Source organism: Oncorhynchus mykiss, chromosome 18, assembly GCF_057628025.1.
Source record: "Oncorhynchus mykiss isolate SJ-2025 chromosome 18, ASM5762802v1, whole genome shotgun sequence".
Classification (NCBI taxonomy): domain Eukaryota; kingdom Metazoa; phylum Chordata; class Actinopteri; order Salmoniformes; family Salmonidae; genus Oncorhynchus; species Oncorhynchus mykiss.
Window position 1 is genome coordinate 56,978,312 of NC_143039.1, and position 119,195 is coordinate 57,097,506.

Genomic DNA, 119,195 nt, shown 5'->3' on the forward strand with positions numbered 1-119,195 from the left:
GCTCCTCCACAGGGAGCCTGATGCAGACCCCTCAGCTAACCTGTCCATCTGGTCATCATGTCAGTAAGTAAAACAGTTACTCTTCAGAGCTCCTCCACAGGGAGCCTGATGCAGACCCCTCAGCTAACCTGTCCATCTGGTCATCATGTCAGTAAGTAAAACAGTTACTCTTCAGAGCTCCTCCACAGGGAGCCTGATGCAGACCCCTCAGCTAACCTGTCCATCTGGTCATCATGTCAGTAAGTAAAACAGTTACTCTTCAGAGCTCCTCCACAGGGAGCCTGATGCAGACCCCTCAGCTAACCTGTCCATCTGGTCATCATGTCAGTAAGTAAAACAGTTACTCTTCAGAGCTCCTCCACAGGGAGCCTGATGCAGACCCCTCAGCTAACCTCTCCATCTGGTCATCATGTCAGTAAGTAAAACAGTTACTCTTCAGAGCTCCTCCACAGGGAGCCTGATGCAGACCCCTCAGCTAACCTGTCCATCTGGTCATCATGTCAGTAAGTAAAACAGTTACTCTTCAGAGCTCCTCCACAGGGAGCCTGATGCAGACCCCTCAGCTAACCTGTCCATCTGGTCATCATGTCAGTAAGTAAAACAGTTACTCTTCAGAGCTCCTCCACAGGGAGCCTGATGCAGACCCCTCAGCTAACCTCTCCATCTGGTCATCATGTCAGTAAGTAAAACAGTTACTCTTCAGAGCTCCTCCACAGGGAGCCTGATGCAGACCCCTCAGCTAACCTGTCCATCTGGTCATCATGTCAGTAAGTAAAACAGTTACTCTTCAGAGCTCCTCCACAGGGAGCCTGATGCAGACCCCTCAGCTAACCTGTCCATCTGGTCATCATGTCAGTAAGTAAAACAGTTACTCTTCAGAGCTCCTCCACAGGGAGCCTGATGCAGACCCCTCAGCTAACCTCTCCATCTGGTCATCATGTCAGTAAGTAAAACAGTTACAGATGATGACATTACATCAAAAATGACTTGTTAAAAACACTTATATTGTGAACATTGAAGAAAACGTTGAAGAAAAAACTAATATTTGTGCATTGCCAGGTTAGTTTGCTAGTGTCTAAATGTACTGCACTGCATTGTTAGAGCAGCATTTGCTACTTACATCTCCCATTATTCCACATCCTTGAATACACAGAGATCATTTGCTACTTACATCTCCCATTATTCCACATCCTTGAATACACAGAGATCATTTGCTACTTACATCTCCCATTATTCCACATCCTTGAATACACAGAGATCATTTGCTACTTACATCTCCCATTATTCCACATCCTTGAATACACAGAGATCATTTGCTACTTACATCTCCCATTATTCCACATCCTTGAATACACAGAGATCATTTGCTACTTACATCTCCCATTATTCCACATCCTTGAATACACAGAGATCATTTGCAGGTTTCAGAATGAAACGGTACGGATACATGACGCACGCAATGCCACAACAATTTGCATTCCACACACATTTGGCAAAAAATGCAATGTTAAGTACTGCTTGGGGAGTGATAGTCTGTTCTAACAGTGCTGTACCTTTCTGCGCCATCAAAAATAAATGTCACCTTTCATGTTTCCAGTGGGACTGGATGTAAAGAGGAATGTTGCTACAGAGGATTTGTGCTCTAGTCAACCGTTTTCCACACTACATTCAGCGGCCAGCCACTGTTCAAGCCCAATTCATAATAGACCGCTAGTCTGCTACCACAATTGACCTGATCCACACTGAAATGCAGCACATGATTGCTTTCTACCCTCAGCAACCAGTCCGGAGTTGGTTGGGTTACTATTGATTGAGGTTATGGGGACAGGGTATGGAGACCTGATCTTGAACTAGGTATTAACAACAGAAAGAGTTAAGTACACAGCACAGTGCATAGAGACACCTCAGTTGGATAAGGAACAGGAACAGTTTCTCCAGTAATAAAAATGTTGACTTGAATTTTCATGGGGGATGTACAGGTGGAGGTTGAGGATGCTATGGTGGAGTAGGCTGGGGTGGTGGGTCCTGGGGCTGAGGGGGCTGGGGTGGTGGGTCCTGGGGCTGAGGGGGCTGGGGTGGTGAGTCCTGGGGCTGGGGGGGTGGGTCCTGGGTTGATAGGTCCTGGGACTGAAGGAACTGGGCACCAGTCTGTTTCTCTGTGTCTGATGCTGCGCTGCCGTCTCTGCAGGGGCACCGACACTGGCATGACTCTCCCTGTCTAATTACGATGACAGGCAGGCTCAGGCCTATCTGCTGCAGAGCTGTCCCTAGCAGACAAGACAGATTGCATGTCAAATAATATTTTTAAAAGTCAATATATCCATACAAATTATACAGTACAACAACCTCACAGATACGGTCTTGTTGCTAGCATTACAATATCTACAGCTCTGCAACTGCTAATGTTTAGCGACCAAATACATTGAAATGATCAACATGTAGAATAGGTGTAAAAACCACACCAGAATTCATCAGAGGTGACATATGTCGGTAAATATAACGAAGGAAAAGATGGATCTCCATAAATTACCTGTGTTCCCTCCCATTGGTATTTCTGTGGTGAAATAGAGCTTCTCTAGTGTCGAGCCACTGTGTTGTTGCTGAAATACAACAGAACAAGAGAAGAGAGCATGTTCAGCATATAATTAACAGAATGTCAATGCCTCGTGGCTAAACAGAGGAAAAGTTTCATTAAAACAACTGAAGGTCAATTAACAGTTGGACTGGATGAGATCCAGCAGGCCAATGATTGGACAGTCCCTCTCTACATCCTAATAAAAAGGCCAATGATTGGACGACCCTCTCCATATTTTAATTAAAAGACCAAATGATTGGACTGCGGCCATCTCCATATTCTAATTAGCTGGCTTTACTACCCTCCAGGTTAGGAGGTTTCAATAAAGCATCTAGAATAATGACACAAATACCGTATGACAACAAATTATTAATTCATAAAAAACTGTCCGATAAAAACATGTTAGAATGTTGTATTATTAGACCAACATCTAATAGAAAAACGTATTATCTGCTTATAACTTATAATGGGCCTGACTTGTTATAATTATAATAACAACCTATTAGTAAGTTGTTAATGATGACTCACGGATAGCTGTGTCTGCATGTCCTGCTGCCTCGGATCATTGATACTGTTCAACAGCCACTGGAGGTTCTGAGTGGACAAGGTGATGGGCTGGATGGTACTGTGGGCAGGGACCGTAGGAGGAGTAGAGTACCCCAGGGAGAGGGGTGTTAGTGGGGCCTGGAGGGAGGAGCTGGAGGGTGGAGGGTATGGGCCTGGTTGAGAATAGATGGAGGACATGGCAGCTGGCTGTAGTAGTATGCTCTGGGTGGAGCCTGGTTGGGAATGGAGGGTGGTGGTTGGCTGTGATAGTACACTCTGGGTGGAGCCTGGTTGGGAATGGAGGGTGGTGGTTGGCTGTGATAGTACACTCTGGGTGGAGCCTGGTTGGGAATGGAGGGATGAGGCTAGCTGTTGTAGTGGGCTCTGATTGGATGGCTGTTCTGGAATCACCTCATGTTTAGGTGTATCACTGTTCATGGTAGAAACAAGAACTGGACAGGGTTCACCAGGGGTGCACTCAGGGGTGAGGAGAGCGGTGGGCTGGGGTACAGGACGGGGTTCACTCGGGATACACCCAGAGGTGAAGGGTACAGGACGGGGTTCACTAGGGGTAGAGTCAGAGGGCTCAGGAAAGGTAGAAATGAAAGGGTGAGATGCTTCTGAAAGCACCATGGTTAGAGATGGGTTCTCCAAACTATACGAGGGCACTGCCACCGATGACACATCTGTATAAGATAGGGGACAGATAAAAGGGTTTTAAGGGCTTAACAGGAGACAAGGCATTTAGACCACAAAGCACTGGTGGTGTTCACCACAACATGGTACAGTACTCACCCTGTGTCTGGGGCTTGTCTTGAAACAGCAACTCAAACACCAGGTCCAGGGCATCAGACTGCCACAGGGACAAGACAGCAGCAGAGTAACATTAGTCTAACAAGCAAAACATATACAGCACATGTCTTAGTTACCATCTATTACAATTACAATACAGTATGCACAACTTATACATGTATAAAATTAGCCCTGAGACATGACTGTAGTCTCTAATAGTGTCTATATAGCCAACAGCAAAGGGATAACTATGTAGTGTATATATACTCACCAGTCAGTTTATTAGGTACACCTATCTAGTATTGGGTCGGACCCCCCTTTCCTCCAGAATGATTTTTTGGGGGGCATTCTACAAGGCGTCAGAAATATTACACAGGAATGTTGCTCCATGCTGACACAATGGCATTACGCAGTTGCTGCAGATTGGACAGTGGTACATTCATGCTGCCAACAGCCCATTCTCTCATCCCAAAGATGTTCTATTTGGGCTGAGGTGTGTGGACTGAACAGGCCACGCTAGTAAACTGTCATGTTCCAGACAATGTTAATCCACTCCTCAATACTCCAGTGTTGGTGATCACATGCCCTCTGGAGCAGCTTCTTCTTGTTTTTAGCTGATAGGAGAAGGATCCACGAGTTGTGGGTTCCAAGATGCCGTTCTGCACACCACTGTTGTACTGCGCCGTTATTTGCATGTTTGTGGCCCGCCTCTTAGCTTGCACGATTCTTGCCATTCTCCGCTCGATCTCTTTCATCAACAAACTGTTTTCGCCCACAGGACTGCCACTGACTGGATGTTTTTGTTTGCCGCATCATTCTCGGTAAACCCTAGACACTGTCGTGCTTGAAAAGCCCAGGAGGCCGGTCACTTCTGAGATACTGGATCAGGCGCGTCTGGCACCGACGATCAAAGTCGCTTAGGTCACTTGTTCTGCCCATTCTAATGTTCAATCAAACAGTAACTGAATGCCTTGATGCCTGTCTGCCTGCTTTATATAGCAAGCCACGGCCATGTGACTCATTTTCTGTAGGAGCTATCCTTTTTCGTGAACGGAGTCGTGTACCTAATAAACTGGCCGGTGAGTGTATGTCTTTAAGACATATAGCATGGATGTTTATTCAGACAGTGTGCGAAATTGAACATTTGGAAAAAAAAGAGTTACAAAATGACTTACATTACTTTCTCGGAGCTGAGAAGCAGTGGAAATCAGGCTCCTATCACTGAGACATGGGGAACGAGGATTCAAATCCTGTGTTTCAAAACATGATTATTGATTCATTATAAGAGATGATTAGAGAGCACCGCATATTGAGAACAGACTTTTAAGAGAGAAAAATACAGAGAAAATCTATTGATTGCATGGATATTTGACCAGTAAGTCTTGACACATACCGTGCGAGACAGAAACAGATGCAATATGTCATTGTCAAAACATCATTATTAAGTGCCATTTTCAGTCACATGGTGGGAGGACTCACGTCTGAGAGGGAGTGGCTGTGAATTATGTCAGCTGACGGTCCAGGGTCGTGATCTTTGATGTTGTCCCTCGGACTGTTGGAGGAGCTTAGGGAGTTATCACCATCTGTGTCCACCTGAAGGAGGGGTGGTTCACCTAGAAGAAAGAACACACACACACAGATATTACTTTTATAGGTCTCTCTTATACAGCAGCCAACTTTATTGCTACAACCCATAAGAAATTGAGATATAGTCCTGGCTTGGAGAAAGAAAGGTAATTTGAGTCCACAACTCTTTGCCTTATGGGTGAAGGGGCAGGATAAAGAAATACGCTCAGCAATATCCAAGTCCATGCATAATGACAATGATCATTAATAACATGAGTTTATGCTGATGTAGCCTTTAGTGGCCTTGAGGCATGTGTTTTTTGGGGGATGAAAGGGCAAGGAGGTTCAAGCCACAACATGGCACACATACACACACTGAGAAAAGTCCTGGCTACAGACATAAGCAGTTCTGCAGGATACATATGGAAACTCCCACTGGGAAGCAAACCCAAAAAGCAGGCAGATAATGTTTCCTCAGCCTCTGACATCAATGTGAGTTGCATTCACAGATCACATGTAATGGATCTAAACCATCTGAGACTCATAGCTCCTCAGAGGGAGGAAGAGTTTGTTGGGTTCTCTGGTATCAGAGGAACAGGCTAGAAAGACAAATTACAGTGTTATAGTTAGAATGGAGTGTTAGAATGTGTGTGTGTGTGTGTAGAACTGGGCCCCAGAGGAACCTGCAGCATCAGGATTGATCGCTCCACCACAACAACAACAGCAGCAGTATTAATAGCTCCACCACAACAACAGCAGCAGTATTAATAGCTCCACCACCACAACAGCAGCAGTATTAATAGCTCCACCACCACAACAACAGCAGCAGTATTAATAGCTCCACCACAACAACAACAGCAGCAGTATTAATAGCTCCACCACCACAACAGAAGAAGTATTAATAGCTCCACCACCACAACAGCAGCAGTATTAATAGCTCCACCACCACAACAGCAGCAGTATTAATAGCGCCACCACCACAACAGCAGCAGTATTAATAGCTCCACCACAACAGCAGCAGCAGTATTAATAGCTCCACCACAACAGAAGCAGTATTAATAGCTCCACCACAACAGCAGCAGTATTAATAGCTCCACCACAACAGCATTAATAGCTCCACCACAACAGCAGCAGTATTAATAGCTCCACCACAACAGCAGCAGTATTAATAGCTCCACCACAACAGCAGCAGTATTAATAGCTCCACCACAACAGCATTAATAGCTCCACCACAACAGCATTAATAGCTCCACCACAACAGCAGCAGTATTAATAGCTCCACCACAACAGCAGCATTATTAATAGCTGCACAACAACAACAGCAGTATTAATAGCTCCACCACAACAGCAGCAGTATAAATAGCTGCACAACAGCAGCAGTATTAATAGCTCCACCACAACAGCAGCAGTGTTAATAGCTCCACAACAACAGCAGTATTAATAGCTCCACCACAACAGCATCAGTATTAATAGCTCCACCACAACAGCAGCAGTATTAATAGATCCACCAAAACAGCAGCAGTATTAATAGCTCCACCACCACAACAACAGCAGTATTAATAGCTCCACCACCACAACAACAACAGCAGTATTAATAGCTCCACAACAACAACAGCATTAATAGCTCCACAACAACAACAGTATTAATAGCTCCACCACAACAACAGCAGCAGTATTAATAGCTCCACCACAACAGCAGCAGTATTAATAGCTCCACCACAACAGCAGCAGTATTAATAGCTCCACAACAACAACAGCAGCAGTATTAATAGCTCCACCACAACAGCAGCAGTATTAATAGCTCCACCACAACAGCAGCAGTATTAATAGCTCCACAACAACAACAGTATTAATAGCTCCACCACAATAGCAGTATTAATAGCTCCACAACAACAACAGTATTAATAGCTCCACAACAACAACAGCAGCAGTATTAATAGCTCCACCACAACAGCAGCAGTATTAATAGCTCCACCACAACAGCAGCAGTATTAATAGCTCCACAACAACAACAGCATTAATAGCTCCACCACAACAACAGTATTAATAGCTCCACAACAACAGCAGCAGTATTAATAGCTCCACCACAACAGCAGCAGTATTAATAGCTCCACCACAACAACAGCAGCAGTATTAATAGCTCCACCACAACAGCAGCAGTATTAATAGCTCCACCACAACAGCAGCAGTATTAATAGCTCCACAACAACAACAGCATTAATAGCTCCACAACAACAACAGCAGCAGTATTAATAGCTCCACCACAACAACAGCAGCAGTATTAATAGCTCCACCACAACAGCAGCAGTATTAATAGCTCCACCACAACAGCAGCAGTATTAATAGCTCCACAACAACAACAGCATTAATAGCTCCACAACAACAACAGTATTAATAGCTCCACAACAACAACAGCAGCAGTATTAATAGCTCCACCACAACAGCAGCAGTATTAATAGCTCCACCACAACAGCAGCAGTATTAATAGCTCCACCACAACAACAGCAGCAGTATTAATAGCTCCACAACAACAACAGCAATCAGACCTGGGTTCAAAAAGTATTTTGAAATCCTACAAATATATGAGTGTTTGTTTGAGCCTGTCTGGAGTGCTAGATGGACTGGGTTTGGATCTTTGGGACTGTTTTATGTATGGGTGTGTATGAGTGTATGTGATCTCAGCACTCTGTTGGATGTGGATAAATAGGCTCATCAGGATTCGCTGACAGGGCGTTGCGAGAGTAAATGGGCCAATAAGAAGCTGTGGAGCTGAGCAGTGCTGAGGCCTATCTACTGGGCTGAAATAAACTTGGATGTTTTCAACACACACCTGTCTGAGAATCTGACTCAGCTAAGGAAGCCATACCCCATTAAGAGCACTCAATAAAACGTAGCGGGGAGGAAAGAAAGACGTGCTAGAGCGTATTGTTTTATCTCCAACTCCGGAAAAAAGGGGTTTTCAACTCCCCCTAGTTTCATTTTAAAAAAGACAGGGTTTGAGCACAAGGAGTTAGCTGTGTATCACCACGCCACCTTCACCTATTTGTCCCAGGATGTGTGTTTGGAGATGGTCACTAGAGGTGAACGCCTTGTAACAGCCAGGATGGTCACACCTGGTGAGAAAACAACACTAAGTTGAGTTATGTTCATTCATTGAGTACGTTTACGTGCACACTAATAATGCAACATTAAACCGATTATGGCCGAGTATTGTCACACCCTGATCTGTTTCACCTGTCTTTGTGCTTGTCTCCAGCCCCCTCCAGGTGTCACCCATCTTCCCCATTATCCTGTGTATTTATACCTGTGTTCTCTGTGTCTGTTGCCAGTTCGTCTTGTTTGTTCAATTCAACCAGCGTTTTGTGTCTCAGCTCCTGCTTTTTCCAGTCTCTCTTTTCTTGCCCCTTGCCTGTCCTGACTCCGAGCCCGCCTGCCTGACCACTCTGCCTTACCCTGAGCGTGCCTGCCGACCGATACCGTTGCCCTGGTTTACTGACCCCTGCCTGCCTTGACCTGTCTATTGCCTGCCCCTGTTGGAATATTAAAGTCTTGTTTATTCTACGTGGTCTGCATCTGGGTCTTACCTTCATATCTGATAGAGTATGACATTAGTCATGTAAACACCTGACTCTGCTTATCTTAAATCGGTCATAATCAAAGTAAGCCTATGCCGATGAAAACACCTGGTTTTCTGAGCAATCTTTAGAATTATTAGGAATGTAAACAGCTTAATCGATGTTCCAGTGGTTTATTTGTTAGGAAAAAGTGAAAGTATGCATCTTATAAATAGTTTTCATATACAAACTTTATATGTCCGAACTCAGAATCTAATAGTCTTCTCAAAAATAACATGGTCACTGTGGTAGAACATTTATTTTGATTGACGATTTTCAGCATTTATCAAAAGTCCCATCGGTAGCCTAATTTCAGATGTGTCCATGTAGGGAAATCGTTCTTTCTTGCAATGGATGTAACTTTTCAATCAAACTATTATATTAACCTGACTATCTACAATAATCACATTATTGTGTGCATGTAACCGTGCTCATGTATTAATTTGTGCAAGCATTCATTTGTTCATGAATGAGTTAGTCCTTTCAACCCACTGCATACTTCAGCCATTCATTGTGAGCTCACCTGAAGGGCCTCTCCTTGGAGTGTGTCCGGATGTGTTTCCTCAGGTCACTCAGAGTGGTGAAGTACTTGGTGCATCCGTCCGACTCGCAGTTAAACGTGTTCCCTGTGTGCAGTCTCTGGTGGGCTTTCAGCCTGCACATCAACACAAACACAACAGAGAGAAACAAACATGGCTGATGTTTGCAGATCAACACACCAACATACAGTCACTGTGAGTTGTGGCTTGACTTGGGGTCAGCATACCAGCATACCAAAGGCCACTAAGCTGTGTAAATTAACTTTGAGGTCAGGGGGTCTGAAAAGTGCCCAACTCATGACTGATGAAACATCATCACGTGACACGTCATGACAATAATTTGGCTGCGATTCCTTCAGTTGACAATTTTAGTGCCAGTGGGCCTGTAAATAATATATGAACTAAATAGATGTGGCGGAGAAAACTGCTAGGTTGTGGTATCTGCCCCACCTAGTCAATGGTAGGGAAAACACTGGTCTAACCCTTACCTGTACAGTGTGTTGTAGGCCTTCTCACAGCCCTGTTGGTCACACTCGAAGGGCTTCTCCTTGGTGTGAACGCGGACGTGGATCTTCAGACTGTAGGAGGTGAGGAAGGCCTTGTCACAGCCCAACTGGTTGCAGACAAACGTGTATTCTCCTCTATGTCTCTTCTGGTGGGTACGCAGGTTCCCTGCTGTGCTGTAGGTACGAGTACAGTCCTCGTATAGACACTGGTAACGCTTCACCTGCAGAACAGACAGGCAGAGTTGTGGTCGTAAACTATGTCAACAAGATGGAAAACCACCATATGCATAAACATAAGTTTAACGTGTAGGAAGTGTTTTTAGTACCGGTATGTAACACTTCACAAACATTACTATACATCAAGTCTGGAAATGAATCAGCTGTATTGGTTTCTATGAGAAGATTGAAGTGCACATTTATGAATGAGATCGATTTACCTTCACAGAAAGAGAACCAAGAGGCTGTAAAGAATGAGAATTATCATCTCATCTGTACATCTTCAGAGACCTTGACTATAATGACTCTGTGGTTCTGGATGGGAGAGAGGCTGATGATGATGAGGGAAAACAGAAGCTTCACAGCTAGCTCCCGGTCTGGCCCAATTTCACCACCCCAAACCAATCTCCTCTCCTGTCTCTTCCTCTCACTCACTGACTTCATCATAACAGTTGGCTTGTCACCTTCACACAATATGGTTCTGCTGCTGCTAACCTAGCATGGTTTATTTTCTCTGTGATGATGATGCGAATGAAGGACCTCAGGGACGTCTTACTTCCTTCCACATGTTATACACTCTGAGAACGGAGCTATACAGAAAGTTAAATGGTGCTTTGGCTGTCCCCATAGGAGAACCCTCTGAATAGCCCTTTTTGGTTCCAGGTAGAACCCTTTTGGGATCCATGAACGACCCTTTCCACAAAAGAGTTTACCTGGAACCAAAAAGTATTCTCCTATGGGGACAGCCGAAGAACCCTTTTTCGTACCCTTTTTTCTAAGAGTGTATATGTGATATCCTGAAAAGGGTCGGTCTCAGTTATTCACAGACTGATGATATGATCATCACGTGTAAGCCTGACCAACCCCATGTCATGTTTGCCAGAAGGTTTGAGGCCTACACTCTCGACTCAAGTGTAATTTCAAAGAAGACTACAAAATGGCTCTCTGCCTATCTATAACCTTGTAACATCCTTCAGGGCATCATGACCGGGACATTTGAAAATATATAGTAAATTCAATTGATTGGACATGATTTGGAAAGGCACAAACTTGTCTATATAAGGTCCCATAGTTGACAGTGCATGTCAGAGCAAAAACTAAGCCATGAGGTCGAAGGAATTGTCCGTAGAGCTCCGAGGCAGGATTTTGTCGAAGCACAGATCTGGGGAGGGTACCAAAACACTTCTGCAGCATTGAAGGTCCCCAAGAACATGGTGGCCTCCATCATTCTTAAATGGAAGAAATTTGGTCCCAGCAAATATTTTCCTAGAGCTGGCCGCCCGGCTAAGTTGAGCAATCGGGGGAGAAGGGCCTTGGTCAGGGAGGTGACCAAGAACCCGATGGTCACTCTGACAGAGCTCCAGAGTTCCTCTGTGGAGATGGGAGAACCTTCCAGAAGGACAACCATCTATGCAGCACTCCACCTATCAGGCCTTTATGGTAGAGTGGACAGACAGAAGCCACTCCTCAGTAAAAGGCACATAACAGCTCGCTTGGAGTTTGCCAAAAGGCACCTAAAGGACTCTCAGACCATGAGAAACAAGATTCTCTGGTCTGATGAAACCAAGATTGAACTCTTTGGCCTGAATGCCAAGCGACACATCTGGAGGAAACCTGGCACCATCCCTACGGTGATCATGGTAGTGGCAGCATCATTCTGTGGGGATGTTTTTCACCGGCAAGGACTAAGAGACTAGTCAGGAGTGAGGGAAAGATGAACGGAGGAAAGTACAGCGAGATCATTGATGAAAACCTGCTACAGAGCAGCCAAGCTTGTAGCATCATACGCAAGAACACACAATACTGTAATCCCTGCCAAAGGTGCTTCAACAAAGTACCGAGTAAAGGGTCTGAATACTTACGGAAATGTCATTTCCGTTATTTATTTTTTTATACATTTGCTAAAATTTATAAAAAACAGTATTTGCTCTGTCATTATGGGATAGTGTGTAGATTAAGGGTGGATAAAAAAAAGAGAGAAAAAATAATAATGCTGTAACGTAACAACATTCGGAAAAAGTCAAAGGGTCTGAATACTTTGCAAATGCCCTATATATGAATGAGCAATGATGCCTCTCCTCCTCACAACCAGAATACCAGGAGTGAGTTTTCCTGACAACATACCCAAATAAATATCCAAATATCCAAATACATACAGAACATGCTCAGATACCAGGGATTAGCCCACTGGGCCAAAACCCAGGCATTAGCTCAAGGACCTAACACAAGTCTTCAGGTCTTTGGATATCAAGGCTTACCTCGCTGTGGTGGGTATCTGGGCACTCAGAGTGCAGTGTGATGGTGGCCCCCTGGATGTGCCGTGGCATGGGTGTGGAACCAGGGTTGATGGTGAACTGGATCTGGTCCTGGGAGATGGTGTGGTGGATGTACCCCTGTGACATGGCCTGCCAGTGGTCTTCCAGACCTCCACGGCCCTCCGTCTCACATCCCTCATGTAGGTACATCATCAGGTCCTCTTCCTCCTCTTTATTGTCAGTTCTAGAACCCACTGGGTCTTGTTCAATCATCACAGTGGTTCTGTCATACACTGTGTCCAGACTGTGCACACCAGAGTCCAGTGTAGAGGGCAGCAGTAGCTTGTCCCATTGGTCCCAGTCGACAGTAACCATCTTCCTGGAGACATTGTCCTCTTCAACCTGCTGATTTGTCTTGTCCGCCTCTTCTTCCTCGACAAAGAGCACGGTCTCATTCATCCTCATACATGGTAACAAAGGTGACACACTCATTGGGTTGCAATTGAAATGAGAAGTAGAGGGTTAGAAAATGTATCAAGTAACAGTAGGCTTTCACGACAGCAGCTACCAATGCATTTAATTTTGTTGAGATTAACGGACTATTGGTTAAACGGTTTGAAACTACAGTAACCTAATACAAAGTCAACTACAATCTCGGCATTCCTCGGCGAGTTTAGGCTATCATCAAAACTATTTTACTTGTTGCTACTAAGAAGCACTCATTCAGCAGGACGCAGCACAGAAATGTTGCCAGTTTCAATAACAATCCCTAGCTACTCACAGTTTTGAAAGTTTACCACGTAAATGCAGTCAAAAATAACTACAAGGTCGTTTATCTTTATAAAATGTCTTCCGCTTTGTTAATTCTGTTTCAAAATCGATTCCTCCGTTGTTACAGTGTTGCTACATCGTAGTCACCCTAGCAGCCTATTTAACCAGCTTCTTCTTTCCGCCCAGACTCAACTCACTCAACCGTGAACCGTCTCCCTCCCTCACTCAGTGAAGTAAACGACCGGTAACTGACAAAATAAAGGAAACACCAACATGGGCCACCACGAGCCAGAGCAATTTTAATGCACGGTGGCATGAGGTTGAGATCTGATGACTGAGACGGTCATGGCGTATGGTTTACATCGTTTTCATGCTCATCAACCATTCAGTGACTGACTACTCGTGCCCTGTGGATGTGGGCATTGTCATCCTATGGCATAGCCATTGTAGCCAAAACAATGGCCTGCCCAGCAATTTATACATGACCCAAAGTAAGATGGGATGTTAATTGATGAATTAACTCAGGAATCGGACCTGCTTTCAACATACTTTGTATCCCTTATTTACTCAACCGTTTCTATTGTTTTGGCAGATACATGTATACGCTATAGCTCCTGGATATAACTGTGCTATAGCGCCATCTTGTGAAGATTAATTATTGCTGAACACACTGCACACCATCTGAAATACCTTTTTTTGTGAACCTGACAGTGATACAATCTTGATGAGAATCCTAGAAATATAATGATCAACATGGTTGAGGCGTAACATAGTTGAGGTATGAGTCTAATTGTCTGAGTTGAAATCATTGTGAACAGTAATTGGTCCATAGCGGGTTCATTCTAGGCCTATGTATCCCCAGGCAGTAACACCCACAGAAGAACAGCCCACTCAAACCCATGACTGGATCCACTAGAGGTTGGGATGTGTTATTTAAGAACAACATAAAGCTGGAAAACAGTTTTATTTTCACGAGAGCTTGCATTCACAGATGAAGAAAACATGAAAGAACTAATGACGCCCAAGCAGTGGATATGACAAAACTGAAATCTGCATTTAGTCGATCCATACTAAACCCTCTGCATTCTAAAGTGAGTCTAATGTCACATGAAGGTTAGTAGATTAGCGAGTGTTGAGTAGATTGTCCAGTAGAGAGGTTACACTCAGAGCCAGGAGGGAGAGACTCCCCAGGCCACAGCAGGCAGAGTTGACAGGCATGTTGAGAGAACCATCCAGTCTGAGACAGGAGACAGACCCAGCCACACAACACTCATTGTGGCATTGGTACGAGCTGAAGGGACCACACTTAGTGCTCTGTCTGCAGTCTCTGGCGCATCCAGCACTCCACACCGCCACGTATGTATTCCAGGTGACCTGGCTTGAGGCTTTCTTGAGCTGTGGGATGGTGTATAAGTTGTACTTTTCATCATCAATATCATCATTGTGATCATCACCATCAGGAGTAGAAGAATCATCATAATTAACAAAAACAACACTTCATCCCATGAACAGTTTAGATCCAGATGAACTGACATGTTGATAACCAAGCCAATTGAGTTGACGTTGCATCGTAAAGACATTTGTTAGAAGGAATGGGTCTCTTCTTACCTCACAGAAGTCCATACCCTCCTCACACAACTCCTCCATGACCTTCACATGTTTGTAGCATGTTATGCCGATACAGCTAAATATTTTACAAGACCTCATCTGTGAAGGAAAGCAAATTATAATTTATAATGTATGTTGAAAAGTTGACATTTCTGCCGAAATTGCCAGCATTTTGCATTCATTTGCAAGAAATATCTAGTACCTTCTTTCTGGTTGAAGCAGCATTTACAGTCATGCCTCCCATTGTGGATCTTGCAGTAGCTGTAGTGGTAGGCTCTGTGGTGATATTATAGTTCTCAGTTTGGGTCATATCGGAGGCAATGGAGCCTTGGTCATCAAAGTCCTTGCCCCCATCTTGGGTTTCCATTGGATGGTTTCCATTGGACTGAGATGTTGGTATGACATCACTATACTTCACCATCTCATTCTTGAAAGAATGGGTGACGTTAATATCATCTTCTGTGTCGTTTCTCTCAGTCTTGAGTGTAGAGATGTTTGTGATGTAATCTTGAGCTCTGGTGTATTCTCCCCCAGTCTGGGATGTAGGGAAGACTTCTTTGTTGCGGTCTGTATTGTAGTAGTCTCTTCCTGGAGGGACAGTGGTGGTGTGAATGGTTTGGCTGTTTTCAGTCTTTGACCTGGTTGTGCATATAGGATACAGTTTGCTGATGGTTGTGGTGGGTTGGGTGGTTTGAGCTTCAGTCATCTTGGGGTCATTTGTGGAAGTTGGGAGTTGGTCTCCCACAGTTTTCTTAATGGTTAGATTCAAAAGCACTAAATGATAATGAATTAATAATCAAATGAGTTATAATCAAAGCTTATTAAATATCTCAGCTATTAAAACAATCAGGGATAATCAGATAATACAAATCAGAGATGTTGTAATCTTACCAAGAACAAATACAACAGATCTCCTTGGAGGACCGGCAAGACCAAGGACTCCTGCATTGAAATGGTAAAGTAAAAATGCTAATCAAGGTCAGCTCTGTCATTTTTTTGTATAAAACCAGCTGATATTTACTGGACTACTGATATTGATTAGGTAAGGTGATGAGGATACCTCTGCAGTCCTGTTTCAAAAACATCCTTAGCTTACTTCCCCCAGCAGCAGATGTGTGGATAATTAACCTGCAAAAGTGTAGCCTGAGTCCCAGTACAAACGTGGCCCGTACAAACATGTGCGTTAATTAATGAAGGTTTCAGATTCTCAGTCATGTGACGGCGTGGGCATTGTTATGTTGATGAGAGTAATATTCCATCAATTTAAACACGTTATAAATCCATGTAGTTAGTGTTGACCCTGGGGTCCAGGAGTACTCGTAGAACACACCGTGGTAGCTTTATGATCCCCTCAGGATACACTTAGCCAAGACCAGGAGCCAGAACTTCCATCTCAACGCATCACCTAAGGAAATGATTATCTCCTCTCTCAATGACTTTTAATGGGTGCAGCCTGGAGACTGGTAATGTGGTCATGTGAATTAGTGGTAAACAATTAAACGCTATCATACCCATATCCCTGTTTATATATGACCAGTTATGATGACTGTTGGATGGTGTATATTATAGATAAACAGACCAAATCCAACATTATTTTAGCAATATTCAGACATTTCTTCCCTCAACTGTACTCATATTGGCAAACTGATACTGTAAGTCAATTTGCATGTCATAGCAAGCAAGTCATGCTACATGAAATAACACTATTTAAATCATTAACAGCTCACTCAAATACAGCACAAGTGTCTTGTATAATTCTAAAAAAACTGCTGAGCTAAGAAAGCATCAACATTTTAAGAAATGTATGAATTAGTAAATAAAAGGTGAATTTTCCTTACCGGGCAAACACTGAATCGGTGAGCAAGTGTGAAGATATCTGCAGACTCCCCTCTAGTACACTCCCTTTAAAGGGACTGTCCATCACCTGACAATGGGAGGGTTCTTGGATATACAGAAATGTGTAATCATCCATAAGGAAATGGACAGTGGTTCAGGTGACTCCTTAAACAACTTAAGACATTACAATTGCTTTCTAATAGAACTAACTAACTCAGAAACAACAATGGTGACAAATATTACTCATTTATTATTAGAATCAATGGCTGTTTCATTTCTAAATGGTTGTCAAAGGAAGGAATTAATAAAAACAACATCACAACTTCTAAATGAAAAGTGTAAATGAAAAGGTCAAGGGTCAAAGGCCAAATAAAAAAATAATAATTGGGCATCACGTTGCGCTTCAAGGTTTCCAAGTCTTTGTCGGTCTCCTCTCTACAGCAGACCCTGTCTCTTCAGGTCCTCGTAGGTCTTCTTGTTGACCACGTTTCCACTGGAGTCCTCGTACTCCTCCTCTGTATCTGGTTGCCAGCGCTCTGATGCCTTCTGTGACTTCAGCTTTGACCATACTGGGTTAAAAATACACTATTATTATCCAGAACGTGGACTGAATGACCAGTCATTTTTCCTAATTTATTTAACCAGGAAAGACCCTTGCGGTCAGAATCTTTTTGTGAGGGCAATCTGGATGTACAACTACTCCGGAAAATATTTATTGGTCTGGTAACACTTTTTTCTCTAACATGACTATTCTATTCAACCCAAATAACAATACTCATTATTTTCACTTGTCATCTGCCTCAGCCTCTATCAGGGCTGTAACAGAACTACTTACGAGAGACAGCGTCCTCGATCTGGGTAACGTTGGCAAAGTGAGCCGTGTTGGGGATTCCCAGGCAGCGCATGCCATGGGCGTGACGCCACTCCTGAGGGGAGGAGACAACAGGTGACAACATATTATCTAGCAGTAATATTAACTAACCATGGTCAACATGCTCTTATCAGCTGAGAACAGAATTAGTCCATTTCTAAAATCGAATCCTCTACAGTTTCACTTATGCACACATACAAACGAAAGGAGGGCATTGACATAACACTGTAATAACCTAATATGACATTGTAATAACAATACGCAAATAATTATACGAATAATGTTGAACAGAAATCTGAACATACTGCAAAGTGCCTCTGGAAGGCCTTGGGTCCTCTGTACGTGTAGTTTCCACAGATCTCACAGTTATAATTGATGTTCAGGCCATGGAGTTTGTACAGCCAGTATGGAATGGGCTAGAAGAATTCAAAACGAGGTTAGCGTGGTAGCATGCAACCGCTGTACAATGAAGTCTGAATAAATAACACCATTATTAATAAAACAATCATTTGTATTTCATTAGTATTGCAGCGCTTTAACACAGCTAGTACACAGGTCTGATGTCAGGGCCCGACTACAAACCTTTCCATCCCAGCCGAGAGGCAGGTTCTTGGGGTTGTAGATTATCTCGTTGTCCTCATCTTCACTCTCACTCTCACTGAGCTGCTCCTCCTCTTCCTCCTCTCTCTCCTCTCCTGTCCTGGCCTGCTTCCTCTGCACGTTCTCATGGGTCAGCTGCCTCTGCTCCTACAGGGCCATAGACAATCAGATGGAAGTGTTAACAGGTGTTTGTGTGGTTATTGTGAGTAACACACACCTATTGTATGGCCGGGACTAACCATTATATAAAGGCCCTCAGAACTAAAGACATTCATTAAATGCGACTAAAAACATAGGTGCTGGACTAATAAAGAACACTAGTATAGAACAAGAAGGCCTGCACACGGTTAAAGCTCCCAATTCACTACTTTATTGACAACGTTTCGATCAGAAACTAATCTTGGTCAGGTGACAGGATGGAAACGTTGTCAATAAAGCGGTGAATTGGGAGCTTTAACAGTGTGCAGGCCTTCTTCTATAAAGGAGTCATCCTTGGCATCTTTTACTTACCCCCAGGATTTCCACATACTCATAAACTTGAGACTCCAGGAAGGCGACTTCTTTGTTACGCTCTGTGTCTCTGCAGAGAGATTGGAATGGTCAATAACACGACTAGAACATGCTATCAGGTGCAGAAAAACATAAAACATGCAAATGTTTAACTGACAATCACATACTTCTTGGGTCCCTTGGACTTAGGGTTCTTGGCGAACAAGGAGGGATCCAGAGATTCCAGGGATTTTCCTTTGGTGCTAAACAGCCTCTGAGCTCTCTCTTCCAGGGTTCTGTGAGGTCACATACACATTAGCCATATACACCCATTTAGCAACCTTACATCAGTCACCCAGTCCGATATTAGTCATCAGTACACCGTCAATCTATACTCCTAGTCTACGGCTGGAATTTGTTGTTATTACAATATTCCAGTTACTGTTATAATATTCTAATTACATTAAACTTGGAATACTGGAATAACAGTTGTATGTCCATAGACCTCCTCCCAGCCACAGAAGAGCATGCTTATTGCCTTACCCTCCACATTTCAGGCCCAGGGCCATAAGGGCAGACTTCAACCTGTCCAGACCCAAGGAAGCCAACTCCTCCCAAGAGGAGAAAGCAGAAAGGTCTAGATGAGCTCCGGCGTGTGTCAGAGCACTGCTCGTCTCTTTCTATAACAGAGAAAGAGAATAAAAATGTGAAACTCCCATATAGACCATCACTATAGTAGTCTTCTTCCCCATCTTGGACACTCACTGGCCAGCCAGGGAAGGTCCCCATCTCCCACTTCTTCTCAAACTCTCCCAGGATCTTGCCGTAGAGATCATTCTGGTCCAGCAGAGGTTTGACTCTCTCTGTGTAGTCCTGAAGGTACTCCAGTAGCATCTCTAAGTACCTGTATAACATCGAACACAGGTGTGAAACAACCTGATGGAAAAACATGCGGAGAACTACAAACAGATGAATATAAGGTACTACAATTCTCTAGGAATGCATTTAGTGCATTTACAGTACAATCACAAAGAAAAGGTCTGTACAATAAAGCAAATTGTTAAATATGCTTACTTTTTGTATTCAGCATTCTTTCTGTCCTTGGAGACATCAAACAGCTGGTCAAATGAGGAAAGGTAGCTGATGTACTCCAGTTTCTGAAACAGAGGGCAGAAGGTTAGGCTTTAGTATAGTTTGACATTAGACTAGGATGAACAGTATTTAGAGTAGAGAGTGGACATCTTACCTCTGCCCCTTTCAGGTTGATGAACTTCCGATAGCAGTCATGAAGATCCAGGTAGCGTCCGTACGCCTCCTCATCACTGAACTCCACCATGTCTGGGGAAAGACCACATAAATCATTACATTAACACCTACACAGTGTTAGACAATGACTCCACCACCATACTGTAGAAAACTCACTCTGTGTTTCTTCAGTTGGGTTCTCTCTAGCCTTGACCAGCTCGTCAAACTCCACAGACATGGGCACACAGATCTGAAACAGCAACATACAGACTTAGCCAGAGCAGCAGAAATGCTAAACTCTGATGAAGTTTGGTTGACCTAAACTTCAGTTCAAGATTTGGTTTCAGACATTTATTGTGGAACATGCAATAACACAAATTACCCCCCCCCTTCGTGCACCTGGACTGTAGAATGACATATAGAATCCCGAGACATATTGAATGATACAATAGTTATTTAAAAGGGCAATGTGCGATTGGTGTATCTATGTGTGGACTTTCAAATGAATTACATAAACCCATTGATTGATTCTGGAAGAATAACTTATAAATGTTGCATGTGCTTAGTTCCAACTGTCATACCCCACCAGAATTCAAAATATAAGTTTGTTTTACTCTATTTTTTTATAAACAACATATTTGTAAACAAACACTAGTGTATAGCCTTAACACATCTCAAACTATACTTTGATATCATGGATGGTCAGTCCTAGCTCTGTCTATGAATTTGAGTGGTTACATTTCTCCTGCCCCATCCCTCAGCATTTTACCAAAACAGTGGCGGGGTAAAGTGTAATTGTTTTAACTTCAGATTGCCCCTTTAAAAACGTATCGCTGTGTCTGGAACTACTTAGGGTTTTTGAGAAGATATACACCGAGTGAACAAAACATTAAAAACACCTACCCCCCCTACAAAGTGTACAAAACATGAATCCCCCCAAGGTGTCAAAAGCGTTCCACAGGGATGCTGGCGCATGTTGACGACGATGCTTCCCACAGTTGTGTCAAGTTGGCTGGTGGACCATTCTTGATACAAACGGGAAACTGTTACGCGTGAAAAACCCAGCAGCGTTACAGTTTTGACACAAACCAGTGCACCCTGCACCTACTACCATACCCTGTTCAAAGGCACTTATATCTTTTGTTTTGCCCGTTCACCCGCTGAGTGGCACACATACACAAGCCATGTCTCAATGCTTAAAAATCCTTCTTTAACCTGTCTCCTCCCCTTCATCTACACAGACTGAAGGGGATTTAAAAAGTGACATCAATGTATGTCTATGTCATGGAAAGAGCCGGTGTTCTTAATGTTTTGTACCCTCTGTGTACTTCTGGGATGATTTATTCAGTGTACAGCTAGGCCTGACAGGAAGGAGCTGATAAAAAAGATGACCTCATTAGGATGCTTCCTGTGGAACTCCTTGATCTGTTTTAGTCTGTTGTAGAACTCTGCAAACTCATTTGGTCCTGAGATGGCGTTCAGTTCATCCTTCCTCATACTGTGGATAGAGAAAGCAAAAATACTACACCTCTGATTTACTCCGCATAACAAGGCTGATCATGCATGAGCGCTTGAAACACAAACACATTACATACACACTTACCCATCTTTGTCTTCATATGCTTCCCTGACAGTTGAACTCACGTCCATGTATCTCTGAAAGGATGGCGTAGCTAGTTATCAAAAAAATACTGTCACATCATGCATGTCCTTGACAAGTAGGCTATTAGCCACAAGACAAGACAAGTGAATATGAAAATACAGATCCAACTTGTTATTTACTGTTGTGATGTTTCAATATCACATAGAATACTCACATCCAACATTGCTCTTGTTCGATGGTCTGAGTTTATTTGTTCGCGTAACTGTTTGAGAAGAAAAATCCATAAATATTAACTAAGGTTAGATGGCAAAACCAGAAACTGGACCAGTTAAACGCTAGCTAAAAAGCTAGCCTTATATCTAATTCAGCTAACGTTAACTGAATACAATAGCTGTCAGAAATTGTAGCTGGTAAGTTAGCCACAAATAAACAAAATCATAACACACAAGCTACTATTCACAAAAATAACGTTAGCTTATCTGATTTTGTTTAATGCTTTAATCAATGAACGTCTTCATTAACATTAAATAGCATTCGCGTTGATGCAACACATACCGTGGTTTTCTTATGCATCATTTCCTTAGTTTTGGCATCCAACAGCCTTTCCTTCTCCTCATGGTAGCGACGTTGTTGTTCTAAAATCGTCTCCATTGTTATTTTCTGACCAACAAATTACAGAAATAAGAAGGACTTGAACAATGAATGCCGTGAAACTTCAGTTACGTTTATATTCAATGGCGCATGTTGGGACTGAGAGGAACTAGTTCCACAGCAGGGTTGCCAGGTCAAGCTTTAATTTCTATCCCAATTCTTTTTCGATGAGATTTAACAGCGGTTGGCATCCAATAAATGTTGCATTACCGCCATCTACTAGACTGGAGTACAACTCCATAATACTTTGCTTGGATAAATAACAAAATAGATTTTTTTAAATACCCTCCAATCTAACACTACACTAACAAAAAAATAACATCACCCTACACAACTATTTAAATCTATTTAGTCCTACGTCAGGCCAACAACCTGAAAGGATGGGACACCACCACTTTTCACACCCTGTAACTCTTCTGATATCAAGTCTCACACACCCAAATACTAGAGGTTGACCAATTAATCGGAATGGCCGATTAATTAGGGCCGATTTCAAGTTTTCATAACAATCGGTAATCTGCATTTTTGGACACTGATTATGGCCGATTACATTGCACTCCACGAGGAGACTGCGTGGCAGGCTGACTACCTCTTATGCGAGTGCAGCAAGGAGCCAAGGTAAGGTGCTAGCTAGCATGAAACTTATCTTATAAAAAACAATCAATCTTAACATAATCACTAGTAAACTACACATGGTTGATGATATTACTAGTTTATCTAGCTTGTCCTGCGTTGCATATAATCGATGCAGTGCCTGTTAATGTATCATTGAATCATAGCCTACTTCGCCAAACGGGTGATTTAACAAGCGCATTCGCGAAATAAGCACTGTCGTCGCACCAATGTGTACCTAACCATAAACATCAACGCCTTTCTTAAAATCAATACACAAGTATATATTTTTAAACCTGCATAATTTAGTTAATATTGCCTGCTAACATGAATTTCTTTTAACTAGGGAAATTGTGTCACTTCTCTTGCGTTCTTTACACGCAGTCAGGGTATATGCAAGAGTTTGGGCCACCTGGCTCGTTGCAAACTAATTTGCCAGAATTTTACATAAATATGACATAACATTGAAGGTTGTGTAATGTAACACCAATATTTAGTCTTATTGATGTCACCCGTTAGATAAAATACGCAACGGTTCCGTATTTCACTGAAAGAATAAACGTTTTGTTTTCGAAATGATAGTTTCCGGATTTGACCATATTAATGACCTAAGGCTCGTATTTCTGTGTGTTATTATATTATAATTAAGTCTAATGATTTGATAGAGCAGTCTGACTGAGCGGTGGTAGGCAGCAGCAGGCTTGTATGCACTCATTCAAACAGCACTTTACTGCGTTTGCCAGCAGCTCTTCGCTCTGCTTCAAGCATTGTGCTGTTTTTGACTTCTAAAGTACCTATTAGAACATCCGATAGTCAAAGGTATATGAAATACACAAGGTATAGAGAAATAGTCCTATAATAACCTCAACCAAAAACTTATTACCTGGGAATATTGAAGACTCATGTTAAAAGGAACCATCAGCTTTCATATGTTCTCATGTTCTGAGCAAAGAACTTAAACGTTAGCTTTTTTACATGGCACATATTGCACTTTTTTTTCCAACACGTTGATTTGGATTATTTAAACCGAATTGAACATGTTTCATTATTTATTTGAGACTAAATTGATTTTATTGATGTATTATATTAAGTTAAAATAAGTGTTCATTCAGTATTGTTGTAAATGTCATTATTACAAATATATATATAAAAATCGTCCGATTAATCGGTATCTGCTTTTTTTTGGTCCTCCAATAATCGGTATCAGCGTTGAAAATTCATGATCGGTCGACCTTTACCAAATACCTCTCTGCAGCCACAACCTCACATTTCTGCTACTTATGTTCCATACCTGCAGTAAGTACAGTTGATAACCATTGCTATAAATGCTAAAAATCCAATTTTACTGAAACATACAGTACCAGTCAAAAGTTTGGACACATCTACTCATTCCAGGGTTTTTCTTTATTTTTACTATTTTCTACATTGTAGAATAATAGTGAAGACGTCAAAACTATGAAATAACACATATGGAATCATGTAGTAACCAAAAAAGTGTTAAACAAATCAAAATATATTTTATATTTCAGATTCTTCAAAGTAGCCAACCTTTGCCTAATCTTGTTCTTGCCTTCTCAAGGGACGCCATTTAACCAGCTGTCACAATCTCCATACAATCAGCACAAGACCTCCGCTTTCTACCCCAATGACCACTCAAAACCTGCCCATTTTTTTTCCACAGCAAGAGAGGAGTTGCCATGTCTAAACAATAAAGTATTTTTCCATAACATTATCGAACCAATTAAGAAGGAATATCATAGAAACTTGTAATGACATTAGAAGCAAAAATCGTGTTTCCTCAAAATAATAATTATTGCAAGCTATGACATGACGTAATAAAGGAATTGAATATGTGACAAGAGAAAATATAATTTGTCCTTATTAAACTCGCCAGATAATTTTCCATCAATGGATGTCGATTTAACTCGCTTGACTGCTATGAATAAACAATAAAGGCAGAAGGAGGTATGGTATATGGCCAATATATGACGGCTAAGAGCTGTTCTTAAGTAAGACGCAACGCAAAGTGCCTGAATACAGCAGTTGGCTGTGGTACATTGGCTATTTACCACAAACCCCCAGGGTGCCTTATTGCTATTATAAACTGGTTACCAACGTAATTACTACAGTAAAAAGTGATGTTTTGTCATAACCGTGGTATATTTTTTATTTAACTAGGAAAGTCAGTAAAGAACAAATTCTTATTTTCAATGACAGCCTAGGAACAGTGGGTTGCAAGATTGAACAGCTAATCAAATGGCTACCCAGACAATTTGCCCTGAACAAGGCAGTTCAGGGCAAATTGTCTGAGTAGCCATTTGATTAGCTGTTCAGAAGTCTTATGGCTTAGGGGTAGAAGCTGTTTAGAAGCCTCTTGGACATAGACTTGGCGCTCCGGTACCGCTTGCCGTGCGGTAGCAGAGAGGACAGTCTATGACTAGGGTAGCTGGAGTCTTGGACAATTTTTAGGAACTTTCTCTGACACCGCCTGGTATAGAGGTCCTGCATGGCAGGAAGCTTGGCCCCGGTGATTTACTGGGCCGTACGCACTACACTCTGTAGTGCCTTGCGGTCAGAGGCCAAGCAGTTGCCATACCAGGCAGTGATGCAACCCGTCAGGATGCTTTGAGGATCTGAGGACCCATGCCAAATCTTTTCAGTCTCCTGCGGGGGAATAGGTTTTGTCGTGCCCTCATCACGACTGTCTTGCTGTGCTTGGATCATGTTGGACCAAATAAATAAACCCTTATATCCGACTGCAGAGTTTGAGTGATGTAAGTTTGACAGAAGATCTCGCAATCTCTGAGCAAGAAACACTTGGATGAACATAAAACACTATTTTTAATTCTGTTGTTATTATGTGCCAGATGTTAAGGCTACAAAGGTTATAAATGGCCCATTTGCGAGATTGACTTGTCATTTCAATAGACTAGAGGTCGACCGATTAATCGGAATGGCCGATTAATTAGGGCCGATTTCAAGTTTTCATAACAATCGGAAATCGGTATTTTGGGCGCCGATTTGCCGTTTTAAAATTTTTTATATACCTTTATTAAACTAGGCAAGTCAGTTAAGAACACATTCTTATTTTCAATGACGACCTAGGAACGGTGGGTTAACTGCCTTGTTCAGGGGCAGAAAGACAGATTTTCACATTGTCAGCTTGAAGGATTCAATCTTGCAACCTTACAGTTAACTAGTCCAATGCGATAACGACCTGCCTCTCTCGTTGCACTCCACAAGGAGACTGCCTGTTACGCGAATGCAGTAAGCCAAGGTAAGTTGCTAGCTAGCATTACATTTAGCTCATAAAAAACAATCAATCATAATCACTAGTAAACTACACATGGTTTATGATATTACTAGATATTATCTAGTGTGTCCTGCGTTGCATATAATCTGACTGAGCTTACAAGCATCTAAGTATCTGACTGAGCGGTGGTAGGCAGAAGCAGGCGCGTAAACATTCATTCACATTCAAACAGCACTTTCGTGCGTTTTGCCAGCAGCTCTTCGTTGTGCATCAAGCATTGCGCTGTTTATGACTTCAAGCCTATCAACTCCCGAGATGAGGCTCGTGTAACCGAAGTGAAATGGCTAGCTAGTTAGCACATGCTAATTGTCGTTGTGTTGCTGGTTCGAGCCCAGGGAGGAGCGAGGAGAGGGACAGAAGCTATACTGTTACACTGGCAATACTAAAGTGCCTATAAGAACATCCAATAGTCAAAGGTTAATGAAATACAAATGGTATAGAGGGAAATAGTCTTATAATTCCTATAATAACTACAACCTAAAACTTCTTACCTGGGAATATTGAAGACTCATGTTAAAAGGAACCACCAGCTTTCATATGTTCTGAGCAAGGAACTGAAACGTTAGCTTTCTTACATAGCACATATTGCACTTTTACTTTCTTCTCCAACACTTTGTTTTTGCATTATTTAAACCAAATTGAACGTTTCATTATTTACTTGAGGCTAAATTGATTTTATTTATGTATTATATTAAGTTCAAATAAGTGTTCATTCAGTATTGTTGTAATTGTCATTATTACAAATAAATAAATACAATTCGGCTGATTAATCTGTATCGTTTTTTTTGGTCCTCCAATAATCAGTATCGGCGTTGAAAAATCATAATCGGTCGACCTCTACAATGGACATAGGCTACAGTCTAAAATCTGGGTTTATGATTCTAATAAAAAAAATCCATAGTTTTCTTAGATAAAGGCAGGTAGCCTATAGCCCCTGACAGGCCTACATCTCATTTCAGATAGTCTACAGTAGCCTAGAATAAATGTAGGCAAGATGTAAAATGAACTATTTAGCAGCTTGCTTACTTCGAATTAACAGACTAATTTATTCAACATGAAAAGCGAGGCGATTTCGCAATACGAAGTGCTTGTTTCCCCAATAGCTTACTGGAATAGGCTACTGTTTGATGGGGTCATAATTTAAATCACTGAATGAAATATTAATAATATATTTATGAACTGAATATGCTTGTCAACAACCAGTGTTTATTTTTTTGAATTGGTTTTATATGTAGCCTAATCTGACTACTGTTACCGTCAATCTAACGCGTTCATAATAACACAAGGCTACAACAAGTAATAGGCTATTTATTACATTGGTTTGCCAGCTCCAGGTAGGCTACACAAGTGACACAAATGGACTTGCAATGACTCCAGTAATATCGTCATTTCAACATATGTATTTTATCAAGTGGGAGCCTACAATGGCAAATACATTAATAGGCTAATTGAGGGCCAACAGAGGCAAATGTATAATTATTCACTTTTAGCCTAATGTCCGTTTCATTGAGGACTTTTCCCCATAAAAAGAACCACGCGAGGGAGTTCCACAACTTCCATTTCAAATGTCCACTCAGGCAGCCCCCGAGACTCAAGAACTGAGCGTACATAAAGCACTTCGCTTGATACAGTTTTCTTTAAGCAGTCAACATTAGAATGCAGTTTAAACCATCTCCAAGGGATTCATGTAGTGCGCCCAAAGTCGTTTTCCTGTTTTTTGTTTCTATTATTTATTGATGTGCATCACTTCTACAGTATTAATATGTTTAATGGAAAAATACTAGGAAATAGGTGTCTCTATAACGACAATCTAAATAGCCTACCTACAACTGGTAAAAAGCTGCCACAACGTGCGCGCGTGCTGCTCTATCTCCTCTCTCACTTGATTCAGCCAATAACTGTAGTGCTGTGCTTTGCTCTCTCAAAACACACACACACCTCCTCTCCCTTACCACTACTGAGGAGCTGGTCACAGTGAAATATATATTTTTAAGAGAAATGCCTTGGCGGCCGTGGTGCAACTTAGAAATAGCCCAAAAATCCACAATTTTGAGAGAAATGCCTTTGCGGCCGTGGTGCAACTTAGAAATAGCCCAAAAATCCACAACGAATACATTTCACCCGTGACATCGTTTTCAAAGTAGCCCAAATTCAGGAAAACCGCGAACATAGCAACACTGTTCCACAGTTTATTCACCGCGTGAGGAGACATCTTTCTCATAATTTAGGTTCCGCCACCGTCAGTGAGTTTTTGAGTGTGGAAAGAGAGATAATCCGATTTTTTCACCCAGTTTTTTGTTGAGTGATATCATTCTACACTGAACAAAAATATAAACACCACATGCAACAATTTCAAAGATTTTACTGAGTTATAGTTAATTTAAGAAAATCAGTCAATATAAATAAATAAATAATCTATGGATTTCACATGACTAGGTAGGGGCGCAGCCATGGGTGGGCCCAGCCAACCAGAATTAGGTTTCCCCACAAAAGGGCTTTGTTGTAGACATAAATACTCCTTAGCACACCCTTCTCCAACCCCTCAGATGATCCCACAGGTGAAGAAGCCGGATGTGGAAGTCCTGGGCTGACATGGTTACACGTGGCCTGTGGTCTGCGGTTGTGAGGCCGGTTGGACGTACTGCCAAATTCTCTAAAATGCCATTGGAGGCGATTTATGGTAGAGAAATTAACATTAAATTCTCTGGCAACAGCTCTGGACCAGGGCCCTTCTCTCCCGATTGCTCAGTTTGGCCATGTGGCCAGCTCTAGGAAGAGTCTTGGTGGCTCCAAACTTCTTCCATTTAAGAATGATGGAGGTCACTGTGTTCTTGGGGACCTTCAATGTTACAGAAATGTTTTGGTACCCTTCCCCAGATCTGTGCCTCGACACAATCCTGTCTCGGCGCTCTACGTACAATTCATTCGACTTCATGGCTTGGTTTTTGCTCTGATATGCATTGTCAACAGTGGGACTTAATATAGGCGGTTGCCTTTCCAAATCATATCCAATCAATTGAATTTACCACAGGTGGACTCCAGACAATTTGTAGAAACTGATCAATGGAAACAGAATGCACCTGAGCTCAATTTCAAGTCTCATAGCAAAGGGTCTGAATACTTATGTAAATAAGGTATTTCTGTTTTTGATTTTTCGATACATTTGCTAAATTTTCTAAAAACATGTTTCCGCTTTGTCATTGTGGGCTATTGTGTGGCTATTGATGAGGAAAATGTTTTATTTGATACATTTTAGAATAAGGCTGTAACGTAACAAAAGGTGGAAAATGGGAAGGGGTCTGAATTCTTTCCGAATGCACTGTAGGTCTATCGACAATATTTCTATGAATTATTTTGAAAGAAAAACAATTCTGTATTGAAACCACATCCACTATCTTCCCTAGCTCGTCTGATAGAGTTTTCTGTGAACTTTTCTTGAACTTTGCAAATAAAGGAAAAATACCCTAACACATCAAAAGGACATTAGCCTATTCATTATATATTGTTAGGTTGGTTAACCGTTAACCCTCTACTGCCAATGCTTGTTACCCGATTTGAAAAGCCCAATACACACACACTTGGTTGCGCGCACTCGTGTACTCACTGTGTAAAAAAAGAGAGCGCGCGCTCAGAGGCGGTCCGGTTGTCTCATTCTCTCGCAGCCAGTCTGAGCGGATAACGAAAGCGAACGGAGAAACAGATCGAATAGAACGGCCGAGCAACACACGGCATATAGCCTACTTCAACACACGGGATATAGCCTACTTCAGGGGTTGATAGAAGATTGTTTGCATCGACCGTCCAACTATTTGGAAGGTAATCTCTTTCTGAAACATTGTAACAACTGCACATTGAAAGTAACGTTTAAAGAGTCGATGGCCCGGGAGAAGAACGATATCCTCATGGGGAGAGGGGAGAGGGGAGAGGGGGGGGGGGGGGGGGGGTGGTGGTTGTGGGGTGTTCGGTGTCTTTTGTGCGGAGACGGGTCTTCTTGATGTGGGAAAGCTTCACAGCTAATATTTCACTCAAGCTGCTTCGAACGTTTTGTGTTGTGTTTATGTTGAGGCTATGAGGGCACATGAGGGCTCTCCGATTACCGTTAGGGTGTTATTTTTTTTAGGCCTTCTCAATTATGTGGAGTGCACGCGATATGACGGCTGCTCCCCCAGCAGTAGACCTAGTGGATCAGTTATTCTGACAGCCCTACGTGACAACGGGGATTATTTACACACAAAAGAAATGTGCTCGTCCGTATGAATGACTGTGAGACCAATGCAACACGGGATTTGTTACTTTTTTTTTTTTAGCAGATTTTATCATCACCGTCTAGGTATAAAAGGAGAACACTGAAAGTGTTTAAAGAGCCTATGGCCTGGGAGAAGAAGATATCATCATTGGAGGGGGGTCATAGAATATAAACAATGTTTTCTAGAAGATCATGTTTTGTATGCTTAGTCAAATAAAAACATTCCTAAATTGCCTCAGTAGAAACCACCAATCTCTGTATCAGAAAAAAAAATGTCATGTATCCAATTACTGTCTGTGTAGAATGTTGCCCAATGGATCTTGAATGTTCATGACCAAAGTGTGTGTGGTAGAACTGCACTTTGCAATAATTTGAAGATCTGTTATTATGCTCTTTCTGGAATGTGATGCTCATTTCAGCAACCATCTGCTCCTTTACAGTAGCCCCCCCCCCCCCCCCCCCCCCCCCCCCCCCATAGACACACTGCACACAACCCTCATTTACCCAAACAACTACTTCTCATTCTGTGAATGTTCAAAATACACTGCTTCACCTTGAGGGCTCATATGGTATGTTGGGAAATTACATTTCCTCAATGCGACCTTGTAGAAGGAGCTTTGATTATATAGGCTGTAGTGTGAGCTGGTCCATAAGGACAAGGAACCTGCCTTCCTTACTATAATGACCTTTAAAAGACCTGAGAGCTGGGAGGAGAACAGTATTTCATTCTGTTGGCTGTAGCTGGCTGGCTGTCTCTGGTGGTTTGGTTTTTAATGCCGTACTTCTATCAGAATAGCTAAAGATTGAAGGACAACCACAGAACCAATAGTATTCTCACCTTCGACTGCTGTAGCTTTAGGCAGGTGTGTAGGAAAACCCCAAACCCTTGACTGATGTGTGTGTGTGTGTGTGTGTGTGTGTGTCAGAGCCAGGATGTCCAGTGAGGTGCAGCCCAGCTCAAGGCCGGACGACAGTCCCAACACCAGTGGGGGAAGCTGGGACGTGGAGCAGAGAGAGGTGGCCCCTCCGGTTCAGGAGCAGGGTCAGGAGAGGGATCAGACAACGCCCAAGAAGAAAGAGGCCAAGATATCCAGCAAGACTGCTGCCAAGCTCTCCACCAGCGCCAAGAGGTAGATCTGCAATTCTCTCTATTCTATTCTGTTCAGGTAGATTGTGTAATGAAGTGTCCTTGACGGTCTTGGTCATATACAATATGCATGTAGTGCATTTATGGTTTTTGTGGAATTTCTTTGGAAAACAGCTCAAGCTCAACAATGGACTATCCAATATACTGAATGTACAACACATTAAGAACACCTGCTCTTTCCATGACAGACTGACCAGGTGAAAGCTATGATCCTTTATTGACATCACTTGTTAAATCCACTTCAATCAGTGTAGATGAAGGGGAGGAGACGGGTTAAAGAAGGATTTGAGACATGGATTGTGTATGTGTGCCATTCAGAGGGTGAATGGGCGAGACAAACTATTTAAGTGCCTTTTGAATGGGGTATGGTATTAGGTGCCAGGCGCACCGGTTTGTGTCAAGAGCTGTAACGCTGCTGGGTTTTTCACACTCAACAGTTTACCATGTGTATCAAGAATGGTCCACCAGAAATGGTCCATCAGCCAACTTGACACAACTGTGGGAAGCATTGGAGTCAACACGGGCCAGCATCCATGTAGAATATTTTCAACACCTTGTAGAGTCCATGCCCCGAAGAATTGAGGCTGTTCTGAGGGCAAAACGGACTCTAGGAAGGTGTTCCATTCCGAGCCACAATTGTCATACGCAGTATAATACAGAGATTATATTGACTTAGATGTACCTTGAAGCAGTGGGTTTATTATAACCATCAATGGGTTCTGAAATGCAATGGTCTGAGGGACATTAGAGAAAAACAAACAAAGTGTTTGTGTCAGAGAGAGAACCCATGGATGAGTGACCGTGAGAGAGGGAGGCCTGCATGTTCTGTAATTGGTCCATTTCCCCCTGGAATCCCTCGTTCATTCCCTCGTTTATTCTTCCCTCCATCTGCTCTTAACAGCCTGCCGCCTTACCACGTAAAATGTGCCACCTCATGAGAAAATACTGTAGATAAATTTAGAGCGTGTTGTGCATTCAATTCTGGGAACGACTTACTCCATAACCGCAGTGATTGTATTACAGTTATACAGCCCCTTGCAGAAAGAAGTGTTTTCCCACTGCCTGTAAGGAATAGTAGGGCACAATGATTTACCCACAGTCTCCTCTCATCATGAACCAGAGAGTTTATAATCAATACAAGCGCACACAGAGGAGAGGAAGGGATCTGCTGTCGTTTGTTCTACTCTTCCTCCCCTCGCTCGCTCCCTGAGGTGTGGTGCCTTCCTGTCAGCACTCCTCTGTGTGTGTGTGTGCGCGCGTGAATGTGTGCACTCCTCCATGGCGTGGCATTTGGAGAGGACCGAGGGAATGAGCCGACAGGGATGACAGGTGAAATGAACAAAAGGACCACCTGAGGTTCTCTCCCGCTCTGAGCGGTGGTGCTGGTGAGTGGTGGGGTGCCATTTCTACTGATGTTGTGACACTTCCCTGTCTCCTGATGTTGGAAGGCTGCTTGTCGTTGTCCTCCACCATGGCTACAGCTGACTGTTTGTTTGGCTCATCTAACAGATAGTGTCAACAGTTGTTGTGAACATTGTGAATAGATGATTTAGGGTCAGGGGCTGTATGTATTTAGTGTCTCAGACTAGGATTTAGATCGGCACTCCTACTCTGAGACACTTAATACATTCGGAACCAGGATTATATCTCAATCTGTAGTGTTATGATTATTCATTTGGTTCCGTTCCACTGTTCTGAACCAGCAAAATTATGTTCTGAACCAGTTCAAATCCCCAAAAAGTGACGGTTTATATCGTTCCTTTCTGTTCCTTTTTAAACCTCTGAAATCTATTTTCTTTAACATTTAGCTCAACATTAAACTACTTCACCAATCAGTGCGGATAGAGCAGCTTGCTATGGAGCGGGCAAGCTATAACTAGTTGTTTACATGCATTGGACAGACAAGTGTAGGGCCCGAGATGCAACTTAAATGTTGTGGGTGGTGAGCGAGCGAGCGAGTGAGAGAGGGTGGAGGAGGAGGCTTGAAGTGCTGGGCATCTTGTTATGACATGTATTATCTTTATTAGGCCCACAGAATTATACCGAGGAGGAGCGTCTTCTATGAAGGAACTTTGAAGTGTCTTTGAACCTCAGAGAGGTGGCTTAACGTGCACCAGAACTAGTTAGCTTGTGTGTGTGAAGTGTTACCAGAATTTAAATAAAAATGTACCTTTTTATAGTTAATAAATCCAATGTGAAACGTTATAACTATAGTTCAATGTTAGTTAAGGATACAAGTTAATTCATTCTTCTCTAATGAAAAAAATCTCTCCCTAATTATTGAATTTCTACATCAGTAAGCCACAGTAGCCTATGCTTTGGAGGGGGAGGGGCTTGTAACCTACACGCGCTTTGTTGCGTTTTTTTTGGGGGGGGGGACAGGAAATAAGACCCCTGTACGTAAAATAACATTATTAACCTTTTGCCATGCCTTTAAAATAGCCGTTCTGTTTCGGGAACAGGATAGATCACTTTCGCTCGCAGTTCTGATTCTGTCCCTATAAAAATGTTGTTCGTATTTAGGTTGTGTTCCCTGAACCAGTTCCAACCCCTTGGAGAGTAGCTTGTTGTCAGTATTGGCTCCGTGTGAGTGGAATATTGCAGCCTTAATGGACGGTGAAGTAACTGATTGTAAAAAAAAAAATACTGCACCTGCCTGTTGGGATCCTCAGAGCAAATCATTGGCATAGTTATGTAATGAGCAGTGCTGTGTACGGCAGTGAAACATGATCCCTGCCCTGATCCCGTCTACTCACTATACTAAACCACTGTTTATTTATGTATTCTTCCAGAAATACTTCCAACAGGGACTAAATCAAAATGTTTAGTTCACCCTGAGTCATTAAAATCCTTATCTCAATCTGTCTCATGTATTTGTCCAGAAAGCAGATATGACTCTTTACACAGCAAGGCCTGTCTGCTCTCAATGTCAATTTACACTTGCCCATGAAACTAGGTGAGGAATTCAACAGTGCGTCCCTATGTTGATATAGTCTGACAAGACGTATTCCTGTATTCAATCACAATTCTAGGCGCTCATTAGGACATCAATGAGGTATTCAGTGTGTACACTTACAGATTGATTTTACTGGCAGACTTTATATAACACACTAGCTAGTCTGTTCCGCGTGTGTATAGCATTACACAGCCTCAATTCGTCGGGGCATGGACTCTACAGGGATGCTGGCCCATGTTGACTCCAATGCTTCCTACGGTTTGTGTCAAGAACTGCCACAAACCAGCACCCTTCTACCATACCCCATTCAAAAGTCACTTAAATCTTTTGTCTTTCCCATTCACCCTCTGAATGGCACACATACAGCATCCATGTCTCAAGGCTTAACACTCTTCTTTAACCTGTCTCCTCCCCTTCCTCTACACTGATTGAAGTGGATTTAACAAGTGACATCAATATGGGATCATAGCTTTCACCTGGTCAGTCTGTCATGAAAAGACCAGGTGTTCTTAATGTTTTGTCCACTCAGTATATGATCTGTGTGTGTGTGTGTGTGTGTTCCACCACATGTAAGTTCCATCTCTTTCCCCAGGATTCAGAAGGAGCTCGCTGAGATAACCTTGGACCCGCCACCTAACTGCAGGTAGGAGCTTGTTGATTGTCTGTTTTATGACGCTCTGTGCGTGTGTGTAAGCCTGTTCCGCCTGTTTTATAGTGGTCTGTGCGTGTATATGAGCATGTTCCGCCTGTTTTATGTGTCTGTGACACCTGAAGCACTCTGTCAGTCTGTGCTGTGCATGGCATAGAAGGAAAGGGGATTGTGAAGGGCCTGTGCTATGTTGGCTGAGTCACTCAGATGAATGGTATACAGATAGCAACCTTATTGTAGTGCTGCCTGCATTTACAATGTGGTTTCTCTGTCTGTTAGAATGCTTTTCCTTCAATCTGCAGTCCAACTCATCCCAAACCATCTCAATTGGGTTGAGGTCAGGGGATTGTGGAGGCCAGATCATCTGATGCAGCACTTTATCACTCTCCTTCTTGGTCATATAGCCCTTACACAGCCTGGAGGTGTGTTGGGTCATTGTCCTGTTGAAACACAAATGATAGTCCTACTAAGCGCAAACTAGATGGGATGGGGTATCGCTGCAGAATGCTGTGGTAGTTAAGTGTGCCTTGAATTCTAAATAAATCACTGACACCAGCAAAGCACTCCCACACTATCACACCTCCTCCTCCATGCTTCACGGTGGGAACCACACATGCTGAGATCATCCGTTCACCGACTCTGCGTCTCACAAAGACGTAGCGGTTGGAACCAAAAATGTCAAATTTGGACTCATCAGACTAAAGGACAGATTTCCACTGGTTTAATGTCCATTGCTCGTGTTTCTTGGCCCAAGCAAGTCTCTTCTTATTATTGGTGTCCTTTAGTAGTGGTTTCTTTGCAGCAATTCGATCATGAGGCCTGATTCACGCAGTCTCCTCTGAACAGTTGATGTTGAGATGTATCTGTTACGTGAACTCTGTGAAGCATTTATTTGGGCTGCAATTTCTGAGGCTGATAACTCTAATGAACTTATCCTCTACAGCAGAGGTAACTCTGGGTTTTCCTTTCCTGTGGCAGTCCTCATGAGAGCCAGTTTCATCATAGCGCTTGATGGTTTTTGCAACGGCACTTGAAGAAACTTTAAAAGCTCTTGAAATTTTCCACATTGACCTTAAAAACTTCTTATGGCTGGGGGCAGTATTGAGTAGCTTGGATGAATAAGGTGCCCAGAGGTGCCCAGAGTAAACTGCCTGCTACTCATGCCCAGTTGCTAATATATGTATATTATTAGTATATTTGGATAGAAAACACTCTTAAGTTTCTAAAACGGTTTGAATGATGTCTGTGAGTATAACAGAACTCATATGGCAGGCAAAAACCTGAGAAAAAAATAGCACTTCCACCAGGAAGTGGGAAATCGGAGGTTTGTAGTTTTTCAACTCTTTGCCTCAACTCTTTGCCTCAAGTATACAATGTCTATGGGGTCAAATTGCATTTCCTAAGGCTTCCACTAGATGTCAATAGTCTTTAGAACCTCGTTTGATGCTTCTACTGTGAAGGAGGGGGGGAATGGGAGCTGAATGAGTCAGTGGTCTGGCAGAGTGGCATGAGCTGGTCACGCGCGTTCATGTGAGAGTTAACTTGAGTTCCATTGCATTTCTGAAGACACAGGAATTCTCCGGATGTATGTTAAAAACATCCTAAAGATTGATTCTATACTTCGTTTGACATTTCTACGGACTGTTACTGTAACATTTCGACTTTTCGTCTGGCCTGTGCGTCATGAATTTGGATTACTGGGCTAAACGCACAAACAAAAGTAGGTATTTGGACATAAATGATGGACGTTATCGAACAAATCAAACATTTATTGTGGAACTGGGATTCCTGGGAGTGCATTCTGATGAAGATCAAAGGTAAGTGAATATTTATAATGTTATTTCTGACATCTTTGACTCCACAACATGGCGGATATCTGTATGACTTGATTTGTTGTCTGAGCGCTTTACTCAGATTATTACATGGTGTGCTTTTTCTGTAAAGCTTTTTTGAAATCTGACACAGCGGTTGCATTAAGGAGAAGTGTATCTATAATCCATGCATAATAGTTGTATCTTTTAGCAATGTTTATTATGAGTATTTCTGTAAATTGATGTGGCTCTCTGCAAAATCACCGGATGTTTTGGAACTACTGAACGTAACGCGCCAATGTAAACTCAGATTTTTGTATATAAATATGAACTTTATCGAACAAAACATACATGTATTATGTAACATGAAGTCCTATGTGTGTCATCTGATGAAGATCAAAGGTTAGTGATTTAATTTTATCTCTATTTCTGCTTTTTGTGACTCCTCTCTTTGGCTGGAAAAATGGCTGTGTTTTTCTGTGACGAGGTGCAGACCTAATATAATCGTTTGGTGTGCTTTCGTCGTAAAGCCTTTTTGAAATCGGACACTGTGGTGGGATTAACAACAGGTTTTATCTTTGAAATGGTGTAAAATACTTCTATGTTTGAGGAATTTTAATTGTGAGATTTCTGTTGTTTTGAATTTGACGCCCTGCGCTTTCACTGGCTGTTGTCATATCGATCCCGTTAGCTGGTTTCAAGCCATAGGAAGTTTAATGTCTTAAAGTAATGATGGATTGTCGTTTCTCTTTGCTTATTTGAGCTGTTCTTGCCATAATATGGACTTGGTCTTTTACCAAATAGGGCCATCTTCTGTATACTCCTGCTACTTTGTCACAACACAACTGATTGGCACAAACGCATTAATAAGGAAAGAAATTCCACTATTTAACTTAACAAGGCACACCTGTTAATTGAAATGCATTCCAGGTGACTACCTGATGAAGCTGGTTGAGAGAATGCCAAGAGTGTGCAAAGCTGTCAAGGCAAAGGGTGGCAACTTTGAAGAATCTCAAATATCAAATCTATTTTGATTTGTTTAACACTTTCTTTGGTAACTACATGATTCCATATGTGTTACTTCATAGTTTTGATGTCTTCACTATTATTCTACAATGTAGAAAATAGTCCAAATAAAGAAAAACCCTTGAATGAGTAGGTGTATCCAAACTTTGGACTGGTGCTGTGTATAGTGTACCTATCAGAGCTGTCTGAGTTGTGAGTCACAGCAAGAGTAGAAAGAGAAGTGATTGGCCAGTGTGTTCACTACTAAGATCAATCTAGTAATGTTGCTTGCTCGCTGCTGTATTTGCTCCGACTCCCGCGGCTGGGAAAGGCACTCTTTCACCATTTTCAATCCACAAACACACTGGCTAAGCAATTATAGTTGATTTTACACTAAGTCATAGTGGTAGGGGGTTGCTAAAATTCACGCCTGTCAATCAAGAGTTTCTGTGTGTTTTCATTATGTGGGTCTTTGGCGAGTCAGCGTTTGTTGTCGGAGAGACTGACGCCTTGGGGAAGTAGTGTGTGTGTGTGTGAGAGAGAGAGAAGTGTTTGTATGAGCTGAGAAAGGTGAGGGTATGGGTGATTGAGAGAAAATAAACTTCATGACTGAAAACACAATTAAAACTATTTCTCCCTCGTTAGAGTGTGTTTGTTATACGTCTCTTAGCGTGAGGTGTAGCCCTCAGCCTCAGCTATGGATAATCTCAATGAAGCATGCTATTATATTCACTAACAAAGGGAGAGGGGGGAAATAGATTTCATGGGGAGACATTTGTATTGAATATTACATTTGTATGAACATTTGTTATTTGAAGGATGTCCACTCTGAAAGCAGTTTCATGACGAATGGATTCACTTCAGCGTCAGGCAGCGGCAATTTCGTCACCTCAGAGAGGTGTGTGTGTGTGTGAGAGAGAGAGATGAGTGAAGAATTGGCCACAGACTGCTGGAGTATCTTTCAGTACAGTGCACTGTGAGGAAGAGCTCTCACACAATTGAATTGTAAATTTCTGTATTGAATCCCTTTTGAGGTGTTTTGTTCATTCTTACAGAAACAGGCCCAAGCTCCCCTCCATGTCTTCTATAAACCCATGTGGGGTTTTCTAGTGTTTGGTTTGTAAAAGTCGACACAACAATATAACATTTCAACGTGTATTTTGTAAGATAAAAGCAATGTGTGATTTTAATATTTTTCATACTTTTGGCCATGTAGTTTATGTGGACACCTGCTCATAGAACATCTCATTCCAAAATCATGGGCATTAATATGGAGTTGGTCCCCCTCCTTTGCTGCTATAACAGCCTCCACTCTTCTGGGAAGGCTTTCCACATGTTGGAACATTGCTGCGGGGACATGCTTCCATTCAGCCACAAGAGCATTCGTGAGGTCGGGCACAGTCGGCGTTCCAATTCATCCCAGAGTTGTTTGATGGGGTCGAGGTCAAGGCTCTGTGCAGGCCCAGTCAAGTTCTTTCACATTGATCTCGACAAACCATTTCTGTATGGACCTCGCATTGTCATGCTGAAACAGGAAAAGGCCTTCCCCAAACTGTTGCCACAAAGTTGGAAGCACAGAATTGTCTAGAATGTCATTGTATGCTGCTGCATTAAGATTTCCCTTCACTGGAATTAAGGGGCCTGAACCATAAAAACAGCCACAGACCATTATTCCTCCTCCATCAAACAGTTGGCACTATGCATTCGGGCAGGTAGCGTTCTCCTGGCATCCACCAAACCCAGATTCTTCCGTCGGACTGCCAGATGGTGAAGTGTGATTCATCACTCCAGAGAACGCATTTCCACTGCTCCAGAGTCCAATGGCGGCGAACTTTACACCACTCCAGCCGACGCTTGGCATTGCTCATGGTGATCTCAGGCTTGTGTGCTTCTGCTCGGCCATGGAAACCCATTTTGTGAAGCTTCAGACAAACAGTTCTTGTGCTGACGTTGCTTCCAGAGGCAGTGTGGAACTCGGTAGTGAGTGTTGCAACCGAGGACGGATCATTTTTACGCGCTTAGGCACTCGGCTGTTCCGTTCTGTGAGCTTGTGTGGCTTACCAGTTCACGGCGGCGCCGTTGTTGCTCTTAGACATTTCCACTTCACTTTAACAGCACTTTTATAGTTGAGCGGGGTAGCTCTAGCAGGGAAGAAATTTGACCAACTGACTTGTTGGAAAGGAGTTGAAAGTCACTGAGGTCTTCAGTACGGGCCATTCTTTTTCTATGGAGATTGCATAGCTGTGTGCTTGATGTTATACACCTGTCAGCAACTGGTGTGGCTGAAATAGCCGAATCCACTCATTTTAAGGGGTGTCCACATACTTTTTTAGTGTATATATGGCTGCAATACACCATAAGGATAATTTATGGTAGCCTACACAACACATTAGAAGCAATGGAGGCTCCTCGGAGGTGGAAGAGGAGGACAATGTCCCTAAGTGAATGTCTTAACCAGTTGAGTCTATGGGGTGCTATTTCATTATTCGATAAAAAAACGAGCATGTTTTAAGCGCAATAATTTGTCACGAAAAGATGCTCGACTATGCATATAATTGACAGCTTTGGAAAGAAAACAGTCTGACGTTTCCAAAACTGCAAAGATATTATCTGTGAGTGCCACAGAACTCATGCTACAGGCGAAACCAAGATGAAACTTCAAACAGGAAATGAGCAGAATTTCTGAAGCTCTGTTTTCCATTGTCTCCTTATATGGCTGTGAATGCACCACGAACGAGCCTGCCCTTTCTGTCGTTTCTTCAAGATGTCTGCAGCATTGTGACGTATTTGTAGGCATATCATTGGAAGATTGGCCATATGAGACTACATTTTCCAGGGGTCCGCCCGGTGTCCTTTGTCTAAATTGGTGCGTAATCTTCAGGTGCGGGCATTTTCTCCTGGGATTCAGGAGAGAAAGCACACTTCCACGAACGATATATCATCGAAGAGATATGTGAAAAACACCTTGAGGATTGATTCTAAACAACGTTTGCCATGTTTCAGTCGATATTATGGAGTTAATTTGGAAAAAAGTTTGGCGTTTTGATGACTGGATTTTCAGTTTTTTTTGGTAGCCAAACGTGACGCACCAAACGGAGCGATTTCTCCTAAACAAACAATCTTTCAGGAAAAACTGAACATTTGCTATCTAACAGAGTCTCCTCATTGAAAACATCTGAAGTTCTTCAAAGGTAAATTATTTTATTTGAATGCTTTTCTGGTTTTTGTGAAAATGTTGCTTGCTGAATGCTAACGCTAACGCTAAACGCTACGCTAGCTAGCTACTGTTACACAAATTATTGTTTTCCTATGGTTGAGAAGCATATTTTGAAAATCTGAGATGACAGTGTTGTTAACAAAAGGCTAAGCTTGAGAGCTAGCATATTTATTTAATTTGCGATTTTCATGAATAGTTAACGTTGCGTTATGGTAATGAGCTTGAGGCTGTATTCACGATCCCGGATGGCTAAGTGCTAGAGGTTAAAAATAGAAATAGTGAAACATTGAAGAAATAATTATTTTCAAATAAAACTATACAAAATATATTCATGTCACCAAATAATTGATTAAAACACACTGTTTTGAAATGAAGGTCTAGAGTAGCCTTAACAGCATTCTGTAGGGTAGCACCATGGTGTAGCTGGAGGACAGCTGGCTTCCGTCCTCCTCTGGGTACATTAACTTCAATACAAAACCTTGGAGGCTCATTGTTCTCACCCTCTTCCATAGACTTACACAGTAATTATGACAGGTTGGAGGACATCCTGCGGAAGTTATCAGAGCTCTTGCAGCATGAACTGACATGTTGTCCACCCAATCAGGGTCAGAGAATGAATATAGTACTGAAGGCATAAGCTACAGCTAGCCAGCACTGCAGTGCTTAAAATGTAAAAAGGAGAGAGAAAGACCAATAGTTGAAGAGTTTTGAACAAATGTAATTATTTAAAAGTAGAAGCGAGAGGCTATATTTTGTATTTTATTATTTTTCACTGTTGGACAAGGCTAATTGCCAAATACATTCTTTAAAATGAGACACGTTTTGTTGAAAGTTAGAATGTTTTATTTTCTCAAGGGGGAAGTATCACGACTCCCTCTCCTCTCTTTAAAATAGGGATGAAAAACAGACCGAGAGGGGGAGGAAGAGAAAGAGAGAGCGAGGAAGGGAGAGTGATAGTTGTGTTTTATTGAAATGAGGAGGAACAGAAGTGGTTCGCTGCAGAAGGAGAAGGATGGAGAAAAAATAAAGAGAAGCTAACGAGCGTCAGTGTCCACTCCTCACATATGATGCCTCTTACCCTTCCTGTCCTCCTTTACAGTGAGTATTAATACTGTTGTCACATCAATTAGTCACGTATGTAAGGACAGGCAGAACACACAGCCTTTGATAAACAGATGGTGGATGTTTCTACCTGTTGCTCTATAAAAAGGAACACAGTACAAACCAAGAAGGGAATTAGCCTCGTATCTTTGAATCAGTGGTGGTTGGTGACATTTGGGATGAGGGAGGACAATATATTGTTTTTTTAGGAGCATGGCCATATTTCTATTACAGAATATTGGATGACAGTCATTCACATTCCATTCACCCAGCTCAAATGTAACATCAATAGGTTTAGGCTACTACACGATACTCTAATTTTCCCTATACCCATCATGAGGTTGCTACAACCTAACCTATGAATGAAAGTTTACAATGTAACTAGGTGCAGAAGTCAAGAGAATTTTGAGTAATCAAGGTGACAGTGACACATTCAATACTGCCTTGTACACTCTTGCCTAAATCTAGCTGATCTACAATGTAATTATTAGTCCAGCAGTTGCAAACAAGAGGTTTGGATAAATTCAGGTATGTTTATCCCCGTTTCGCTCCGTTTGTTTCGTTTAAAAAAACAATATATTGTCCTCCCTCATCCCAAATGTCACCAACCACCACTGATTCAAAGATACGAGGCTAATTCCCTTCTTGGTTTGTACTGTGTTCCTTTTTATAGAGCAACAGGTAGAAACATCCACCATCTGTTTATCAAAGGCTGTGTGTTCTGCCTGTCCTTACATACGTGACTAATTGATGTGACAACAGTATTAATACTCACTGTAAAGGAGGACAGGAAGGGTAAGAGGCATCATATGTGAGGAGTGGACACTGACGCTCGTTAGCTTCTCTTTATTTTTTCTCCATCCTTCTCCTTCTGCAGCGAACCACTTCTGTTCCTCCTCATTTCAATAAAACACAACTATCACTCTCCCTTCCTCGCTCTCTCTTTCTCTTCCTCCCCCTCTCGGTCTGTTTTTCATCCCTATTTTAAAGAGAGGAGAGGGAGTCGTGATACTTCCCCCTTGAGAAAATAAAACATTCTAACTTTCAACAAAACGTGTCTCATTTTAAAGAATGTATTTGGCAATTAGCCTTGTCCAACACAGGACTAAGATTGAATCGTACTACACCGGCACCGATGCTCGCCGGATGTGTCAGGGCTTGCAAACTATTAGACTACAAAGGGAAGCACAGCCGCGAGCTGCCCAGTGACACGAGCCTACCAGACAAGCTAAATTACTTCTATGCTCACTTTGAGGCAAGTAACAGTGAAGCATGCATGAGAGCATCAGCTGTTTTGGACGACTGTGATCACGCTCTCAGTAGCCGATGTAAGTAAGACCTTTTAAACAGGTCAACATTCACAAGGATGCAGGGCCAGACAGATTACCAGGAAGTGTACTCCGAGTATGCACTGACCAACTGGCAAGTGTCTTCACTGACATTTTCAACCTGTCCCTGACGGAGTCTGTAATACCAACATGTTTCAAGCAGACCACCATAGTCCCTGTGCCCAAGAACACTAAGGTAACCTTCCTAAATGACTACCAACGTGTAGCACTCATGTCTGTAGCCATTAAGTGCTTTGAAAGGCTGGTCATGGCTCACATCAACACCATTATCCCAGAAACCCTAGACCACAATACAATTTGTGTATTGCCCCAACAGATCTACAGAGGATGCAATCGCTATTGCACTCCAAACTGCCCTTCCCCACCAGGACAAAAGCAACACCTATGTGAGAATGCTATTCATTGACTACAGCTCAGCGTTCAACACCATAGTGCCCTCAAAGCTCATCACTAAGCTAAGGACCCTGGGACTAAACACCTCCCTCTGCAACTGGATCCTGGACTTCCTGATGAGCCGCCCCCAGGTGGTAAGGGTAGGTAACAACACATCCGCCACGCTGATTTAACACGGGGGCTCTCAGGGGTGCGTGCTCAGTCCCCTCCTGTACTCCGTTCACTCATGACTGCATTGCCAGGTACGACTCCCAACACCATCATTAAGTTTGCCAATGACACAACAGTGGTAGGCCTGATCAACAACAATGATGAGACAGCCTATAGGGAGGAGGTCGGAGACCTGGCCGTGTGGTGCCAGGACAACAACCTCTCCCTCAACGTGATCAAGACAAAGGAGATGATTGTGGACTACAGGAAAAAAAGGACAGAGCTCGCCCCTATTGTCATTGACGGGGCTGTAGTGGAGCAGGTTGAGCGCTTCAAGTTCCTTGGTGTCCACATCACCAACAAACTATTATAATCCAAACACACTAAGACAGTCATGAGGGGGGCACGACAAAACCTATTGCCCCTCATAGGTTGAAAAGATTTGGCATGGGTCCTCATCCTCAAAAGATTCTACAGCTGCACCATCGAGAGAATCCGGACTGGTTGCATTACTGCCTGGTATGGCAATTGCTCAGCCTCCGACCGCAAGGCACTACAAAGGGTAGTGCGTACGTCCCAGTACATCACTGGGGCAAAGCTTCCTGCCATCCAGGACTTCTATACCAGGCGGTGTCAGAGTGAGGCCCTAAAAATGGTCAAAGACTCCAGCCACCCTAGTCATAGACTGTTCTCTCTGCTACTGCACGGCAAGTGGTACCGGAGCACCATGTCTAGGTCCAAAAGGCTTCTTAACAGCTTCTACCCCCAAGCCATAAGACTCCTGAACAGCTAATCAAAGGGCTACCCAGACCCCTCTTTTATGCTGCTGCTACTCTGTTTATTATCTATGCATAGTCACTTTAAACTCTACCAACATGTACATATGACCTCATACCTCAACTAACCGGTGCCCCCGCACATTGACTTGTACCAGTACTGTTAATTATTTGTTACTTTTCTTCTTTTACTTCTTAAGGCATTGTTGGTTAAGGTCTTGTAATTCACTGTAAGGTGTTGTATTCGGCGCATGTGACAAATAAAATTAGATTTGATATGTTGAAAGGAAGCAAGCCAAGCATGCAAGAAGTGGATGATATTATGGGATGTTATGGGGATATTTTCTCTTGTTTAATCAAGTTTGTCACCCGAGCAGAGAGTAATTAATTGAATGTGACAAGCGCTCTGCAAGTCTATGTAAATACCGTGTGTGTGTGTGTGTGTGTGTGTGTGTGTGTGTGTGTGTTAATTACCATTTCCTTTCATGGTGGTCCTGGCAGTGTTTTGATAAGAATCCCCTTTGGCAGAAGGAAACAATGTGGATCCCCTGGAGGATTGCTCTCTCTCTCTCTCCCTCCATCCATAATCCCAGGAACATTGTGTGTTGTTCCAGAGTAATCAATTCTAAATGAACACTAGTGGTAAGTGATGAAGTGGAATAGAAAGCATTGAGGCATACCGTAACCGAGAACTACAGAAGGAGAAAATATCTCATTCCACACTGATTTTCAGGGCGGTGGTAGTGTGTGATTGACTAATACATGCCTCAAATTCCTTTGCAGTGTAATTGACTTACATCAGTCTCCCGGTTTCAGACATAATCAGATATGAGCATTCAGATGGGAATGTTATCATCTTGTTGATGATAATATACACCGAAGGTACAAAACATAAGGAACACCTTCCTAATATTGTGTTGCACCCTCTTTTGCCCTCTGAACAGCCCTAAGTTGTCCAGGCATTCCACAGAGATGTTGGTCCATGTTGACTCCATTGCTTCCCACAGTTGTGTCAAGTTGGCTGGATGTCCTTTGGATGGTGGACCATTCTTGATACACACGGGAAACTTGAGCGTGAACAACCCAGGAGCGTTGCAGTTCTTGACACAATCAAACCGTTGAGCCTGGCACATACTATCATACCCCGTTCAAAGGCACATCTTTTGTCTTGCCCATTCACCCTCTGAATGGCGTACACACACAATCCACGTCTCAAGGCTTAAAAAAATCATTATTTAACCCGTTTCCTCCCCTTTATTTACACTCATTGAAGTGGATTTAACATTAATAAGGGATCATAGCTGAACCTACCAGGTACAATGAACCTACCAGGTACAACCCCAAATCTGTAAACACAGGCACCCTCATAGATATCATCCAAACCAACCTGCCCTCCAAATACACCTCTGCTGTTTTCAACCAAGATTTCAGCGATCACTGCCTCATTGCCTGCATCCATAATGGGTCTGCAGTCAAACGACCACCCCTCATCACTGTCAAATGCTCCCTAAAACCAGACACCTAGGTATTTGTAGTTGTCCACATATTCTAAGTCAGAACCTTCCAGAGTAGTGATGCTGGACGGGCGGGCAGGTGCGGGCAGCAATCGGTTGAAGAGCATGCATTTAGTTTTACTCGCATTTAAGAGCAGTTGGAGGCAACGGAAGGAGAGGTGTATGGCATTGAAGCTCGTCTGGAGGTTAGTTAAAACCAGTTGCGACGAGCAAACCCGGATCCGGGATCCTATTTATAGCCTCAAGCTCATTACCATAACGCAACGTTAACTATTCATGAAAATCGCAAATGAAATTAAATAAATATGCTAGCTCTCAAGCTTAGCCTTTTGTTAACAACACTGTCATCTCAGATTTTCAAAATATGCTTTTCAACCATAGCAAAACAAGCATTTGTGTAACAGTATTGATAGCTAGCGTAGCATTTAGCGTAGCATTCAACGTGCAACAATTTCACAAAAACAAGAATAGCATTCAAATAAAATAATTTACCTTTGAAGAACTTCAGATGTTTTCAATGAGGACACTCAGTTAGATAGCAAATGTTCAGTTTTTCCAAAAAGATTCTTTGTGTATTAGAAATCGCTCCGTTTTGTACATCACGTTTGGCTACCAAAAAAACGTGTATCCAGGAGTGTAATTATCCCCGCAAGCTCATTAGCATAACGCAACGTTAACTATTCATGAAAATCGCAAATTAAATGAAATAAATATGCTAGCTCTGAAGCTTAGCCTTTTGTTAACAACACTGTCATCTCAGATTTTCAAAATATGCTTTTCAACCATAGCAAAACAAGCATTTGTGTAACAGTATTGATAGCTAGCGTAGCATTTAGCGTAGCATTGAGCGGGCAACATTTTCACAAAACAAGAAAAGCATTCAAATAAAATAATTTACCTTTGATCGGATGTTTCCAATGAGGAGACTCTCAGTTAGATAGCAAATGTTCAGTTTTTCCAAAAAGATTCTTTGTGTATTAGAAATCGCTCCGTTTTGTACATCACGTTTGGTTACCAAAAAAAAACGAAAATTCAGTCATCAAAACGCCTAACTTTTTTCCAAATTAACTCCATAATATCAACTGAAACATGGCAAACGTTGTTTAGAATCAATCCTCAAGGTGTTTTTCACATATCTCTTCGATGATATATCGTTTGTGGAAGCCTGGTTTCTTCTCTCTATCAAATGGAAAAATACTTGCACCTGGCGTTTGCGCACCAATTTCGACGCAGGACAAATGTAGTCTCTTATGGTCAATCTTCCAATGATATGCCTACAAATACGTCACAATGCTGCCGACACCTTGGGGAAACGGCAGAAAGTCTAAGCTCATTCCTGTCGCATTCACAGCCATATAAGGAGACAATGGAAAACAGCGCCTCAGAATTTTTGCTCACTTCCTGTTTGAAGTTTCATTTTGGTTTCGCCTGTAGCATCAGTTCTGGGGCACTCACAGACAATATCTTTGCAGATTTGGAAACGTCAGACTGTTTTCTTTCCAAAGCTGTCAATTATATGCATAGTCGAGCATCTTTTCGTGACAAAATATTGTGCTTAAAACGGGAACGTTTTTTTTATCCAATAATGAAATAGCGCCCCCATAGTTACAACAGGTTAACACAGTGTCCAAAGAAGGGCCAGAAGTATATTGAATGGTGTCGTCTGCGTAGAGGTGGATCAGAGACTCACCAGCAGCAAGAGCGACATCATTAATGTATACAGAGAAGAGAGTCGGTCTGAGAATTGAACCCTGCGGCACCCCCATAGAGACTGCCAGAGGTTCAGACCACAGACCCTCCGATTTGACACGCTGAACTCTATCAGAGAAGTAGTTGGTGAACCAGGCGAGGCAGTCCTTTAAGAAACCAAGACTGTTTAGTCTGCCGATAAGAATGTGGTGATTGACAGAGTCGAAAGCCTTGGCCAGGTCGATGAATACGGCTGCATCTTATCGATGGTGGTTATGATATCGTTTAGGACCTTGAGCGTGGCTGAGGTGCACCCATGACCAGCTCTGAAACCAGATTGCATTGCGAAGAAGGTACAGTAGGATTCGAAATGGTCAGTGATCTGTTTGTTAACTTGGCTTTCGAAGACCTTAGAAAGGTAGGGTAGGATGGATATTGGTCTGTAGCAGTTTGGGTCTAGTATGTCTCCCCCTTTTGAAGAGGGGGATGATCGCAGGAGCTTTCCAATCTTTGGGAATGTCAGATAATACGAAAGATAGGTTGAACAGGCTAATAATAGGGGTTGCAACAATTTTTGCAGCTCTTTCAGAATCTCCGCTATCTGGATTTGGGCGAAGGAGAAATGTGGGAGGCTTGGGCGAGTTGCTGTGGGGGGTGCCGGGCAGTTGACCGGGGTAGGGGTAGCCAGGTGGAAAGCATGGCTAGCTGTAGAAAAATGCTTATTGAAATTCTCAATTATCGTAGATTTATCGGTGGTGACAGTGTTTCCTAGCCTCAGTGCAGTGGGCAGCTGGGAGGAGGTGCTCTTATTCTCCATGGACTTTACAGTGTCCCAGAACTTTTTGGAGTTTGCTACAGGATCAAATCAAATTTATTTATATAGCCCTTCGTACATCGGCTGATATCCTAAAGTGCTGTACAGAAACCCAGCCTAAAACCCCAAACAGCAAGCAATGCAGGTGTAGAAGCGCGGTGGCTAGGAAAAACTCCCTAGAAAGGCCAAAACCTAGGAAGAAACCTAGAGAGGAACGAGGCTATGTGGGGTGGCCAGTCCTCTTCTGGCTGTGCCGGGTGGAGATTATAACAGAACATGGCCAAGATGTTCAAATGTTCATAAATTACCAGCATGGTCCAATAATAATAAGGCAGAACAGTTGAAACTGGAGCAGCAGCACGGCCAGGTGGACTGGGGACAGCAAGGAGTCATCATGTCAGGTAGTCCTGAGGCATGGTCCTAGGGCTCAGGTCCTCCGAGAGAGAGAAAGAAAGAGAATTACAAATTACAGATATAACAAACTGACCCTAGCCCCCGACACATAAACTACTGCAGCATAAATACTGTAGGCTGAGACAGGAGGGGTCAGGAGACACTGTGGCCCCATCCGAGGACACCCCCGGACAGGGCCAAACAGGAAGGATATAACCCCACCCACTTTGCCAAAGCACAGCCCCCACACCACTAGAGGGATATCTTCAACCACCAACTTACCATCCTGAGACAAGGCTGAGTATATCCCACAAAGATCTCCTCCACGGCACAACCCAAGGGGGGGTGCCAACCCAGACAGGAAGATCACATCAGTGACTCAACCCACTCAAGTGACGCACCCCTCCTAGGGACGGTGAAAGAGCCCCAGTAAGCCAGTGACTCAGCCCCTGTAATAGGGTTAGAGGCAGAGAATCCCAGTGGAAAGAGGGGAACCAGCCAGGCAGAGACAGCAAGGGCGGTTCGTTGCTCCAGAGCCTTTCCGTTCATTTCCCACTCCTGGGCCAGACTACACTCAATCATATGACCCACTGAAGAGATGAGTCTTCAGTAAAGACTTAAAGGTTGAGACCGAGTTTGCATCTCTTAGGCAGATCATTCCATAAAAATGGAGCTCTATAGGAGAAAGCCCTGCCTCCAGTTGTTTGCTTAGAAATTCTAGGGACAATTAGGAGGCCTGCGTCTTGTGACCGTAGCGTACGTGTAGGTATGTACGGCAGGACCAAATCAGAGAGATCGGTAGGAGCAAGCCCATGTAATGCTTTGTAGGTTAGCAGTAAAACCTTGAAATCAGCCCTTGCCTTGACAGGAAGCCAGTGTAGGGAGGCTAGCACTGGAGTAATATGATGACATTTTTTGGTTCTAGTCAGGATTCTAGCAGCCGTATTTAGCACTAACTGAAGTTTATTTAGTGCTTTATCCGGGTAGCCAGAAAGTAGAGGATGCAAATTTCTGTTTGAAAAAGCTAGCCTTAGCTTTCCTAACTGCCTGTGTATATTGGTTCCTAACTTCCCTGAAAAGTTGCATATCACGGGGGCTATGTGATGCGAATGCAGTGCGCCACAGGATGTTTTTGTGCTGATCAAGGGTAGTCAGGTCTGGTGTGAACCAAGGGCTATATCTGTTCCTGGTTCTACATTTTTTTTGAATGGAGCATGCTTATTTAAGATGGTGGAGAAAGCACTTTTAAGGAATAACCAGGCATCCTCTACTGACTGGATGAGGTCAATATCATTCCAGGATACCCCGGCCAGGTCGATTAGAAAGACCTGCTCGCTGAAGTGTTTTAGGGAGCGTTTGACATAATTGAGGGGCGGTCGTTTGACCACAGACCCATTACAGGCACAAACAATGAGGCAGTGATCGCTGAGATCCTGGTGAAGACAGCAGATGTGTATTTGGAGGGCTGGTTGTTTAGGATGGTATCTATGAGGGTGCCTGTGTTTATGGATTTGAGGTTGTACCTGGTAGATTCATTGATAATTTGTGTGAGCTTAAGGGCATCAAGCTTAGATTGTAGGATGGCCGGGGTGTTAACTTCTTACGGATCATTGGGACGCTAGCGTCTCACCTCGACAACATCCGGTGAAATTGCAGAGCGTGAAATTCAAATGACAGAAATTGTAATATAAACATTCATAAAAATACAAGTGGCATACATCATTTAAAAGCTTAACCTCTCTAGGGTATGTGATCTGGCCAACATCCAGTGAGATTGCAGAACGCCAAATTCAAATACAGAAAGGCTCATTAAAAAAATTCAGAACACAAAACATATTTTACATAGGTTTAAAGATGAACTTCTTGTTAATCCAACCACGGTGTCAGATTCATAAAATGCTTTTCCAGAACATACCTAGCCCATATTTTCGCATATTTTCTTCAGTAATCCACAGGCTCATACGCAGTCAAATCCAAATTGTATCCGTAAAGTTCATAGAAACATATCAAACCATGTTTATATTCAATCCTCAGGTTGTTTTTTTAGCCTGAATGATCTATAATATTTCAACTGGACAATAACATCATCAATATAAAAGGTAAACAAGAAATGCACTCTCGGGATTGCGCATGAAAAAGCTCTGTGACACGTCAGGGTCCACTCATTCAGACTGGTCTTACTCCCTCATTTATAAGAATACAAGCCTGAAACAATTTCTAAAGACTTGACATCTAGTGGAAGGCATAGGAACTGCAAATTGAGTCCTAAATCAATGGATACTGTAATGGATTGAATAGAAAACTACAAAAAAAAAAATATATATATATATATATATATATATTTTTTTTAAATACTTCCTGAATGGACTTTTCTCAGGTTTTCGCCTGTCAAATCAGTTCTGTTATACTCACATACACTATTTTAACAGTTTTGGAAACTTTAGTTTTTTCTATCCAAATCTACCAGTTATATGCATATCTTGTCTTCTGGGCCCGAGTAGCAGGCGGTTTAATTTGGGCATGCTTTTCATCCAAAATTCCGAATGCTGCCCCCTACCCTAGAGAGGTTAACTTCTTGTTAATCCAGCCGCAGTGTCAGATTTCAAAAAGGCTTTATGGCGAAAGCACACCATGCAATTATCTGAGGACAGCGCCCCGCACACAAAAGCATTACATACATACATTTTCCAACCAAGCAGCGACGTCACGAAAGTCAAAAATGCGATTAAAATAAATCACTTACCTTTTGAAGATCTTCATCTGGTTGCAATCACAAGGGTCCAAGCTACATAACAAATAGTCATTTTGTTCGATACAGTCCTTCTTTATATCCCCAAAAAGTATTTCATTGGCGCTCGACTCTAATCCACCGGTTTCCCTCGTTCAAAATGAATACAAATGAATCCCGTAAGTTACCAATAAAGTCTTCCAAAACATATCAAACAATGTGTCTAATCAATCCTCAGGTACCCTAATATGTAAATAAATGATAAAATGTAATACCGGAGACCATTACCGGAGATAAATAATGAAGTACGTGCACTCACCGGAACACGCCACAAACACTACAGCCAAAATGGGAGCCACTTACTAAAACTACAAATTCTAGCTCATTTTTTTTTTAAAACAAGCCTTAAACTCTTTCTAAAGACTGTTGACATCTAGTGGAAGCCCTAGGAACTGCAATCTGGTAGGTATTCCTTTTATATTCCCATTGAAAGCCAGAGTAATCAAGGGTGAGCTGAAAAAAAATTCTGGGTTGATTGTCCTCAGGTTTTTGCCTGCCATATCAGTTCTGTTATACTCAGAGATTATTTTAACAGTTTTGGAAACTTTAGGGTGTTTTCTATCCAATATTACCAATTATATGCTTATCCTAGCATCTGGGCCTGAGTAACAGGCAGTTTACTTTGGGCATCTCATTCATCCAAACTTCCGAATACTGCCCCCTAGCCCGAAGAAGTTAAGCATGTCACAGTTTAGGTCACCTAACAGCACAAACACAACTTGTTTCTGGAAAGGTGGATTTTTAAAAGTAGAAGCTCAAATTGTTTGGGCACAGACCTGGATAGTAAGACAGAACTCTGCAGGCTATCTCTGCAGTAGATTGAAACTCCGCCCCCTTTGGCAGTTCTATCTTGTCGTAAAATTTTATAGTTAGGGATGGACATTTCATGGTTTTTGGTGGTCTTCCTAAGCCAGGATTCAGACATGGCTAGGACATCCGGGTTGGCAGAGTGTGCTAAGGCAGTGAATAAAATAAACTTAGGGAGGAGACTTCAAATGTTAACATGCATGAAACCAAGGCTTTTGCAGTTACAGAAGTCAACAAATGAGAGCGCCTGGGGAATGGGAGTGGAGCTAGGCACTGCAGGGCCTGGATTAAGCTCTATTTCACCAGAAGAGCAGAGGAGGAGTAGGATAAGGGTATGGTTAAAGGCTATAAGAACTGTTTGTCTAGTGCGTTCGGAGCAGAGAGTAAAAGGAGCAGGTTTCTTGGCGCAGTAGAATAGATTTGATTCATAATATACAGACAAAGCTATGGTAGGATGTGAGTACAGTGGAGGTAAACCTAGGCATTGAGTGACGATGAGAGAGGTATTGTCTCTAGAGACATCAATTAAACCAGGTGAGGTCCCCACATGTGTGGGAGGTGGGACAAGAGGGCTAGCTGAGGCATATTGAGCAGGGCTGGAGGCTCTACGGTGAAATAAGACAATAATCACTAACCAAAACAGCAATGGACAGGGCTTATTGATATTAGGGAGAGGCATGCCTAGCCGAGTGATCATTGGGTCCAGTGAGTAGCTGGGTGGGCTGGAGACATGGTGATTCAGACAGCTAGCGGGCCAGGGATAGCAGGCTAGCAGAAGGGCCTTAGAGGGACGTCGCAACGGAGGAAGTCTGTTGTAGCCCCTTCGTACGGTTATGTCGGCAGACCAGTCGTGATGGATCAGCAGGGGTCTGTGTAGTAAAAGGGTCCAGGCCAATTGTCAAAATAGGTATAGTAGGCCAAAATAATTGGCTGTTGGACCTCTTAATTAAGCTAACAGTCTGGTATGTTTGAGACAGCTAGCGGGCTGCGGCTAGCAGGTGGGCATTCAGGGGACATTGTGACGGAGGAACCTGTTGAAAAAGCCCCTCTGGCGGATTACGTCAGTAGTCCAGTCATGATGGATCGGCAGGGTTCCGTATTGGCAATAAAAGGGTTCCAGGCCAATTGGCAAAATAGGTATTGTAGCCCAAGGAGTGGCTGATGGATCTCTTCAGCTAGCTGGGAGATGGTCCTAGCATAGGCTAGCTCCAGGCTAATTGGTGCCTGTTTTAGGACAGAGACGTTAGCCAGGAGAAGCCAATCGGATAGCAGCTAGCTAGCTGTGATGATCCAGTTGAAGAGGTTCAGAGCTTGAGGTAGGAATTGGGGGCTTTTGGAGAAAAATAAGTCCAATAAGCTCTGGGTTGAATCGCGTTGTGCAGACTGGTAGGAGTTGTCCGGGCTAAAGTTTAGCTGATGACCACTAGCAGTGGCTAGCTGACTACTACCTAGTAGCTAGGATTAGCTGGCTAGCCTCTGTTGGGGGTTCCGGTTCTAAAGTAAAGAAAATACCAGTTCCATACCACATTGGGTGAGGTGGGATGCAGGAGAGTATGTTGAAGTTGGGGTTAAGAAAAATATTTCAAAAATATATGTGAAGAAAAAATATATTAAAAGATATATACATGGGACCAGACAAAGACAAAAGACGCCTGACTGCTACGTCATCTTGGAAGACTATCTACGTTGACTGTGCCTTTAAACAACTTGGAAAATTCCAGAAAATGATGTCATGGCTTTAGAAGCTTCTGATAGGCTATTTGACGACAAAATTTGAGTCAGTTGGAGGTGTACCTGTGGATGTATTTCAAGGCCTACCTTCAAACTCAGTGCCTCTTTGCTCGACATTATGGGAAAATCAAAAGAAATCAGCCAAGACCTCAGAAAAAAATTGTATACCTCCACAAGTCTGGTTCATCCTTGGGAGCAATTTCCAAATGCCTGAAGGTACCACGTTCATCTGTACAAACAACAGTAAGCAAATATAAACACCATGGGACCACGCAGCCGTCATACCGCTCAGGAAAGAGACGCGTTCTGTCTCCTAGAGATGAACGTACACGTACTTTGGTGTGAAAAGTGCAAATCAATCCCAGAACAACAGCAAAGGACCTTGTGAAGATGCTGGACAAAACGGGTACAAAATAATCTATATCCACAGTAAAACGAGTCCTATATCGACATAACCTGAAAGGCCGCTCAGCAAGGAAGAAGCCACTGCTCCAAAACCAAAAGATCATACTTTTTGGAGAAATGTCCTCTGGTCTGATGAAACAAAAATATAACTTTTGGCCATAATGACCATCGTTATGTTTGGAGGAAAAAGGGGGAGGCTTGCAAGCCGAAGAACACCATCCCAACCATGAAGCACGGGGGTGGCAGCATCATGTTGTGGAGGCGTTTTGCTGCTGGAGGGACTGGTGCACTTCACAAAATAGATGGCACCATGAGGGAGGAAAATGATGTGGATATATTGAAGCAACATCTCAAGACATCAGTCAGGAAGTTCAAGCTTGGTCGCAAATGGGTCTTCCAAATGGACAATGACCCCAAGCATACTTCCAAAGTTGTGGCAAAATGGCTTAAGGACAACAAAGTCAAGGTATTGGAGTGGCCATCACAAAGCCCTGACCTCAATCCTATGGAAAATGTGTAGGCAGAACTGAAAAAGCATGTGTGAGCAAGGAGGCCTATAAACCTGACTCAGTTACACCAGCTCTGTCAGGAGGAATGGGACAAAATTCAACCAACTTATTGTGGGAAGCTTGTGGAAGGCTACCCAAAACGTTTGACCCAAGTTAAACAATTTAAAGGCAATGCTACCAAATACTAATTGAGTGTATGTAAGCTTCTGACCCACTGGGAATGTGATGAAAGAAATAAAAGCTGAAATAAATAATTCTCTACTATTATTCTGACATTTCACATTCTTAAAATAAAGTGGTGATCCTAACTGACCTAAGACAGGACATTTTTACTAGGATGAAATATCAGGAATTGTGAAAAACTGAGTTGTATGTGTATGTAAACTTCCAGCTTCAACTGTATTAACTATAATTTATTCACATCACTTAAATAAAATATTTAAGTTGTTGTGTATATAACATTGTTTTATTTGATTACTTTATTATTTAATTCCACATCTTCATCTCATCTCTATAGAGCTGCTGTCTGACAAAATCACAATTTTAGTAGTTCTTCAAGTTAAATAAGGCATACTTTTATGATTGCTGAATACCAACTATCAATCACTTAGAAAATGTATTTTCAGGTACAGATACCTCCCGACACAACTTCTTTCCATCCCACTCTAGATAGAGTTCTTCTGTCTGTTCTCTCTGGGTTTGCCCGACACTAACCAAGCGTAGTAGGCGTAAAAGAAACGCACCGACGTGCAGTGGATTATGGTCATTGTATTTAACTATCACGTTTTCTGCACTAAACTATGTAGAGTTCTGCCCTGTTGGAAACTACCACTCCCTACAACATCGCACAGTTTGGGCTTGATCTGATGTATCTCTAGAGAAACGACACAATGAGCGCATTGAGCTCACTGAAAAAAACGCTGAAGGAAATGTAATTCAAATAATTGAACCAATGTTGGTCAATTAGTTGTTTAAAAAATAATAATAACCGTAATTATACATACCAAACAGTAATTTCAACTTCTCTCAGGTAGAAAGTGGTCTAAATGTATAAATAGAACACCCTCACATACTGTATCAACATGATCAAGTGTCTGCTGCTGACAGTGACTTTTTTTAAATTAAAAACTGTCAGTATTAGAATTGAATATGAAGAGCGTGTACTTTGCAGATAGTGAATGAGTGGAGTCTGTTATTGACTACTGAGGGCATATTTTTTGAGTTTTTACAGCTAAAACAATAAACCAGTAGCAAGCTAAACAAGGAAATCCCAGAGCCCACTGGGAGACTAAAAGTTCAAGCACTTAGTCATTTTTAACGAGAGAAGAACGTCATTGTAAAAATGACTCCATCAGACACCCAGAGAGGGAGAGAGAAATCGAGAGAGAAAGGGAGATTAATTAAACAGTCAATTTGGAAGTATTGGAGTGCAACTACTCTTGTTATGTATGGTATGCTGAGCATTCCACGTTCCACATCATTAGGCTCTCTCTCAGCCAGGAGGGTAGGGTGTTATTACTATAGAATTCTAACAGAATTCCATCAAAGGGAGTTATGTCACCCCAAATCAGCAACATGTTTTAAATGTTCTTTATGACTCTTCATGGATAGTCTCATCGGTGATTTATGTCTAGAGTTCAAGGGGATGTTTTGCGTCTAGCCTCTACTTTTGGGGGGGGGGGATGTGACGGCATACCATTCCATCACCCATATGGCCTGCTAGACAGAACTCCGACAGCGTAACCAACAAAAATGGGTCACAACTCCTACAGCTCTGTCGCATGCTGGGTATGTACATAGTCAATGGTAGGCGCCGAGGGGACTCCGACGGTAGGTACACACCTATAGCTCATCTCCCGAGTGGCGAAGAGGTCTAAGACACTGCATCTCAGTGCAAGAGGTGTCACTGCAGTACCTGGTTTAAATCCAGGCTGCATCACATCCAGCCGTGATTGGGAGTCCCATAGGGCGGCGCACAATTGCCCCAGCGTCGTCCAGATTTGGCCAGGGTAGGCCGTCATTGTAAATAAGAATTTGTTCTTAACTGACTTGCCTTTTTATATTAAGGTTAAATAAAAAATAAATAAATATTTTGGCAGTAGTACTTTCACTGACCTCAACCCAGAGTCTCTCAGAGCGTTCACTGTCAGCCCACTGACACCCCATCAGATCACCGTAAAAGCACAGTCTACCTGAACAGAGCAATACTCATCGTGAGTAATATTAAAAAATGCTATAAATGGATGGAAAGTAGTGTGGAAACCTACTAAAAAACAATTGGGCAACAACAAATTCAATCCCCTTTGGACAACTTCCTGGACAAAACGTTTCCCTGTAATAGTGAAGGTGTAAACTTGGTAGTAGAAAACCTAAACAGTATATTTGACCTTTCAGCTTCCCTTTCAAATCTAAAGATTCCAAGCAGACAACCTAAGACAATTAACAACAATGACAAATGGTTTGATAAAGAATGCAAAAACCTAAAGAAATTGAGAAACCTATCCACCCAAAAACATAGAGACTCAGAAAACACTGAGCCTTCACTATGGTGAATCACTAAAACAATGCAGAAATACGCTATGGAAAAAGGAGATGTATGGATAAACCACTTCTCCAATCTTTTTGGCTCTAAAATGAACAAACAGCAAAAACATACAGTATGAGTCAAACGTTTGAACACACCTACTCATTCCAGGGTTTTTCTTTATTTTTACCATATTCTACATTGTAGAAAATATGAAATAACACATATGGAATCATGTGGTAACCAAAAAAGTGTTAAACAAATCAAGATATATTTCAGATTCTTAGCCACCCTTTGCCTTGATGACAGCTTTGCACACTCTTAGCATTCACTGAACAAGCTACATGAGGTAGTTACCTGAATTTTTTATTTCACCATTATTTAACCAGGTAGGCCAGTTGAGAACAAGTTCTCATTTACAACTGCGACCTGGCCAAGATAAAGCAAACCAGTGCGACAAAAACAACAGAGTTACACATGGGTTAAACAAACACGGACGCAGGCAATGAGGCAGTGATCGCTGAGATCCTGGTTGAAAACAGCAGAGGTGTATTTATGCTATTTGGCCCTGAACAGAGAGAACCTGACTACTGTGACTGACCAAAAATGAAGTATTCAGACCCCTTGACTTTTTCCACATTTTGTTACATTACAGCCTTATTTTCCTCTTCAATCTAAACACAATACCCAATAATGACAAAGCATATACAGGTTATTATTATGTTTTTGCTAACTTCTTAAAAATTATTATTTGAAATATCACATTTACATAAGTATTCAGACCCTTTCCTCAGTACTTTGTTGAAGCTCCTTTGGCAGCGATTACAGCCTTGAGTCTTCTTGGGTATGATGCTACAAGCTTGGCACACCTGTATATGGGGAGTTTCTCCCATTCTTTTTTGCAGATCCTCTCAAGCACTGTCAGATTGGATTGGGGAGTGTCGCTGCACAGCTATTTTCAGGTCTCTCCAGAGATGGTCAATCGGATTCAAGTCCGGGCTCTGGCTGGGCCACTCAAGGACATTGAGACTTGTCCCGAAGCCACTCCTGCATTGTCTTGGCTGTGTGCTTAGGGTCATTGTCCTGTTGGAAGGTGAACCTTCGCCCCAGTCTGAGGTCCTGAGCACTCTGGAGTAGGTTTTCATCAATGATCTCTCTGTACGTTGCTCTGTTCATCTTTGCCTTGGTCCTGACTAGTCTCCCAGGCCCTGCTGCTGAAAAACATCCCCACAGCATGATGATGCTGCCACTACCATGCTTTACCGTAGGGATGGTGCCAGGTTTCCTCCAGACGTGATGCTTGGCATTCAGGCCAAAGCCTTAGTATAAGGCTGTAATGTAACAAAATGTGGAAAAGGGGAAGGGGTCTGAATACTTTACGAATGCACCATATATATTTATGCTGCATTTCCTCCTCTCACTGTATGTTTATTTATGTTCCCTTTTCTACATTGTTACAACACTATGTAGCCATAATGACATTTGAAATGTCTCTATTCCTTTGAAACTGTTGTGGAGGGTAATGTTTACTGTACAAAATTGTAGTTTATTTAACATTTGTTTATCTATTTCACTTGCTTTGGCAATGAAAACATATGTTTCCCATGCTAATAAAGCCCATGCAATAGGAGGGAGAGAGGGAGAGATTCATGAATTTATTAATTACACTCCCATCTGGTCCACAGAAGCTGAGAGGCCCAGGATTGAGCTCACACAGTGGATCTAATTATCCTCAATCTCAAAACTGAGAGTCACAGCAACCTCAGCTGGGTGGAGGGCCTTTCTCTTCTTTGCTCTTCTCTTTTCACAGACACTCTACAGGTCTTTATCTTATCTCTCGCATCCTCTTCATTCCCCTCTGTGCCTGTTCCCCCACACTCACATACTGCAGAGCCTCATTTCACCATTATCCTTTCCAATTCACCAATCTCCTTGCTTGCCTTTTTTGTCTTTGTCTCTTCTGACATTAGACACAGCTGATTAAGCCTGGCTCTGATGAGGGGGAGTTATGTGACTGAGGTTACCAGTGTTGTTATGCGAGATGCTCATGTCTCTGTGTTGGGTGAGTGATTAGCTCCTCACTAACAGGTTGCCTGCAGTATCCTTTGGTAGTCCTTGGACACACACATCATCATTGTATTACTGACAGAGTCATGTTTGGCTTATACTGTCTCCTTGTATAAGTGTGTATTGAGGAAACAAGAACAGATAGAGTTAGAGAAAAGTTAACATGGCACACTTAATATTATAGTAGTCTAAAATTGTAGAGCCATTTTTGTTGTGTCAACTATTTGGCTTCTTCACTGGCTTTAACAGCCAATATCTCCTCTGTCATCACAGCGATAAACACACAGCCAGATGACTAAAGCTGTCCTGGCTAGCCATCTCTCTCTATAGCTGCCTTCTGTTGTTGTTACAGCTGTACTCAACTAACCAGTTGTGAGGGGAGGTGGACAGAGGCTTGCTGCCTCCCGGCCGACCAATGCCAGCAATGTCCCTGTACTGTGTACATACCTGAGAATGTTATTGACATAAAATATGGCTCGTGGGCCAGAGAGCAAGCTGGAGGGAATGCACAGTAGAGACACTTTTTTATTTATTTAACCATTATTTTACCTGTTACGTTGACTGAGAACATATTCTCATTTACAGCAACAACTTGGGGAATAGTTACAGGGGGGGGGGGGGGGGGGGGGGGGGGCAGGACACCAGGGTTAACACAGGGCAATGTCCCCAATCACTGCCCTGGGGTCATTGGGATATTTTTTTAGACCAGAGAAAAGGGTGCCTCCTACTGGTCGTCCAACACCACTTCCAGCAGCATCTGGTCTCCCATCCAGGGACCAACCAGGACCAACCCTGATTAGCTTCAGAAGGAAGCCAGCAGTGGGATGTAGGGTGGTATGCTGCAGATCAAATCAAATAGAATTCTAATTGTCACATACTTTGTAAACAACAGGCGTAGACTAACAGTGAAATGCTTCGTTACTGGGGTCCTATCAAACAATGCCGAGCTAAAGATAAAATAGAAATAGTGACACAAGGAATAATAAAAAATAATGAGTAAAAATAACATGGCTACAGCTTCCTGAGTGGTGCAGCAGTCTAAGGCTCAGCATCGTAGTGCTAGAGATGTCACTACAGATGTGGGTTCGACAGTGTCGTAGTCGGCCACGACCGGGAGACCCATGAGGTGGCGCACAATTGGCCCAGTGTTTTCTAGGTTAGGGGAGGGTTTGGCCGGTTGGGATGTCCTTGTCCCATCGCACTCTAGCGACTCGTAGTGGTCGGGCCAATGCACGCTTACTTTGGTCGCCAGCTGTACGGCGTTTCCTCCGACACATTCGTGCGCCTGGCTTCCAGGTTAGGCGAGCATTGTGTCAAGAAGCAGTGTGGCTTGGCAGGGTCGTGATTCAGACGACACATGGCTCTCGACCTTCGCTTCTCCCGAATCCCATCGCTGCAACTGCCGTACGGACAAGATTAACTACCAATTGGATATCACGAAATTAGGGAGGGAAAAGGGGGTATAAAGTACCCCAAATATGTTTTTAATAACAAGCAATAACAACTATACAAAGGAGTACCAGGTCTGTTTTCTTAGTGAACTGAGTTCTTAAACTGATGTGGTTTTAGCAATAGTGCTCAGAGGGCCTGAATACACTCACCATACTTGTACTGTGGAAATGATAAACCTCAGTGTTACTCAGTCGTACTGTAGAAATAGACTTCACAGTGTTACTGTCGTACTGTAGAAAGACTTCAGTGTTACTCAGTCGTACTGTAGAAATAGACTTCACAGCGTTACTGTCATACTGTAGAAAGACTTCATTCACAGTGTTACTGTCGTACTGTAGAAATAGACTTCACAGTGTTACTCAGTCGTACTGTAGAAATAGACTTCACAGCGTTACTGTCGTACTGTAGAAATAGACTTCACAGCGTTACTGTCGTACTGTAGAAATAGACTTCACAGCATTACTGTCGTACTGTAGAAATAGACTTCACAGCGTTACTGTCGTACTGTAGAAAGACTTCACAGTGTTACTGTCGTACTGTAGAAATAGACTTCACAGCGTTACTGTCGTACTGTAGAAAGACTTCACAGTGTTACTGTCGTACTGTAGAAATAGGCTTCACAGTGTTACTGTCGTACTGTAGAAATAGACTTCACAGCGTTACTGTCGTACTGTAGAAATAGGCTTCACAGTGTTACTGTCGTACTGTAGAAATAGGCTTCACAGCGTTACTGTCATACTGTAGAAATAGACTTCACAGTGTTACTGTCGTACTGTAGAAATAGACTTCACAGTGTTACTGTCGTACTGTAGAAATAGACTTCACAGCGTTACTGTCGTACTGTAGAAATAGACTTCACAGTGTTACTGTCGTACTGTAGAAATAGACTTCACAGCGTTACTGTCGTACTGTAGAAATAGACTTCACAGCGTTACTGTCGTACTGTAGAAAGACTTCATTCACAGTGTTACTGTCGTACTGTAGAAATAGACTTCACAGTGTTACTCAGTCGTACTGTAGAAATAGACTTCAGTGTTACTCAGTCGTACTGTAGAAATAGACTTCACAGTGTTACTCAGTCGTACTGTAGAAATAGACTTCACAGCGTTACTGTCGTACTGTAGAAATAGACTTCACAGCGTTACTGTCGTACTGTAGAAATAGACTTCACAGCGTTACTGTCGTACTGTAGAAATAGACTTCACAGCGTTACTGTCGTACTGTAGAAAGACTTCAGTGTTACTGTCGTACTGTAGAAATAGACTTCACAGTGTTACTGTCGTACTGTAGAAATAGACTTCACAGCATTCTCCAGATCACCCTGTAATGTGCTCCAGTCAGCCGACTGGGAATGATGATGTACTTCTTATTGTTCGGGGCCTGTGTTCCAACCTACAGTATCCAATCTCTTCCTCCCAGATACCACTGGCAGCTCCAGCCTCTTACGCTGCTTTGCTTTCTAACATGAATAAAAGCACTCATATTAATGGGGAGCAATGTTTCAAGGTTCTGCCCTGTGTTTGTCAAAGTACTGTAGTTTTGCTGTAGAGTGTCTGGGCAGAGGTCACTTTTCCACCAGCTGCAGCTGTATTGATACATTCCTACCAGGACACACACAGTGGAAACTGCCAGGATTCTCTCTAGTCTCTGGTCAATAGCTCATTCTCATGAGACTGTCCTCCTCCACAATGTAAATGGCTGATTCATTGTCTCCATGCCTGCCTAGGTTTAGCTTTCCAGCTGACGTGGCTGTGATAGGATTAAATGATTCAATAACCGGGCTGTTGAATTCTTAATGTGCCCTTTATGCTGCTACACTTCCCCTTTAAACCCTAGTAACCCTGAATGGGCCTATCTCTCCGGGCCGTTTCAGGAGGAGGATGCTGTTTTAAGAGCAGCTAATGGATGGGTGTAAATCAGTGGTGGGCTACTCTTCAAAGCACTAATCCTCTCCTTCACCACCTCTCCTTCACCTCCTCTAAAGTCTCCTCTCCGTCTCTCCTTCACCTCCTCTGTCTCCTCCTCCTTCTATCCTCCTCTCTGTCTCCTCCTCCTTCTATCCTCCTCTCTGTCTCCTCCTCCTTCTATCCTCCTCTCTGTCTCCTCCTTCTATCCTCCTCTCTGTCTCCTCCTCCTTCTATCCTCCTCTCTGTCTCCTCCTCCTTATAACCTCCTCTCTGTCTCCTCCTCCTTATATCCTCCTCTCTGTCTCCTCCTCCTTATATCCTCCTCTCTGTCTCCTCCTCCTTATATCCTCCTCTCTGTCTCCTCCTATCCTCCTCTCTGTCTCCTCCTCCTTCTATCCTCCTCTCTGTCTCCTCCTCTGTCTCCTCCTCTGTCTCCTCCTCCGTCTATCCTCCTCTCTGTCTCCTCCTCCTTCTATCCTCCTCTCTGTCTCCTCTCAGAGGCATTGTTAATAAAAGTAGTAATACTTTATATAAAGCTGACAGGTGTAATTAGTTTTGAAGCATTATGCATTATAAGCATGTGTACGTCAAATGTGTGTGGCCTGGACCCTCCAGGCACTGAGAGTCTCAGACTGGCTCTGCTGCTCATGTGTGTAAACTGTAAACAGTGAACTGTTGGCACCCGGACAAATAGCTTCCAATGCAAACACTGGCCAGGGTAGGATTCCATTACAATTCTGGCATGGAGTCAGTGCAGACACACGCCTGTGGCCTTGCTCCCCTCACAAAGACAGGATATCAGTTTCCTGCTAGGGCTTTCATTTCAGGTGTCTGTCCTCCTCTCCTCCTGCTCTTTCACAGCTGGCACTGAGAGGGAGAACGGGAGAACAGAGGAAAGGTGGAGAATCTCTGTGATCAGGGTCCTCCAACCCTGTCACTTCAGGGACCAGCAGCCATTTCACATTAGCTTTGTTGGTAGAGCATGGCTCTTTGAACGCCAGGGTAGTGGGTTCGATTCCCGGAAATCATTCATATGTAAAATGTATGCATGCATGACTAAGTCGCATTGGATAAAAGCATCTGCTAAATGGCATATATTATTATGTATTTGTTTATTTATTTGGCTAGAATTGTAATTTTTATTGAACCTTTATTTAACAGGGCCGGTAATCAGAAGCTAAGTCCTTGTAGACTAATTAGTGAGAGGTAACAAGCTCCTCTGGAAATTCTCACAACCGCTGAGTCTGCAGGTCTGGCTGCCTGGTCATGTGCCGCCAGCTCTCCCCCTTCCACACACAGCACATGGACTAACACACACACACACATTGCTGTGTGTGCACAGTGTGGAGATGAGAGAAATGCCACCCTCTCTCCCTATCCTTCTCCTTGGGATCTGTGAACAACCAGAGGGGCCAGTTCTTGCATATTATTAATTTGCTTCATGCACTCATTTCTTTTGACTTGCCTGGCTGCATCATTACTTTTGACTTGCCTGGCTGCATCATTACTTTTGACTTGCCTGGCTGCATCATTACTTTTGACTTGCCTGGCTGCATCATTACTTTTGACTTGCCTGGCTGCATCATTACTTTTGACTTGCCTGGCTGCATCATTACTTTGGACTTGCCTGGCTGCATCATTACTTTTGACTTGCCTGGCTGCATCATTACTTGAGGGTTGCAGTTAAAAACCCCTAGAGTCGATTGACATAATACAAAAATCCACAAATGTCTATTTTAAGATGGAGATCTATTTTTTTGTATTGCCTCCATCCACTGCATCCGCCTACAGCGCTGTTTGTTAGACCAGGAGACAACCCCAAAATCAATCAAAAATGTTTTGTAGTGTCCGAACGGGCGTCTGTTGTGTCCGAACGGGCGTCTGTTGTGTCCGAACGGGCGTCTGTTGTGTCCGAACGGGCGTCTGTAGTGTCCAAACGGGCGTCTGTTGTGTCCGAACGGGCGTCTGTTGTGTCCGAACGGGCGTCTGTAGTGTCCGAACGGGCGTCTGTAGTGTCCGAACGGGCGTCTGTTGTGTCCGAACGGGCGTCTGTAGTGTCCGAACGGGCGTCTGTAGTGTCCGAACGGGCGTCTGTAGTGTCCGAACGGGCGTCTGTAGTGTCCGAACGGGCGTCTGTAGTGTCCGAACGGGCGTCTGTTGTGTCCGAACGGGCGTCTGTTGTGTCCGAACGGGCGTCTGAACGTCTGACTCGCCGATACGCCAACATCTGCCTGTAGTCTCCGAACCATTTGGGATACGAACTAACATGATCCCACTATGGAACGGGGAGACTCTCACGAACATGATGGTGTCGTCCGTTTTGCGGGACTCATCTGAAGGTAACCTGATACAGGTTACATTTTTTTATGGAAGTATGATATGATAAAGGACAGACACTTCAAAACCAAAAAATAAATCATAAGGAATGTCTGTTTTGCCATTTATGAATGTGTTATTCAATGCATTTCTATGGGCTACAGTAGTAAAGGCCCAATTCAATATTTTATCAAACAATGTTTTAAAATTCCAAATTAAGTAGCAGGAATCATGGCTCTGCTCTCACTGATGTTAGGAAGGAGCACTTCTATATAGCTTTTACAATGGCTACAATGGTTTTTGAAGTGTGTATGAGATTTGAAAGAGTGTGAGAGCTTGGAGACCGTTTGTGTGCGTGTTGCTGGATAGGGATGGCTATGGAGTCTCCTTACAGAACAATGGTAGTTGTAGAACCAATAAAGAGTGTATAATACTCTACATTCAAGCTGTTTGATTTGACGTCCTCCTCAGATCACTGTCTGTCTCCACACGTCCGCTCAGCTCTAAACCCTAGGGACCCTGGTCCACCCGGTCTGCCTCGAACTCATCTTCACTCGATATGGTTAAGTAGGCGGTCAGACAGCTGTGCTCCAGTTGATCTCTCTTCCTTTGTGTGTGTGTGTGTGCGTGTGTGTGTGTGTGTGTTGACATCTCCTGTTCTCCAATCTTTCTCCCTCTTTTCCTCTGACTCCCACTCTCTTCTCTCTGCAGTCTGTTTTATTGCTCACTGTTAGTGTTTTAACACCTACACGTTAATGTTAATGAATGACCCGTTCTGTGCAGTAATGGCAACCTGAGAGGTTATCATCACTCAAGTGATCACTGGGGAAGCTTGGGGTGCAGGTAATAACCTGGACTGGGAGCTTCTTGTCTATTTATTTACAGAGCAGCAAAATATTCCGAGGGATAATGGGCTGCTGTAGCTAGGGCGTTTTTAAACATAACCCAGACGACAGAGACAGAAATGGAGAGACTCAGACAGACTCTCTTTTGATGTGGTTCAGGGGAGGAGCAGGAGGAGAAAAAGAGAAGGTTGATGGTTATGAAGCTTGTGACTGCACTAAGACAGTTACCCGAAAGTCTTTAAAACGTGCATAGCTGGGAAAAAACGCAATGTTATCACGTTTCCAAAGACCACATTCATAGTTAAACCTGCATATGTCGACTCAATGGGAAATTACCTTTTTAAATGTCTAGATCTTGTCATACCAAATAATTCACAAAGCAAAATAGTTGATTTTATTCCCTTCTGATGATTGAAGTTGATAATTCTCTCTTTATATGGGGGTAAGTGTGGGTGGGTGGCATGTAGGCCTAATGCACTTTATGCTGTCTGATACTGTCTGCAATATGTAACTAATAAAGTTGTCACTTGATTTCCACATGATCTGTTTACAATAATTAAATTGGCGGAAGTCATACAAGTGGAAGTTATGAACCAAATTACAAACCATTGATGCATGACTGTTAGCAATTCAGTATTTATTCCAATCAAGGAACGCGCGCACACACACACATTCTCCAGGGATGGGTTGGTCGGCATTGCCCAAGACAATGGGGACACAATTGGTTTACCACTCATTGAAAGGTCAAAGGGCATCAGATCTCTTTCTTTCTCCCTTGTCTCGCTCGCTCGCTCTCTCTCTCCCCACTCCTATCCCCTTTCTTCTCCCTCTTCCCAGCCTGCATTTTGCTCCTGAGGATCTGTGCATTGTGAGCAATTAGCTGGCCAAATGAGGACACATAAAGACCAATAACAAGCAGACACAGGCCTTTTAGCTGGAAGGAACAAAAGACTGAAAATAGCTTTTCTGTCGGAGGGATTTGGGTGTTTTATCCTCTTTCTGGGCCTTTAACAGTGACCTCAAGCTGATGATTTATTATGAAGGAGACTCAATGATGGTGTTGCTGATTGTTCACTATAATGATCCTCGTGTGTGTGTGTGTGAGTGTGTGTGTGCGTGTGCGTTCGTTGATGATTGGTCACTATAATGATTCTCGTGTGTGTGTGTGTGTGTGTGCATGCGTTGATGATTGGTTACTTATGGTCCTCAGGCTAGACCTGCTCTAACTGAAGCATCATCAAGGCGTTTATGACACCAATGAAAGACGATGTAACCAATTCACGTTGACCAGTCAATAATAACCACCTTGTTGGTTCCCTCTTTTGATGATGATTGACATCACAGAGATCGATGTAGAATCTGAGTAATTCCAATCTGGATGGACATTTTAATAGGTTAAACCAGGTCAAAGGTCATAGCAATCACAGGGATGATTGAACCACAATCACAAGGTCACGGTTAATATTAAGGTTAATCAATGTGTTAGTGAAACAAGGTAAGAGCAAGGGAGAGGAGAGTGGGGGGGGGGGGGAGAGTAGGGGGAGAGGAGAGTGATAACTGACAGGTGTAGGGATTGGGTTTGAAATGTGTCTCTGTGCTGAGGTAGCTAGCTGGTACAATATCATATATCCGTAGGCAGGTATAATCCAGTTAGCCCATAATCTGGAATGGGAGGGATTAGCTTTCCATGGAGTATAAGTACATGGTAATACTGCTGTACTCCCACAGTCTGTGTGTGTGTGTGTGTCTGTCTGTCTGCTGGTGTGTCATCCTCTCTCAAGGAGTTATGCAGGGTAAGCACTCAGGATATGCTCCTTAGTGAATTGTTATTCCCTTGTGATTTGTTGCCATCCATGCAGTACCCTTGAGCCTAAAAACACACAACACTTCACATATAATATAACACTCCATGAATAGCAGTGGTGAACCATGACTATAGGACCTAGGACTTCAGAGGGATGAAAAAAGTAAGGAATCAAGAAAATAACAGAAATGTAGCATCACTTAATGCGCCCGACATCACATCTTCTGTAGTTGGGCCATTCTATTTCTAGTGAAGAAAGAGCAATGCTTTTTGATGACATGATAAATGATTCAAACAGGCCTGGCTGTGCTTCGGGCTGCCACACACACACACACACACACACACACACACAGAACCTGCATGGACACAATATGTGACACACCATATAAAATAATACGACCAGCTAAACAAAACACACTGTTTACACAAACCAAGATTGCTAACACCACTATCACACTGTCACCAATAGCGACAACAACAGTGTCACATCAAAGGTGACAGGCTCATGGTGCTGAAAGGACTGCTACCGTAATATCCGTGTTCTCCATGGCACTGAAGGAGACACACTTTTGTTCAAACACAGACACGGCTGATTTTTATTTTAATCACGTTCATCCCACTAACCGGTGATCTAAAGTTTAAATGTAAGTGTTTCAGTCATTATTTTCAGAGAGCCAGCTATCAAGGGAGCTGTAACAACAACAACAACAACAATGTTTCAGTCATTATTTTCAGAGAGCCAGCTATCAAGGGAGCTGTAACAACAACAACAATGTTTCAGTCATTATTTTCAGAGAGCCAGCTATCAAGGGAGCTGTAACAACAACCGTGTTTCAGTCATTCTTTTCAGAGAGCCAGCTATCAAGGGAGCTGTAACAACAACAACAACAATGTTTCAGTCATTATTTTCAGAGAGCCAGCTATCAAGGGAGCTGTAACAACAACAACAACAACAATGTTTCAGTCATTATTTTCAGAGAGCCAGCTATCAAGGGAGCTGTAACAACAACAACAATGTTTCAGTCATTATTTTCAGAGAGCCAGCTATCAAGGGAGCTGTAACAACAACCGTGTTTCAGTCATTCTTTTCAGAGAGCCAGCTATCAAGGGAGCTGTAACAACAACAACAACAATGTTTCAGTCATTATTTTCAGAGAGCCAGCTATCAAGGGAGCTGTAACAACAACAACAACAACAATGTTTCAGTCATTATTTTCAGAGAGCCAGCTATCAAGGGAGCTGTAACAACAACAACAATGTTTCAGTCATTATTTTCAGAGAGCCAGCTATCAAGGGAGCTGTAACAACAACAACAATGTTTCAGTCATTCTTTTCAGAGAGCTAGCTATCAAGGGAGCTGTAACAACAACAACAACAATGTTTCAGTCATTATTTTCAGAGAGCCAGCTAACAAGGGAGCTGTAACAACAACAACAATGTTTCAGTCATTCTTTTCAGAGAGCTAGCTATCAAGGGAGCTGTAACAACAACAACAACAATGTTTCAGTCATTATTTTCAGAGAGCCAGCTATCAAGGGAGCTGTAACAACAACAACAATGTTTCAGTCATTATTTTCAGAGAGCTAGCTATCAAGGGAGCTGTAACAACAACAACAACCGTGTTTCAGTCATTATTTTCAGAGAGCCAGCTAACAAGGGAGCTGTAACAACAACAACAATGTTTCAGTCATTATTTTCAGAGAGCTAGCTATCAAGGGAGCTGTAACAACAACAACAATGTTTCAGTCATTATTTTCAGAGAGCCAGCTATCAAGGGAGCTGTAACAACAACAACAATGTTTCAGTCATTCTTTTCAGAGAGCTAGCTATCAAGGGAGCTGTAACAACAACAACAACAATGTTTCAGTCATTATTTTCAGAGAGCCAGCTATCAAGGGAGCTGTAACAACAACAACAATGTTTCAGTCATTATTTTCAGAGAGCTAGCTATCAAGGGAGCTGTAACAACAACAACAACCGTGTTTCAGTCATTATTTTCAGAGAGCCAGCTAACAAGGGAGCTGTAACAACAACAACAATGTTTCAGTCATTATTTTCAGAGAGCTAGCTATCAAGGGAGCTGTAACAACAACAACAACAATGTTTCAGTCATTATTTTCAGAGAGCCAGCTATCAAGGGAGCTGTAACAACAACCGTGTTTCAGTCATTATTTTCAGAGAGCCAGCTAACAAGGGAGCTGTAACAACAACAACAATGTTTCAGTCATTATTTTCAGAGAGCCAGCTAACAAGGGAGCTGTAACAACAACAACAATGTTTCAGTCATTATTTTCAGAGAGCCAGCTAACAAGGGAGCTGTAACAACAACAACAATGTTTCAGTCATTATTTTCAGAGAGCTAGCTATCAAGGGAGCTGTAACAACAACAACAATGTTTCAGTCATTATTTTCAGAGAGCCAGCTAACAAGGGAGCTGTAACAACAACAACAATGTTTCAGTCATTATTTTCAGAGAGCCAGCTAACAAGGGAGCTGTAACAACAACAACAATGTTTCAGTCATTATTTTCAGAGAGCTAGCTATCAAGGGAGCTGTAACAACAACCGTGTTTCAGTCATTATTTTCAGAGCTCGCTAACACCAAGGGAGCTGTAACAACAACCGTGTTTCAGTCATTATTTTCAGAGCTCGCTAACACCAAGGGAGCTGTAACAACAACCGTGTTTCAGTCATTATTTTCAGAGCTCGCTAACACCAAGGGAGCTGTAACAACAACCGTGTTTCAGTCATTATTTTCAGAGCTCGCTAACACCAAGGGAGCTGTAACAACAACCGTGTTTCAGTCATTATTTTCAGAGCTCGCTAACACCAAGGGAGCTGTAACAACAACCGTGTTTCAGTCATTATTTTCAGAGCTCGCTAACACCAAGGGAGCTGTAACAACAACCGTGTTTCAGTCATTATTTTCAGAGCTCGCTAACACCAAGGGAGCTGTAACAACAACAATGTTTCAGTCATTATTTTCAGAGAGACAGCTGTCACTCCCCAGATGATGATCATGTGATTGAGAAGGCCTAGACAATACACCTCTTCCTTTTTCCCCCCTTCTTTTTTTTAAACAGTCCCAACCATTCCAAGTCAAAATGTAATTGGTTCATTCTACTGTCACTCAAATTCTGCTTTAATACAGTTGAATGGCAGAGGCCTTCTATCCAGCTTCTGAAGGCCTATTCAATGGATGGCTGAGCTAGCTAGATTTTTATACCCAGAGACCACAAAATAAAATCCTGATTGGATATTTGTTTCTCTTTATTATTAACCCTTTTCTTTTTAACACAAACTAAAGAGTTAAATTAGATCATTCAAATAATTGTAAAGATGAAATGAAATAGAAATTAAAATAGAACTGTATGTACATTTTTTATGAATCCTTAGGCCTTCTCTGGATAGTACAAAGTGTGCTAGTGTAAGATATAGCTGAAGCTACTTTTAGATATGGGCATGTATCCAATGAGCACACGTCTCTTCTAAGTGCTAGGTTAGTGAGAACTGGAGTACAGCTGGCATACAGCTCACCATGCCTTCTTCTGCCTCACTCTCGCTCTCTGACACTCTTTTCTCTTTCTACATTCCCCTCCCGCTCTCCCTCTTATGCTTTCTGTGTGTGTGTGCGCGTGTGCGCAACAGGAGAGGTAGTGGTGTCAGGGATATCCTCTTGTCATACAACACTTCCCTCTGACTGTCTGGGACATCTCCTCTATCCATACTGCTACCAGTGTCTGTCTGGGACATCTCCTCTATCCATACTGCTACCAGCGCATTTCAGAGCTCATCTCTGTAGTGAGGAAGCATCTCTGTAGTGAGGGATTGTCCAATCCCTGCAGCCGTCTGTGATAGTTCCTGTTTTTTTGCGTGTGATGCCCAGCTGCCGCCTGAGTAAAAAAAAAAATCAGGAACTCCCGTGAGTCGATGAGGGAGGATGGGTGGGGGGGCGGTAGGACTGTGGGATGTTATGGGGGAGGGAGGGGCAGGGGGAGAAGGTAGGGAGGAGTGAGGGATGAGGAAGCCCTGGCAGAAAAAAAGACTGTCTTTGTGATCGTAATATTACATCATCAACCGTCTCTGATATCAGTGAGGCCTGTTTCTACACCATTTATAATTTTATGGGGTGTTATGCTTTTACTTCCCACTATGGTGCTGGAGTGAGGACAGGTCATAAACATTGATAGAGCACAGTACTTCTTTGTTACTGGATAGGGAACCAGTGGTTCCACAAGCCTGGGTTATACATGGGTGTCGCTGTTGGTGCTCTAAACATACCCAGATGCGGTCTGTAGCTTAGAGACTTACTGTGGGAAGAGAGGGGAGAAAATCACTATTTTAGCCAACCATAAGAGGACTAGGAGAGAGTGCCATGTGGAACGTCTGTCTCAACCTCCTATAGCAATGGGTTGATTTGACCCACAAACATAGATCTCTCCTAACCACTAAGTCATGTTGTGCAACAACTGCCTAGACCGTGACCACGACCAAAACTATTTACTACTACCAAGCTGTCTGTCTCCTGGAGGCACACCCTCTCTCTCTCTCTCTCTCTCTCTCTCTCTCTCTCTCTCGCTCTCTTTCAACTTGTTTCCCACAATTCCTCACTGTGTCCAAAATGAGCAAGACAGAAAATACAGAGGCCTACCTCTTTACTACGGACTACAGTTTAAAATGAACGGCTTTAGTGATACACTCACTCGCATTGCATTAATGCCTCCCCTCTCGCTCTCTTTCCACTGCTTTGGCCCACCTCTCTCCCCATCGCTCTCTTTCTAAAATAGGATTTGATTATTTGTCCTCTTCACTATGTGTAGGAGGAGGAAACGTAACAATGAGACTCGGCAGCAGCCAGCTGCTCTCTAGTCTACACTAGTTCTCATGTACTACAGGGAGTGCAATCTGGTGTGTGTGTGTGTGTGTGTGTGTGTGTGTGTGTGTGTGTGTGTGTGTGTGTGTGTGTGTGTATAGATAACTGCATAGAGATGCCATGGGCATGTATCTGGTAAAAAGGAGTTATACGAAATGGTTTGGTTGATAATAAGAGAGAGATCATTCAGGCTTCTCTCTTTATCTTTCACAAAACACACACTGCTGAATCAGGAATTGAGTCACAGAATTAAAATGTAATGTCCTGCTTTCTAAATATATTCTGTATATTGAATTTCTTCCTTCTGTGCCCATGCAGTGCTGGTCCGAAAGGAGACAACATCTATGAGTGGAGATCCACCATCCTGGGGCCACCAGGCTCTGTGTACGAGGGAGGGGTCTTCTTCCTAGATATCGCCTTTACACCAGACTACCCCTTCAAACCACCCAAGGTAAACACATGTGCATACACACACACACACACACACACACACACACAGGTATGTATGCTAGACTAGTGCTTGCTCAGGAGCCCATGTTGACTGATTCTGTTTTATTTTTGATTTGGGCCTTGGGTTAGGCTTTGAGGGCGTGAAATACTAAACATCTGCACGACACCGGCTACTTTAGAGACAAACATTAACAGTGCATCAATGGCTACTCTGAAACACAAATAGACAAGTACAGTTGGGGTCGGAAGTTTTCATACACCGTAGTCAAATATATTTAAACTCAGTTTTTCACAATTCCTGACATTTAATCAGAGTAAAAATTCCCTGTCTTAGGTCAGTTAGGATCACCACTTTATTTCAAGAATGTGAAATGTCAGAATAATAGTAGAGAGAATGATTAATTTCAGCTTTTATTTCTTTCATCACATTCCCAGTGGGTCAGAAGCTTACATACACTCAATTAGTATTTGGTAGCATTGCCTTTAAATTGTTTAACTTGGGTCAAACGTTTTGGGTAGCCTTCCACAAGCTTCCCACAATAAGTTGGGTGAATTCCTCCTGACAGAGCTGGTGTAACTGAGTCAGGTTTTTAGGCCTCCTTGCTCGCACATGCTTTTTCAGTTCTGCCTACAAATTTTCTATAGGATTGAGGTCAGGGCTTTGTGATGGCCACTCCAATACCTTGACTTTGTTGTCCTTAAGCCATTTTGCCACAACTTTGGAAGTATGCTTGGGGTCATTGTCCATTTGGAAGACCCATTCGTGACCAAGCTTGAACTTCCTGACTGATGTCTTGAGATGTTGCTTCAATATATCCACATCATTTTCCTCCCTCATGGTGCCATCTATTTTGTGAAGTGCACCAGTCCCTCCTGCAGCAAAGCATCTCCACAACATGATGCTGCCACTCCTGTGCGTCACAGTTGGGATGGGGTTCTTCGGCATGCAAGCCTCCCCCTTTTCCTCCAAACATAACAATGGTCATTATGGCCAAACAGTTCTGTCAGACCAGAGGACATTTCTCCAAAAAGTACGATCTTTGTCCCCGTGTTCAGTTGCAAACCATAGTCTGGCTTTTTTATGGCAGTTTCGGAGCAGTGGCTTCTTCCTTGCTGAGCGGCCTTTCAGGTTATGTCGCTATAGGACTCTTTTTATTGTGGATATCGATACTTTTGTACCTGTTTCCTACAGCACCTTCACAAGGTCCTTTGCTGTTGTTCTGGGATTGATTTGTACTTTTCACACCAAAGCATGTTCATCTCTAGGAGACAGAACACATCTCCTTCCTGAGCGGTATGATGGCTGTGTGGTTCCAAGGTGTTTATACTTGCGTATTATTGTTTGTACAGATGAACGTGGTACCTTCAGGCATTTGGAAATTGCTCCCAAGGATGAACCAGACTTGTGGAGGTCTGCAATGTTTTTCTGAGGTCTTGGCTGATTTCTTTTGATTTTCCCATGATGTCAAGCAAATAGGCACTGAGTTTGAAGGTAGGCTTTGAAATACATCCAAAGGTACACCTCCAATTGACGCAAATTATGTTAATTAGCCTATCAGAAGCTTCTAAAGCCATGACATCTTTTTCTGGAATTTTCCAAGCTGTTTAAAGGCACAGTCAAGTTAGTGTATGTAAACTTCTGACCCACTGTAATTGTGATACAGTGAATTATAAGTGAAATAATCTGCCTGTAAACAATTGTTGGAAAAATGACTTGTCGTGCACAAAGTAGATGTCCTAACCGACTTGCCAAAACTATAGTTTGTTAATTTGTGGAGTAGTTGAAAAACATATGTGTGTGTGTGTGTGTGTGTGTTTGTGTGTGTGTGTGTGAATAGATAACTGCATAGAGATGCCATGGGCATGTATCTGGTAAAAAGGAGTTATACGGAATAGTTTGGTTGATAATAAGAGAGAGATCATTCAGGCTTCTTCTCTCTTTATCTTTCTGAATCAGGAATTCAGCAGTGTGTTACAGAATTGAGTTATAGAATTAAAATGTAATGTCCTGCTTAAACGTGTTTTAATGACTCCAACCTATGTAAACTTCCGACTTCAACTGTACATCTTTATTTTTAGTGCGTATTTAAGGATGGGATGTGTTCGTTTTTATTTATTTTTATTCTGAAAAGATATCTGGCAGTGGTCGGAGAAGATATTTTGAGAGCTGGAAGGTTTTGAAATAACTTTATTTTAATTGTATTTTTTTACTCCCCGTTCTCCCCAATTTCGTATTATCCAATTGTTAGTAGTTACTATCTTGTCTCATCGCTACAACTCCCATACGGGCTCGGGAGAGACGACGGTCGAAAGCCATGCGTCCTCCGAAACCCAACCAAGCCGCACTGCTTCTTAACACAGTGCGCATCCAACCCGGGAGCCAGCCGCACCAATGTGTCGGAGGAAACACCGTGCACCTAGCGACCTGGTTAGCGTGCACTGCGCCCGGCACCCCACAGGAGTCGCTAGTGCGCGATGAGACAAGGATGTCCCTACCGGCCAAGCCATCCCTAACCCGGACGACGCTAGGCCAATTGTTGAGCATGTTGAGCAACGATTTGAATAGAAGAAAATAACAACCGACAGAGAAAAGCTGGTGAATAAACTTTCTGGGCTCTGTTCACTGGCATACCGGACACCCCCGCAAGGTGGGGTTGGCCCACGAGCTCTGGGGTCCCATGCGCCTGTCATCTATTTTTGAAATGGAATAAATAATTTTGACAGTAACCCTCCAAAAGTAATTTATAATCCTTTTGAATTTAAACAAGTACTACTCTTGGGCTTCAGGAATGTGACTGAAAAAGTGAAATGTGTATATATATATATATTAGCTTTATTTAACTAGGCAAGTCAGTTAAGAACAAATTCTTATTTACAATGACGACCTAGGAACAGTGGGTTAACTGCCTTGCTCAGGGTCTGAACAACCGATTTTTACCTTGTCAGCTCGGGGATTCATTCTTGCAACCTTTCAGTTACTAGTCCAACGCTCTAACCACTAGGCTACCTGCCGCCCCATGAGGGGATATCAGTGAACAAATGCCGTGGTCAAGGCTATGATGGCACCAGTGCAATGAGTGGAGCTTTCTCAGGTGTTCAAAAGCAGACTGAGAGCCTAATGCTTCTTAGGTCGTTATTTCTGAGTTTTATTTGAGAAAATGATCTCTCCACAGAAACGACAGTGACGGGGATGGTAAAACCAGCCACATCAACATCAGGGAAACTGTGCAGAAGGGAGTTGTGCTTTAAATACAGCAGTTCTGTAACGTCTTTACTGGGGCCTCTTGTTCTCCTCAATTGCCGACCTCATCACTTTACGGAAAGAGATGAACTGTATAGGAAGCTCTGGGGACAGGTCGTCTGGATACTGGACAGATGATAAATTGGCAGATCCAAACAGATTGTCATTTTTAGCAGACAAGCCGTTTGCGATTTCTTTCATACTGGTGAACCGGCTTTTGAGTTGTGTAGTTGCAATATCAACAGTCCCTTCTCTCTGGTATATCTTGGCATGCATCACTCAAGACTAAGTTTAAATTGTGTGCAGCACAATGGACATACAGTATAATGCACAATGTCTCAGGAAAGACTGTCTGGTTTGACAATACTCGGTATAGAAACTGTGTTATGCCAGTGTTATATTATGTGTTCAGTGATTATTGAGAAAATAATCTATGCAGGTGTGTTGATTGGGGATCAGCCCTGAGACCGTTTAGTTTAGTGATTGCCTCAGGATGTGTGGCTTCTCTCTGGCTGTCGTCATCTCTAACCTTTCTCTATCTCTCTCTCTCTCTCTCTCTCTCTCTGTCTCTCTCTGTCTCTCTCTCTCTCTCTCAGTCACACTCTCTACCTTTATTCTTCTCTCTCTGCCCTCTGCTGACTGAGGATTAAAGGAAACATATCTGCTGATCTGAGAGACAGACCTCCCGTTGGGTTGGGTGGGCAGGCAGGCAGGCAGGCAGGCAGGAAGGAACAGGGTACACAAATACCCCAGACTAGACCAGCAGGTCCCTCCACACCTTGGGATAGCCTGGGAGATTATGCAGCTTTTTTGGAGCACAGTTTCCACAAGCAGGCCAGCATGGTTAATCACTCATTAAGTGATTGAGAGTGAGTGAGTTAGCTAGGGAGTGAGTGAGTGAGTGAGTCAGCTAGGGAGTGAGTAAGTGAGTCAGTGGAAGGGTGCACCTGCACCACCCCTAAGGTGGCTCCCTAAGGATGTGTGGTCTCTTGTCTTCCTGTTATTTTTCGCTCTGCTTCTTCTGTGTTACTGGCACAAAGAGATGCTCAGCTCCCCAAGGACTGGAAAGAGCACATAAACCCCAGAGTGTATTGATATAGATGTACTTTGTTGTTTCCTAGGTGACGTTCCGTACCAGGATCTACCACTGTAACATCAACAGTCAGGGTGTGATCTGTCTGGACATCCTGAAGGACAACTGGAGCCCCGCCCTCACCATCTCCAAGGTGCTGCTGTCCATCTGCTCCCTGCTCACTGACTGCAACCCTGGTGAGTGATACCCCAATCAACCAATCAGACAGAGACTCGAGAGAAGTGTCTCTCACTTTTGTTATCTATTTCACTTGCTTTGGCAATGTAAACCATAAGTTTCCCATGCCAATAAAGCCATTAAATTTAAATTGAGAGAGAGAGAGCACGTGTGAGAGACGACACACGAGAGAGAAAGTACTATCTCATCCTGGAATTTACAAGGTCTGAGGTAATCTGCCTTTAACCTAAAGAGCAGGAACCAAGACTTCATCAAAGAAATTGGAAATACAGACACTGGTTGCCCTCCCAAACAGGGAAGAGACTCAGTAGGTATGCTAATCTGGTATAGAGCAGACCTAACCCATTCTATTAAATTCGTCAAAACAGGAACATTTTATATCTGGCGAGAAATTTATAAGGAAATTATCTCATCAGAGAAAAATGTCCTCATGTGTGCTACCTATATACCCCCAATAGAATCTCCATACTTTAACAATGACAGCTTCTCCATCCTAGAGGGGGAGATCAACAATTTCCAGGCCCAGGGACATGTACTAGTCTGTGGTGACCTAAATGCCTGAACCTGACACTCACCACACAGGGGGACAAACACCTACCTGGAGGTGACAGTATGCCCTCCCAAATATGCCCCCCTAGACACAACGATGACAAAACAACCAACAAAAATGGGTCACAACTCCTGCAGCTTTGTCGGATGCTGGGTCTGTACATAGCCAATGGTAGGCTTCAAGAGAACTCTTATGGTAGATACACCTACAGCTCATCCCTTGGCTGTAGTACTGTAGACTACTTTATCACTGACCTCAACCCAGAGTCTCTCAGAGCGTTCAGTCAGCCCACTGACACCACATCAGATCACCATAAAATCACAGTCTACCTGAACAGACCAATACTCAATCATGAAGTATCAAAGCCAAAGGAGCTGCACAATATTAAGAAATGCTATAGATGGGAGGAAAGTGTGTAGAAACCTACCAAAAAACAATTAGGCAACAACAAATTCAATCCCTTTTAGACAAATTCCTGGACAAAACATTCCACTGCAATAGTGAAGGTGTAAACTTGGCAGTAGAAAGCCTAAACAGTATACTTGACCTTTTCAGATTCCCTATCAAATCTTAGAATCAGCTATTAAAAACTACCAGAACACACTGGATTCTCCAATTACATTGAATGAACTACAGGACAAAATACAAACCCTCCAATCCAAAAAGGTGGTGTTGATGATATCCTACATGAAATTATAAAATATACAGACAACAAATTCCAATTGGCTATACTTAAACTCTTTTCACATCATCTTTAGCTCTGGCATCTTCCCCAATATTTGGAACCAAGGACTGATAACCCTAATCCACAAAAGTGGAGACAAATTTGACCCCAATAACTACTGTGGGAAATGCTTCAACAGCAACCTTGGGAAAATCCTCTGCATTATCATTAACAGCAGACTTGTACATTTCCTCAATGAAAACGATGTACTGAGCAAATGTCAAATTGGCTTTTTACCAAGTTACCGTACGACAGACCAACTATTCACACTGCACACCCTAATTGACAAACAAAACAAAGGCAATAGTTTTCTCATGCTTTGTTGACTTCAAAAAAGCGTTTCACTCAATTTGGCTTTAGGATCTGCTATACAATTTGATGGAAAGTGGTGTTGGGGGAAAAGCATACGACATTATAAAATACATGTACACAAACAAGTGTGCAGTTAAAATGGCCAAAAAACAAACACATTTCTTTCCACAAGGCCGTGGGGTGAGACAGGAATGCAGCTTAAGCCCCACCCTCTTCAACATGTATATCAACGAATTGGCGAGGGCACTAAAACAGTCTGCAGCACCCGGCCTCACCCTACTAGAATCTGAAGTCAAATGTCTACTGTTTGCTGATGATCTGGTGCTTCTGTCTCCAACCAAGCAGGGCCTACAGCAGCACCTAGATATTCTGCACAGATACTGTCAAACCTGGGCCCTGACAGTAAATCTCAGTAAGACAAGAATAATGGTGTTCCAAAAAAGGTGAACAATCTGAGAGACAATGGAAGAAGGGCCAACTATGCCATCGAAGGGAACATAAACTTTGACATACCAATTAGGATCTGGCCCAAAAAAATACTTAAATCAGTTTTAGAACCTATTGCCCTTTATGGTTGTGAGGTCTGGGGTCCGCTCACCAACCAAGAATTCACAAAATGGGGGAAAAACACCAAATTGAGTAATAAAAAGTGACACAATAAAATAACAATAACGAGGCTATACACAGGGGGTTCTCATCAGTCTGGTCATTACTTCCCCTCCTCCCCCCTCGGGGGGCCCTCTCCCTCCCTCCCAGACCCCTTCCCACATTGCATAGTGGGTTTGGAGCTGTCGCTGTGGGCTCCAAGTCTAAATAGCCTCCCATCCACTCCCCCACAACTCCCCCTCCTCCCCTCCCCTTAAGGTGTCCTTATTCATGCAGTAGTAGGGGTCTAGAGGATCAATGGAATATTATGGGATATAGCAAATTCAAGGAGGAGGGGGCAGAATGACACTTAATGAACCCTCACAAGCACAATTGTATAATTCCTGGCTGTCTGGGTTGGGGTGCCACAAGGAGACCTTGCACAGTGCTCTGTAGCTCTAGTGTTTTCACCCTTTACCTCAGCCTAGCTGCGCTGGGGCCCTGATCCCACTGCTGCTCACCCAACCAGCACCTGGAGCTCAGCAGGGGGGCTGCCATTTGAATGATTTTGAATTTTGCACCCATAGAAGTAGAATGAATGGAAAGGGCATCTTCATTCAAGTAAATTATGGTATAATGGGTGGAATGGCAGCCATTCGGAGTGTACCCATACCAGGAAGTAAAAGTAGGAAGTGTACCCTTCAATCTGTGCTGTGATTTGTTGAGTCAACTCAACTGACATTACAAAAAATACATTCCATTGCATGAGCCACGTCAGTTAGAATCAGTTGATAGAACATTCCAAAAGACCATGGAAATGATTGCATCACAATACCAGGCAGGCATTGCGAGTGTACCTGTGAGTTTACCAGTCAGATTGCCAGGGTTAGAGCTTCCACGGCCATTATATTCATTCTATTTCTATGGTTGCACATCCCTGAATACACCCCTGGTCAGAGTGTGTCCCTGTGATGTGCTGTAAAAGCAATATGTCTCTGTCATTTTGCTTCACCCACCTTTCCTGTAGTACTAGTCAAGCCTGCTGTGAACACTTGATTCACATGATGTCTGTAAAAGTGTCTGCTATTTTGTATGTCATATAATTATAGAGTGTCCTACTTGAGATGAACGGGGCTTCACGACATGGAAAATGATTCATGGGTTTTTCCATTTAAGATGTTAAAGGTATTAAGGTAGTCTGTAAAAATCACAGTTAATGGAAGCAAATCGTTTATCTGAATAGTTGGGGTGACAGTTTGACTGTAAACAAACAACCAATGCATGTGATGGGATGTGATTTAATGGTGGTTAAAATAATGTCATCCATGTTGTTCTCCCTCCTCACAGCTGACCCTCTGGTAGGAAGCATCGCCACCCAGTACACAACCAACAGACCAGAGCACGACAGGATAGCCAAACAGTGGACCAAGAGATACGCCACATAGTCTGACAGCAAGGACCTCCACTGTCCCCCTCCCAGACCCATCGCCACCACCCAAAATCTGTGGAGCACACCGACCCCTCACCCCTCCGCCCCTAGCCTGGCCCCAGATCTGGTTGTGTTGTATAGCCAACTCCTATAGTCATCGCATGCCAAACAATGAATTATTGGTGTGTTTGGTATGACAATGAGGAATTACATTGACATTTAAGTAATTTAGCAGACGCTCTTATCCAGAGCGACTTACAGTTAGACCAATAGTATTTGGCTATACAGCACAAACAGATTTGGGACCAAGCTACTTGCCCCCCACTCTGAGCCCCAAATCTGTGGAAGCACACCCACCTGACCTGATTCCCCCCCCTCCCTTCCTCATCACAGATGGCACCTTCATTGGGGAGTACGGGCTCATAGTAATGGCTGGAACTGAGTGAATGGTATCAAACACATGGCACACCCAACCCTCCTCTGACAACATGAACTGTTATTTGTCCCATGCAGACACTTGATCACTTCTTTTTTTTATACAAAGAGTATATTGGGAATTTCTTTCCAATACACCGAATGTTGATATGGTCATGAAAGCTTTAATACTGTTATTCTTGTTGTTGTTCGTATTATTACATCGTTTATTGTTTTTTTTATATGCATTTATCATGAGTTGTTTTAATACTAGACCCTTTATGTGATTGATGAAAAATGTATTCTATTCTAGAGCATTTTAGTCCATGCATTCTAGAGCTCATGCATTAAAGACTCCATGCATTCTAGAGCCCATGCATTCTAGAGCCCATGCATTCTAGAGCCCATGCATTAGACTCCATGCATTCTAGAGCCCATGCATTAAAGACTCCATGCATTCTAGAGCCCATGCATTAAAGACTCCATGCATTCTAGAGCCCATGCATTAAAGACTCCATGCATTCTAGAGCCCATGCATTAAAGACTCCATGCATTAAAGACTCCATGCATTATAGAGCCCATGCATTCTAGAGCCCATGCATTAAAGACTCCATGCATTCTAGAGCCCATGCATTCTAGAGCCCATGTATTAAAGACTCCATGCATTCTAGAGCCCATGCATTAAAGACTCCATGCATTCTAGAGCCCATGCATTCTAGAGCCCATGCATTAAAGACTCCATGCATTCTAGAGCCCATGCATTCTATTAAGTGTTGTTGTTTAAGAGGCCAGTTTCAATTTAAGCCTGTCTGAATTAGTGTCTACAAATGCAGAGTGGACTTTATTCTATGATTAATCATTTGATGTTATTTTTCTGCCCCAAGAAGTTATTGACATGACAGTAAGGCTGTCTGGATCTGTGTGTAGCTGGTCTTGCTGCTCACCTCCTGTGGTGCTAGCCAGCTGGCAGTTGTTTGCTGTACATTTGCCTTGTGAGAATACATACTTATTGAATACTCAATTAAACACTGGTTGTAATGTTAATTCTAGCTCGGCTAATCTGTTGCTAATGTGCTCACTGGGGGTCCTCTTCACTGGGTTAACCGTGTTGGATTTCAATGCACAATCGATAATATTTACTGCTGTTCAATGGTCATTCAAATATGAATATTATTAAATGCACTAAAGAGGAACACTGGGTACATATTGAAGATACGCATGCTCCTCCCCATAATATTTTTACATCTTTATTTTCAAAGGATAAAGATAAGAACATTATAACAATATGGAAGAAAATGAAACATATTCTACAAGAACCAATATCACTCCCTAAAAAAACACAACGCTATGGAACAATCCTTGGATAGCTTTTCAGAATGTACCGATTTTAAATGGATCCACATGAAAAACTAAAGGCATAGAAACAGTAAATTAATTGGTAATCAGAAAATACATTTACAGTATTTCCTTGAAATTTAAAAGCAATTTTGGACTGACCAATGTAAACATGTTCAAATACGTGCACCTTCATTTCTATTTGAAATCTGTTGGGTTTCACAGCAATCTTGAGGGGATCCTATTTGAGCCAGAAAAGGATGATCATATGATTGGTAAGATATTCAAAACCTTGCAGAAAGCTTATCCAACTGACACTTAGAAAAAAATGTCAACGATTGGAACCAAGACTTGCGTAATAAATTCTATACAAGGGACAAAATTCACAGATTAAATGTAAAACTAACAATGACTCAATAATCCATGCCTTCTGGGAACGCTATAAAGTCCAAAAGTTATGGACACAGAAGGTTGGCTGTTAGAAGTATTACAATGCAAATATACTTTTAGTCCGTCTGTCTGCATATTTCAAGATATGTCATATGGGGGTGCAGTGAGACGGTTCTGCCGAGTTCTGCAGAGTTGTTCGAGGAAGGAGAGAGGAAGACTCCACACCACTCTCTCACTTCAGTATCATACCTAGTTATATTCTGATGTTCTCTGTGTGTGTTTTCTATACCTGTTCGCTCCTCACCCTGTAAACTTTACAGGCACCCCCACCCCTTGGCTGCAAACCTATTAATTTAGTGTACCCTGCGCGCACAACCCATGTGGAATTCTGGGTCTCTGGCAACGTCTGCAGTGAAGAACGCAGAGTTCATCTCAGTCTATGATGCCCTTCAGTACCTTTACTTTTTGGCCCTGACGGAGATGTGGATCACCCCAGAGAACACGGCTACTCCAGATGCTCTTTCTTCATCTGACTATGTTTTCTCTCTGGTCGTCACAGTGGTGGCACATGTCTACTTATTTCTCCTAACTGGAGATTTTCTCTTTTCTCCCTCTATCACCTGTCCATCTCCTCATTTGAATTCCATGCTGTCACTGTCACTTGTCCACTCAAGCTTAACATTGTTGTCATCTATCACCCACCAGGTGCCCTTGGAGAATTCCTCAATGAGCTTCACACCTTGATAAGTTAATTTCCTGACGATGGCTCACCGCTCTTCGTAATTTCCAACTTTGATTAATTTATTTCCAACTCTCTCTTTCCCCTCCTTGCCTATTTTCACCTCACCCTTTCCCAGTCCCCTCCAACTCACAGGGCAGGCAGTACGCTTGACCTCACCCTTTCCCAGTCCCCTCCAACTCACAGGGCAGGCAGTACGCTTGACCTCACCCTTTCCCAGTCCCCTCGAACTCACAGGGCAGGCAGTACGCTTGACCTCACCCTTTCCCGATCCCCTCCAACTCACAGGGCAGGCAGTACGCTTGACCTCACCCTTTCCCAGTCCCCTCCAACTCACAGGGCAGGCAGTACGCTTGACCTCACCCTTTCCCGATCCCCTCCAACTCGCAGGGCAGGCAGTACGCTTGACCTAACCCTTTCCCGATCCCCTCCAACTCAGAAGGCAGGCAGTACTCTTGACCTCATCTTTACTAGAGGCTGCTCGCCTACTAATCTCACTGCAAACCCCTTCCAGGTCTCTGATCACTTTTGTTTCCTTTTCTGTCTCCCTTTCCTCCAACTCTAACCACCCAGCCCCTACGCTGATGGTCATGCGCCATCGCAATCTTCACTCTCTCTCTCCCACTAGTCTCTCCTCTTCTATCCTATCTTCTCTCCCTTCTGCTAAATCCTTCTCCATTCTGTCTCCTCTTCGACCCTACTCCCCTCCCTTTCCGCATCCTATGACTCGCAATGTCTCCTTTCTTCCCAGCCCGCTCGGCCCTCCCCACCTGCTCCGTGACTGAGTGACTCATTGCGAGTTTACAGAACAGGGCAGCTGAGCAAAAATGGCGGGAAAACTAAACTTCCGGAAGACCTATCATCCTTTCATTCCCTCCTCTCTACCTTCTCTTCCTCTGTATCCCCTGCTAAAGCCACTTTCTATCATTCTAAATGTCAAGATGCTACCTCTAACCTTAGGAAAATCTTTTCCACCTTCTCCTCCCTCCTTAATCCTCCCCCCCCCCCCCTCCCTTTCTGTGATGACTTTGTCAATCACTTTGAAAAGAAGGTTGACGACATCCGCTCCTCATTCACTCAGCTTATTGTGTCCTCTGTTCCCACTCACACAGAACTACCCTACGCCTTGACCTCTTTCTCCCCTCCAGATGAAATACTGCGACTAGTGAGGTCTGGCCACCCGACAACCTGCCCGCTTGACCCCTTCCCCTCCTCCAGACTCTGGAGACCTTCTCCCATTCCTCACTTCCCTCATCAATTCATCCCTGACCACTGGCTACGTCCCCTCCAAAATGGCTGAGTCGCTCCCCTCCTCAAGAAACCAACACTCGACTCATCTGACGTCAAAAACTATAGACCTGTATCCCTTCTTTCTTTTATTTACAAAACACTTGAGCTTGCTGTCTCTGATCAACTTTCTCGTTATCTCTCTCAGAACAATCTTCTTGACTCTAATCAGTCAGGCTTCAAGACGGGTCAGTCAACTGAGACTGCTCTTCTCTGTGTCACAGAGGCTCTCCGCACTGCCAAAGCTGACTCTCTCTCCTCTGTTCTCATCCTCCTAGATCTATCCACTGCCTTCAACACCGTAAACTATCCAATCCTCCTCTCCACCTTCTCAGGGCTGGGTGTCTCAGGCTCTATCAGATCCTCATCTCCACCTTCTTACGGCTGGGTGTCTCAGGCTTTGCATTCTCTTGGATTGTATCCTACCTGGCAGGTCACTCCTACCAGGTGACATGGAGAGGATCTGTATCTGCACCATGTACTTTCACTACTGGTGTCCCCCAGGGCTCGGTTCTTGGCCCTCTTCTCTCTATACACCAAGCCACTCGGCTCCGTCATATCCTCACATGGTTTCTCCTATCATTGCTATGCGGATGACACAACTACATTTCTCCTTCCCCCCTTCTGACACCTAGGTGGCGACACGCATCTCTGCATGCCTGGCAGATATCTCAGCTTGGATGTCGGCCCACCACCTCAAGCTCAACAAGACAGCTGCTCATCCTCCCAGGAAAGGCCTGCCCACTCAAAGACCTCTCCATCACGGTTGACAACTCCACAGTGTCGCCCTCCCAGAGTGCAAAGAACCTTGGTGTGACCCTGGACAACAGCCTGTCATTCTCTGCAAACATCAAAGCAGTGACTCGCTCCTGCAGGTTTATGCTCTACAACATACATAGAGTACAAACCTACCTCACATAGGAAGAGATGCAGGTCCTAATCCAGGCACTTGACATCTCTTGTCTGGACAACAACAATTCGCTGTTGGCTGGGCTCCCAGCTTGTGCCATCAAACCCTTGCAATTTATCCAGAACACTACAGCAAGCCTGGTTTTCAACCTTGGTACCACAATGGTGGAACCAGCTCCCCTTGAAGCTAGGACAGCAGAGTCCCAGCCCATCTTCCGAAAGCACTTGAAATCCAATATCTCTCCAAAGAGTATCTTTAAATAAACCCCCTCAACAAACAAAAAAACCTGAACCAACACTTGACCCCCCCCCCATCCCGACCTGTCCCTTCTAGCTCTGACTCTGCTGATAGCTACTTTGAGGGAAAGTGTACTTATTATGCCTGTGATATGTTGTTGTCCCACCTAGCTATCTTAAGATGAACACTCTGGATAAGAGCATCTGCTAAATGACTAAAATGTAAATGTATACCCAATGGGTTGGACGATACTTTTCTCGTCAATCATTTAGAAAAAAATGTACGTGTAAAAACTGTAAATCAACCAATCCTCCATCGTTAACACAATGGAAAGGTCAAATGCTTTATCTAAATGTTGAAAGTGCGTGGGGGGTGGAGAGAACAAAAAGTGTGCAGTTTGAGGCCATGTGGTGGAGAGTGATGCGGGCGTTGGAGATAGGGGTGAGAGCAGGTGAGTCTGGGCAGGGGTGATGGTGTGAATGTTTGTGTATGTCTGTATGTGTATGTTTTTGTATTGTAAAACATTTCATAAAATATAATACACCCATTTTAGACGGTTTATTATTTTCTCATGACACATTTTAAAGCTCCATTTTCAAGAACTTTTCCTTTTTATGATCAGTGATGCAAGTTAAAGCTACTTACTGTATGTTCACGTAAAGAACTCTCATCTTGTCCCCTGTCTATTCACAGTGACAGTTCCAGAGATTCCATTCTGTAATTCTACAGTTCTGAGTTCCAGCCATTAGAACTACCACAGTTTAGTTCCTAATATTCCAGTATCAAAATGTAGGACACCCCCTGCAATGGAACAGAACATAGACAGTATGTTGAGCCTCAACATCTGGATGCATGCCTTCACTCCTAATGTGTGTCAGGCTGTCAGGCTGAAAGGAACATTCCAAATGAAATGTTTGGTTTTGAGCTTTGTGGAGTCTTGTTTTGTGAAAATGATTCATTAGTTAAGAGTTCATTATTAATTAGGCAGCAATGCTGCTTCTTATTGCAAATTACGTCAATGGCCTCAGTCATTGTAGGCCTATTCCAACATAAACCAGCACCACATCTTCCCTCTGGCACATGGATTGCTCAGCCCTCTCTAGAGAGACTGAGCATTAGTGGTGAGAAGAGAACTGATCCAGGATGAATTAGTAGAATCATTGCCTTTTCAAAGCCAGAGTTGAGAGGAGTGGAGTCAGGCCTTACAATTCTGTATTGTGCAGCCATAAATTATTTGGTGTAGGTTGGACCCTGATTCCTATCAGGCAAAGAGGAGAGACACCAGCGGAGGGATGGAATTGTTGTTGCCAGGCAGGGAATGGAAGGGGGGACCTCACCTCTCCATTTCTACTTCACAGTGGGGCAGGGGGAAACTGTAGATAAAGACTTAACGAGTCTCTAGTCTACAAAATGACTAAACTATTGAAAATGGAGTGGTCAATTAAGCAATAAGGCCCGAGGAGGTGTGGTATATGGCCAATATACCACTGCTAAGGGCTATTCTTATGCACGACGCAACATGAGTAGAGCCATGGTATATTGGCCATATATCACAAACCCCAGAGGTGCCTTATTGCTATTATAAACTGTTTTTCCCCACCTTTATTTAACCAGGAGGCTAGTTGAGAACAAGTTCGCATTTACAACTGCGACCTGGCCAAGATGAAGCAAAGCAGTTCGACACAAACAATAACACAGAGTTACACATGGAATAAACAAACATACAGTCAATAATACAATATAAAAAAGTCTATATACAGTGTGTGCAAATGAGGTAGGATAAGGGAGGTAAGGCAATAAATAGGCCATAGTGGAGAAATAATTACAATAAAGCAATTAAACACTGAAGTGATAGATGTGCAGAAGATGAGCGTGCAAGTAGAGATACTGGGGTGCAAAGAAGCAAAATAAATCAAATAACAGTATGAGGATGAGGTAGTTAGGTGGGCTATTTACAGATGGGCTATGTTCAGGCGCAGTGATCTGTGAGCTGCTGTAACAGTTGATGCTTAAAGCTAGTGAGGGAGATATAAGTCTCCAGCTTCAGTGATTTTTGCAGTTCATTCCAGTCATTGGTAGCAGAGAACTGGAAGGAAAGGCGGCTGAAGGAGGAATTGGCATTGGGGGTGACCAGTGAAATATACCTGCTGGAGCTCGTGCTACGGGTGGGTGCTGTTATGGTGACCAGTGAGCTGAGATTTACCTAGCAAAGACTTGTAGATGACCTGGAGCCAGTGGGTTTCGCGGCGAATATGAAGCGAGGGCCAGCCAACGAGAGCATACAGGTCGCAGTGGTAGGTAGTATATGGAGCTTTGGTGACAAAACAGATGGCACTGTGATAGACTGCATCCAATTTGCTGAGTAGAGTGTTGGAGGCTATTTTGTAAATGACATCACCGAAGGAAGTCAAGGATCGGTAGGATGGTCAGTTTTACGAGGGTATGTTTGGCAGTATGAGTGTGGCATTGAAGCTCGTCTGGAGGTTAGTTAACACAGTGTCCAAAGAAGGGCCAGAAGAATACAGAATGGTGTCATCTGCGTAGAGGTGGATCAGAGAGTCACCAGCAGCAAGAGAGACATCATTGATGTATACAGAGAAAAGAACCCTGTGGCACCCCCATAGAGACTGCCAGAGGTCCGGACAACAGGCCCTCTGATTTGACACACTGAAGTAGTTGGTGAACCAGGCAAGCGAAGCAGTCATTTAAGAAACCAAGGCTGTTGAGTCTGCCGATAAGAATGTGGTGATTGACAGAGTCGAAAGCTTTGGCCAGGTCAATGAATACAGCTGCACAATATTGTCACTTATTGATGGCGGTTATGATATCGTTTAGGACCTTGCGCGTGGCTGAGGTGCATCCATGACCAGCTCGGAAACCAGATTGCATAGCGGAGAAGGTACAGTGGGATTCGAAATGGTCAGTGATCTGTTTGTTAACTTGGCTTTCGAAGACCTTAGAAAGGCAGGGTAGGATAGATATAGGTCTGTAGCAGTTTGGGTCTAGAGTGTCTCCCCCTTTGAAGAGGGGGATGACCGCGGCAGCTTTCCAGTCTTTGGGGATCTCAGACAATAGGAAAGAGAGGTTGAACAGGCTAGTAATAGGGCTTGCAACAATTTCGGTGGATAATTTTAGAAAGAGAGGGTCCAGATTATCTAGCCCGGCTGATATGATTTGCAGCTCTTTCAGAACATCAGTTATCTGGATTTGGGTGAAGGAGAAATGGCAGATGCTTGGGCAAGTTGCTGTGGGGGTTGCAGGGCTGTGGACCGGGGTAGGGGTAGCCAGGTGGAAAGCATAGCCAGCCGTAGAAAAAGGCTTGCTCTTTTTCTCCATGGACTTTACAGTGTCCCAGAACTTTTTGGAGTTTGTGCTTCAGGATGCAAATTTCTGTTTGACAAAGCTAGCCTTTGCTTTCCTAACTGCCTGTGTGTATTGGTTCCGAACTTCCTTGAAAAGTTGCATATCGCGGGGGCTAGTCGATGCTAATTCAGTACGCTACAGGATGTTTTTGTGCTGGTCAAGGGCAATCAGGTCTGGAGTGAACCACGGTCTATATCTGTTCCTGGTTCTACATTTCTTCAATGGGTCATGCTTATTTAAGATGGTGAGGAAAGCACTTTTAAAGAATAACCAGGCATCCTCTACTGACGGAATGAGATCAATATCATTCCAGGACACCCGGGCCAGGTCGATTATAAAGGCCTGCTCGCTGAAGTGTTTTAGGGAGCGTTTGACTATGATGAGGGGTGATCGCTGAAATCCTGGTTGAAGACAGCAGAGGTGTATTTAGAGGGCAGGTTGGTTAGGATGATATCTATGAGGGTACCCGTGTTTACAGATTTGGGGTTGTAACTGGTAGGTTCATTGATAATTTGTGTGAGATTGAGGGCATCAAGCTTAGATTGTAGGAAGGACGGGGTGTTAAGCATGTCCCAGTTTAGGTCACGTAACAGCACGAGCTCTGAAGATAGATGGGGGGCAATCAATTCACATATGGTGCCCAGTGCACAGCTGGGGGCAGAAGGTGGTCTATAGCAAGCAGCAGCAGTGAGAGACTTGTTTCTGGAAAAGTGGATTTTTAAAAGTAGAAGCTTAAATTGTTTGGGCACAGACCTGGATAGTAAGACAGAACTCTGCAGGCTAGCTCTGCGGTAGATTGAAACTCCGCCCCCTTTGGCAGTTCTATCTTGTCGGAAAATGTTATAGTTAGGGATGGACATTTCATGGTTTTTGGAATCAGACATGGCTAGGACATCCGGGTTGGCAGAGTGTGCTAAGGCAGTGAATAAAACAAACTTAGGGAGGAGGCTTCAAATGTTAACATGCATGAAACCAAGGCTTTTAAGGTTACAGAAGTCAATAAATGAAAGTGCCTGGTTACCAATGTAATTAGAGCCCATGATATACGGTCTGATATACCATGGCTGTCAGCCAATCAGCATTCAGGTCTCGAACCACCCAATTTATAATATAATCCATATCTAACATCTCAACCTTTTCTGAGGGACTGGCTGCCGGTATGATGTGTTATTCCTAATTTGAGGTCAGTAAATCCCACAGGTTGGTGGTGCTGGTCAATGGTTTAAGGGTAGACTCAATCAGACCATCTGACTGGAGAGGTTGACTGTTAGCCTTGTGGCCTACTGCACTCAAATGAACCCTTTAAGACCAATATTGGTCATGTGTAGACATTCAAAATGTAGTTAAGCGGACTTTGTATGGACCATCAATAAATCAAATGTATTTATAAAGCCCTTCTTACATCAGCTGATGTCACAAAGTGCTATACAGAAACCCAGCCTAAAACCCCAAACAGCAAGCAATGCAGGTGTCGGCTCACGGGGGCTAGGAAGAACTCCCTAGAAAGGACAATCTCCTGTGGTCTGCCATCATCACATTGAAGAAGCCATCCCATGTGGTGAAGCCACTCCACCAGGTGAGTTCTGACTGTCCAAAACAGTAGCCTACATGTACCTGTAACTTAGCGTCTTCGCTCGGTTATCCATTAGCCTACATGGCCCATTGCTACCTGCAATAAGAGGATGGGAGACAATTTGGAAGGAATGCTTTGGCATGCAGGAAACTTAATGTAACCTAATATGACCATCATAAAGAAGAGATAAGAACATATCATCTCTCTCTGTCACCCTCTGCTGATTATTGGGAGTGTCTGGTAACTTAACTTTTTAATTATGTATTGATGAGCACATTACATTATATCAGAGGAGGCTGGTCGGAGGAGCTATAGGGTGACAGGCTCATTGTAATGGCTGGAACGGAATAAATGGAACGGTATCAAAAGCATCAAAGATATGGAAATCACGTTTGACTCTGTTCCATTCCAGCCATTACAATGATCCCGTCCTATAGCTCCTCCCACTAGCCTCCACTGCATTTTATATATATATATATATATATATACACATACACATGCATGCATACATACATACATACATACATACATACACACACACACACACACACACACACACAGTGGGGCAAATAAGGATTTAGTCAGCCACCAATTGTTCAAGTTCTCCCACTTAAAAAGATGAGAGGCCTCTAATTTTCATCATAGGTACACTTCAACTATGACAGCCAAAATAAGAAAAAGAAATCCAGAAAAATCACATTTTAGGATTTATAATGAATTTATTTGCAAATTAGAAATCAACTGTGGGAGCAATTATTAGGAAATGGAAGACATACAAGACCACTAATAATCTCCCTCGATCTGGGGCTCAACGCAAAATCTCACCGCGTGGGGTCAAAATGATCACAAGAACGGTGAGCAAAAATCCCAGAATCACGCGGGGGAACCTAGTGAATGACCTGCAGAGAGCTGGGACCAAAGTAACAAAGCCTACCATCAGTAACACACTACGCCGCCAGGGACTCAAATCCTGCAGTGCCAGACGTGTCCCCCTGCTTAAACCAGTACATGTCCAGGCCCGTCTGAAGTTTGCTAGAGAGCATTTGGATGATCCAGAAGGAATTGGGAGAATGTCATATGGTCAGATGAAACCAAAATAGTACTTTTTGGTAAAAACTCAACTCGTCGTGTTTGGAGGACAAAGAATGCTGAGTTGCATCCAAAGAACACCATACCTACTGTGAAGCATGGGGGTGGAAACATCATGCTTTGGGGCTGTTTTTCTGCAAAGGGACCAGGACGACTGATCCGTGTAAAGGAAAGAATGAATGGGGCCATGTATCGTGAGATTTTGAGTGAAAACCTCCTTCCATCAGCAAGGGCATTGAAGATGAAACCTGGCTGGGTCTTTCAGCATGACAATGATCCCAAACACACCGCTCAGGCAACAAAGGAGTGGCCTCGTAAGAAGCATTTCAAGGTCCTGGAGTGGCCTAGCCAGTCTCCAGATCTCAACCCCATAGAAAGTCTTTGGAGGGAGTTGAAAGTCTGTGTTGCCCAGCAACAGCCCCAAAACATCACTGCTCTATAGGAGATCTGCATGGAGGAATGGGCCAAAATACCAGCAACAGTGTGTGAAAACCTTGTGAAGACTTACAGAAAACGATTGACCTCTGTCATTGCCAACAAAGGGTATTTAACAAAGTATTAAGAAACCTTTGTTATTTACCAAATACTTATTTTCCACCATAATTGCAAATAAATTCATTAAAAATCCTACAATGTGATTTTCTGGATTTTTTTTCTCATTTTGTCTGTCATAGTTGAAGTGTATCTATGATAAATTACAGGCCTCTCATCTTTTTAAGTGGGAGAACTTGCACAATTGGTGGCTGACTAAATACTTTTTTGCCCCACTGTATATATATATATGACACAACATGTAATGTGTTGGTCCCATGTTTCATGAGCTGAAATAAAAGATTCAAAACATTTTCCAGAAGCACTAAAAGCTTTCCTTTTAAATTCTGTGCACAAATTTGTTAACATCCCTGTTAGTGAGCATTTCTCCTTTGCAAAGATAATCCATCCTCCTGATGGGTGTGTTAAATCAAGAATCTGATTAAAGAGCATGATCATTACACAGGTTCACCTTGTGCTGGGGACAATAAAAGGCCACTCTAAAACGTGCAGATTTGTCACAACACAATGCCACATTTGTTGTGTGTCTTAAGTTTTGAGGGTGTGTGCAATTGGCATGCTGACTGCAGGAATGTCCACCAGAGCTGTTGCAAGATAATTTAATGTTCTTGTCTCTACCATAAGCTGCCTCCAGTGTCATTTTAGAGAAATTGGCAGTACATCCAACCGGCCTCTCAGCCGCAGACAGCCCAGGACCTCCACATCCGGCTTCTTCACCTGCAGGATCATCTGAGACCAGCCACCCAAGCAGCTGATGAAACTATTGGTTTGCACAACCAAATAATTTCTTCACAAACTGTCAGAAACCATCTCAGGGAAGCTTATCTGCGTACTCGTCATAACTGACTTCAGAGGGCAAACGCTCACCTTCGATGACCACTGGCATGCTGGAAAAGTGTGTTTCACGGGGGAATCACAGTTCCAACTGTACCTGGTATACGGCAGATAGCTTGTATGGTGTCGTGTGGGTGAGCGGTTTGCTGATGTCAATGTTGTGAACAGAGTGCCTCATGGTTGCGGTGGGGTTATGGTATGGACAAAAACACAATTGCATTTTATCGATGGCAATGTGAATGCACAGAGATTCCGTGACGAGATCCTGAGGCCCATTGACGTGCCCTTCATCCGCCGCCATCACCTCATGTTTCAGCATGATAATGCACAGCCCCATGTCGCAAGGATCTGTACACTATTCCTGGATGCTGAAAATGCCCCAGTTCTTCCATAGGCTGCATACTCACCAGACATGTCACCCATTGAGCATGTTTGAGATGCTCTGGATCTACGTGTATGACAGTTCCCGCCAACATCCAGCAACTTTGCACAGCCACTGAAGAGGAGTGGGACAATATTCCACAGACTACAATTAACAGCCTGATCAACTCTATGTGAAGGGGATGTCGTGCTGCATGAGGCAAATGGTTGTCACACCAGATAATGCCTGCTTTTCTGATCCATGCCCCTACCTTTTTTTAAGGTATCTGTGACCAACAGATGCATATCTGTATTCTCAGTCATGTGAAATCAATAGATTAGAGACTATTATATTTATTTCAATTGACTGTTTTCCTTATATGAACTGTAACTCAATATTTTAAATTGTTGCTTTTATATTTTCGTTCAGTGTATATAGGCTTATGTCCACAATAGTCTGTTAGAATCAGCGCACACCTGTCTGTTGACTGTCTCTTTTCTGAATGTTAGAGCAGTGCTCAGCTAGCTCTCAATTTGACGTTGTCATCGGGTGTACTCAACCGAGAGGGAATCCATTGCCCTGGATAACTGTAGCTACGTCTGCTGCTGTACCCACACTTCCGCTCTGCAAGAGGCACGCGTCCAGGCATTCACCGACACAAAGAAAGGTGGGCCTATCTAACAATGAATGCTTTTAAAATATCGTGAAATATGTATCCATATTGTATTGTTTGGCGCGTCTGGGGGTCGACATTTGGATCTCGTCGGTGGATAGGATCTATCCGTCGGGGGAAATTGAAGAAAATGGTCTGTCCTAAAGACTGGACTGAGATCAGCTTTTGCTGCCTGTCGAGGGATAAAGATGCCAATATTCGGTCGAATTGTAAAACACATTGGCTTCGGTCTACAGATTCAACTAGTTTAGCATAAATATTCGGCAAATTCTCTTATGGGCATCTGATTTCAAAGTGAAAGTTTCAAGTCAATGAGTACTCACTCAGTGGGAATGAGAAAAGTTCCCCAAACGAATGCGACATTGTCCAATCCATTTTAGGCTACAATGGGCTATTTAATCAATTGAGGGAATAAGGCAATAGGCAACCCCCCTCATCGTTCTTATTTGGCTGTAATGAATAAGAGCTGTGTGCTCCTTTGTTGTAGCACAACCCAGCTAAAATAACGCTTCAGTGCAAACATTAGCATAAGGTCACTAGGTTAATCTCTTAGAGCCTTATGAAAGACTGGGGATAATTATTTTACTATAAGCAGGATAAGTTCATATTGAATTGAGTATGTAAACCTCTGAACCCATCGTTGCTTGGAGCCAGTTACGCTAAAGGTCGCATTGTTGCCGCTGGTTATTGATAGCATACATCGAATATTGGCAGTGCTGCTGAACTGGGGGGTATAGATCTTAGGTGTTTGTTTTTCTGTAGCCTGAATGTTGCTTTTTATTTGTCTGTACAGGTCGTTATGTCGGATGAGGATTCGCGTGCCAGCGTTAGTTCTTCTTCCTCAATTTATCAGCAGTTAAAAATAAACGCGCCTATGAAACGAGCAGAAAGCAAAGCCATCATGAGCAAGACCTCCAAACTCCTCTCCACCAGCGCCAAAAGGTAAGGACTAGGCTCATTGTTGCTGTCAAATACATACAATGTTTCATTGAGTTGATATTTTGTAATATAGTAGCTCACGCGCAGCCACTCTTGATATAATGTATCGTCTTATAATTTCCTGGCGCGTGTCACTGTGTTTGATTTGTAGTGGACAACTTTCTGAATTGGTTGCGTATATAAACATTTTTCGACCGTTTTAATATGTTCTCAACCATCTTCAGTTCACGGTTGTCAAACGTTTTAAAAATTGTCATCCATTGAATCATAGGCTAACTAATTTGCATATTAACTTGAAGTCTGTTATTAAATTGTGGTAAGAGGAATGCTTTAAAAAAAAAATGCACAATGGAGTTTGTATATGTTTGTCCTCAACCTGTTTTACGATCTGTCTCAATCCTTTGGTAAAATTAGCCCTCTGGACATTTGTTGTCTGCCATGACAATGTATCTTGTTCTCATAGCCCCCACCCAAAATACTTCATGTGGCTATGCTTGTTCCATTTTAGTTATCTGCTGTAAGAATCAAGACCATGTGAGTAATGATATCATTTTAATTTGTGCTTTATTTCAGAATTCAGAAGGAGTTGGCTGACATTACTTTGGATCCACCACCGAACTGCAGGTAGGCTTGTGTGTGTGTGTGTGTGACATGATACACACAATTCTGACACGTGTCCTGGAAGGCCAGTTAAGTGGTAAAGAAGAGATGTGCTTAGTTGGGCCTGTAGCAATACAACACACACACTCAATCTAAGGAGACAGAAGATATTAAAGCAGCTCCTTGTCATGTGTTAATGAACCTTGAAGGCCACAGAGGGAGTTAATATCTGTATAATATATTTTTGATTTGTTTAACACTTTTTTTTTTGGTTACTACATGATTCCATATGTGTTATTTTGTAGTTTTGATGGCTTCACTATTCTACAATGTAGAAAATTGTAAAAATATAGAACCCCTGGAATGAGTAAGTGTGTCAACTTTTGACTAGTACTGTAAGTATTTATACCCCAGAGTCAATACCTTTGGCTGCGATTACAGCTGTGTCTTTTTGGCTAAGTCTCTAAGAGCTTTGCATACCTGGATTGTACAATATTGCACGTTATTCTTCAAGCTCAGTCAAATTGGTTGTTGATCAAGTCTTCGCATAGATTTTCAAGACAATTTTAAGTCAACTGTAACTAGGCCACTCGGGAACATTCAATGCTGTCTTGGTAAGCAATTCCAGTGTATATTTGGCCTTGTGTTTTAGGTTATTGTCCTGCTGAAAGGTGAATTTGTCTCCCAGTGTCTGTTGGAAAGCAGACTGAACCAGGTTTTCCTCTAGGATGTTGCCTGTGCTTATTCCAATGTTTTTATACTAAAAAAAACTCTCTAGTCCTTTCCCAATCAATCAATCAATCAATCAAATTGATTTTATATAGCCCTTCGTACATCAGCTGATATCTCAAAGTGCTGTACAGAAACCCAGCCTAAAACCCCAAACAGCAAGCAATGCAGGTGAAGAAGCACGGTGGCTAGGAAAAACTCCCTAGAAAGGCCAAAACCTAGGAAGAAACCTAGAGAGGAACCAGGCTATGTGGGGTGGCCAGTCCTCTTCTGGCTGTGCCGGGTGGAGATTATAACAAAACATGGTCAAGATGTTCAAATGTTCATAAATGACCAGCATGGTCGAATAATAATAATAAGGCAGAATAGTTGAAACTGGAGCAGCAGCACAGTCAGGTGGACTGGGGACAGCAAGGAGTCATCATGTCAGGTATTCCTGGGGCATGGTCCTAGGGCTCAGGTCCTCCGAGAGAGAGAAAGAAAGAGAGAATTAGAGAGAGCATATGTGGGATGGCCAGTCCTCTTCTGGCTGTGCCGGGTGGAGATTATAACAGAACATGGCCAAGATGTTCAAATGTTCATAAATGATCAGCATGGTCGAATAATAATAAGGCAGAACAGTTGAAACTGGAGCAGCAGCACAGCCAGGTGGACTGGGGACAGCAAGGAGTCATCATGTCAGGTAGTCCTGGGGCATGGTCCTAGGGCTCAGGTCCTCCGAGAGAGAGAAAGAGAGAAGGAGAGAATTAGAGAACGCACACTTAGATTCACACAGGACACCGAATAGGACAGGAGAAGTACTCCAGATATAACAAACTGACCCTAGCCCCCCGACACAAACTACTGCAGCATAAATACTGGAGGCTGAGACAGGAGGGGTCAGGAGACACTGTGGCCCACTCCGAGGACACCCCCGGACAGGGCCAAACAGGAAGGATATAACCCCACCCACTTTGCCAAAGCACAGCCCCCACACCACTAGAGGGATATCTTCAACCACCAACTTACCATCCTGAGACAAGGCTGAGTATAGCCCACAAAGACCTCCGCCACGGCACAACTTAAGGGGGGGGGGGCGCCAACCCAGACAGGATGATCCCAATGACAAGTATACCCATAACATCATGCAGCCACCACCATGCTTGACAAGTGGTACTTTGTGATGTGTTGGATTTGCCCCAAACATAATGCTTTGTATTCAGGACAGAAAGTGTGTTTTCCACACTTTTTGCAGTATTACTTTAGTGCCTTAATGCACACAGGATGCATGTTTTAGAGTACTTTTACTCTATACAGGCTTCCTCCTTTTCACCTCGGTCATTTAGGTTAGTATTGTGGAGTAAGTTAAAAGTGTTGGATCCATTCAGTTCTCATCACAGCCATTAAACTCTTTAACCATTTTAAAATCACCATTGGCCTCATGGTGAAATCCCTGACCAGTTTCCTTCCTCCTTAGCAACTGAGGTAAGGACACCTGTATATTAGTGGTGACTGGGTGCATTGATACACCATCCAAAGTGTAATTTAATAACTTCACCATGCTCAAAGAGATATTCAATGTCTGCTTTTTAAAAATTTTACACCTACCAATAGCTGCCCTTTGCGAGGCATTTAAAAACCTCCCTGGTCTTTGTGGTTAAATCTGTGCTTGAAATTCACTACTCAATTGAGGGACCCTACAGATAATTGTTTGTGTGGGGTACAGAGATGGGGTAGTTATTTAAAATCATGTTAACCACTTATTACTGAACACGTAATGAGTCCATGCCTATTATTATATGATTTGTTAAGCACATTTTTACTCCTGAACTTATTTATGCTTGCCATAACCAAGGAGTTGAATAATTATTGACTCAAGACATTTCAGCTTTACATTTTTGATTAATAAAAAAAACATTCTATAAACACTTCCGTTTTTGTGTTATGTGTAGATTAGTTACAATCTCAATTGAATACATTTAAAATTCCGGCAGTAACAACAAAGTGGAAAAAGTCAAGGGGTGTGAGTACTTTCTGAAGGTAGTGTATATCTTGTTCAATGAGGTCAGAATTTACTCTCTGCTGCTGACAACAAGCTGCTGTGATGCAGTCAGTCTACACTCACTTTATGGAATTGTGGCTCATGACGCTCCTGTCTAGACCTTGAGAAGTGACCTGATTGCATGTTGGAGCAGCTCTCCAGACCACAACTGACAGACACACACCAGTTCCAAAACAGACCATTAGCTAGCCGATGACCCTGGCATATGACTGCTATGGATTTGGCAGAGGCTGGCTCAATCGACATAATTTATTTGAGCTTTACACTCTGCAACTGAAGAGGACCATGAACAAAGGAATCCTATTTAGTCATTCAATCCATAGGTGTTTTTTTTTGTGGCCTGCTATGGTGCTGCTGTGGTATTGGGGAAGAGGAAGGAGTCCTGGTTAATCCAGAGGGATTATGGGGGTTTAGAACCACATCACCACGTGTGGCCCAGGTGCTTGGGAAGGTGGGAGGTACGTGCTTTGGGGGGGGGGGCTGACTCTATGCGCTATGTTCCAACCAGAGACAGTCTGCTGTGACCAGACTTAGCTCCCCGAACTAATGCCTAGGCTTTAGCTCAGCAGACTAGCACAGTCTTATGGCTTGGTGTAGGAGACCTGGGTTCAAACCCAGTTGTCAGATCTGTTAATGATGAGTCTTTGTCCCCTGCCACTGAGGGAGCCTGCAGTGTTGCACTTCTATATAATCCTCTCACTGTGTATGTAAACACACACTAGTGTTCTCTATGCTCCCTTTTGCTAAGTAGCTGAAAAGGGGAATTCATTTTCGTACATCTCTATTTAGTATGCTTCATTGAACAGTCTGTTCATTTGGGTATGAATAATTAGGAGGCTAGGCCGATGCCTTGCAGATGTGTGCTGGATTACTCATTGATGAATCTGTCTGTGGGGTGTTTCTGATGGATGGACACTTCCCTTTTTCGCACAATTGAGACTGGCCAAGCCGTACTGCACTGGCCTGGTTATGTATCACCATAGTTGCTGGAGCCATGAAGCAAATGATAATGTAAAAAGATCAGTCGACCCAGTAAACCTACAATGCAGATGGGTCCAAGGCCACAAATGCCCTTTTCACACTATCTTTAAATGCAATGTACGCTCTTTGCATGAGGTAATTAGGGGTTTTAATGAACCTGTCAGTAAGTCCATTTCCCTGAACTGGATGTTTTCTGCCATAGCAAGCATGTCATGTTTTCTTATGGACACTACGTTCCTCAGATGCCATTCATCAAAATCTAATTATACTTGACATGGCATGCCACACACACCCCAGCCTCGTTTTATTTTTAAATGGTTTTGTCGTCATAGTGCAAACATCACACACTCTCTCACTTCCCCATCTCTCTCGCTCACTTCCATTCGTTTTCCTTAGATTGCTCTTTGGCTATTGCTCCCTTGCACTTTTTTTTTTTCCTAGCACTCATTTTCCTTACTTTGACAAACACTCATTCTCCCTCCCTTCAGGATGTAGCCCCTGGGTGTCTGGCCTTGCGGTAGCGTCTCGCTGGATTCCTGACATTCTCAGCGTTAAGGTTCATGACAGTAATTGAATGTTGAAGGCTTGTAGTGTGTGTGTGTACAGTGCATTCAAACTATTCAGACCCCTTCCATTTTTCCACATTTATTTACGTCACAGCAATCTACACACAATACCCCATAATGACAAAGCGAAAACAGGTTTTCAGAAATGTATAAAAAATAATAAAAGGATTTACATAAGTATTCAGATCCTTTTTGTGTGCCTGTGTGTGCAAAGATATGTTCACTTCAGGAAGTGTGCCAGTAGTTATTGTAATCCATCTGAGGTGCAGGTGATTCTTTGTTTACTCCCTCTAGTCTACTCTGAGCTTATTTTTTAGATTGAGAGCCAAGGATTTTTTTTCTCCTTCTCTTAACCCATAACATTCTAAGTCGGGAGGGGACTCTACTAAGCTTTATGGAATTGTTTTAAGGTCATATCAAGGGCCATTTTAACTATTTGATTTAGAATGTTAAAACCCCTTACTGCTATTAACCTATACAAATGCTTTGGATAACATATTCACTATGTGGATAGTGCCAAAACAAAATCGAAATGAAGTTTGTTCTGAAGTGTCTGTCTGTCTTTATATCTGAGAGACATGGGACATTTTTTAATATTTAACTAGACAAGTCAATTCTTATTTACAATGACGGCCGACCTCGGCCAAACCCAGACGACGCTGTGCCAATTGTGCGCCGCCCTATGGGACTCCCAATCAAGGCCGGATGTGATACAGCCTGGATTCAAACCAGGGACTGTAGTGATGCCTCTTGAACTGAGATGCAGAGTCTTAGAACACTGTGCCACTCTGGAGCCCAAGAAAGAAAGATCAGGAAACAGTATTTAAATTGGATTTTTTTTACAAGTATTTAACCCTTTATTTTTGGCACTGAACAGTCTCCATATATACTTCTATACATTTTTTTTTGTAGGTCAAACTGATCGGACGCTGCAGACAATTTTGTGAGAAGACCGATTTTCTGACAAACACCGCTCTAGCTCTCACTTTTCACCGCAGAAGTGCGACATCGGTGGATTGAAATGCATCCAATGCAAAAACACATCTCTGGCTTAGTGACAGATTTGTATGGGGATTTTTTTTTGGTATGCTAATTAGATTTCTGCGAGTGGGCGGGGACTTCAACTCTTTTACACATTACAATGTTACTGTTAGTGCTGAAGCTGTTGTGTGACTGTGATGGGGTGTGTGTGACTGCTGCTAAAGTCTCTAAAGCTTTTCATATCTATAAAAAGGCCTTTCCCTGGGGTGGAAGTGTCTAGCCCACGCTGCGTTGTTAGCTAGCTCTTATAAACCCAAAGTAGCACTGCTAACCTATTGTATCTCTGAGCTGTTATATCTGAAAGGAGCTGTGTTTGTTCGGTAGTCATGATCATTGGAGTTGGACCCATTATTGGAATAATGGAGGCTGTTTTCCTTGCTGTGTTCATGGTTCGTTGGGAAACTGTTGCCTCTTGTATTTTCAGTGATTTGTTTATTTTGACAGGGAGTCAATACTGAGACCAAGGTTTGTTTTTCCAGGTGAGCCCTGTTTAGCACAACAATACACATCAATATACACATAAACTGCACTACCATTATACACGTTATCATACAAAACCAATACATGAAAAGCAAAACACAATCATAAACAGACACATGATAGAGTAAAAAGGTCCCCTATAATAGCAGTCTGAAATGCCATAGAACAGGGGTCTTCAACGTTTTCTTGCACAGGGACTCGCTCCCAGGCAAACCGGCTACCCAGGAGCCCCCGGCCAAGCAAATCGGTGACCCAGGGACCCCCATCATGTTAGCAAAGAAATGTGTATATATATTTATAATGTCTTATCAGCTGAATGGCAAGGAGGAAGTATCAACATTCTAAAATGAATATATTTGGTAGATTGTTATTTTTGTTGCAGAAGTGTGAACTCATCCTATTAGGTAAAGATAGCTGCTATTAACAAAAATGTGTTTGGAGTTTAAACCAAGGTTAGCTATGTGTTGGCAAAAAGTAAGGGCTCTATTCAGGCTGTATTGCTGAAGCGTTATAGATTGCACGATAGAAATGTGAAGGTAATTTTCCGATTGAGCCGACATATGCATGAATGCAGTCTCCACTGATGCCTGAACATTGCCCCCACAGTAATGCTGAACTTCCACAATACGGATTAAATAGAGCCAAGAAAGAAAGATTACCAGCCGACTGGTAAGCGGATGCTTTTTCAAAGCCTATGTCAGACAATATTAGGAGTTGAGAAATAAAGTTGACATAATTAAAAATAACACTCCTCTTTTCCACTGTAGGTATGTCATTCAAAATGTGTTTATTCTGTTGCTAGCTATATTTATAAGAACGTTGAAATAAAGAATTCCATTTTTTGTGTGTATAGTTGAAGTTGGAAGTTTAACATATACACTTAGGTTGGAGTCATTAAAACTCGTTTTTCAACCACTCCACAAATTTCTTGTTAACAAACTATAGTTGTGGCAAGTCGGTTAGGACATCTACTTTGTACATGACACAAGTCATTTTTCCAACAATTGTTTACAGACAGATTATTTCACTTATAATTCACTGTATCATAATTCCAGTGGGTCAGAAGTTTACATACATTAAGTTGGCTGTGCCTTTAAACAGCTTAGAAAATTCCAGAAAATGATGTCATGGCTTTAGAAGCTTCTGATAGGCTAATTGACATAATTTGAGTCAATTGGAGGTGTACCTGTGGATGTATTTCAAGGCATACCTTCAAACCCAGTGCCTCTTTGCTTGACAATCAAAACAAATCAGCCAAGACCTCAGAAAAAAAATTGCATACCTCCACAAGTCTGGTTCATCCTTGGGAGCAATTTCCAAACACCTGAAGGTACCAGGTTCATCTATACAAACAATAGCACACAAGTATAAACACCATGCGACCACGCAGCTGTCATACTGCTCAGGAAGGAGACGTGTTCTGTCTCCTAGAGATTAATGTACTTTGGTGTGAAAAGTTCAAATCAAACCCAGAACAACAGCAAAGGACCTTGTGAAGATGCTGGAGGAAACAGGTACAAAAATATCTATATCCACAGTAAAACGAGTCAAATATCAACATCAGCAAGGAAGAAGCCACTGCTCCAAAACCACCATAAAAAAGCCAGACTACGGTTTGCAACTGCAGATGGTGACAGAGATTGTACTTTTTGGAGAAATGTCCTCTGGTCGGATGAAACAAAAATAGAACTGTTTGACCATAATGATCATCGTTATGTTTGGAAAAATGTGAAGGCTTGCAAGCCGAAGAACACCATCCCAACCGTGAAGCACAGGGGCGGCAGCATCATGTTGTGGTGGTGCTTTGCTGCAGGAGGGACTGGTGCACTTCACAAAATAGATGGCATCATGAGGTAGGAAAATTATGTGGATATATTGAAGCAGCATCTCAAGACATCAGTCAGGAAGTTCAAGCTTGGTCTCAAATGCGTCTTCCAAATGGACAATGACCCCAAGCATACTTTCAAAGTTGTGGCAAAATGGCTTAAGGACAACAAAGTCAAGGTATTGGAGTGGCCATCACAAAGCCCTGACCGCAATCCTATAGAAAATGCGTAGGCAGATCTGAAAAAGAGTGTGCGAGCTAGGAGGCCTACAAACCTGACTCAGTTACACCAGCTCTGTCAGGAGGAATGGGACAAAATTCAACCAATTTATTGTGGGAAGCTTGTGGAAGGCTACCCAAAACGTTTGACCCAAGTTAAACAATTTAAAGGCAATGCTACCAAATACTAATTGAGTGCATGTAAACTTCTGACCCACTGGGAATGTGATGAAAGAAATAAAAGCTGAAATAAATCATTCTCTCTACTATTATTTGGACATTTCACATTCTTATATTCCTATATACTAGGTGTGTCAGAGGAAGGCCCAAAAAATTGTCAGTCTCCAGCCTTTGCTACCGCACGTCAAGCGGTACCGGAGTCTAGGTCCAAAAGGCTCCTTAACAGCTTCTATTGCCTTTTTTTTTTCTATCGCAACTTTTATGAAAGTGAAATGTGTTTCTTATCCAGGTAATAAATACCTTCCTGTTTCATTCAGTTTCCAAACAGTTTCTGGCAGATGGGTTCCCCCTCTTTAACACCTCTTCAGTTTATGATTCATTCTGATTCATATCCCCGGGTGGTTTTGCTCTATACGTCTCCTGAAGGCTTTGTGGGAACAGAACAGACATTCGAGATGTGGTTTATATCCAGCCAGGGAGGGAACCCCTCTGGGAAACGAGCAAAGGGAGGAAGTAAACCCACTGTAAACGATCAAATGAATGCCATGTTGTCTTCCCTACATTAAACATACCATCCATAGTGTTTCATGAATGAAGAAAACCTCGATGCGTTCCCATTACTCCTGGGATGCTAGGTACTTGAAATGGAAAGACCACCTCGGATAGATCACTCCTAATATTCATTCTATATTCATGCAATATTCCCTTTACATTACTGAAAGGAATGTTCACTCACAGGCTGATTTCCCACATAAATAGAATAGATAGTATTATACGTAATGTACTGTATCTCTGTGCGATTGCCATTATCAGGAATGGGTAGTGTTTCTTCAGTCATTCAGCCGCTCTGTTGAAGTGGTGTCATTATGCTATCTTTTCTGTAATAACAGCCTAGTGTGCATTACACTGTGTTTAGCAGCTGCTAATGGGTTAGAGATGTGATGACAGTCAGTACACATAAAGAAGAAGACAGCTGAGGAGAACCATCCTCCTCAGTGAATTGTAATAAAAATAATCATGTTAAAATGTTAAGTTATCCTTTTTAGATAAACCTGTACTAAATATAATCACGACACCAAATAATTGATTAAAACACTATTATGCAATGAAGGTCTACAGTAGCCTCAACAGCACTCTGTAGGGTAGCACCATGGTGTTGCTGGAAGACAGCTGGCTTCCGTCCTCCTCTGGGTACATTGACTTCAATACAAAACCTAGGAAGCTCATGGTTCTCACCCCCTTCCATAGACTTAAACAGTAATTATGACAACTTCTATAGGATGTCCTCCAACCTATCAGAGCTCTTGCCTTGCAGCATGAGCTGACATGTTGTCCACCCAATCAAAGGATCAGAAAGAAATGTAGTACTAAAAGCATAAGCTACAGCCTGATAGCACTGCAGTGCATAAAATGTGGTGAGTAGTTGACTCAAGGGGAGAGACAATAGTTGAGCAGATTTGAACAAATGTTATTTTCTTCCAAAATGAAGGAGAAGCAAGTGGGAGAGAGATTTTGTCTTTTAGTTTCACTTAACAAGCGCAGCCAGCTAGTTTGGCTTACTCGAACACCTTGCTCAAACAGAGGTTATCTAGCTGGCTATGATTATCCAACACAACACTGGAAATCTTCCAAGTCAAGGTAAGCTTTTGGTTTTACACATTTTCTTTGCTACCAGGGCCCGCTGGTGTAAGTGCTAAACTGCTTACCGACTGTACACTGTAACATTACAGCATGATTGTAGTGGGTTTACTAATGCGTTAGTAAGCTATGTTGACAATGACGTTACTTTAACTAATTCAGGCTGCATCACAACCGGCCGTGATTGTGTGCCGCCCTATGGGACTCCCAAATGGCCCAGCATTGTCCGGGTTTGGCCGATGTAGGCGTCATAGTAAATAAGAATTTGTTCTTAACTGACTTTCCTAGTTAAATAAATAAACAAAATATGGTGACAATGATGTAGGCTGTGTGTAGCGGTTATGATATAGTTTGGCTTGGAAAGGTTTTTTCTCCTCGTCACACACAGCTGCTGTTGTGCATTGAAGTCCACAAGCGAAGGTGAGAGGAGAGCACACAATTCGAGAAGGAATACATTGTGGCTGCTATGAAAGTCAACTGTGTTTTAAGGGTGATAAGGGGTCTATTCATTCCGCCGATTCTGTTAATGTTTCTTAAATGGAACAAAACGGGGATAAACATACCTGAATTTATCCAATAGAAACTATTGTTTGCAACTTTTGGACTAATGATTACACCCTATATCAGCTAGATGCAAGCAAGAGTGTGCAAGGCAGTATTGAATGTGTCACCGTCTGTCACCTCAAATCTTTCTCTCGACCTGTGTGCACCTACGTTATAAACGTTCATTCATAAGCTAGGTTGAAGCAACCTCATGATGGGTACAGGGAAAATTAGTGTCATGTAGTAGCCTAAACCTATCACTGTTACATTGAACTGGGTGAATGGAATATGAATGACAGTCATCAATATGCTGTAATAAGGCCATACTCATGAAAAAAGGCACCGACCACCACTCCATGAAACAGTGTAATGTACCTCTGTTTGCAGTGCTGGTCCAAAAGGAGACAACATCTATGAGTGGAGATCCACCATCCTGGGGCCACCAGGCTCTGTGTACGAGGGAGGGGTCTTCTTCCTAGATATCGCCTTTACACCAGACTACCCCTTCAAACCACCCAAGGTAAACACTCTAGTCAAAACAAGCTGACTCAAACAATTATTAGAACATTCCTCAATATTAACACAGCTATGTAGGATACCACTTTCTCACTAGAGAAGGGAACTTGTTATTGCCATTTTGACCACTGGAGGGAGCTATGGCACTTTGATTTAATTGAAATTCAGGGTCTCTAGTTCTCTGCAAATTTCAAACAGTTAATGGTCAATTTAACCAAGCCAGACTCAAAAAGGCTTAAATGGAAATTTGGCTTCCATGATTAGACTGAACATCGGTTTGCATTGTTGAGTAGATTCTTTCTGTGTTGCTTTCAGGATCTACCACTGGAACATAAAAAATCTATTGATATAGATCTACTTTGTTTCCTAGGTGACGTTCCGTACCAGGATCTACCACTGTAACATCAACAGTCAGGGTGTGATCTGTCTGGACATCCTGAAGGACAACTGGAGCCCCGCCCTCACCATCTCCAAGGTGCTGCTGTCCATCTGCTCCCTGCTCACTGACTGCAACCCTGGTACGACCCAAGACACCATATACTACTATAATGCGGGTTCCATTGAAATTCATTGATTAGTGGCTGCTTTGAAGTGCAAACATTGTCATATGTGGAATTCCGTGTGTGCATATGTACTGGCAGATCAAAGCTATCGTTGAAGCCCTATCTATATATAACTCTGCGTGTTCTCCACCTCTTACAGCTGACCCTCTGGTAGGAAGCATCGCCACCCAATACACAACCAACAGACCAGAGCACGACAGGATAGCCAAACAGTGGACCAAGAGATACGCCACATAGATACACAGGACTGGGTCGTATTCATTAGGCACTACATGGACTTGTCCAATAACAAAAGTTAATTTGTTTCCCATAGCAAAACGTTTTCTGTTGCATGCCCTAACAACTATGACCCTGGGCAACATGAGAGGGGGAGGTTAGGGGGTGTCAGAGCTCCTTCTGGGATGGAGTGGGGGGAAAAGGAAGGGTAGAGAATAGGGGAGGATATTTATCTTGGAATTTAAGTCTTCATCTCCTGATATTTTGTTTATGGTATTTATGTTCTCCGACCCGTATATTAGCATCTATTTTGGCAATAATGCTTTTCAATGTGTTTCCTTGAAGTTCTTTAAAATTATTTAATTTTTAGCTAATTGTGCTTCGAAAGGAAATGAATTCTACATGTTTGGTCTGTTTATATAAACCTGTCACACACAGCATGGTTTCCTGGTAGAATTCCAAATCTCATTTCAGTGTGAATTTTTCAGATATTAGTTACCATTGGTGTAAGCCCTCTTGCATGTCTATCTGAATCTATAACATATTGCTGAAACATATTGTAGCCTATACAGCACAATGTCTAGGTGGGAAAGTTGTGCTTCATGTCTTGCTGATTTCTTTAAATAACAGCCCCTCCATTTTATTGTTAAATTGAAATACATGCATATATGTCAGAAAACAATGGACAACAATAAAAAATAAGTAGCAGCACAAAAATGTTATTTGGATAGGTCTCATACAAGACATGTACACTTTGGGAGGAAAGAGAATTGGAACATAGGTTCACTTCAATTCCCTGAATTGAAAGGAAATTACTGGTATAAACAGTGGAAACTCCTGCCCCATGCCTCCACCAATCCAATGCTTTTAGATTTGTAGTAGTGAACGAGTGTACACTTCAGGAGAAAGGATATATTTGGATGCACTACAGAAGCCACATTCTCTTCACAACAATTCAGACATTTCATACAATTGTGTCCTACATTTTATCCCATTCCTACCCACTAGGAATTTAAGTTTAGTAAAGTGACAAATAAATTAGGTCAGTAAAAAAATTCTCAAACATGTACAAAGAATAAAGTATTTAACAAATACACAACCAACCATTTAGGGTGCAACTGATTAAACAGACATTTGATCATCAGACCTGATCAAGGTAGTACCTTTGTTATTTTGCTAGGTAGTAGGTAGTAAACTAGGTAGTAAACTGGTAGGCCATACACACTAGGTAGTAATATGCCTCACTCCCAAGGCACATTATTTGGGCCTAGACCTTGCTGTAAAGCAGCTACTATAACCCTCCCATAGGATGGAGCACACAGAAACCATAAGGGTGTATGATATCACAAAGCAGGTTCACTAATTTATCCAGCTTACTTTGAAAAACATTAAGATACATCTCTTGATTTGCAAGTATACCGTTGACGTCAGAAGTTTACATACACTTAGGTTGGAGTCATTAACTTGTTTTTTAACCACTCAACAAATATCATGTTAACAAACTATAGTTTTGGCAAGTTGTTAGGACATCTACTTTGTGCATGACAAGTAATTTTTCCAACAATTGTTTAGACAGATTATTTCACTGTATCACAATTCCAGTGGGTCAGAAGTTTACATACACTAAGTTGGCTGTGTCTTTAAACAGCTTGGAAAATTCCAGAAAATGTAATGGCTTTAGAAGCATCTGATAGGCTAATTGACAAAATGTGAGTCAATTGAAGGTGTACCTGTGGATGTATTTCAAGGCCTACCTTTAAACTCAGTGCCTCTTTGCTTGACAACATGGGAAAATCAAATAGAAATCAGCCAAGACCTCAGAATTTTTCTTTAGACCACATGTCTGGTTCATCCTTGGGAGCAATTTCCAAACGCCTGAAGGTACCACGTTCATCTGTACAAACAATAGTACGCAAGTATAAACACCATGGGACGACGCAGCTGTCATACCACTCAGGAAGGAGACTCGTTCTGTCTCCTAGAGATTAACATACTTTGGTGTGAAAAGTGCAAATCAATCCCAGAACAACAGCAAAGGACCTTGGGAAGATGCTGGAGGAAACGGGTACAAAAGTATCTATATCCACAGTAAAACGAGTCCTTTATCGACATAACCTGAAAGGCCACTCAGTAAGGAAGAAGCCACTGCTCCAAAACTGCCATAAAAAAGCCAGACTACGGTTTGCAATTGCACATGGGGACAAAGATCGTACTTTTTGTCAAAAAATACCATTTGGCCATAATGACCATCGTTATGTTTGGAGGAAAAAGGGGAAGGCTTGCAAGCCGAAGAACACCATCCCAACCATGAATCATGGGGGTGGCAGCATCATGCTTTGCTGCAGGAGGGACTGGCGCACTTCACAAAATAGATGGCACCATGAGGGAGGAAAATTCTGTGGATATATTGTAGCAACATCTCAAGACATCAGTCAGGAAGTTCAAGCTTGGTCGCAAATGCGTCTTCCAAATGGACAATGACCCCAAGCATACTTCCAAAGTTGTCGCAAAATGGCATTGGAGTGGCCATCACAAAGCCCTGACCTCAATCCCATAGAACATTTGTGGGCAGAACTGAAAAAGAGTGTGTGAGCAAGGAGGCCTACAAACCTGACTCAGTTACACCAGCTCTGTCAGGAGGAATGGGACAAAAGTTACCCAACTTATTGTGGAATGCTACCCGAAACGTTTGACCCAAGTTAAACAATTTAAAGGCAATGCTACCAAATACTAATTGAGTGCATGTAAACTTCTGACCCACTGGGAATGTGATGAAAGAAATAAAAGCTGAAATAAATCATTCTCTACTATTATTCTGACATTTCACATTCTTGAAATAAAGTGGTGATCCTAACTAACCTAAAACAGAGAATTTTTACTAGGATTAAATGTCAGGAATTGTAAAAATCTGAGTTTAAATGTATTTGGCTAAGGTGTATGTAAACTTCTGACTTCAATTGTATTTAAAAAATAAAAAAGCTTTATTTTAAGGGAATTTAATAGGTTGTTGGTTGTCGAGTCAGTTACTATGTCTTTGCACATATTTCATGGCAATCTATCTTGACATGAAGTCAGAATATTAATGTAAGTTGGCTGGCTAACTCATCGATCCTACTCTGACATCTCCCCCTCCCCCGAAGTACTTGGATCTTAGGTACGCTCAAGGTTGAGTACAGTTCAGATGTCGTTGGACGTCGTGCCCTTGCTCTTGCGTCCTGGAAGAGGGAAGGCAGACTTGCTCTGAGGCTGTGTGAGGCGGCTGGTGAGCATAGTGAAGGGTTCAATGAGAGAGTTCCTCTCAGTGACGCTGACCTCCCAGAGCTTGACCTTCTCCCCCCGCGCCCACTGCTGCGCTGCCTCGTGCTCCACCTGACGAAGCTCACGCAGGTCCGTCTTGTTCCCTAGCACAATCACCATGACCTGCAGGAAGAGGGGACACTCCAACTAAACAACAATAGCATAAGGTTCTGATTTGTGTCTTGGTTGATTGTTTATTGTTATGGCCACTGTGCTTCTGCTTGCTCTTTGGGGTCTAGGCCAGGTTAGAATAAAAGTACTGTGACAACTGATGATGTAAATAGGGCATTATAAATACATTTGATTGATTAGCTGTCTATGGCCAAAACAATCAACGAAACTTGGCTCACTTTAACAAAACCACACACACTTTGCAAAGCTTAAGGAGAGTTTCAATCAATCACAAACCCAGTACCTCTTTCTTGTCTCTGGATTTGTCTATCTCCTTCTTGAGGACATCCACCTTCTTGAAGGACTCCAGGCTGTCCACGCTGTAGACCAGCACAAAGCCGTCTGCCACCGAGTAGTAGTGCTTGGGAAGGTCCAGGCCGTCGTGGAGCCCCCTGGTGTCATAGAGACGTAACTGTTCCTTCACACCGCGGTCTGTCTCCACCGACGCCACATACACATCCTCCTGGGTCTCAGTGGACTCTGTACCTTCAACAGACAGGAGACAATGGAATGCAATGGTTGTGTTCAACAGTCTGGCAGGTAGGCAGTACTCACTCAACTCTCGGTGAAATACAGTATCTATATTCTATAGCATTAATTTGTTTCCTTTGGCTCCCTGTGGAGCGTAAACCACACCATGTCGGACGGTCAATTCTCTGGCATACCTCAGACCATGGTCTTCAATTCACGCCACACAAACATAGTTACAGATTTCAACTGCAAAAGTTGTATAGTGAAAGAAGTGCAAGAAGGCTGTTTGCTCCCAATAACTGGACATTCGAGGCTACATTGCAAATTCCCTTTTAACACTACAAGCACATTTTATACCGTGTTAATCTCTCAAATTACAACCAATTCAGTCATCAACTTACCAACTGCGTGATTGCCATATAACAGCTGTTCAAGGATGGCTGTTTTTCCTACAGATGCCAAACCACACACCACAACTTTGCAGCCTTTCCCCATTTCGAATACGCGAAAACCTGCAATAGCACAAAAATAATGTAAAATAAGTAGAAAAATGAACTACTGTAGCTGAAGCATCTTCGTCAACATCGCATCCAAAGTTTACGTAGCTGGCTTGATACGATAAAACAAGTACCTTGGAGTAAGAGTTGGCCAAACGGAGCGATTGCAATTATTATTGGAGTAAACTGGGTAGCTAACCAACTTTGAAGTTATTTAGCTAGCTAAAATCACAACATCCATTCTCTTTTGACAAGGAAGTTCCAATGATTTTCTGCGCATGTGCAGAGGCGAGGGGAGCGGTGAATTTTGAGAAAAATGCACTGTATAAATAACACATACATTTATTAATATGCATTAATAAATGACAAATATAAATGTATATTACCAGCTACCAATAAGAATGGTAAAATTGACAAGTGTAGTGGACCAAATCTCAATATACAAAAGTAAGTACTAAATACTTTTATTTCAATGTGGTTGTGTTCTAAAATGTCAAGACCATCAAAATCCAGGTTATTAAATTAAGTTAGGTGAAATGTATATGAAAAATATTAACATGATTGGAATAAACTACAATACCCAGGCGTATCTGACCGGAACTGTGTCACTGACGTTTTGATAAAGCATACTGGGTACGTTTTTTCTTTCTTTCCGGCAGGTACGCCATCATGTAAGAGTGCATTTAATTATTTTTCAGTATGTACAATCCATCAGAAATCTGTATTAAAACATGGCCATCAGGTTGTATAGTTCTGGGGTTAGTTAACGGAATGCTTAGGTAATCACACACTACCTCAATTTCTGCTTTTTCATTTCTGAAAATATGAATATTGCATTGTGTATCCGAGGTAATGCACGGGTCTTCTATTGGTCTCCTATACATTGCCTAAGAGCGAGGTTAGAAAGTTGATAGACATTGAAGTTCAGTGTTTATAAAACTATGTGCATTTGTGGCGTTACGGGTTTTTACTAGTAAATATTCTAGCTTTAGTGGTTATCTACTATGGAGTGCTAGCCGGTTAACTAGCTACCTATCCAGTGTGTAGGACTCTTTGCATCGGGGCCTACAGCGATCCTCCTACTGCCCGAAGACTGATTTCCAGGGGGTCTAGAATGAAACAGAAATTAGCCCCAAAAGCACGTGCATGTAGACTCCAATTTAATACATACTAAATTAAATGTATCCCGAAGATGTCATTCGTGACTTGATTATTTAAAGGTTACATTACGTTGTAAACAAAGTAAACGTGTTGGCTAGCTAGACAATTTGGTATATCATGGCTTTGAATGAAGATTAGCAAATTGTCGGTGCCTAACTTTTCCTCCAAATAGAGTAACGGTTAAATCCCAGTATTTAATGGTGATCATTACGTATTTCTATTTGCCTTTTTCACAGTTAATCCAACATGGGAGCGTACAAATATATGCAAGAGCTATGGCGCAAGAAGCAGTCCGACGTGATGCGCTTTCTCCTGCGCGTCCGATGCTGGCAGTACCGTCAGCTCTCCGGTCTCCACCGTGCGCCTAGACCCACCAGACCAGACAAGGCCCGCAGACTGGGGTACAAGTGCAAACAAGGTGGGTGACCGGGACAATTTACGTTGACCTCCCCTTAACAGTGCTGCTACTCGAGGTTTATTATCTATGCATAGTCACTTTACCCCTACCTACATGCTCCCGAGTGGCGCAGTGGTCTAAGGCATGGCATCTCATTGCTAGAGGCATCACGACAAACCCACTACAGACTAGGCAAGTTCAGAGCAAATTCTTATTTATAGTGCAGGCCAAACCCGGATGAGTCTGGGCCAATTGTGTGCCGCCCTATGGGACTCCCAATCACGGCCGGTTGTGAGAGAGCCTGGAATCGAACCAGGGTCAGTAATGACATGTAGTGCCTAAGACCGCTGTACCACTCAGGAGCCCTCATGTCACATGCGTTGAAGGTGTAATATGTTATTTGTAGCCCTGTTAACGTGATTAGACAGTAATTGTATTCCCATTGCCTGTTTGTGGTTTCGCAAATACATTCAAGTCACTTATATGTTTAGAAGTGTTGCTTCACATGAAAGGTAGACCAAGTGGTTGTGTCATTTGTCTTTTATTCCTTGACATGTCGCTGTCTTATGACAGGCTACGTCATCTACCGTGTCCGCGTTCGCCGTGGAGGCCGCAAGCGCCCCGTGCCCAAGGGTGCCACCTACGGCAAGCCCGTCCACCATGGTGTTAACCAGATCAAGTTTGCCCGCAGCCTCCAGTCCACTGCTGAGGTAAGTTTCTGAACAGGTGCATCTGATTGTGATTCTTTTCCTTTCTCCCCAAATGTTGCATTTGCTCACTTTGTTTAAGACTTGAAAGCATGGTATTGATGTAAGCTTGGGCTAGTGTTTTTTTTATTTTTTATAAAAATAAAATCTTACATCAGTCAGTATTTTAAGTCCATGAGGGATAGTGAATGAGTATGCTTCAGGGAGAAGTTACAAAGAACTGCACAAGGATGTCACAGATCTGACCTGACTTGGCAAATCTACGCTCAATTCCAAATCTGCCCTTGCCTCTGCTTCTAGGCCCTTGTGCCGATATGAATGCGTTGGATAGGTACAAGTAATTTCATATTGGCCCCACTTCCCTCTGAAACAAGGCTCACATTCTAAATCGAACCCTTTTCATCAATAATGCGTCCTCTCAATGTGGTTAATGATGCTCAATTTTTTCCCCATCTTATCGACTATGGTGAAACCAGTCTGAAATAAGCCAATTTGTCTGAAACCACATTACAGAAAATAACGCGTCCTTTCCAAAAGTATCTTGGTTGTATTTAAAACTGTATTGTATTAAACTAAGTGAATGGTATTCTCTTCATTGGACTTGATGATTACTTCAATGTTGAGACAAATCCATATGTTGTACAGCTCCATGTGTATGTGTCAGGCAGTGGGATTTTATCATTTTAGATCTTCCCATACCTTTTTTAGTGTGTGTGTGTATATATATGTGTGTGTGTATATATATGTGTGTGTGTGTATATATGTATATATATATATATATATATATATATATATATATATATATATATATATATATATATATATATATATACTGAAAAAGGTATGGGAAGATCTAAAATGATAAAATCCCACTGCCTGACACATACACATGGAGCTGTACAACATATGGATTTGTGTATATGCATATATGCATATATATAAATGTATATATGTATACGTATATATATGTGTGTATGTGTGTATATATATGTATATATGCGCGCGTGCTAGAATTGCTCAACAGATGTGGGGTAGAGTAAAAGAGGGACTTGAATGTGGCGTAACTGGGTAATACCCCTGCCGCAGTGGGCCATGCATAGTATGGGGTTGGCAGTGCTGTCACTAGACCAGACCCCAGAACATTGCAAATCAGTAATTTACATTCATACAAGTTTCTGGATGTGACTTGTCTGACCTACTTGGTATTCGGTCTCCCCAACAGGAGCGTGCTGGCCGTCACTGTGGAGGCCTGAGGGTGCTGGCCTCCTACTGGGTAGGAGAGGACTCCACCTACAAGTTCTTCGAGGTGATCCTGATTGACACCTTCCACAAGGCTATCAGACGCAACCCCGACACCCAATGGATCACCAGGCCCGTGCACAAGCACAGGGAGATGCGTGGCCTGACGTCTGCGGGCAAGAAGAGCCGTGGCCTGGGCAAGGGCCACAAGTTCCACCTGACCATGGGTGGTTCCCGCCGGGCAGCCTGGAAGAGACGCAATACCCTGCAGCTTCACCGCTACCGCTAGAGGGTGTCTGTACATTTAAAGAAATAAACACATGCCTTTTTATGGTGACAAAATATTGGTGTGGTGTGTAAGATTGAATCATTTTGGGTGTAGAAGCTGCCATTTGATGTCTTTGGCGATAAAGGGATATAGATAGTGGTTAGTAAATAGGATATGCGAAGCTGACGGACTAGCATTTTCTGACTTGTGAAATGTGGTTTATAGAAATTCACCCTGTCATAACTATTGATCAATATGGCAGTGAGTGTAACTGATCTGAACCAGTGTCTACAGTGGTTTACATTGGAGGGGTTATTTGTCATAACATCTAGGTCATTCAACTCCGGAGTCCGGAGCCTGCTGGCTGGGTTTCCGTTCTACTTGATAAATTGTACCCACCTGGTGTCCCAGTCAGTCCCTGGATAGGGGGGGAATGCAGTGGAACTGGCTTTAAGTCTGAGGGCTCTGGGAATGGTTTAACAATGTGTTTTTGGGGATAATAGTTTAAGTAACCTGGGGGTTGACTGTTGGCACTAAGGACCACTAGTCAAACAGTGAAACTACTCTTGGTGTTGAGTGTCTACAGTCCAGGATCACCAGGAAAGGTCACATATAAAAGTTATCTATTTAGGTCTGATATGGCAGGCGCAGAGTTTCTCAAACTGTCCTGGGTCCTCCCCTAGGTGTGCGTTTTGGTGTTTGCCCTAGCACTAAATGCCTGATTTAAAATAATCAAAGCTAGATTTAATTTGAATCGGCTATGTAATTTTAGGGCAAAAACCAAAACGTGCAGTGGGGGGCAGGACTGAGTTTAGGAAATACTGTCAGAACAGGGCTCAACCCCTGTTCCTGGAGAGCTGTTGTCCTGTAAGTTTTCTCCAACTGGTCTAGCACATCTAATTATCGGGTTGCTTACAACGGGTTGGAGTGAACCTACAGGACGATAGCTCTCCAGGAACGGGGTTGGAGTGAACCTACAGGACTATAGCTCTCCATGAACGGGGTTGTAGTGAACCTACAGGACTATAGCTCTCCATGAACGGGGTTGGAGTGAGCCTACAGGACGATAGCTCTCCAGGAACGGGGTTGGAGTGAGCCTACAGGACGATAGCTCTCCAGGAACGGGGTTGGAGTGAGCCTACAGGACGATAGCTCTCCAGGAACGGGGTTGGAGTGAACCTACAGGACGATAGCTCTCCAGGAACGGGGTTGGCGTGAACCTACAGGACTATAGCTCTCCATGAACGGGGTTGGAGTGAACCTACAGGACTATAGCTCTCCATGAACGGGGTTGGAGTGAGCCTACAGGACGATAGCTCTCCAGGAACGGGGTTGGAGTGAGCCTACAGGACGATAGCTCTCCAGGAACGGGGTTGGAGTGAGCCTACAGGACGATAGCTCTCCAGGAACGGGGTTGGAGTGAACCTACAGGACGATAGCTCTCCAGGAACGGGGTTGGAGTGAGCCTACAGGACGATAGCTCTCCAGGAACGGGGTTGGAGTGAGCCTACAGGACGATAGCTTCTCCCCCAACCGAGAAGTTGAAGAAGTGGAACAGCATCTGGAGCAGGAGTGTCAAACTTATTTCACTGGGGGCTGAGTGTACAGGTTTTTCTTGCACTTAAGACCTAAACAACCAGGTTAGGGGTTCCTTACTAATTAGTGACCTTAATCAAGTTCAAAACTTGGCCCTCTGTGGAATGAGTTTGATGTGATCTGGAGGATGGCTGGTTTGAGTCCCAGGTCAGAAGGGAAAATCTGAAGAAAGCATAGTTTTCTCATTTGATAAAATATATTTTTCACTCAACTGACAATGTATGGTGTAGTATACTGATGGGCTAAGTGCCAGATTAATTATAACATCTCAACTGGAAAAATTGTAAGTTAGACTAAAAACACCTTAAATAACACATTAGTCTGCTCAACGTAAAGCACAAGTTTACAGCTAAATAGTAAAGTAACAATATGAAGTACTGCCCGCCCCCTTAATCTTCTGTTGCACCATTACTCCGTTCTAAGTAAAGACAATACTTCAAAGACTATACACTGTCTGGAAGGACTCAAACACTAGAGCAGCAAGGGGGTTGAGTTAGAGAACAATGGTCATTTATAGAACTTTCTCACATTTCTGCCAGGCCCATTGTTAT

The 119,195-nt window shown here is 42.8% G+C and overlaps 7 protein-coding genes and 1 pseudogene across 14 annotated transcripts; 4 read left to right on the top strand and 4 right to left on the bottom strand.

The window, feature by feature from the left end:
* Positions 1-983: 983 nt before the first annotated feature.
* LOC110496418 (metal regulatory transcription factor 1) lies at positions 984-13,807 on the bottom strand. 4 transcript variants are annotated; one of them, XM_036952988.2, is made up of 11 exons: positions 13,391-13,573; positions 12,613-13,037; positions 10,121-10,359; positions 9,617-9,748; positions 8,513-8,592; positions 5,393-5,526; positions 5,089-5,163; positions 3,917-3,974; positions 3,104-3,807; positions 2,531-2,600; positions 984-2,267 (listed from the first exon to the last, which is right to left on the bottom strand). In XM_036952988.2, exons 2-11 carry the CDS (start codon positions 12,982-12,984, stop codon positions 1,996-1,998), a joined length of 2,136 nt encoding a protein of 711 aa, XP_036808883.2. In that variant the 5' UTR covers positions 12,985-13,037; positions 13,391-13,573; the 3' UTR covers positions 984-1,995. The 4 variants fall into 4 exon arrangements, with proteins under 4 accessions (XP_036808883.2, XP_090064967.1, XP_021427981.3 ...); XM_090208841.1 differs by having other exon boundaries at positions 8,519-8,592; positions 13,391-13,546; XM_021572306.3 differs by having other exon boundaries at positions 8,519-8,592; positions 12,613-13,807.
* Positions 13,808-14,327: 520 nt separating this feature from the next.
* Positions 14,328-16,393, bottom strand: LOC110496422 (uncharacterized). Of its 2 annotated transcripts, none has more exons than XM_090208845.1 (5): positions 16,049-16,393; positions 15,880-15,930; positions 15,191-15,576; positions 14,989-15,087; positions 14,328-14,775 (listed from the first exon to the last, which is right to left on the bottom strand). In XM_090208845.1, the coding sequence occupies exons 1-5, from the start codon at positions 16,164-16,166 to the stop codon at positions 14,503-14,505; spliced, it is 927 nt and encodes a 308-aa protein (XP_090064971.1). In that variant the 5' UTR covers positions 16,167-16,393; the 3' UTR covers positions 14,328-14,502. The 2 variants fall into 2 exon arrangements, with proteins under 2 accessions (XP_090064971.1, XP_021427984.3); XM_021572309.3 differs by having other exon boundaries at positions 15,191-15,762.
* Positions 16,394-17,051: 658 nt separating this feature from the next.
* Positions 17,052-22,459, bottom strand: LOC110496421 (splicing factor 3A subunit 3). The gene is made up of 15 exons (XM_021572308.3): positions 22,188-22,459; positions 21,847-21,894; positions 21,633-21,685; positions 21,422-21,527; positions 20,207-20,279; positions 20,031-20,122; positions 19,859-19,941; positions 19,550-19,688; positions 19,328-19,464; positions 18,973-19,080; positions 18,806-18,875; positions 18,278-18,442; positions 18,001-18,111; positions 17,660-17,750; positions 17,052-17,393 (listed from the first exon to the last, which is right to left on the bottom strand). Exons 1-15 carry the CDS (start codon positions 22,281-22,283, stop codon positions 17,260-17,262), a joined length of 1,506 nt encoding a protein of 501 aa, XP_021427983.1. The 5' UTR covers positions 22,284-22,459; the 3' UTR covers positions 17,052-17,259.
* A 17-nt stretch (positions 22,460-22,476) lies between these two features.
* On the top strand, positions 22,477-83,464 carry LOC110496423 (ubiquitin-conjugating enzyme E2 E2). 2 transcript variants are annotated; one of them, XM_090208846.1, is made up of 6 exons: positions 22,477-22,901; positions 31,381-31,584; positions 35,150-35,200; positions 73,764-73,896; positions 78,258-78,405; positions 81,925-83,464. In XM_090208846.1, exons 1-6 carry the CDS (start codon positions 22,822-22,824, stop codon positions 82,020-82,022), a joined length of 714 nt encoding a protein of 237 aa, XP_090064972.1. In that variant the 5' UTR covers positions 22,477-22,821; the 3' UTR covers positions 82,023-83,464. The 2 variants fall into 2 exon arrangements, with proteins under 2 accessions (XP_090064972.1, XP_036808887.1); XM_036952992.2 differs by lacking the exon at positions 22,477-22,901 and adding an exon at positions 29,793-30,024.
* A 12,143-nt stretch (positions 83,465-95,607) lies between these two features.
* Positions 95,608-109,557, top strand: LOC118941180 (ubiquitin-conjugating enzyme E2 E1). The gene is made up of 6 exons (XM_036952993.2): positions 95,608-95,757; positions 96,557-96,705; positions 97,276-97,326; positions 107,933-108,065; positions 108,432-108,579; positions 108,764-109,557. Exons 2-6 carry the CDS (start codon positions 96,563-96,565, stop codon positions 108,859-108,861), a joined length of 573 nt encoding a protein of 190 aa, XP_036808888.2. The 5' UTR covers positions 95,608-95,757; positions 96,557-96,562; the 3' UTR covers positions 108,862-109,557.
* On the bottom strand, positions 109,455-113,560 carry LOC110496424 (NF-kappa-B inhibitor-interacting Ras-like protein 1). Of its 2 annotated transcripts, none has more exons than XM_021572313.3 (4): positions 113,411-113,560; positions 113,181-113,291; positions 112,553-112,794; positions 109,455-112,260 (listed from the first exon to the last, which is right to left on the bottom strand). In XM_021572313.3, exons 2-4 carry the CDS (start codon positions 113,272-113,274, stop codon positions 112,018-112,020), a joined length of 579 nt encoding a protein of 192 aa, XP_021427988.1. In that variant the 5' UTR covers positions 113,275-113,291; positions 113,411-113,560; the 3' UTR covers positions 109,455-112,017. The 2 variants fall into 2 exon arrangements, with proteins under 2 accessions (XP_021427988.1, XP_036808890.1); XM_036952995.2 differs by having other exon boundaries at positions 112,553-112,788; positions 113,411-113,556.
* Positions 113,561-113,924: 364 nt separating this feature from the next.
* rl15 (60S ribosomal protein L15) lies at positions 113,925-117,122 on the top strand. Of its 2 annotated transcripts, none has more exons than XM_021570537.3 (4): positions 113,925-114,055; positions 114,674-114,855; positions 115,408-115,544; positions 116,764-117,122. In XM_021570537.3, exons 2-4 carry the CDS (start codon positions 114,684-114,686, stop codon positions 117,067-117,069), a joined length of 615 nt encoding a protein of 204 aa, XP_021426212.1. In that variant the 5' UTR covers positions 113,925-114,055; positions 114,674-114,683; the 3' UTR covers positions 117,070-117,122.
* Positions 115,962-116,050, top strand: LOC118941243 (small nucleolar SNORD12/SNORD106; annotated as a pseudogene).
* Positions 117,123-119,195: the final 2,073 nt, after the last annotated feature.

Bases quoted from the DNA above. Each gene is read 5' to 3' on its own strand.
- LOC110496418 (XM_021572305.3), bottom strand. From the start codon at position 13,101: ATGAGTGTGTCACCTTTGTTACCATGTATGAGGATGAATGAGACCGTG. The intron at 9,749-10,120 runs GTAAGGGTTAGA...GTTGATGTGCAG, and splicing joins GCCTACAACACACTGTACAG to GCTGAAAGCCCACCAGAGAC. The intron at 3,808-3,916 runs GTGAGTACTGTA...TATCTTATACAG, and splicing joins AGACAAGCCCCAGACACAGG to ATGTGTCATCGGTGGCAGTG.
- LOC110496422 (XM_021572309.3), bottom strand. From the start codon at position 16,166: ATGTTTGTACGGGCCACGTTTGTACTGGGACTCAGGCTACACTTTTGC. The intron at 15,763-15,879 runs GTAAGATTACAA...ATTATCATTTAG, and splicing joins ATCTGTTGTATTTGTTCTTG to TGCTTTTGAATCTAACCATT. The intron at 15,088-15,190 runs GTACTAGATATT...TTTCCTTCACAG, and splicing joins CTGCTTCAACCAGAAAGAAG to ATGAGGTCTTGTAAAATATT.
- LOC110496421 (XM_021572308.3), bottom strand. From the start codon at position 22,283: ATGGAGACGATTTTAGAACAACAACGTCGCTACCATGAGGAGAAGGAA. The intron at 21,528-21,632 runs GTAAGTGTGTAT...CTCTATCCACAG, and splicing joins GCATATGAAGACAAAGATGG to TATGAGGAAGGATGAACTGA. The intron at 18,112-18,277 runs GTTTGTAGTCGG...GAATTCTTCTAG, and splicing joins CTCTCGGCTGGGATGGAAAG to CCCATTCCATACTGGCTGTA.
- LOC110496423 (XM_090208846.1), top strand. From the start codon at position 22,822: ATGGCCGATTACATTGCACTCCACGAGGAGACTGCGTGGCAGGCTGAC. The intron at 35,201-73,763 runs GTAGGAGCTTGT...GTGCCCATGCAG, and splicing joins GACCCGCCACCTAACTGCAG to TGCTGGTCCGAAAGGAGACA. The intron at 78,406-81,924 runs GTGAGTGATACC...CCCTCCTCACAG, and splicing joins GCTCACTGACTGCAACCCTG to CTGACCCTCTGGTAGGAAGC.
- LOC118941180 (XM_036952993.2), top strand. From the start codon at position 96,563: ATGTCGGATGAGGATTCGCGTGCCAGCGTTAGTTCTTCTTCCTCAATT. The intron at 96,706-97,275 runs GTAAGGACTAGG...GCTTTATTTCAG, and splicing joins CTCTCCACCAGCGCCAAAAG to AATTCAGAAGGAGTTGGCTG. The intron at 108,066-108,431 runs GTAAACACTCTA...TTTGTTTCCTAG, and splicing joins ACCCCTTCAAACCACCCAAG to GTGACGTTCCGTACCAGGAT.
- LOC110496424 (XM_021572313.3), bottom strand. From the start codon at position 113,274: ATGGGGAAAGGCTGCAAAGTTGTGGTGTGTGGTTTGGCATCTGTAGGA. The intron at 112,795-113,180 runs GTAAGTTGATGA...TGTCTGTTGAAG, and splicing joins ATATGGCAATCACGCAGTTG to GTACAGAGTCCACTGAGACC. The intron at 112,261-112,552 runs GTACTGGGTTTG...CTCTTCCTGCAG, and splicing joins AATCCAGAGACAAGAAAGAG to GTCATGGTGATTGTGCTAGG.
- rl15 (XM_021570537.3), top strand. From the start codon at position 114,684: ATGGGAGCGTACAAATATATGCAAGAGCTATGGCGCAAGAAGCAGTCC. The intron at 114,856-115,407 runs GTGGGTGACCGG...GTCTTATGACAG, and splicing joins GGGGTACAAGTGCAAACAAG to GCTACGTCATCTACCGTGTC. The intron at 115,545-116,763 runs GTAAGTTTCTGA...TCTCCCCAACAG, and splicing joins GCCTCCAGTCCACTGCTGAG to GAGCGTGCTGGCCGTCACTG.